This window comes from Ahaetulla prasina, chromosome 6, assembly GCF_028640845.1.
Source record: "Ahaetulla prasina isolate Xishuangbanna chromosome 6, ASM2864084v1, whole genome shotgun sequence".
NCBI classification, from domain to species: domain Eukaryota; kingdom Metazoa; phylum Chordata; class Lepidosauria; order Squamata; family Colubridae; genus Ahaetulla; species Ahaetulla prasina.
The window spans coordinates 45,109,984-45,254,162 of record NC_080544.1 but is presented as its reverse complement, the minus strand read 5'-3'; the positions used below and the strand labels follow the sequence as shown (position 1 = coordinate 45,254,162).

General features: G+C 37.9%; 1 protein-coding gene and 1 long non-coding RNA gene across 4 annotated transcripts; one reads left to right on the top strand and one right to left on the bottom strand.

Annotated features, from left to right (window-relative positions):
* Positions 1 to 39,276: 39,276 nt before the first annotated feature.
* Positions 39,277 to 74,054, top strand: LOC131200536 (uncharacterized). Of its 2 annotated transcripts, XR_009155649.1 has the most exons (4): positions 39,277 to 39,434; positions 60,134 to 60,222; positions 60,854 to 60,928; positions 71,621 to 74,054. It is a non-coding gene; the product is annotated as an uncharacterized LOC131200536 (long non-coding RNA). The 2 variants fall into 2 exon arrangements; XR_009155648.1 differs by having other exon boundaries at positions 60,134 to 60,928.
* Positions 68,164 to 139,809, bottom strand: CHST15 (carbohydrate sulfotransferase 15). 2 transcript variants are annotated; one of them, XM_058187414.1, is made up of 9 exons: positions 138,912 to 139,809; positions 98,472 to 98,524; positions 93,866 to 94,897; positions 92,381 to 92,720; positions 82,981 to 83,127; positions 74,061 to 74,217; positions 70,996 to 71,152; positions 70,150 to 70,297; positions 68,164 to 68,838 (listed from the first exon to the last, which is right to left on the bottom strand). In XM_058187414.1, exons 3-9 carry the CDS (start codon positions 94,403 to 94,405, stop codon positions 68,648 to 68,650), a joined length of 1,680 nt encoding a protein of 559 aa, XP_058043397.1. In that variant the 5' UTR covers positions 94,406 to 94,897; positions 98,472 to 98,524; positions 138,912 to 139,809; the 3' UTR covers positions 68,164 to 68,647. The 2 variants fall into 2 exon arrangements, with proteins under 2 accessions (XP_058043397.1, XP_058043396.1); XM_058187413.1 differs by lacking the exon at positions 98,472 to 98,524.
* Positions 139,810 to 144,179: the final 4,370 nt, after the last annotated feature.

The following is a 144,179-nucleotide window of genomic DNA, read 5'->3' as shown; positions in this document are numbered from 1 at the left end:
TGGAGGAAAGCAATTCTTCAAAGTCCTTTTATGGTTATGTAGGCACTGGGCGAACCATCACGTTTACTGAAGTTATGGAATCCAGACATTTGAGCTTCTGAGATATTTTTCTTCCCACAAATGCCAAACATTCCTTATTCTTTTCACTCAATTCTAAGAACTAAACAAAAATACCCCAAAAGAAAAAGCAGTTTGATTTTGGCTGGAATAAAGACTAAGGGGACAGGGAGGAAAGTCTGTAAAAACCCTTCCAGTCATTCTGTGTAACATGAACACACTTTACCAGGCTATGGGATGGTGGATAGATGTAAAGAAAGCAATTTAAATCTCAAAATATAATGGAACCAAGGAAACAGAAAACTTTTCCTTGTTTTTTCTATTCCAAAGATTATTTCTCTATTCCCCTTTAAACACTGGAAAGAGACATCATAGGGGGGGAAATTGGGTGATGTTTCCCTTAGATGACCGAAATATTTCCTTTCACGTTTATAAATGTAAATAAGTGAAATTGGTCACATCTATTTTACTTCTTTTGTTCCCCAAGTATAAAAACATATGACAGTTATTTCTAACAGCATAGTCTTGAGGGCTCCCCTAGGTGGCCCAGGAATCCTGGGTTATGCATCCCTGCCCCAATTCATGAGGATTGTAATTACTTTTGTGCACTTGGAGCAATAGAGTCCATCATTTGTTTTTCAATAGAAGAACCTGAACAGATATCAGAAATGGCTGTTACTTGGGCTCTGAGCTACAAAGATGCCAGGTGCTAGCCCTGAAAATATATCTGTACTATTTCAGACCAAATGTTTTGAGGAATTTAAAGCAGCTCCTTAGAGCAGTGGTTTTATTTGGAGAAAGCAATTCTTCAAAGTCCTTTTATGGTTATGTAGGCACTGGGCGAACCATCACGTTTACTGAAGTTATGGAATCCAGACATTTGAGCTTCTGAGATATTTTTCTTCCCACAAATGCCAAACATTCCTTATTCTTTTCACTCAATTCTAAGAACTAAACAAAAATACCCCAAAAGAAAAAGCAGTTTGATTTTGGCTGGAATAAAGACTAAGGGGACAGGGAGGAAAGTCTGTAAAAACCCTTCCAGTCATTCTGTGTAACATGAACACACTTTACCAGGCTATGGGATGGTGGATAGATGTAAAGAAAGCAATTTAAATCTCAAAATATAATGGAACCAAGGAAACAGAAAACTTTTCCTTGTTTTTTCTATTCCAAAGATTATTTCTCTATTCCCCTTTAAACACTGGAAAGAGACATCATAGGGGGGGAAATTGGGTGATGTTTCCCTTAGATGACCGAAATATTTCCTTTCTAAAAGGAAAAACAAAATGTGTAGTACTAATAGCAGCTGAATCCAATTTTTATAAAACATTTGTTTTGCCTGGGAAGGTTGGCAAAAAAGCAGCTGACTCTCAACTCAGTATCTTATTTTTTCCTAACACAATCTTCTCTAACTTAGTGCTTTCCAGGTTTGTTTATACCATAAGCTGCCCAGAAATAAGATAAGGTGAAGTTTAACCTAACTACTGATGCCATGTTGTGAAGATTGTCTCCTGATTCAGCAGATTGCTAGAAAATGTTGGGTCTTTTATTCACCGTGGCTTAAATGTAATTAGAAACTTATATATATTAGAAACTTAATTTATAAAATTATTGGAAACCTATAAACTTAAATATAATTAGGGAAGAATTCTGGAAATATTCTTCAGATTTATCATCTCTTTGTTTGTGGAGATGATGATAAGAAGTTAATAAATGTATGATCTTAAATATGTTGTCTTCTAAATGCTGCTAACTATCTTCCATATACTCTCCCTAAAAATTATAAAACCAGCATCAGACATATATTGTTTAGTGCTTGAGGACTAGAACATCTGGAGTTACTACTTCACACAGAGATACAGTAGGAGCTGAACATTATAGTCTGCATTCAGGTATTGTGATTCTTTCTTTGTAGACTGTCAAGCTACCCATTTATTATAGTCTCCTAGGTTTATTTCAAGAATTTCCCTTTTTTTTCTAATATTAAGCTAGATGGAATTTTGTAACAGTCTGCATCAGATAAAAAAGTAAGAAGCATTGAGAAGGATTATGCCAAAGGCCCATTTAGTCAGGTTTTCTATTCTCACAATAGTTAAACAGATGCCAGTAAAAATTTCAGAACACAAAAACAAAAAAAACATGCTCCCATTCACGTTCTCAGCAACTGTATAAGTAATATAATGTCTTCAGTTCTGGAACAGACACTTTGCCATAATTACCAGTAGCCTTCAATAGTTTTGTTATATGTTGATTTGGTCTTCAGGTGCTGATTTATGAATCACTTTTTAATGAGCCTGACTATGTTCATTTGCTTTCTTTGACTTTGGCCTCTTCTTAGAAATCCATGCCTGCTTCTGATAACCTTGTTGAAAGTCAGATTGATACAACTCTACAACAGCTTTATATTTCGCTCCTATTATCATGTAATGATCTGCTATTTCTATTAGATGCCTCTTTCACCTTTCCCCCCATGTTCATCAGTTACTGGTTTTCTTGTTTCATTGGGGTACTTTTGGTTTACAATTACTGATAATTTGTGCCCTTGATTTGGTCTTGATTCCTGAAAATTGCCTGGAAAAGCCTATGAAGTTTTCTTGGCAAGATTTTGATTTGTCACTGCCTCTTTCCTAGGGCTAAGAGAAAGTTCCTGGTCACCAAGTTGGCTTCATTGTGAAGGCAAAATTAGAATTCAGTCTTCCAGTTTCTAGTCTGGTGCATTAACTCTTACAAGAAAATAGCTCTGATTTAGATCTAAATATCTATAAAGAGATGTGGTGGTGCAGTGGTTAGAATGCAGTACTGAAGGCTAACTCACTACTGACTCCAGGTGTTCAATTCTGACCAGCTCAAGGTTGACTCAGGCTTCCATTGTTTCAAGAGGGTAAAATGAAGACCCAGATTGTTGGGGCAATAAGCTGACTCTGTAAACTGCTTAGAGAGGGCTGTGTATATAAGTCTAAGTGCTATTGCTAGAAAAGTTTTATTTTTCTTTGCCTCTTAAGAAAAATATATAAATGTCATGATGCCCATGTATCTTAGTTGTGCTTTGGTGCGAACTTCAAAATTTCAGTTTTACTAATCTCATTCCAGTCTCCATTGGCTTGAGCTTTTACATTGCTTTATCAAATTTATTCAAACTAGATAACATTTTATCCAATTAATATAATTTGTTAATTTTATGAAGGAACAAATTGCATTATAATTTGGATGGTCCTTAGATTACAGTTTAATCAATAACAATCACATTTGGATTCATTAGACCCTTTCACAATTGTACAGAATAGCAGTGAGCAAATCTTTGTGTTCCTGGAGATGCAGCAAGAATAACACTTAACACATGTTTTTGCTAAGTCCCATTCTGGGGAAAAGTAATAATTTATGTTTATTTCACTTTGAGAAAAAGTTTAATATTTTTGGATCACCATATTATTTTGAATTACATACCTAGTACATGGAAATTGACAGCTGGGCAATGGAAATGGATTATCTGTGCTCTTCTTTTTGTTAAGGAACTAGCCAAAAGATAAATTTATGGTCCTGGTCCTTATTACTCTGTGAATTGAGGACTTGATGTAGTTTGTGATTTATGAAGAAATTGCTTTCAGATGTAGATCATTACAATGAAATGTAGCTATCCTTCACTGAAAATTTCTGAAAAGCCCTTGTGTATATAATTGTTGACTTTTTATTTTACTAACTACATGCATTTTTAAAGACTTTATTACAACTCTTTAGCAGGGATTCGATATTTTAAAATTCCACCATGTTTTTAAGAACATGGTGGAATCTTCTCTTACCTCTCAACCTCCAAATAAACTGCCACTTATTAGAAAGATGCTTGCAATTTTGCTAAGCTTCTCAGATGATGGAGAAGTTGGCTCCTTGGCCTCTTCCTTGACCAAAGGGGCATCTGTGTTATGTGCTCTGGAGTTCTGCATATTGTAACAATATACATACTCAGTTCCAGAATCAATATTCATGTCAAACTCTTGACAGCCAGCTATACACAGGTTTTTGCAGAGCTCTTAAAAGAAAAAAAGGCATGTTCCACAAATGTCAGCAAAGACTGTCAGCTAGGGTGGACCTTTTTTTATTAGCTTTGCAAACACCCTGGGATGAAATAGGAAATGTAATCAAGAACCTAGGAAATAAGGGAGGGATCTCCAGATGTTCTGTATTTTGCAGTGTTTCCAATAGCTCACACCCCTTTACTAGTTCGAGGAAGGCTATTCTCAGGGGTGGGCTGCTGGGAGTTCTCAGGGGTTCGGGAGAACCTCTAGTGACAATTCTGCACAGTTCAGAGAACCCCCAAATCCCACTCCTGGCTCGCCCCACCACCCCACCCCCCGCCCCTCCTAGGAGTCCCACGCAGCCCATTTTGGATACAGGTAAGTTCAGGGCATGCACAGAGGCTCGGGAAGGGCAAAAAATGGGCCTACCGTAAGTTCAGGAAGGTCTCCAGAGGGCCTCCAGAGCCCAGAGAGGCAAAACATCCCCCCCACTGTGGTGCAGGAGGCCATGGCCATGCCCACCCAGCAACTGGGCAGAGAACCCCTTGCTAAAATTTTTGAAGCCCACACCTGGATATTCTCATCACTTTTATAAGTACCTATTGAATTGCACAATTGTCATGATACTGTTTTTCATTATCTTATGGCAACTCTCTTTCTCCCTGTATGTGTGTGCAAACACATAACTGATGCAATATTATATTGAATATATTCCTCAAGCAGCTACTCTGTAACACCCTGGCCTGTAAAATTTCATGTCAGGATAAAATAAAGAGCATGATCCATTAAAAATTAAGCATTATACTTCATTGGTTTCAGTTGGTTAAATAGGATCTCAAAATTTATATTCCTGAAACCATAATAAAATTATTTTCTTTCCGGATTATTCAGTGTGAACAGGCTATAGAAATTTATAGCTGTTTCAGTGTCAAAAGCAGGAAATTTATCTTACTTAAAAAGCAATTACCACATCCATAACATGGTAATTATTAGAATAAACAAGAAGAATGATTGTTCCTACAGATTTCTTCAGTACTGTATAGCTATATTTTTGCACAAAGTAAGTCTATGGAGCTATTAACTGTATCAGAACAAAACAAACTGCCATGATAAAAGCAGGAATACAAATGGAGATACATATGTTCTCTGTCTTAATGCGGTACAAAATGACATTTAAATATTTTCCAATACAGAATATAGGGACCAATTTCTACTCAATCTATAAATAGAGATAATCACTATTTACATCCTAGTATCTAGGAGATATTGTTTTTACTGTAGAACATAGAATAGAACATAGAATAAAAAGGTTGGAAGGGAGGTCTTCTGGTTCAAGCACCCACTGAAGCAGGAGATATTATATATCATTCCAGAGAAAGGGTTGTCCAATATCTACTTGAAAACCTCCAGTGATGGCGTATCCAAGATTTTAAGAAAAAAGCTGTTCCACTGTTTAATTGTTCTCATTGTCATGAAATTTCTCTTTATTTCTAGTTGGATCTGTCTTTGATGAACTTCTAGCCATTACTTCTTGTCCTGCTGTCTGGTGCATTGGAGTATAGGTTGATGCCCTCTTCTCTGTGAAAGCCCCTCAGGTACTAGAAGACTGCTATCAGGTCACCCCAAGCCCTTCTTTTTGTTATACTAGACATAAGTAGTTCTATCAACCGTTTATCATGCAGATTATCCTCCAGATCTCTAATCATATTTGTTGTTGTTCTTTGTATTCTTTCTAGGTTCACATATGTCTGCTCAAAGCTATTGCTCTAAAAAACCTCTCATACTAACTTTAGTGGCTTTCACATCCAATTAACTTCGCTTTTGTTTTCAGATTTGCTGACTTTGGGCAAACCCTACTATAGATATCATGCAGAAAATCTTGGGAACTGTGGTTTTTCGAGAAAAGCCTTTTGATGGTTTTTCACTTATCTATCTGATTGGGCAATAATTATGATAAATGAGGTTATAAAAACCATTTATAATGCAAATAAAGTCAGCTAAGAAATTTTATGGTTTACAACATAGACTTTCTGGTTAAGCAGAGATTCTAAAAATAAATACTTTTTTCTAATGCTTGCTTCATTTCATCTCACCATCATGATTAGCAATTAGTTATCGAGTAAAGCTTTTGGACTGAGTTCTCAAATTACTTGCAAATTGATCTAGGCTCAATAAATGAAGTGTAGCTCAATAGAAAATTGAACTCCCAGTGACTATATGGATACATTTGTCTTCTTTTTTGCAAGAATATAGAAAATGTAATGTATCTTTAAGAGTTTTGGAGGGAAAACTGAGCGGGAAAAAGCACGTTGCTGATTGGATGAAGCCTCTGGCTAAACTGTATATAAAGAGAGGGTTTTCCCAGCCCGGGCTGCTGGGTTCACCATATAGTAAAGAGCTGTTGTCACTATCCTGGTCTCCTGCCTCGTTATTGCCCGAATTTAACACTGGCGACGAAGGTGGGATTTCGAGGCTAGGAGCACCAGGAAAAAAGCTGAATTCACCAGGAAGACGCGAACCCAGCAAACAAGGGGCGGAAAGCAGCGATGTCCAGCTACACACCGCCAGCGCCATTCGACCCAGCTAAGGAAAAATGGGGGTCATACATGGCCCGTTTCGAGTGTTTCCTCGAGGCGAACGAACTTCAAGGAGTCTCAGACAACAGGAAGCGAGCGTATTTCCTGAGCCACTGCGGTCCAGAGGTTTTCGACACCGCAGAATCGTTGGCGGAGCCAACGCCGGTACAATCGGTGCCGTGGCAGACTCTACAGAACGTATTGAAAGCCCATTATGCACCAACGCCGTCCAAGTATGTGCAACGGTACGAATTCAGGGAGCGTAGGCAGCAAGAGGGCGAGTCCATCAGCGTATACATGGCAGCCCTGAGGAAAGCCACGAACCATTGCGAGTACCGAGACTTGGAAGAGGCATTGCTGGAGCAACTCATTCGTGGGGTCAGGGACATCCGTTTGCGACGGCGGCTGCTGTCCAAAAGCAACTTAACGCTGGCAAACGCTTTGGATGAAGCCAGGGCTCATGAGATGTCTACCCAAGCGGCGGAAACCCTACAAAAGCAGGTTGCACCAACGGCTGGTGCGAAATCAACCCCGGTCCACAATGAAGAGGCCCAGGCCGAGTCGGACGGTGAGGAGGAGGAAGGAGTCTTCCACACCGGGAGGCCGGAGAAAGAAGACCGGGGTGACTGCGCGAGTTGTGGAGGGCAACACCAACGACAACAATGCAAATTTAAGGATGCGACTTGTCGGCGGTGCGAAAGGAAGGGGCACATAGCACAGGTCTGTCGAGCACCCCAACCTTCCCGCCAAAAATTCAAACCGACCAATCAGAGCGCGGGAACGGCGAAGCGGCCCGTGATTGGTCAATTCAAAAAAGGCGCGAAGTTGAATCAGACTGCCGTGAGAGTGGATCACGCAGCAACACGCCTAGAGAAAAAAATCTTTACGAAAACAAAGATTGAGGGGGTGCCGTGCCGATTGGAGGTGGACACCGGCTCAGCGATCACGATCATGTCCTGGGACACTCTCGTGAAAGCCTTACCCGCCATCGCAAAGCGCAAGCTGAAACCACAGAACTTAAAGGTACAAGACTATCAAGGGAATCGCATCCCTGTTCGAGGGGTAACGTCCGTCCACGTCGAGTATGGACAATACAAGAAAACTCTGCCCATCACCATAGTCGAGGGGACCCTGCCAAGCTTGTTGGGACTGGACTGGTTCCGAGCATTGGGCATGGGAGTGACTGGAATCTTCAGAAACGAAGTCAGCCTCAAAGACGCACTCATGAAGGAATTTGGGGACGTTTTCAGAGACTGCCTGGGCAAGTACACGGGGACCCCTATTTCTTTTAACTTTGACCCACAAGCTGCCCCCATTTGTTTAAAGGCTAGGAGGGTCCCGTTCGCCCTAAAGCCCAGGATTGACCGGGAACTGGACAAGCTAGTAAACCAGGGAATTCTAGTGCCAGTTGACCATGCTAAGTGGGAGACCCCTATAGTCACCCCAGTCAAACCGGACGGGTCGGTCCGGATTTGTGCTGACTATAAGGCAACGCTTAACAAAGCGTTGCAAAAGAGTGCTTACCCCGTCCCGGTGGTACAGCACTTACTGCACTCAATGGGGCAGGGGCAGGTTTTTGCCAAGCTAGACTTGGCCCAAGCCTATCAACAGCTGCCTGTAGATAGCAGCACAGCCGAAGCGCAGACAATTGTGACTCACAAAGGGGCTTTTAAGTGTACCCGGTTACAGTTTGGGGTTAGTGTGGCTCCAGGGTTATTTCAGAACCTAATGGAGCGGCTATTGCAGGGACTACCAGGGGTGGTACCATACTTTGACGATGTACTGGTATCCGCTGAGAATCTAGAGGAATTAGGGGTAAGGCTGCGAAAAGTTTTGGGCATTTTCCGGTCTGCCGGTCTCAAAGTTAAACTGAACAAATGCCAGATCGGGGTTGAATCTGTGGAATTCCTAGGCTACCGGATAGACAGGGAAGGGATTCACCCCACTGGAAGCAAGGTACGGGCCATCAGGAAGGCCCCGGTTCCAAAGAACAAAACGGAGTTGCAGGCATTCTTAGGTCTGGTCAATTTCTACGCGGTATTTTTAAGAAATAAGGCAACAGTAGCCGAGCCGCTTCATAAATTACTAGCAAAGACGGCTGCATGGTCTTGGGGAAAGGCGGAAGCTAGGGCATTCGAAGGGGTAAAGAATCTCCTATCGAGTGATAGCCTCCTTATCCAATACAATGGCACGCTGCCATTAGTGTTAAGCTGCGATGCATCTCCCTATGGGGTGGGGGCTGTGCTCAGCCACAGGTTGCCAAATGGCACAGAAGCCCCTATTGCATATTACTCCCGAACAATGTCATCAGCTGAAAGGAATTATAGCCAGCTAGATAAGGAAGCTTTGGCTATAGTCTCCGGAGTAAAGAAATTCCATGAATATGTATTTGGTCGTGATTTCGAAATCATCACGGACCATAGACCTTTGCTAGGCCTGTTGGCAGGCGACCGCCCAACGCCCGTGGCACTTTCGCCCAGACTGACCCGATGGACTATCTTCCTGGCAGCGTATTCCTACAAACTACTACACCGGCCAGGGAAGGAATTAGGGCATGCGGACGCCCTGAGCAGATGCCCGTTACCAGAGACTATCGAAGACCCCACTCCGGGGATACCAGTTCTGCTAATTGACTCTTTGGACTCTGGCCCAGTCACATCCAAAGAGGTGGCTCGGGCTTCGTACAAGGACATTACAATAAGAACTGTAATTGGTTGGGTACAAAGAGGTTGGCCCGCTGCGCCGGGCGAGCGTTTTAAAGAATTTGTGAAAAAACGTGGGGAACTCTCAGCTCAAGGGGGGTGCCTGCTATGGGGGGATCGAGTGGTGATCCCGGAGAAATTGAGGGAAAAGGTATTGGAGATCCTTCACGAAGGCCACCCAGGGATCGTGAGAATGAAGGGTCTAGCGAGAAGCTATGTGTGGTGGCCTTCAATGGACACGGAAATTGCTGAAAGGGTAGGGAAATGCCAGGCCTGCCAGGAGTCCAGACCGCTACCCCCAACGGCCCCGATTCGGGAATGGGAGAGACCCCAGGGCCCTTGGTCTAGGATCCATATCGATTTTGCCGGCCCCTTCCACGGCCAAACCTTTCTGGTAGTAGTCGATGCCTACTCCAAATGGCTGGAAATCATTCTCATGAGATCCATGACAGCCGAGGCGTGATTTCAGTCCTACGGCACCTATTTGTGACCCACGGGTTGCCCGACACTTTAGTCTCCGATAACGGCCCGCAATTCACGGCAACCCAGTTTGAGGGGTACTTGGCAGAAGAGGGCATCCGGCATGTCCTCTCGGCGCCTTTCCACCCTGCGACGAACGGCCTTGCAGAACGTTTCGTTCGGAGCGCAAAGGAAGCATTGTCCAGAATCAGGCCAGGCGATTGGCAAACAAAAATCGATACATTCCTAGCAGTCCAACACAGAACCCCCTGTGTAACAACTGGCCGCAGCCCGGCAGAGCTACTAATGGGTCGGAAGCTTAGGTGCCCACTGGACCGTTTAAACCCAAACTACACACCAGACGGTTACAAAGGGGCACACGGTAAAACAAGAGGGATGGCAGTAGGCGACCTAGTGTGGGCACACAACTACAGCAAGGGCCCGACCTGGTTAGCAGGAAAAATCCTAGAGATAACAGGACCAAAATCATATCTAGTAGAGATAGAGGATGGCCGGGTATGGAAGCGCCACATAGACCAAATAAGGAAACGCATAACCGGTAAATCAGAATCAGACGAAACAGGCCCTGACTATCCAATGTTTGAATCCACAGCTGACTCAAACCCGGGGCAAACGCGGGACTTATCTGGGTTCCAGGAGGTCCAGCGACGCCAACCGGTTCCTCCTGAAGACAGCAGGGACAACTCTGCAAATAATCCAGGGCCGGATGGCCTAGAGGAGGAGCTGAGAGGAACAAACAGTCCCTCCGGTCAGCTCGACTCACTCCCAGAAAATGAATTGCGCAGGTCCGAAAGAGTCAGGAGACGCCCAGTCTACTTGCGTAATTACGTAGAAAAATAAGATGTTAATTCTATGTAAATATTGGTAAAGTGTTCTCTGGGAGGGAAGGAGTGTAATGTATCTTTAAGAGTTTTGGAGGGAAAACTGAGCGGGGAAAAAGCACGTTGCTGATTGGATGAAGCCTCTGGCTAAACTGTATATAAAGAGAGGGTTTTCCCAGCCCGGGCTGCTGGGTTCACCATATAGTAAAGAGCTGTTGTCACTATCCTGGTCTCCTGCCTCGTTATTGCCCGAATTTAACAGAAAAGGTTTGCTTTTTTTTTTTTTTTTTTTGCTAGCTAGAATGCTTTTGTAATTGACCAATTGTACACAAGACAGAAATTTGGCACCCCCTTTTTTTTTTTTTGGCTTGGCAAATATTTTTCATAACCTCATTACATTAATGTGATCTTATTTAACCAAGACAAGCAAGAGTAACATAGCAAGAAACACATACATAAAGCAAAATATTATCTAAAAAAGATTTGTCTGGAATAATCTCTTGCCAAACAAAGCTAATCTAGAAGTAAGCCTAACATTTGGCTGACCGTGACTTTAAAAGTTCTTATGGGATATTAGAAAGAGCAAATGTTTTTAGAAACAATAGATTTCATTCATCTTTGTGCTATTTTGATGAGATATGTAAGGATTATTAAATCAAATCTATTGCCCTAGGTGGATCTCAACCTGATCATCTGATATGATTAGATTTTATTAAGGTTGAGCATCATCATATTCATTTCAGCAGTTTATGACCAAATTCAGATGTTAATTCAGAAATTAAGGAGAAGACAAGAAAAACCTTTGTCAGCTTTCCAAAGGCACTTTTTTTTTATTCAACAATGATTACTAGCTTGAGAACTTATATCCTGGTCCCTCAAGGTATTAAAGGCATTTCACAATGTCTCCAAGTGTACAAAGTACTTTAAAAACAAAATAATACTGAACAAAAAAGGGAAGAAAAAATAGATACACCATCTTCAACAGAGACTGCTGAGATGATTCCGTCATCAAGTTGAATGTACTACAGAAAGGTTATATTGGTAACAGCAATTCAATGTGGATAGAGTGTGACATTTCCACTACAAAAGCTACAACTCAGTTTTTGACCTCAGTCACCTGTTTCATTCCTTGTGGTTTCTACTCCAAGAGACCAGGAGAATCTAGTGTTTGTTTCCCTGAACAATTTTCGTATAATAGAGACGAGAGAAAAACTTTGTTTATAACAAGTAAAATCTCCTCAGGTCTAATCCTACTGGCCTTGGTCACAAAATCCCTCTATATCATAGCAAAAAATAATTTCACTGCTTAGAGAACACCTTCTTAAAAGTCTCCTCTATGAGACTTCTTTGTTGAAAGAGTTGTTTCTACTCATACTTTTCTTGTGGTCAGAGCTTTTAGCAGCGGCTGACATATTTTACACTGCTCCTTGCTGAGTAACTGGAAAGAGATAAAAGAGAAATGAAAACACAGCTGCAAGTTCCAATATTCTCACAAGGGTGCCACCGAGACTCAGAACTGCTGTAAATTTTAAAGCATTTCCTGACCATGCAAACTTCCAGGATATGGTATATTTCTCAAAGCAGGAGTCTAGGAAACCAAACTTACTATGTAAGGCTGTTCCAAACATATTGATTTTTTTGTTTTTTAGATAGGTGGCTTAATTGATTAGCATTTCACCATTCAAGAATGGCTAAATTGTGGGCTGCTTAAAGACATTTTCCATAGTATCCCACATCTCACTTCTAGCTAAGGCTGGGAATGATTAGTGTGCTGTGTTTTTTTTTAAAGTGTCTTCCTGCTATTCAACATCTATATAACACAGCTGGAGTGGAGATTCCAGAATGAGACTAATAAACCCTTAAAGCAGGGGTTTCCAACCTTGGCAACTTTAAGACTTGTGGACTTCAACTCCCAAGATTTCTCAGCCAGCAAAGCTGGGTGAGGAATTCTGGGAATTGAAGTCCATAAGTCTTAAAGTTGCCAAGATTGGAGACCCCTGCCTTAAAGTACTGTGATGGAAAAATAATAAAATAAAGCTGCAAATAATTCTGCAAACTTTACTCCCCACTTGCTTCTCCTTTCTGCCTGCCCTCCCCCTCGGCCTCTCCTGTTGTAATTTCATCATTCTCTCATGTTCTTGTTTCCTCCACTTGCATATGAAAACAAAACTCTCACCTGTCTGGAAAGGCTCATTTAAGGGGGAGGGGAGACCCCTCATAATCATGTATCAGCACCTGAGTATCTCAAAACTCCACTTGTCACAGAGACGTGACTTTTGTTTTATAATAAAAAAAAAACCTCTTTATCTAACCCCTTTATTTTTCTAACGCCTATCTCACTTCCTCAAAAAAAACTTACCTGCAAATCAGATCTCTTGGATTTTCTGCCTGTCAAACCCGAAGTGTATCAGAAAACTGTCTTTTTATTGTTCAGGTCCCTGTTTTATGCAAAGTAGGCCTCCAAGGATAGCTGAATAAAGTTTGGCAATTTTGCTTCAGTATTGTGCCCTTTGGCAAAAATTCCACAATGGTATTATTATTATTATTATTATTATTATTATTATTATTATTATTATTATTATTATTATTATTATTATTATTATTATTATTAATTCGATTTTTATACCGCCCTTCTCCCGAAGGACTCAGGGTGGTGTACAGCCAAAGTAAAACAAACAGTGCAATATACAATTAAAAACGAATTAAAAAACTTATTACATAATTGGTCTAAAAATTTAAAATATATTAAACTAAAACCCATTAAAATTCATAGAAAAAATTTAAAAAACCAATAAAATTTAAGCCAGCCCCGCGCGAATAAATAAGTGTGTTTTCAGTTCGCGGCGGAAGGTCTGAAGGTCAGGTATTTGGCATAAACCCGGGGGAAGTTCGTTCCAGAGTGTAGGGGCCCCCAAAGAAAAGGCTCTTCCCCTGGGGGCCGCCAGCCGACATTGTTTGGCGGACGGCACCCTGAGAAGTCCCTCTCTGTGAGAGCGTACGGGTCAGTGGGAGGCATGAGGTAACAGCAGGCGGTCCCGTAAGTACCCAGGCCCTAAGCCATGGAGCGCTTTAAAGGTAGTAACCAAAACCTTAAAGTGCACCCTAAAGACCACAGGTAGCCAGTGCAGTCTGCGCAGGAGTGGTGTTACATGGGAGCTACGTGAAGCTCCCTCTATAACCCGCGCAGCCGCATTCTGGACTAACTGAAGCCTCCGGGTGCACCTCAAGGGGAGCCCCATGTAGAGAGCATTACAATAATCCAAGCGGGAGGTAACGAGCGCATGAGTGACTGTGCACAGGGCATCCCGATCAAGGAAGGGGTGCAACTGATGCACCAGGCGAACCTGGTGAAAGGCTCTCCTGGAGACGGCCGTCAAATGATCTTCAAACGACAGCCGTTTATCCAGGAGAACACCCAAGTTGCGCACCCTATCCTTTGGGGCCAATAACTCGCCTCCCACAGTCAGCTGCGGCTGCAGCTGACTGAATCGGGGTGCCGGCATCCACAGCCACTCCGTCTTGGAGGGATTGAGCTTGAGCCTGTTCCTCCCCATCCAGACCCGTATGGCTTCCAAACACCGGGACAGCACTTCAACAGCTTCGTTGGAGTGGCCTGGGGTGGAAAAGTACAGCTGAGTGTCATCAGCGTACAGCTGGTATCTCACCCCAAAGCCACTGATGATCTCACCCAGCGGCTTCATATAGATGTTGAACAGAAGGGGTGAGAGAATCGACCCCTGTGGCACCCCACATGTGAGGCACCTCGCGGTCGACCTCTGCCCCCCTGTCAACACCATCTGCGACCGGTCAGAGAGATAGGAGGAGCACCACCGATAAACGGTGCCTCCCACTCCCAGTCCCCCCAACCGGCGCAGCAAGATACCATGGTCGATGGTATCGAAAGCCACTGAGAGATCTAATAGGACCAGGGCAGAGGAATAACCCTGGCCCTCCAGAGATCATCCACCAACGCGACCAAAGCTGTCTCCGTGCTGTATCCGGGTCGGAAGCCGGACTGAAACGGGTCTAGATAGACAGCTTCATCCAGGTACTGGGGTAGCTGCCACGCCACAGCACTCTCTACAACCTTCACAACAAAGCGAAGATTGGAGACCGGACGATAATTACCCAAAATAGCTGGGTCCAGGGAAGGCTTCTTGAGGAGGGGTCTCACCACCGCCTCTTTCAAGGTGGCAGGGAAAACCCCTTCCAACAAAGAAGCGTTGATAATCCCCTGGAGCCAGCCTCGTGTCACCTCTTGAGTGGCCAGCACCAGCCAGGAAGGACACGGGTCCAGTAAACATGTAGTGGCGTGGAGCCTCCCCAATAACCTGTCCACGTCCTCGGGAGTCACAAGATCAAACTCATCCCAAACAGACTCAACAAGACGTGCCTCCTCCCTCTGGCTTGGATCATCCCAATTTCGGTCCAGACCATCCCGGAGCTGAGCGATTTTATCATATAGATAACCACTAAACTCCTCGGCATGTCCCTGCAAAGGGTCATCCCGCACCTCCTGATGAAGGAGAGAGTGGGTCACCCGAAACAGGGCGGCCGGGCAGTTATCTGCCGACGCAATGAGGGTGGAAGCGTAGGAACGCCTCGCCTCCCTCATTGCCACTAGGTAGGTCCTAGAATAGTACCTTACTATATTAATAGTAAGAATAATACCTTACTATATTAATACAAGTGGTAAGGTATGAATAATACCTTACTATATTAATACAAGTGGAACAGAGGTTTTCAAGATGGTACCTGAGCAGAGTTCTGCATTGGATGATTAAACTGAACCTCAGCTCAGACAAAATGAAGGTATTGATGTGGATTTGGATTTGAATGAACACAAAATGGCATTAAAACAGTTAAAGGTGCATTAATAAAACTCCATTCTTAATGCAACAAAGAAAGGGGAAATAATATATTGGCAATAAGCTTTTTTTTCAATTTAACACTGGTATAGAAGAGATATTCTTATAAACTTCATGTGAACATATTCATGAATTTTAACCCTATTTCCTGATATGGAAGTAGAAATCTCTAATTTTTTCCCCCATTATTGATACTTTCAGCAATGCACCCTATTCTGTATAGAAATATGGGTTTTATAGGATAGAGTAGTTGTACAAATATTGGGCTCATGCTGAAAAAATATTTGTAAGGAATATATTTATAGAATAGAATAGAATAGAATTTTTATTGGCCAAGTGTGATTGGACACACAAGGAATTTGTCTTGGTGCATATGCCATCAGTGTACATAAAAGAAAAGATACGTTCATCAAGGTACAACATTTACAACACAATTATGATTTTGAGACAAGTCAATTATCCTTTGAATAACTGGAATCCAGTTTGTTTTTCCCCTGAGGTAGCCAGGTATTCTTCACTGAAAATGAAACTGAATAGCAAGAGGATGCATGATGTTTACTTTTAAGAATGTTGTCCTCCTTACCCATGCCCACCCAATCGCCCGGTTACCTGCTTACCGTCTTGCCGGTTCTTTTAAAAACTGCTTTTGAAAGGTTAAAAAAAAAAGGCTCTGACAATCACAGCTGAGCCGTGCGATCGTCAGAGCCTCTTATTTTTTTACTTTTAAAAGCATTTTTTGACAATCTATTCAGCCGAATAGGTTGTAAGAAAAATACTTTTAAAAGTAAAAAAAAAAAGATTGCATGCCACAGCTGATTACCCACCCATCCCCTGCACACTGTTCTTCTTACCCCATGCCTCCTTTTGGCTTGCATTACACGTGCGCACCTTGCATTTAGTGTGTGGTGCGCACTGTTGCATGTGCGCGCAGCACACATGTGCAGCCAGAAAATTGGTAGTAAACTGCTTCAGATTTCACCACTGCTCCTTACATTATGGGTACCTATTTATAATGGTGTCAACAACACACCATTATGATACCATAAGGAAAACCGTGTGTGTGTCTATTATGTGTGTCCAGGCATCTGATGCTTGTATCCAAGTCCCCTTATTTGTACCATGTCATTACTCTCATTTTGTCATTTGCCTACTCTTGCCACCTTCTCCCACTCTCATACCCCAATTTAACCCCCTTCACCAATTTTTGATGTAGTATTTCTACACAGACTGTCTGCACTAATTATTTTTCTGTTAGGCTTTGAAGTAGGCCTATGGGAAGCAATCAATCTTAATTGTGTGCCCAAATGACTTGAGCTACAGCCTTAGCAACAGGACTGAGGAATTTTAATCTATGCCATAATGCAGTGGGTTAGAACAGAGATTTCTGTGTGGTTTCTGCTAGAGTTTGTCATCTTCATAAACTGTTTAACTGGACTGGAAGCTGCTGGTTCAACAAGAATGAGAAGGAGTAAACATGGAGTGAAATAGGAGGTTGAGACAGCATATTCTAACAGGTAGCAGCAAAGCCTTGATGGAGGACTTTGGTAGGGAACTTGACCTGTCCTCCATCTTTTAAGCTATTGGTTATTATCCTCAAATGGCACAGATAAAGCTAAGATGAAGCAACTGGATGGATTTTGTAGATGTAATAAGAAAAAAAAAGTATTTTATCCTTTACAGGATCCAATCTGGGCTGGTCCTTGGGACAAGAGGTTTTGTCTTCCGAGCTTTTGGACTCATGCTGGAGCTGAGTCTTCAGTTCCCTGAAGATGGGCTCCAGCATAAGTCCAAAAGCTCAGAAGACAAAACCTCTGATCCAGTGGTGAAATGTAAAATTTGTTACTACAGGTTCTGTGGGGGTGGTTTGGTGGGGGTGTAATGTGACTGGGTGGCGTGGCCCACTTTTTTTTTTTTACTTTTAAAAGCATTTTTTCTACAACCTCTTTGGCCTTATAAAAAATGCTTTTATAAGGCTCTGACGATCCCAGCTGAGTTGCCTGATCGTCAGAGGCTTTTCTTTTTTTAAAAAAGCATTTTTTTGCCTTTAAAAGAAAAAAAAAGCCTCTGATGATTGTGTGGCTCAGCTGGGCATGGGGGGGCAGGGATTTTTGCTACCAGTTCTCCGAACCACCCACCGCCATCGCTATCTGATCGGGCAATCCAGTCCGAACCAGGCGCATTACACCCCTGCTCTGATCCCAGTGGCTGACCCAGATTGGATCCTGCAACATTATCCTGGAACACGTATATACACATTTGTTCATGTTTTATCCTTTGCCTAGGTAGGCAAATATCTTAAATGAATAAGGAGAAGTAAAGAACATCAACACCTCATAAAATTAATAATCCTGGGAGATATCAACCTTTCTTTCTTTTCAGTTGAAAAGGCATTGATCATAGTCTAGGACAGGGGTGTCAAACTCAAGGCCCAGGAGCTGGATCCTGCCCATGGGATGCTTAAACCTGGCCCTTGGAGCCGCCCTGGAAACAGTGAAGGACTGGCCTGCAGTGCCTCTGCCAGTAAAAATGGAGCTTCAGTGGGCTGTATGCAGCCCTCCAGAGCTCCGTTTTCTCTGGCAGATGGTTATAGGACATCATCGCAACTGAGTTTGGGAGCCTGTTTTCGCTGGTGGAGCACTCAAGCCACCACAGGTGCCCCCGACACAAATGACATTAAGTTGGCCACACCCACCCTGGCCACACCCAACCTGGCCCCCCAAGGTCAAACATAACTTGATGCAGTCCTCAATGAAATCGAGTTTGACACCCATGATATAGGAAAACAGAAATTTTGCTGTGCTCATGTGGTTGCTCCCTCTAGGCTTGTTTCTAAACCTAAGCAGAATTAAAAGCTAAATGTATCTCTACATCATCTGCTGGTTTGTTTGTTTTTTAAAAAAGGACCCCAAAGATATTTAACCTTGGCTGGATTTGTATCCAAAGTTTGTAGACAGAGCTAGAAAATTAGACTGAAATAACTATTTGAGAAACTTTATACGGTAATCACCCAGACATTCCAAAGATGCTTCTTTCTGCGCACTTTGGAATCAGCATAATGCACTCAGATTTGCTTTTCAGCTCTTTAAAATTCTACTACTATTTTCTGTCATTTGAAGATGATCAGGCTGGGTAGCAATCAGGCCTCAGCATGTTGGTGCGATATGGAAAGTGTCAGCTGCAGGAGGAACATACCAGTTACAAAGACTTTTACTGAAAAACAAACTGAAAATGCATCTCCTTCTCCAGAATTAGAGAGTAGCACTTGATGGATGCTAACAATTTTTTGGGAACAAATTAACCAAAATTATAAAAATCAGTCATTTTTAAAAATGACACTTGTTGGAGACTTTGCACCATAAGTTAAGAGTATCAAAATATGGAAAGCTTGCTATGGTTTTCAGTAGATCAACCAGATTCATTGCCTTAAAGACATGGACATAACTGAAAAATGCTGGTTCCTGTGGATTTCTAGTGCCTTGTCTTCTTTCATTAGTCAGTGGGAATTGATACTGACTGCAATTTAATATTCTGTTGCAAATTTCCTGTGAGTAAGCTCTATCGGGAATTACTTTTAAATAGAAATGCATAGTATTATGCCAGATATTTTCATTTTGGCTAGTTAGAATTCCTAATTTAATTTTATGAATTTTATTCTTAGGAAAGAACTGACTATTATCAAACTCACAGAAATGCCCTGAAGAGACATTCTGTATCTCACTAAATGGAAAAATGTGGTTTCTGTTTCATGAAATGTTGTTCATTCACTGAAAAAAGACTGCATTGCACTAAGTGGCTTCACATGGTGAAATGGTCAGGGTTGGGTTTTTTTTTTAATAATGTATTGTTGTCCTCTATTGCAGGGGTCTCCAACCTTGGTCCCTTTAAGACTTGTGGACTTCAACTCCCAAAGTCCCTCAGCCAGCAAAGCTGGGACTCTGGGAGTTAAAGTCCACAAGTCTTAAAGGGACCAAGGTTGGAGACCCCTGCTCTATTGTACTATAAAACCTATAACAGAAGGCAACAAGAACTCTACAGAACATATCATCACTAAATTATAGTTGATGCATGAATGTATAATGAATAATACATATTTATTAATAATCTAATAAATATATTAGTAATAAGAATTAGTATTCTTATTTCAAATGTTGTGGAAGTGTTCTATTGATTTTTTATTATTTCAAGGAATAATTTAATGATCTACCCAGAAATCCTATTGATCACATGGCGACTTATTCATTAAAATAAAACTTACATGGAGCAGAAAATGGTAGTCACTTTCCTACATATCAAACCATAGAAAATTCCCACAGGCCCAACCATTTATTATCTCATGCCCTTATTTGATTATTAGAGAAATAGCAGCTCTCTGTTATCGTCACTTAGTATTTCTGATTTCTTTTGCATATTTATTATTGAAGTGAATGTCTCACCTATATAAAGACTTCCCTAGTTCCTGACTGTTTAGTGAATGAAAGAGTCAAAGAATCACCACTGACAGATGTCTTTAAATTGTTGTTGTTGTTGTAGAGAAAAGAATTCCAATAACATAATACCACCTAAAAGTATTTAGAGAAAGGATGGTTTAATCACAACTGCTTATTTTAAACAAATTACAGAAAGGGAGCACAAATCAATGATTCTGGATTAAATTTCTATTATATACACCAGACAGAGGGCTTCAGAAAATGTTTATCCTCCACTATGAAAAATATATCCGGTACTATAAAAGCAACTGGGATCATTGAACTTATTTTGGCCTTGGACAAAATGAGCCACTTGCAAATGGGTCTGTTGTTTTTCCAGAAAAGACAGTTTTGACAACTTTTGGGTTCTAATCCAATGGAATTGGCCAGATGGAATATTTCTAGGATTCTGTCTAGACTAGAGGTTAAAGATACATGGTTAACAATGTTCCCTATCCTATGCTAAGTAATATGGGTTGGAAGGTGACGGTGACAACATCACAACAGTCGCCTGCCTGCCTGCCTGCCTGCCTGCCTGATACCTCTAAATCCTATGAAATTTATCCTTTCTGAGAACATAGAGGTTGGCATGTTATGGATGAACATATTACGAACTTTAAAAATAAACCAAAAAAAACCCTTTTGTTTTTACCTTTGAAAACTGGCACAGCCAACACTTCAGACACTTTCTTAAATAGCAACATTTATGAAGGGATACTATGTTAGATATAGCCATCAGGGATTCTTCTGTATTTTATTATTACCAGATCTCATTCTATTGGTTGATAGAAAATTTGATGTGGAAAATCTTGAAGACAACTTTGGAGAAATTCACATACATTAAAAGTTCTCTTCTTTCCTTGAAAGCAGCCAAAGGATGTGCATAAATAATACACTCCTTTTTTTCAACTTTTTGGCAGTATGAATCATTCCTAGCTTTCCTTAGCTCAGTGACATTTAAAGGGGAACTCTTCCCTTTGAGGGTTTTCATTAACAGCACAACTGTACTCTTACTGTTAAAAAAGAAATCCTGATTTTTGGAAGTTTTTCTCCCTAAGAAATTCACACAAGTTGTTAGAGAAGATCTCCTTCCCCTGGAGAAGTTCATAGACATCATCCACCCAATTGCCCTGGCCCCAAAGTTTAGTGGAGAATTTTGAAAGGGTATTTAGAATAGAATAGAATAGAATAGAATAGAATAGAATAGAATAGAATAGAATAGAATAGAATAGAATAGAATAGAATAGAATAGAATAGAATAGAATAGAATTTTTTAATTGGCGAAGTGTGATTGGACACACAAGGAATTTGTCTTGGTGCATATGCTCTCAGTGTACATAAAAGAAAAGATATGTTCAGCAAGGTACAACATTTACAACACAATTGATGGTCAATATATCAATATAAATCATAAGGATTGCCAGCAACAAAGTTACAGTCATACAGTCATTAGTAGAAAGAGATTGGTGATGGGAACGATGAGAAGATTAATAGTAGTGCAGATTTAGTAAATAGTTTGACAGTGTTGAAGGAATTATTTGTTTAGCAGAATGATGGCCTTTGGGAAAAAACTGTTCTTGTGTCTTGTTGTTCTGTTGTGCAGTGCTCTATAGCATCGTTTTAAGGGTAGGAGTTGAAACAGTTTATGTCCTGGATGTGAGGGATCTGTAAATATTTTCACGGCCCTCTTCTTGATTCATGCAGTATACAGGTCCTCAATGGAAGGCAGGTTGGTAGCAATTATTTTTTCTGCAGTTCTAATTATCCTCTGAAGTCTGTGTCTTTCTTGTTGGGTTACAGAACCAAATCAGACAGTTATAGAGGTGCAAATGACAGGCTCAATAATTCCTCTGTAGAACTGGATCAGTAGCTCCTTGGGCAGTTTGAGCTTACTGAGTTGGCGCAGAACGAACATTCTTTGTTGTCCTTTTTTGATGATGTTTTTGATGTTAGCTGTCCATTTTAGATCTTGCGATATGATAGAACCTAGAAATTTAAAGGTTTCTACTGTTGATATTGTGTTGTCTAGTATTGTGAGAGGTGGAAGTATGGAAGGGTTTCTCCTAAAGTCTGTCACCATTTCTACGGTTTTGAGCGTGTTCAGTTCCAGATTGTTTTGGTTGCTTTGTGCCAGGCTTTAGAAGTGAAAAACATACAGTGGAGTAATTATGTTGATGAAGATTCTCAGTAATCCAGGCAGAGTTGTTTGAAGGTTGAGTCATTGCAATGTCTCAAACCAACAACAAAAATTAGTCTAGTTGCAACAATTCACCCTTCAAATACAGCGGACTAAATATACTGTATGGAAGAGTTGACAAACTGCCAATAGAAACATTCTGATAGATGCACTGTCAAGAACTATAGATCAATTACGAGTTAGTAATTTTATCACAGGAAGAAAAACATCCAAATAGTATGCCTGGTCCAGTTTAAAAAATAAATAATATTTAAATAAACTGGGTACTGACTCCAGAATCAATATGCTTAAATCCATAATCTTAGGGACAGTTCCGATTCTTTCTGTAAAATATTTCCTCCCATAAATACACTGTTCCCCTAAATTCCAAAAAAAATAGGCAACTGAGAAATCCTAACTAGGTTCCTGGGAACAGAAAAGATATTTTCTTTCCCAGCCAAGGCCCGGGTTTTGCAATGGACTCTATTCAGTGATGTTCCCGAGAAGACTACAAAATAGAAGCCCACAGCTCTTCACATTTTAGCACCACTCATGTATTAGAAAAAGAAAAATAATCTGTTTTTATTCCACTTCCATGAGACTGTCCCCTAGATATACTCTGAAGGGGGGAAAAATGTCAGGAATAATTGCAGCTCTGTTTTAGAGCAGAAAACCTACGAAGAAAAAAGCTGTTTCATATGGCTTCAGCTGGGAAGACAAAAAACAACAGACACAGTGCAGAAGAGGAGGGAGGGGTGAAGAGTTCAAAGAGAGGAAAATGTGGAAGGGGAAGAGAAATTAATTGTTTGGGCAGGGATTTAAAGTGCATTTTTGTCCACAATTCCTTCATTGGTTCTGCCGGCTGACTCTCATTTCCTATACTCTGCAGAGTTCAAATGTTGGTTCAGGAGCCAAAGTATCTCTCAAAACTTTTCAGGAGGCATCTGGCCAATCAGTACTCATAGGAGTGTTATATCAGCATTCTCTGCTCAGTAATGCTTACCTAGAGCTTTTGGGAGCAAATTCAGGGTTCTAGCCAAGAAACTAAACAATAGAAAGAAGTGTTACCTTTCTTTGTAATTCTGCAGCATATTGCCAAATTGGCAGGCCTGGATTTGCCACATCTTCATTTTGAATGGCCTTCATTATAAAGCCACTCCTTAGGGACATTGTAGCATAATTCCATACATATCTACTTAGAACTAAACTCCACTAAATTCCCTGCTAGATTATATGTAAGGCCACCTGATTTACGAAATTACAAACTATAAACTCTAATAGGTTTAGTCTTTCTGACTCTGCCCTTAATTCCTTTGTTATATGTAATGTTTTTCAGTATTACTTTTTGTTCTTTAATTTTAATCTTTGTTCAAACCAAGGAACAGGCTCCTTCAAGCTGGCCTTTCATTACTTCTAAATCTTCTTGTTAGTCCTACAGACTCTCCAACCACACATGTAGTCCTCAAGATACCATAGGTAACTTAATGGCCATTCGTAGTATGACAGACGATCCAAAAACTACAAACTGAACTTGTTTCACACTTACAGCAACTGCAGGGTCATCTCTTGTGTCTCTAATGAGCAGGCTCCATTACAGCCTTCGGTTGAGAACTACCTGTATTTCCTACTCCACTTGTAAGATAAATTCACCTGCTTAAGTTCTTGCAAGTGCTCTTGCACAGAGAGAACAGGGATGTGCACAAATCCCTGTTCTTCCCATATGAGAAGTATTGTGCTAAACTGGAATGGAAGATGGTGTAGGGGGACACATTAGTTCTAAAAGAAGTTACTTACCTTGTTTGATAGAGTACCACTTAAAAAGAGAAGGAAGGATTCCTCTTATTTTTTTTCAATAATATTTTGCCTTTCCTGGCTCCAAAAACAAATGTTTTCTTGTAAGCATGTGTCACAGCTGCCAGTACCATCTTCTTTTTTCCAGTAGCCATCTGACCATGAACCACTCAGGTGATCTTTTTAACAAGAAAGAAGGAAAGAAAGAAGAAGATGGTGTTTTGATTATTTCTCTTCAGAAAATAGTCCAAAAGCCAGATGTAATTCCACACTGTTGATAGTGCGCACAGAGATTCATTATAAAAATTAATGATACACATTAAGTATGTAAGAATATTATTTTGATTGATTAATAAAAATTGCAAAACAATTTACCGTATATACTCGAGTATAAGCCGAGTTTTTCAGCACGTTTTTTGTGCTGAAAAACGTCCCCTCGGCTTATACTCGAGTATATACGGCTTATACTCGAGGTGTGTTTTTTTTCACATTATACCGGCCGGTAGCGAACTTGGCGGGCTTTGCTTTAGCTGGGAAGCCCTGCCGGTGCAGTGAGAGGGCGGGCGGGAGCCGCCAGCCTTCTCGGCCGAGGAGGAGGTTTCACGACCGGTAGCTGCCTCATTTCCCACCCTCGGCTTATACTCGAGTCCCCAGTTTACCCCAGTTTTTTGGGGTAAAATTGGGGACCTCGGCTTATACTCGGATCGGCTTATATTCGAGTATATACGGTAACATTTCTGAAAGAAGCATCAACAAAGACCTGGAAAGGGAAAGTTGCAGAAACGGACAGTATAACAGCAAACACTACTTCTAGTTTTCTTTGAAGGAATGTTTGCTTTACTTTTCCATCTTGATTGATTATTCCTTACTTCTCCTCATATATTACCCCCTTTTTGTAATTCCATTTATATAACTGCACCAATCCCCTCTTTGTTACTCCCAAAAGTGACAGATTCGCAAGGCTACGTTATGCTTTCATGTGTTTCCATTGCTGTACATGAAACATTTGCCTTACATTTACATCCAGAAAGTAAAACTTCCATTCCAGGTTTTTGGTAAGCTGTTAGATTTCTGTCCAAATAGTTGGACGTGAAAACTGATTCTAGCCAAGAAATAATAAATTTATTTGTATCAGTTGTCATTTAATTTGGTGAAAAAGAATTTACTGTAGTAGAAGAACAAGCAGAGGTGGGGGATGGAATTAAATGAGTCATCACCCTAGAGTCATTACATTCCCACATAAACTCTAAATCCAATCCCTTTTGAATTTCATTGACTTTAATCTGGCACCAATTTAGTATTGAATTTTAGTTGACTAGATTCTTACAGTATATATAGGCTTGAACTGTAAATTAATGTATGGTCCCAATTCTTTTCGCCTGACAATTACTTTAGAATTTCTTATGAACAAGAGGGGAATTTTTTTTATTTGCATTTATATCCCACCCTTCTCCAAAGACTCAGGGCGACTTACACTATGTTAGCAATAGTCTTCATTCTATTTGTATATTTATATACAAAGTCAACTTATTGCCCCCAACAATCTGGGTCCTCATTTTACCTACCTTATAAAGAATGGAAGGCTGAGTCAACCTTGGGCCTGGTGGGACTAGAAGCTGCAGTAATTGCAGGCAGCTGCTGTTAATAACAGACTGTCTTACCAGTCTGAGCCACAGAGGCCCTTTTCAGAGTTTCTCATCCTCCTGCAAAGAAGGGACTGTCGAAGTCTTGTCTTTTGTCCTAGGATCATCTATCTAGTGCTTTTGTCCTCAGTGGCTTCCAACAGTTTCATTAAAAGCAATTCCTCCCCCTGAGTGTTCTCAGATTAGAAAGTGAGACAGTGAGATATGCTCCTTTAACTATATCATAACAATCAAATTAGCTCAAAACCACTGACTGCACAAGAATTTCTCAAGTATCCAGAGAACAAAGCAAGAAAATAAATATCACTTTTGCATGGGAAGTACATTTTTTAGAAACTGAAAAATGGATTTTGGCAAAACTTGAGTTTGACTAAGTCAAGGTATAAACAAGAAAGAGTGAAGATGAAGAGGGACTTTGGGAGATCAACAGAATTCTACACCTTGAGTGAAATGAAGATACAGTTTGAATTATTTAGTGATGTACTGCTGGAGAAAAAATGAGTTCCATTTTGATATCTGTTTTTCTATAGTAATGCTCATAGGATGAGCACACACACACATATATACACATACTTCTATAAACCAGAAAGGTAACTCTTTTCAGAAAAAAATATATATTTTGAATACTTCACTGCTTTTTACAGCTCTCACATGTGGACCAGATGAACTATATTGTTTTTCTTAAAATAACGCATGACTCATTGGGTAAGTGTTATTTCAAGGATTGAAAACTGAGAGATTTCTCTCTTTTTTTGCTGCTGCTATTGCTGTTCCCATCTTTCTTCTAAGACTGTGTCTAGGCCTTTGTTAAAACATCAAAGCAGACTCCCTGAAAATCTATGGCCCTTCTCAATTTTTATTTTTTTTAAATAAGAAAATATATAAAGTGTAATATTTATGAACCTTTGATCAGGGAACAGTCTGATCTAATTTGGGCTAAAACAGAATTCTTTAAAGCTAGTTTCTTAAAATTATAGTAAAATATAGACATAATAAATGACATTAGACTACCTCAATGCAATTTAACTGGGTTGCCCAGGAAGTACCATTTGCTTTAAAACACAGTGGTAACATGGGACTTTTGGTGCACATAATGATCCCTTTTTATAACTCTGCAACAGTTGCTTTAGGGACCGTTTGAAGTTAAAATGGCACCGAAAATTATGACCATTTTTCACACTTACAAACCATTGCAACATCCCCATGGTCACATGATCAAAATTGACAACTGACTCATATTTACGACAGTTGCAGTGTCCTGGGTCATGTGGTCACTTAACAATTGATGTGCTTGGTGACAGAAATTTTTGACTCAATTATGGTTGTAAGTTGAGGTTTCCTTTCTATTTCCAGGTTAAAAGGTAAAGGTAAAGGTTCCCCTAGCACATATGTGCTAGTCGTTGCCGACTCTAGGGGGCGGTGCTCATCTCCGTTTCAAAGCCGAAGAGCCAGCGCTGTCCAAAGACGTCTCCGTGTTCATGTGGCCAGCATGACTCAACGCCAAAGGCGCATGGAACGCTGTTACCTTCCCACCAAAGGTGGTCCCTATTTTTTCTACTTGCATTTTATGTGCTTTTGAAAGTGCTAGGTTGGCAGAAGCTGGGACAAGTAACGGGAGATCACCCCGTTACACGGCAGCACTAGGGATTCGAACCACCAAGTTGCCAACCTTTCGATCGACAAGCTCAACATCCTAGCCCCTGAGCCACCGCATCCATACTTCCAGGTTGTAGAGGTCCAAAAAGGTTGCCAGGTTAATGATACAGGTGACCACATATTTCCTGGAACCTGGTTACAGTGAGAATCCCAATTATTATTTTTGGACTTACTGTTCTGACCTAGGCTTTCTGATATGTACAAAGCACACAATTAGTCCCCAAACCCCCTTTTTTTTATTTTAACAGCTGTGAATTCCTTTCATTCACAGCACATGCTGACTCACCAAGAGTTTATAAAGAGTCCAACAGAAGTCTGCCACAGTCCTTCGGATAAAGCTGGTAAACACCCACCTTTATCTTCTTTGACAGCTGCCAAAGACCTAACTGGCAATTATCTTGGAAAGGCCCCACGGAAACAGAGTCAAAAACAGAGCTTCAAAGGTAACTACAGGCCGATTTCACTTTTAAATAATGATTATAAGATTTTTGTAAAAATAATAGCAAATAGATTAATGTTAGTTTTACAACAAAGAATTCATACTGATCAATCTTGTTTTATAAAAGGGAGGCAGATGAGGAATAATGTTAGACAGATTATTAATATATTGGAATATTTGGAAAAGAAGAATACTTCAGCAGCACTTATTTTTTTGGATGCAGAGAAAGCCTTTGATCGATTGCATTGGGATTTTTTATTTAAATTAATAGAGAAAATGCAATTTGGAGATTGTTTTGTTAGAATAATTAAAGCGATTTATGGAGAGCAAACAGCTCAGATTATAATAAATGGTAGTTTGACAGAAGTTATTAAGATTGCGAAAGGAACGAGTCAGGGATGTCCCTTATCACCACTATTGTTTGTTTTGACTCTGGAACCATTATTAGATAAAATACAAGAATTAACGAAAATAGAGGGAATTAAGATTAGACAATATGAGTACAAAGTTAGAGCTTTTGCAGATGATGTAGTGGTTACTTTAACAAATCCTATAAATTCAAGTAGATTTTTGTTGGAAGTAATTGATAAATATGGAAAGGTATCAGGATTTAAAATAAATCAGAATAAAACAAAAGTGATAATTAAAAATATGTCTATACAACAGAAACAAAAACTAGAGGAAATGACAGGATTTGAGGTGGTAAAAAAGGTTAAATACTTAGGGGTTTATATTAGCTCATCGAACAAGAAACTTTATAAGAATAATTATGACTTGCTATGGCAAAAGTTCAGAATGATATGAGTGTCTGGAAAAATTGCAGTTATCGCTATTGGGAAGGATTTGGCTATTAAAATGAATGTGTTACCTAGATTTTTGTTTCTGTTCCAGATGATACCAATAATTAAAAAGGATAAAAATTTGGAAGATTGGCAGATTGGGATTAATAAATTTATATGGCAGGGTAAAAAGGCGAGGTTAAAATGAAAATAATACAGGACTCACGGGAAAGAGGTGGTTTAAGAATGCCTAACTTTAAACTATATTATGAAGCAGTAGCCCTTTCAGTAATAAGTGACTGGTTTAACTTAACAGACGAAAGAATTTTGAATATAGAAGGTTATGACTTGTTATATGGATGGCATGCGATTTATTTTATGAAAAAAGTGGATAGGGCTTTTAAGGATCAGGTGTTGAAAAGTGCTTTTTCCGGGGTCTGGAAAAAATATTCTTATAAGTTAGATTACAAGATTCCTATATGGGCGAGCCCCAGACATGCAATAGAGAATATAAATATAGAACAGAAACAGGAAATGATTACTTATAAAGAACTTTTGTATGCTGAAGGAGGTAGATTGCAATTAAAATCATTACAGGTATTAAATGAAGAAGGGAGGAATTATACTTGGTTTCAATATGGGCAAATAAGTGCTAGATGGAAAGAAGATCAAAAATTGGTATAATGCAAAGGAGGAAAATTTAATAAAGCAAATTAGAAATCAGACCCAGGAGCATATAAAGAGATTGTATAATGTGTTGCTTGAAATAGATTCGGAAAAGGATTTGGTAAAGGATTGTATGATAAAATGGGCACAGAATATTCAGGAACCAATAATGTTGGAAACATGGGAGAAAATTTGGGTTAGAAATGTTAAGTTTACACAAGCACAGAATTTAAGGAAAATTTTTATAAGATGTTTTATAGATGGCACTTAGATCCCAAAAAATTATCATGTATGTATCCTAATATCCAAGCGAAATGTTGGAGGTGTGATTGTGATGACGCTACATATTTTCATATTTGGTGGACTTGCAAGAAAATTAAGGTCTTTTGGATAAGAATTTGGTGGATTATTCAAAATGTACTGAAGAAGAAGATAAAGTTCCTGCCACAATTTTTCCTTTTGGGAATTATAACGGATTGTACAGGGATTGAGACTAAATTGATTCTGAATTTAATAACAGCAGCAAGACTGTTGATTGGACAATACTGGAAGAAGAGATACCTACAATAGAAGAATGGATTTTGAAAGTTATTAATTTGGCTGAGATGGCTAAAATCTCAGCTTTTTTAAAAGACAATACGCAGGAAAGATATTTAATTGAATGGAAAAAATGGATTGATTATCTACAAAATAGATATCAGATTAAGAAATATCAGATTGCCTTTGAATAATTAGAAAGTTATTTTATGTAATGGGGAGGGGATTGGGAGATGAAAAGCTTTGGATGTGGTTATTTGGATTGGAAGGGAAAATTTTATTCTATGTTTGGTTTATGTATAACAATACCTTGTGATTGACCCGGGAAGCCGGGGGGGAAGGGAGGGGGAAAGGGGGTTTTTTTGGAGGGAGGGGGGAAAAAAGGGGGGGAAATGTCTTTGTTTTTTTTAAAAAACTCTTTCAATAAAAAAAAACAACAGAGCTTCAAAGTACAAACTGACACCATCCACAATGTTGCTTCCTGCAAAGGCCCACGTGCCTTTGCTCTTCCTTTATGTCTTATGGGAGGGGCCAATCATCTCCAATCCTTACTCCCAAGTCGTCCCTTTTGTTTTAACTGTTCTTGCCTTCTGGCAGCTCTGAGCATGTGCGCACTAGGAACAGGCTTCCCCTGTTCCTCTGCCTCTCTGATGTCCGACTCTGAAGACTCTGGAGTCTGTACATAACTCCCAGGTGGCACTGGCCCCATCTCTGCCTCCGACGCAGAGCCCTCGTCCGAGCCTTCCCCAGACTCCACACTGACTGTTCCTCCCCAGACTCCTCACTGTCTGACTCTGCTGCCAGCTCCGCAGGCTGCTGGCGGACCACAATATTTACAATATTGCAAGTGTATCAGCTCTCATAAGGGAGGCTGTGTAAATTATGAACTGGTAAGGCAGATTGTGTTCATGTTATGGTGGAACTGCTAGTTTGGTATCTACTGAAATTCTTTAAATCAGTAGATGGTTTTGCCTGACAAAAAATGAGAAGGCAGAAAGAAATTTTATGAGGGATGGGATGTTTTTGAGGTGAAATCTCCCACAGCGTCCAGAAATGTCCTTCCAACCATAACAGTATTACAGCTAGAAAGCAAATAGCTGAAGGATTTCCTTTCCTCTTAATGACCCTACAAATTTTTAGACAATCTTTTTAAACTTGGGAGTTTCTTTCCTTCCAAACTCTGGAATAGATGGTTATTGTGTCCATTTAGTATGTAGTTTTTTCTTCTTTAATGTTTAGCTATAAGTCATGTTGTGTTATTTATTTATCAATTTATTTCTAAATTTGCACTGTATGCCCCTACAATCTGTGCAGAGTGTGATAGTTTTTATAAATCTTTCTTTTTATTTAAATAAAATAAATAAATAAAAGACTCTGCCAATATGTTGTCCTCTTTAGTTGTCACCTTATCTAGAAGTTTTTCATTCCAAAAATGTACCTATATATATTTATCTTTAGCTTTCATAGGTCTGGCTACTAGGGAAAAGGGTTTTTTCTTTCTTTTTTTGGCAATCAATTTTAATTTTCTTTTAGCTTTTTGTCCTGTCTATCATTATGTAGTTCCATTGTAAGCCGCCCTGAGTCTTCGGAGAAGGGCGGGATATAAATTCAAATAAATAAAAAAAAAACTAGTGATTTAAAAAATCACTACAATTCAAATTGTGCTAGAAAATGTCAGACCAACTACATTGCAATAAGATTGACATCAGATTGCTCTGCAGTTTCTCTCCATAAACTTTAGGAGAAATCCAGTTGAGTCAGCCTTGAGCCTGGTGAGATTCAAACTGCCAAACTTCTGGCAGCCAGCAGTCAGCAGAAGTAGCTTGCAGTACTGCATTCTAACCACTGCACCAACATAGCTCACAATTAGTTGCCAAATGATGAGTCAGTTATGGATATAGACACCGACCATCCTGTTTATTATTTATTTAGTGTATGATAAGAACATGACAGAAGAGATGTAAACATACACTGATCCATATAATTATATACAATTATACAGGAATACGGTAGTGTCCTCATAACTGGGTGCCCAATTCAGTTATCCAAGCAAATCGCCTCAACTGCAAAATTGAAAAGCTGCACTAATTTACTGAACAGACTGGTTGTAACATCTTGGGCTGCTGATGCTAATACTCTATGAACGATAGCCTTGGCTTTGGTTTATTACACAGCTGAATATTGTACCAGCGTGCAGCTTAGCAGCCTCCACACCCAAATGGCCAATGTCCAACTCTGGCACATTGCATCCCACTCCTGTGCATTGATTACCAGTACTTAGCAACATCATACAGCCCCCACATTAGAAGACAACAAGCTCTCATTTGGCTATGGTCAAAGATCTGAATAACAAGTCCCTTTCCTATTCACCAGGACAATGCACAATCCACCACAAGATCGTAATCCCCCAGGCAGCATGGAAAACATCTCCTTTTACTTAACATCTACCCAGTTTAACCCTGAGAATACCTGGAGAGAGGAATGATCCAAGATACCTTCTTGTGACTTGACCATTAGTGATCCCTCTACCGATTACCTGGCTTTCACCTTCTGAGCTCGCTCCATCTGGATGAAATTGAACCAGCCTGTAAGCCTTGGCAGGTGGTAGCTAGAGTAGTATTGCCTCTGCTTTGTTAGCATGTTGCAGATACTTGGTCTGGGAGACCAATAGTCAAATCTCCTCTATCCTGCTCTATAACGTTTTCCAAATAAATATTATGCTATAGATGAAGGATCACTCTATGAACGAACATGAGAAGGATGCTGAAGCTACTCGAAATGCAAGGAAGGAGCATGACCTTTTACAAAGCAGATGTTTCAAAGCAAAGCATCCCTTCAAAGTTTTGCAAAGCTTTAATGAATAATTATTTCACCCAATAGTGGGAAAGGTCCTATAAGACTTTTGTCTGCATGAAAAGAAGGGAGAGGGAATGGACCTATACAGTATGAAAAAGTTCTGGCTCATGAAAAGATCCTTGGATTTTTTAATTCTGCAATTCCTGGATTCAAAGAGTTTATGAATACCTGTGTTTCAGACTACTTGGGAGTCCGATTTTATGAGCCTGCAATTTTACAGCGTGGGTGGATTTTGCTTATTAGTTACAGATTGGTGTGCAGAATGTTTCTTATAAGAAGGAAGAGGGAAATTGGAGGCTTAGGGGATAATGAAATGAGAAAATGAATATGGTTAATTTGCCGAGCCTTGGGGGGAAAATAAAGGAACATATCAAGACAAAGTAAGTCTAAGAAGTCAGTGAATCTCTCTTAGGTATAATCAGTCATTGGTTTTCCTGAAACCTTAGGTTTCTGTATCTATAATTTATAAATTTCATTCCTTGGGCACGTTATAAGCATAATGCCATTTATTATGAAACTTCTTAAACTAAGACAAAGATCACCCAGACAAGAATAAGGATAACTCCACTGTTTCTGTGCTTTGAAGAAAAACTGTTAATATAGGCTGATGGTGTGAAATCTCATGCTAAATTAAAGCCAATTTATTGCAAGAACACACACATTTTTCTCCTACACGCTTCCTTTTTCAAATTACATTTCTGAATGTTTCATGCCCTCTTGTGGTAAGCAATTCACTTTATAACATATAGTATTTCTTAAACAAATTTCTTAAACGGGGGAGGGCTACTTTTTCCCCCATCCAAGAGATATGACACAGATTTCCTTTTTCACAATCCATTTTGTTGGTCTGCTGATTTATGCAGGACTGAGGTCTCCTTGGATGAGCCAAAGACCATAGTCAATGAAGCAATGGCCTTACACATCTGGGATCTTCTGCAGCATGGGAGGCAGACAGGTATGATTCTGAAAGGAAATCTATAGCCCATTTTAGGTGAACTATTTAGGTATTTATCCTGAATGGATATCAAGTGAATGTCAAAATGGATGCAGACTCCATCCCCACCACAAAACTTAACGCATGTAGCAAGAGTTCTGCATGGGTGAGTAAAAATGTCACTAAACTCTCATTGTCATTAGCATTAACTGGACAAAGTGGTATATCAGAGTGCTATATCAATTTTTGAATATCAAATGAGCTAATGTACAGAATGCAGCCAAAATCCGGGACCCCATAACTCATGAAGAAACAAAATTTGTAAAAGTTCCGGGAACTTTAGGTTGCTGCTATGGTTGGCCTGCTGCTGTGATCACTTGGTGGTTATTTTGAACATTAGTGACAATCCCTCAGTCCCTTCCTCCCCTAGCAGCAAGGAACTGGCTCCTCACTGGCTCTTAAAGAAGCAATATCTTGAAGGTGCATGAAGAAAGGCCTGGATATTTTTTACTGCTTTGTATGTCTTTTTTCTGATATATAAATATGCACATGTATTCATATCACATCTTTGCTCATGAATTCAAGTATTCCATCCCCCTACATTTCTTCACAGTAACCCTGTGAGGTAGAATGGACTAAAAGATACCAAGTGAGTTTCTTTGTCTGCAGATCCAGTAAAAACTGAATCTCTCTAGTGTAAGTAAAATACATTAACCTCTATATTTTAGTTCTTGCCCATCCCATTTCATTTTTCAACCACTTCCTACCCTGAAGCTACTCAAACACCTGAAATAAGCTATAGGTTTCCCTTCAGAGTCATACCTGCCTCTGAGTCATAACTGACCCCTCCTTTGGCCACCAGAGATCAGGTAGGCCAGTTTTGCCCAAGACTCCAGATGGTCACATGATGCTATTTTTAAATTATCTCTGATAGCTTCCTGTAATTCAATGGAGGAACCTCTGGGGGTTTTAAAGAGTTCTGAGGTGAGAACGGTAACATAGAGGAGTGTGGGGAAAAATTGAAATAAAATAATAAAATAAAATATTGTCAGAGTAATTATGCCAATGGAAAGAGAAAAGGGTCACCATTGTCAAGAGATGACACCAAATGCTGTTAGGAAGCAGAAGGAAGAGGAGAGATGAAGAAACAGAGGGAGGGAGGGAGGGAGGGAAGGAAGGAAGGTTTCTGTTACTACCTGTCAGCTTCCTACGAGAAAATCACTGGGGAAGCCTGCAGGAAGTTGGAAATCACTGCCACTTTCATTCTTTTTGGGTGCATGTGGTCATTTTTTCTTTGTTTAGTAAGGATATGTCTCTGAAACAATTACCCAACAGGTTATGGGTTCTCTAGTTTATTTTAAAGTCACTTAGTTGTGTATGCAACCATCCATACTAGGTATTTTTTTTTAAAAAATATGCAATCTACTTTATCTCATTTATAGAAGTGGTACTTGGCTTTGAGTAGACACTGAGCATATTAAGGACATAACCCAAAAATTGGCAGAGGTCAGGCCAAAAAGTGTGTCCTGAAAGCCAGATATATATATGTATATATAGCCTATATATATATATAGCCAAATATATATACTGTATACTGCACGAATCAAGAAGAGGGCCGTGAAAATATTTACAGACCCCTCGCATCCTGGACATAAACTGTTTCAACTCCTATCCTCAAAACGACGCTATAGAGCACTGCACAACAGAACAACTAGACACAAGAACAGTTTTTTCCCGAAGGCCATCACTCTGCTAAACAATTAATTCCCTCAACACTGTCAAACTATTTACTAAATCTGCACTACTATTATTCTTCTCATCGTTCCCATCACCAATCTCTTTCCACTTATGACTGTATGACTGTAACTTTGTTGCTGGCAATCCTTATGATTTATATTGATATATTGACCATCAATATATCAATATAAATAGTGTTGTAAATGTTGTACCTTGATGAACGTATCTTTTCTTTTATGTACACTGAGAGCATAAGCACCAAGACAAATTCCTTGTGTGTCCAATCACACTTGGCCAATAAAATTCTATTCTATTCTATTCTATATATTTTATTTAATTTTATATAAACTGTGTGTGTGAAATTTAGACTTAAATTTAATTATATTTTGATTCAATATAGTGAAGATGCTTGCTTTCCCATTCATGTAATGTTTTTCCTATTCTGCTATAGCACCCTTTGGAAATGCTCCAGAGAACAGATGATGCACAACCCCCTTTTTTTATGAGTTCAGGGAAAGCAGGAGAGGAATCCACTCTGGTAGTCATTAATCTGAAGGGAGCTCCTAGGTTTGTACAAAATGTTTATCAGGGTGATTTCTCACTAGAATCAATTATACAAGTTACGCACATCTGCCTGTGGTCTATGGTTAAACAAATTTCATTTCTATTAATAATGGCTAAGTTCTTATTGTACATGCCGAAAGCAATTAGCAATTAAACTCCTTTTCTGTAATTACATTTTGCTTTTTATCTTGTAAGAAATAATTGTTTTGTTTTCCCCATTGGCTGTTAACAAAAAAAAAAAAAAAAGAATGGTAGATAAAAGCAATGCATAAAACAAAGCACCTACAAATATAATGGCTAAAATTATGTCTGAATATTACTCCAACATCAATATCCAGTTTATAGTGCCCTACATTAGGACCCACATTTAAAAATTATGAAGGTCCCCAAGAGAGTATTCGTTTCTTTGGTTTATATTTATCAATATTTATATTTAGTTACAAAATTAAAATTGACACATTTGTTGCCGCTATCATTTCTCATGGTTGTATAATGCAATTTTAATATTGCATTGTTCTTCAACAGTGGTGATGATTTTGTGGACACCAAGAGTCCTAGCACCACAATGTAAGAAACATTGACCTATATGAATCTCAAAACAGATTTGCTACCACTTTTGCCCCATTTCTTTTCTGAGATAACAGGCTCTTCCTTACTGATGCTATCAAATAACTATGCATCATGTCAAGGAGTAAGATTTTCATATATGATCGGACTCTAAGCATCAGTGGTTAACATGGACATATTAACGGTATATGAAACTGGTGTGGCATGGATATTTTCCCGAATTGCTATTGGCCTTGTATGAGAACAACTTAATAGTTCAATTTATCTAGGTAATTTAGTCAGCTTATTGTATTTTAATGCAAGAGTTTAATATAAACACTCTTTGAAATATTTTTCCTTCAGACGTTTCACCTATTGTATGGTCAAGTGCACAGTGTTATATTGAACTACTCCTTTATTGTTCTCTATATAGAAGATCAAAGAAGATACCGTATATATTTATCCTGTTTTAAAGAACTACCCTGGTAGAAAACAGAATCTATCTACTATGTTTTTTATTTTATTTTTTTATTTATTTATTTTTGATACACAATCTGACAGACAACATATAACGTATAAATATTTCCTATTTCTAAACAGCATTTCTTAGTGGTCTTCTTTCGCTTTTATACCTTTTCCCCCATATCACATTTGTTATTTTATTTTCTTTCTTGTCCCCTTTTCTTTATTTACATTAAATTATCTAATATTAATAGCTTTACTTTTCTAGATTCTTATATATTATATATATAAGGGTTTCCTGCCTGGGCAGGGGGTTGGACTAGAAGGCCTCCAAGGTCCCTTCCAACTCTGTTGTTATGTTATGTTATATCTATCATGTTCTTTAAAATGGGATAAATATTCCCTGCTTCTAAATAGAAGGACTCTGACATATCTTTTTAGATTTTGTGCTAACATTTGTTCTAGTCTTCCTACCTACAGATGAACTGATTTGTACTACCATTATTACCAGTATAATAATGTATTTTATGTAGTTTTATTGCTTTTTAAAAGTTTGATTAATAATTGCAGGCCTATTATTCTATTATTGTGCTTTCTGGCCCAAAGGCTATAATAAAGTTGGATTTGATCTGAACCAAGTAGTAATAGCACTCGATAATTAGCTAAATGTTCATTGTAAAAGTTAATATAATATCATAATCATAGTTTAATAATAAACATCTGGAATCCGTATGGTTCTTAAAAAGGGCTTTAAACTATAGATGATGTTTTTTATGTAGATTGCCTTTAACACAGAGTTTTAGGGAAGACTGGCAATCTAAATCATGATAGAAGTGCCTAGAAGTTTAATCATTTCTCCACTATTTCTACATAGATCTAGCCTGTTGCACTTACAATTTGTGTTGCAATAGGCACTATATGCATTCTTTTCTTCCAAAGTGTACAGTCCCTATATTAATCTAATGTCAAAGCCCCCATAACACACAAGCTATTTTGTTTTCTTGCTTTTCACCATTGTACAGTAGTATCTGGGAACTACTAGAATCCAGGAAAATTGAATCTTTCAACAACAGGACATGAAAGATAGACACTAAGCAAGAGATCAATTCTGAGGTTTCTTTTTCCAAGAAAATGTAAGCAAATAACCAATCCTTGCTTATTCTCAACTGTGACAGGACTAACAGCAGTAACACCGCAAGAGGAACTCAGCCAAATCTTTCCTATGATGAATCTTACTTTAAGCCACAGTGCAAAGAAAAAGGCATTCTGGAAGACTGAAGCAAGTTTGTGTTTACAACACATCCCGGTGACTTATTCACAGGCTTTGAAATTGCCTTTATAATAAACAGCAATCCAAGAGAATCCCAACCCACTGAGCATCCCTGCTTGTTTGTTGCCCTCACAGCAACAATCTATGTGTACAATTAATCTCCTGCAAAATAAATACTCATCCCCGTCCTCTCAAAGGCACATTGTACCTGCAGCATTTAAGTTCCTTTAAGTGAATCTTAGCAGCTGCTCTCTGAATCTGAGAAAATTGTAGCAACGTTGGTGCATATGAAAAGCCTCGGTTTCACTTGCTTTATGAGACTCTGTAATGCCGCAGATCTTTGTGATACCATCGCTAGCATGTGTTTAACATTTACCATGGCAACTGCTTCTTTGACAACAAGAGACACACTGAGGTCTGTCTGGATTTCCATGAATTTCCTTCAGAAGCCAATATGTAGCCAAGGGCAATTGTGTGCCGTATCCAGAGAAAGGGTGGAATAGGACAACAGTTTAGGAAACTTAAATTTAATAGCAAAATATGCCAGCAGTGTAACTGCAATTACAGTCTCTCCATTTGTCACTCACACATTTAGACCTAAAATGGAGAATATCTAGTGGAGAGCATTGTATCTGAATGCTTTTGTACTTGAAATGCATTGCCTTCTGTTAATTTGTCAACTAAATTAAATCAATTCAGTTAAAAGTCCAACTCTTCTAGATTTAAAAAGCAGTGATTAGGTTGGGTGATATTGATACAAGATGTAGTATGAACGCCCTCTAGTGTTCTATAATGAAGTTGGATTCAGCAAACACCTTTGGATATTTTTATCTTTGAAACATAAGTAAGTTGGTTCAACCAAAAATAGCAAGGCTCTGCAATCCAAATAAAATTGTTGTTTTTTGTTATAGAATCAGGAGGGAAACTCTTCCAATTTTATTGAACAAATCCTTAAAAAAAGAGTTATTTAGAGAGAAATGTTGTGCATGGGTAAGCTGACCAGACGTCCCGCTTTTGGCGGGACAGTCCCGCTTTTGACAAATTTGTCCCGCGTCCCGTGATGTTTTAAAAAAGCCCTGCTTTTTCCTGCAGAGGCAACAACTTTCAAGACACGTGGACTTCAACTCCCAGGATTCCCAGCCACGGCTTCCCGTTCTGCACCGCGATTGGCTCCCTCTGGCCTCCTCTCAAAAAGAGAGGTGCGACTAGCCGCTTTGCCATTGGTTGCGCAGACGAGGTGAGCTGGCAATTGGGCATTGCTAGGGAGACGGAGGCGTGTTCCTGCTCTGCCTGGGCCCTGTTTGACTCTCCGGCCTTGCACCTGCCTGGCGCCGGCGGACAAAGTTTCCTCAAGCCCGTCCTGACGGTGGGGAGCAGCCGAGCCCTCGTAGCAAGGTGGGTGCGTGGGAAGGCCCGGGGGTGTTGCTTGGTTCCCGCAGGAGGAGGAAGGTCTCCGTGCCTGGACTGGGCAGCGAAGCATGTGTCAATTGCCTCGGCCTGCTGTCCACCCAGCAGGACTGTCCAGCGGCTGCCTCCCACCCACGCAGCGCCAGCCTACCCTACCCCATCTGGAGAAAGAGTGATGGAGAGAAAGAGGGGGCAGAAAATGATGAAGGAGAGAAAGAGAGATGAAGGATAGAAGGGGGAGAAAGATGAAGAAGAGAAAGGGGGAGAAAGATGAAGGAGAGAAAGAGGGAGGGAGAAAGAGAGATTAAGGAGAGAAAGATTGAAAGAAAGAAGGGGAGAAAGATGAAGGAGAGAAAGAGAGGGGGGGAGAAAGAGATTAAGGAGAGAAAGAGAGAAAGGGGGAGAAAGAGATGGAGAGAAAGAGGGAAGGAGAATGGATTTGTTCTGGTAATTGGTTTAAAAGCATGGCACTGAAAAAGTGATTTATGACTGTTTTTTCACACTTAAGAACATTGCAGCAAACAGTCATTAGGGCAAAGAAGCTATGTCACATGACCACCTGGACATGCCCACCAGTCACATGAAGCATTGCAGTTGTGACATGAGTGACACGGTTATTAAAAATGCTGCAACACGGATAAATGATGACTGGTCATAAATGTGAGGACTGATCAAAAGTGCGAGAACCTGTCAGAAATCACTTTTTTCAGTCCTCTGGGTAGTCCCTATGTGCATAGGGACTACCCAGACGGCTGAAAAAAGTGATCTCTGACAGGTTCTCACACTTTTGACCAGTCCTCACACTTATGACCAATCATCATTTATCCCTGTTGCAGCATTTTGTGCATAGGGACTACTCAGAGGGCTGAAAAAGTTATTTTTGACCTGTCCTCACACTTTTGACTGGTCCTCACACCTACAACTGTCCTCAGATTTTACATTTTGCACCCTATCTTGTAACCATGGTGAAGAGAAGCAGTTGTGAAATAAGTGACATGGTTGTTAAAAATGCTGCAATGGGCATAAATGTGAGGATGGTCATAAGTGTGAGGACCGGTCAGAAATTACTTTTTTTAGCCCTCTGAGTAGTTTCTATGCCCATAGCCAGGGCCACCCGGTCACATGAGCAGCTAGGCTCGCCCACCCAGTCACATGACCACCAAGCCACACCCAAAATAAGCCACGCCCACAGAACCGGTACTAAAAAATTTAGAACTCCACCCCACCCCCACCCACCCCCACCACCCCCCGGGCAATGGTGTCCCACTTTACCAATGTTAAAATCTGGTCACTATATGCATGGGTGGACAACATCTAAACAATTGCAGAATGTCAATGGAGATTCCCAGCCATGACATCATATATCTCCAGTCTACAACACAGTCCTTTCAACAGTTCCAAGAAGGCTCCACACCCATTTGCACTAGTCAAGAGACCCTGGTGACACAGATAAACCTCCAGGTGGCCTCAACAACTCCCTTAAAGAATGCAAATGACCAGCTGTCTGAAAGGAGTATAAATCCTTCCATTCCCCACCATCTAGTCAGAGCTGAAGGAGCAAAATGTCTTCAAAGAAAAACCAGAAAGTGCAGTTACCTCTTGAAAAAGCACCTTTGGGACAAACAACTGCAGATTTTTATTTATCACAGCCATGCAGGAAAGGAATTACTCAGGAAATGGTTAGATAAGAGACAGCGTAGCCCACAACTGGATAGCGGAAAGGGCAAGAGACTCAGAAGAGACCCTCCCTAGTTTCTCAAGGGTAAAGAAGATTTATTTATTTATTTATTTATTTTATTTTATTCAATTTTTATACCGCCCTTCTCCCGAAGGACTCAGGGTGGTGAACAGCCAAATAAAAAAGCACAATATATACATTAAAACAAGACTAAAACAAAACATATTACAAAATGGCCAAAAATTTAAAACAGTTTAAAACCCTAAAATATAAATAGCCCCAGTTAAAATTTAGTAAAACATCTAAGCCAGTCCTGCTTGAATAAATAGGTGCGTTTTCAGCTCACGGCGAAAAATCCGAAGATCAGGCACTTGACGTAAACCAGGGGGAAGTTCGTTCCAGAGTGTAGGAGCTCCTACAGAGAAGGCCCTACCCCTGGGGGCCGCCAGCCGACAATGTCTGGCGGATGGCATCCTGAGAAGGCCCTCTCTGTGTGAGCGTATGGGTCGGTGGGAGGCATATGGTAACAGTAGGCGGTCCCATAAGTACCTGGGCCCTAAGCCATGGAGCGCTTTAAAGGTGGTAACCAGAATCTTAAAGCGCACCCGAAAGACCACAGGAAGCCAGTTCAAGCAGGATTGGTGTTACATTGGAGCAACGGGTTGCTCCCACTATTACCCGCGCAGCTGCATTCTGGACTAGCTGCAGCCTCCGGGTGCACTTCAAGGGCAGCCCCATGTAGAGAGCATTGCAATAATCCAAACGGGAAGTGACAAGAGCATGAGTGACCGTGCATAAGGCATCCCGGTCAAGGAAGGGGCGCAACTGGCGAACCAAGCGTACTTGGTAAAAAGCCCTCTTGGAGACGACCGCCAAATGATCGTCAAACGACAGCCGCCCATCCAAGAGAACACCCAGGTTGCACACCCTTTCCACTGGGGCCAATAACTCGCCCCCCACAGTCAGCCGCGGCTGCAGCTGACTGTACCGGGGTGCCGGCATCCACAGCCACTCCGTCTTTGAGGGATTGAGTCTGAGTCTGTTTCTCCCCATCCAGACCCATACAACTTCCAGACACCGGGATAGCACTTCAACAGCTTCATTGGGGTGGTCCGGGGTGGAGAAATACAGCTGCGTATCATCAGCGTACAGATGGAAACTCACCCCGAAACCACTAATGACCTCACCCAGCGGCTTCATGTAGATGTTGAACAGGAGGGGCGAGAGAATCGACCTCTGAGGCACCCCACAAGTAAGGCGCCTCGCGGTCGACCTCTGCCCCCCTGTCAACACCGTCTGCGACCGGTCGGAGAGATAGGAGGAGAACCACCGATAAACGGTGCCTCCCACTCCCAAGCTCTCCAACCGGTGCAGCAAGATACCATAGTCGATGGTATCGAAAGCCGCTGAGAGATCGAATAGGACCAGGGCAGAGGAACAACCCCTATCCCTGGCCCTCCAGAGGTCATCTACCAACGCGACCAAAGCTGTCTCCATACTATGACCGGACCGGAAGCCGGACTGGAACGGGTCTAGATAGACAGTTTCCTCCAGGTACTGGGGAAGCTGCCATGCCACCACACTCTCTACAACCTTCGCCACAAAGCGAAGGTTGGAGACTGGATGATAATTTCCCAAAATAGCTGGGTCCAGGGAAGGCTTCTTGAGGAGGGCTCTCACCACCTCCTCTTTCAAGGCAGCGGGGAAAACCCCTTCCAACAATGAAGCATTTATAATTCCCTGGAGCCAGCCTCGTATCACTTCCTGAGTAGCCAGCACCAACCAGGAAGGACACGGGTCCAGTAAACATGTGGCTGCATGTAACCTCCCCAGCAACCTGTCCACGTCCTCGAGAGCCACAGACTCAAACTCATCCCAAACAACCTCAACAAGACGTGCTCAACAAGATGGGTGAAAGAGCTGTACTTTCAGACTTAGAAGATTCTGACATTATAGCATTACAATAAAGTAAAATTAGCTCAATTGTTTATGATTCCTACAGTATGTATTTACCCCATAGGGCCAACACATTCCTTGTGGCCCAAATGATTGAGGAAACCAAGTTTTCAGAGTCTTATGAAATCCACTGAAATTGGATTTCCAGAGAAATGCTATTCCACAGGCAGACACTGAGATCTTTTGGGATCAAGAAAGTGACATGGTTTGATAGAAAGTACTAAAAGCACGCCTTCTCTACTTGACCTGGTGTGCTAAGCATAAAACAATGGAAACAATTTGCGTGGCTCCTACACTAATGGTATTGCAGAAGTTCTTAAATTCTGACTCCTCTTCCAGGCTCTGGAATAAAGTAGATATTGAGCTTCTGCTGGGTCTGATATATGTAATTCAATAAATTCGTGCCTGGACATATATATATATATATATATATATATATATATATATATATATATATATATATATATATATATATATATATATATATATATATATATATATATATATAGATATATATATATATATATATATATATATATATATATATATATATATATATTCTCCTTGTTAATTATTGTTTTCTATTCTTTTGATATAAGCTATCTACAATGTTGTCCTGAGTTGAGCAGGTTTAAGTCTAACAAACAAATAACAGGTAAATGTCTAAATAGCAAATATCGAAGCTGAATAAGCTATAAAAAAGCACTGTTGTCATTTTTTACTTTTGCAGTTAATTTTTATTTATTTTATTTATTTATTTATTTTTCAAATTTATATACCGCCCTATCTCCCTAAGGACTCAGGGCGGTTCACAGGCAGTTAAAATACATATAAATACAGATTAAAAAACAATTAAAAAACTTATTCTATTGCCCGAAATTTAAAATAGTGTAAATAATAAAAACCCCTTAAAACCCATAACTTTAAAATCTAATCCAGTCCCGCGCAGATAAATAAGTGCGTTTTAAGCTCGCGACGAAAGGTTCGGAGGTCCGGAAGTTGGCGAAGTCCTGGAGGGAGTTCGTTCCAGAGGGTGGGAGCCCCCACAGAGGAGGCCCTTCCTGGGTGTCGCCAGACGGCACTGCCTAGCTGATGGCACCCTGAGGAGTCCCTCTCTGTGAGAGCGCACGGGTCGGTGAGAGGTATTTGGTAGCAGTAGGCGGTCCCGTAAATAGCCCGGCCCTATGCCATGGAGCACTTTAAAGATTGTCACCAGCACCTTGAAGCGCACCCGGAAGGCCACAGGTAGCCAGTGCAGTCTGCGCAGGATAGGTGTAACACGGGAGCCACGAGGGCTCCTCTATCACCAGCAGCTGCATTCTGAACTAACTGGAGCCTCCGGATGCCCCTCAAGGGAGCCCCATGTAGAGAGCATTGCAATAATCCAGGCGAGACGTCACGAGGCGTGAGTGACCGTGCATAAGGCATCCCGGTCTAGAAAGGCGCAACTGGCGCACCAGGCGAACCTGGTGGAAAGCTCTCCTGGAGACGGCCGTCAAATGATCTTCAAAAGACAGCCGCTCATCCAGGAGAACGCCCAGATTGCGCACCCTCTCCATCGGGCCAGTGACTCGCCCCGACAGTCAGCCGAGGACTCAGCTGACTGTACCGGGATGCCGCATCCACAGCCACTCTGTCTTGGAAGGATTGAGCTTGAGCCTGTTTCTCCCCATCCAGACCCGTCGGCTTCCAAACACCGGGACAGCACTTGATAGCTTCATTGGGGTGGCCCGGTGTGGAAAAGTACAGCTGGGTGTCATCAGCGTACAGCTGGTACCTCACACGAAGCCACTGATGATCTCACCCAGCGGCTTCATATAGATGTTGAACAGAAGGCGAGAGAATCGACCCTGCGGCACCCACAAGTGAGGCGCCTCGGGGCGACCTCTGCCCCTGTCAACACCGTCTGCGACGGTCGGAGAGATAGGAGGAGAACCACCGATAAAGCGGTGCCTCCACTCCCAATCCCTCCAACCGGCGCAGCAGGATACCATGGTCGATGGTATCAAAAGCCGCTGAGAGGTCTAATAGGACCAGGACAGAGGAACAACCCCTATCCCTGGCCCTCCAGAGATCATCCACCAACGCGACCAAAGCCGTCTCCGTGCTGTAGCCGGGCCGGAAACCGGACTGGAACGGGTCTAGATAGACAGTTTCATCCAGGTGCAGGGAAACTGATATGCCACCATACTCTCTACAACCTTCGCCAAGCGGGTTGGAGACCGACGATAATTACCTAAGACAGCGGGTCAGGAGAGCTTCTTGAGGAGGGGCCTCACCACCGCCTCTTTCAAGGCGGCCGGAAAGACTCCCTCCAACAAGGAGGCACTCGTAATCGCCTGGAGCCAGCCTCGTGTCACCTCCTGAGTGGCCAGCACCAGCCAGGAGGGGCACGGGTCCAGTAAACACGTGGTGGCATTCAGCCTACCCAGCAACCTGTCCATGTCCTCAGGAGCCACAGGGTCAAACTCATCCCAGAAAATGTCACCAAGACCACCCTCAGACGCCTCATCTGAATCGTCGCAATTTTGGTCTAGACCGTCTCGAAGCTGAACGATTTTATCGTATAGATAACCGTTAAACTCCTCAGCACGTCCCTGCAATGGGTCATCCCGCTCCCCCTGGTGAAGGAGGGAACGGGTCACCCGAAACAGGGCGGCTGGGCGGTTATCTGCCGACGCAATGAGGGAGGAGGTGTAGCAACGCCTCGCTTCCCTCAGTGCCACTAGGTAGGTCCTAGTATAGGACCTGACTAGTGTCCGATCAGCCTCTAAACGGCTAGACCTCCAGGAGCTCTCTAGGCGTCTTCTCCGGCGTTTCATCCCTCTCAGCTCCTCGGAAAACCAAGGAGCCGGTTGGGATCTACGCCGGTCAGAGGCCGCAGAGGCATGACACGGTCTAAAGCCCCAGCCGCAGCCCGTTGCCAGGCTGTGGCTAGTTCCTCTGCCGTGCCGTGAGCCAGACCCTCAGGAAGTGGCCCAAGCTCCGTCCGGAACCTCTCCGGGTCCATCAGGCGCCTGGGACGGAACCAACGTTGTGGCTCCGTCTCCCTGCGGTGTTGAGTGGCGGTCAGAAAGTCCAGGCGAAGGAGAGAGTGATCTGACCATGACAAAGGTTCTATGACTACATCTCTCAAATCCAGATCCTTCAACCACTGACCAGAGATAAAAAGTGCCACCCCCGATGTGAGTGGGGCCATCCACTACTTGAGTCAGGTCCAAGGCCGTCATGGAACCCATGAACTCCCGAGCCACTGTCGATGACGAGCCGGCCGATGGCAAGTTAAAGTCCCCCATGACTAAAAGTCTGGGGGTCTCCACTGCCACCCCGGCAAGCACCTCCAGGAGCTCGGGCAGGGCAGCTGTCACGCAGCAAGGAGCCAGGTATGCGACCAGCAAGCCCATCTGACATCTATGACCCCACCTCACAAAGAGGGATTCACACCCGGCGATCTGAGGTACAGTGGTCTCCCTCGGCTCTAGACTCTCTTTAGTAGCAACCGCCACCCCCCCCACCCCTACCCTGGGCCCTCGGCTGATGGAATGCACGGAAACCCGGTGGGCACATTTCGACCAGGGGCACACCCCCTTCAGTGCCCAACCAGGTCTCTGTAATGCCTATAAGATCCGCAGCGCCACCCTGGATAAGATCATGTATTAGGGGGGCCTTATTGGCCACGGACCATGCGTTGCATAACATAAGACGAAGGCCCAGGCTCTGAGGGTCTTGACCATCCGGGGAACGGGAAAAGTCAGAGGGATCGGGGCACGCGATCGCTTGCAGACATCGAACGCGTGACCCCCTAGACCGATACGATCCCCCCCTTCCGCCATACCTGCCCCTCCCACTTACCATGCAATGGAACCACCCTCACGGAAAGGAACACATTGCCCCCCCATAACCTCCGAACCCACTAAATAATCGCCACGAGCACGCGCAGGGACTGGTTTCCCTCCCGACGGGCTACCCCCAATACCCGCCCTAACCCTCCCACCCAACACTACCTCCTCCAACCCAAACCCGTCAGTTCCGCCTCCTTAAAATTCCCTTAAAATTCCCTTAAAACCCGATTAAAATAATTAATTAAAATCCCTGAGTCTCCTATTTTGGCATGCCATCTCTCGGGGTTCCAAAACCCGTCCTCAAGATGGGCCTCGATAATGTGGGGGCCAGACCCATGAGAGAGGGAATCTCGCAGGGCAAGAAGGTCAGCCGCTGTAAATGTCCGCATGATAAAGTCCGCAAACAGACCCATCCTGGACCTGTCAAGATGGAAATTGACACACCAGTAATTCCGAGTGGAAGACAGACGGGATATAGGTCTTGGGCGGTAGATAAACAAACCGCCATGAGTCAGTCAGAGCTCCAACCCCTCATCTCCAATCCCGAGGGTGGTCTATGGGCTGGGGAGAAGGATATAGTCCTACAATAGTCAAGCTAGGATTGTCCAGGACCATCCTCAATTCCCCTAACTGGGGACCAAAGGTCTTCAGAAGATCCCCTTGCAGCCAGCCCATGGGCATCCTCGAAGATGGTAAAAAGGTGCCTACATGGCCCGTGATCGTCCTTCAGGTTGACAAAGAGGCCGAAACACGCGCCTAATGGGCCAAGCTGCTCCACCAACGAGGCATCTCTCCAAAGTCCGGGGCAAAGAACTCAAAAGCCCCCATAGACGGTCCATAGACGTCCTCTAGATGGTAGCGAGGGCGTCCCCTAGACCCGTGGACAACCTTCAAGATGGCAAAGAAGGCGACCATCGGGCCTCTTCGTGGCCGCTAAGCCAGGCCGCCAGCTGGAATAGGCCACTCACCCGCCGGGTTTGCTGGGTCATGCCACAGTTCGCCGGACCCAGTCAACCACCAACAGGCTAGGCCATGGCCAAGCCGGTCCAACCAGGCCGCCGACACCGCCGACACCGACACCGACACTATCGCTGCCGGGGGGAAAGAGCCTCCAGGCCAGGCCGCCGCCGCCACCGAAGAACTCGGCCGCCGCCGCCACTGCGGGAAAAGCCCCCCGCCGCCACCGAAGAACTCGGTCGCCGCCGCCACTGCTGGAAAAGGCCAGGCTGCCCACACCACCGGCACCGCAGACGGGGGAGACAAAGGGGAGAAGGCTCTAGGCCCCTCCCGAAGCAGGGCCAAGCCAGGCCGCCGACCACCGCCGCCGCCATCAAGAACTCGGCCGCCGCCATCAAGAACTCGGCCGCCGCCGCCGCCGCCGCCACTGCTGGAAAAGGCCGGGCCGCCGCCGCCATCAAGAACTCGGCCGCCGCCGCCACTGCTGGAAAAGGCCGGGCCGCCGCCGCCACTGCTGGAAAAGGCCGGGCCGCCGCCGCCGCCGCCATCGTCGGCCACACCGCCGGAGGGAGAGCGCCCGACTCCTCCTAAGGGAACCCGGAGACGCCCGCCTCACCCGCCCATCCTCCGACTCACCGCAGTCTCTTCTACCCGGGCGGGGGTCCAAGCTGTCAAAAGACCCCCACCCCTACCCTGGGCCTCGGCTGATGGAATGCACGGAAACCCGGTGGGCACATTTCGACCAGGGGCACGCCCCCTTCAGTGCCCAACCAGGTCTCCGTAACGCCTATAAGATCCGCAGCGCCACCCTGGATAAGATCGTGTATTAGGGGGGCCTTATTGGCCACGGACCGTGCGTTGCATAACATAAGACGAAGGCCCAGGCTCTGAGGGTCTTGACCATCCGGGGAACGGGAAAAGTCAGAGGGATCGGGGCACGCGATCGCTTGCAGACATCGAACGCGTGACCCCCTAGACCGATACGATCCCCCCCTTCCGCCATATCTGCCCCTCCCACTTACCATGCAAATGGAACCACCCTCACGGAAAGGAACACATTCCCCCCCCATAACCTCCGAACCCACTAAATAATCGCCACGAGCACGCGCAGGGACTGGTTTCCCTCCCGACGGGCTACCCCCAATACCCGCCCTAACCCTCCCACCCAACACTACCTCCTCCAACCCAAACCCGTCAGTTCCCGCCTCCCTTAAAATTCCCTTAAAATTCCCTTAAAACCCGATTAAAATAATTAATTAAAATCCCTGAGTCTCCTATTTTGGCATGCCATCTCTCGGGGTTCCAAAACCCGTCCTCAAGATGGGCCTCGATAATGTGGGGGCCAGACCCATGAGAGAGGGAATCTCGCAGGGCAAGAAGGTCAGCCGCTGTAAATGTCCGCATGATAAAAGTCCGCAAACAGACCCATCCTGGACCTGTCAAGATGGAAATTGACACACCAGTAATTCGGAGTGGAAGACAGATGGGATATAGGTCTTGGGCGGTAGATAAACAAACCGCCATGAGTCAGTCAGAGCTCCAACCCCTCATCTCCAATCCCGAGGGGTGGTCTATGGGCGCGGGGGGGGGAGAAGGATATAGTCCTACAATAGTCAAGCTAGGATTGTCCAGGACCATCCTCAATTCCCCTAACTGGGGACCAAAGGTCTTCAGAAGATCCCCTTGCAGCCAGCCCATGGGCATCCTCGAAGATGGTAAAAAGGTGCCTACATGGCCCGTGATCGTCCTTCAGGTTGACAAAGAGGCCGAAACACGCGCCTAATGGGCCAAGCTGCTCCACCAACGAGGCATCTCTCTCCAAAAGTCCGGGGGGGGGGGCAAAGAACTCAAAAAGCCCCCATAGACGGTCCATAGACGTCCTCTAGATGGTAGCGAGGGCGTCCCCTAGACCCGTGGACAACCTTCAAGATGGCAAAGAAGGCGACCATCGGGCCTCTTCGTGGCCGCTAAGCCAGGCCGCCAGCTGGAATAGGCCACTCACCCGCCGGGTTTGCTGGGTCATGCCACAGTTCGCCGGACCCAGTCAACCACCAACAGGCTAGGCCATGGCCAAGCCGGTCTAACCAGGCCGCCGCCACCGCCACCACCGACACCGACACCATCGCTGCCGGGGGGAAAGAGCCTCCAGGCCAGGCCGCCGCCGCCACCGAAGAACTCGGCCGCCGCCACTGCTGGAAAAGGCCGCCGCCATCAAGAACTCGCCGCCGCCACTGCTGGAAAAGGCCAGGCTGCCCACACCACCGGCACCGCAGACGGGGGAGACAAAGGGGAGAAGGCTCTAGGCCCCTCCCGAAGCAGGGCCAAGCCAGGCCGCCGACCACCGCCGCCGGAGAACCGCCGGCAAAAACCGGCCGCCACCGCCGCCGCCGCCGCTGGAAAAGCCGGGCCGCTGCCGCCCAGCCAGGCCGCTGCCGCCCGGCCTGGAGAAGGCCGGACCGCTGCCGCTGCTGGAAAAGGCCGGGCCGCCGCCGCTGCCGCCGCCATCGTCGGCCACACCGCCGGAGGGAGAGCGCTCCGGGACTCCTCCTAAGGGAACCCGGAGACGCCCCGCCTCAATTCGCCCATCCTCCGACTCACCGCAGTCTCTTCTACCCGGGCGGGGGGTCCAAGCTGTCAAAAAGACCCCCCCCACCCGGTCCGGCCCGAAATAGGCCCATCGCCGCATCAGCTGTTCAGCGGTGCGGCCGCCATCTTGGACATGCGCAGTTACATCAGTTTACAGTTTCATCAGAACTAAGTTGGCCGTCACTCCACAGTCGTATCAAAAATAACAACATGCCCTATTCCTCAAAATAATCCAATATCATTAGTTCATAAAAATTTCTCTTTCTTTCTCAGTTACTCCTCCCCCTGCACATAATTTTTGAACTTCTATGTCATTCTCTCTCAGCTCAACACACTTCACAGGCTTGTTGTAGTGAGGTAAATATGGAGAGGAAGGAGTGGTGGAATTCAATTTTTTTTTACTGCCGGTTCTGTGGGCGTGGCTTAGTGGGCATAGTGTGGCTTGGTGGGTGTGGCTTGATGGGCATAGCAGGGGTAGGATACTGCAAAATCCCCATTCCCTCCCCACTCCTGAGGGAAGGATATCGCAAAATCTCCATTCCCACCCCACTCTGGGGCCAGCCAGAGGTGGTATTTGCCAGTTCTTTGAACTACTCAAAATTTCCGCTACTGGTTCTCCAAGACCTGTCAGAACATGCTGAATAGCAATCCTGAGATGAAGGAGTACTAGTTATATTCACCACTTTGAGTATTTATAAAATAATAATAAAGGTGGGATAAAAATAAGAATTAAAAAATATCATAAATAATTGTTAGCAAAATGGCCACACTAGTACATCGAGCAGAAAACGGCTTGTAGTTATAAAAGATTATTTATGCTTTCTGTTACTGTACAAAATCTGACCCTATCAAGTAAAATCATCCATGGATCCTGGATTTCTTGGGGGGAGTTATAACAAAAACATTACAAGGAAAAGCTTTCTCTGAGGATTTGATGCCTACTCCTTATGTAATTGCTACTTGACAAAGACTTAAATTTGATTTTCCAAGCTTCTAGAAAATCTTAATTAAGCAATATCATTTCTGCTTTTCATCCGATTTTAACATGGCAGGGTATAGTTCCGTGAAAATGATTTATATAGCTTTCTGTATTACTGTTGGAATTGTGTTTATATTTTATTTTGTAACCCTTGATCGCAGAAAAAAGAGGCAGTTCAAAGTTAAAAAAAAAAAAAAGAGCACGCCAGGAATTTTTTAAAAAAATAGATTGGCAGAAAGGGCTTGATATTTATAGTTTGTTAAAGTACAGAAGCTTTCTGGCTTTGACAGCTTTGCTTCATAAACTCTAAGAAGTACAACACTATCAGGCAATTTCTTCTTAAAAATTTCCAGTGTTGGAGTATTCACAACTTCTATAGGCAAGTTGTTCCACTGGTTAATTGTTCGAACTGTCAGGAAATTCTCCTTAGTTCTAGATTGCTTCTCTCCTTGATTAGTTTCCATCCATTGTTTTCAGATGCTTTGGAGAATCACTTGACTGCCTCTTCTTTGTGGCAATTCCTGAGATACTGGAATACTATCAGTGGTGGGTTTCAAATTTTTTAACAACCAGTTCTGTGGGTGTCGCTTATTTGGTGGTGTGGCTTGGTAGTCATGTGACCAGGTGGGCATGGTTAGCTGGTCATGTGATCAGGTGGGTGTGACTACTTAGCAAGCTGAAAAAAATCATTTTTTACTAGTCCTCGCACTTTTCACTGGTCCTCATACTTATGACCATCCTGACATTTATGCCCTTTCCAGCATTCTTTTTTTTGCCAATTTTTTTTTATTTTTTTACAAGGGTAATAAAAAAAATCATTGTGAACAAATTATTGGTCAGGTACATCTTTAAACATACTAAGTTTCACCTAAATTATAATCTAATACAATGTATTTTCCTTCTTCTTCTTTAAATTCAATTATTTATTTGCACACAATCTGATTATAGAAATAAATCAAATTCAACCCATTCAGGAGACTATTTAAATGAAGTCTAGTCCCCGTGCTTAATTCTCTTCAACATCATTAATAAATTCTATTTACATTTTATAATTTCACCACTCTCAGCTTTATATCTACTTTACTAATCAGAGGTTATCCTATCTAAAATCTCTTTCTTAAAACTGCCCAGAGATCACATAGACAATTCCATTCTTCCCTCATCTTCCTCTGCCTCTAAATCAATAACATATATTTAAAGTTTTCCATTTAATCCATTTTAATATTAAGTAAAACATTTAACATTTGCAAGGGTAGTCACTAATTCTTTCCCCCCATTATTCTCCCAAAATATTAACTGTTTCCTTAGAAGTCAACACAGTTCTGGGCTGCATAAACAGAGGGATAAAATCAAGATCACATGAAATTTAATGCCACTTTATAATGCCTTGGTAAGGAAAGAGTACAGAGAAAAGCAACAAAGATGATTAGGGGACTGGAGGCTAAAACATATGAAGAACGGTTCAGGAACTCGGTATGTCTAGTTTAATAAAAAGAAGGACTAGGGGAGACATGAAGTGGTGTTCCAATATCTCAGGGGTTGCCACAAAGAAGAGGGAGTCAGGCTGTTCTCCAAAGCACCTCAGGGTAGAACAAGAAGCAATGGGTGGAAACTGATCAAGGAAAGAAGCAACTTAGAACTAAGGAGAAATTTCCTGACAGTTAGAACAATTAATAAGTGGAACGACTTGCCTGCAGAAGTTGTGAATGCTCCAACACTGGAAATTTTTAAGAAAATGTTGGATAACCATCTGTCTGAGATGGTGTAGGGTTTCCTGCCTGGGCAGGGGGTTGGACTAGAAGGCCTCCAAGGTCCCTTCCAACTCTGTTGTTGTTATTATTATTATTAAGTTTTATCAAATCCTTTCATTACCTTACTTATTTGCAAAAACAAAAAAAAGAAAATTTCTTCCTCAGTATAACACTCATTTCCCTATTATTTCAATTTATTCTAATATTTTTCCCTCCATTTCCCAAAACTTCAATTATTTTTATCATAGTTATCACTCATATTTTAATATAAATATTAACATTTTCTAAAATGAATCTCTTAACATAACTCTAAAAGCAGCCATTAGTTCCTTTCAAAAAAAAGTTGTGCGTCTACATCAGCAGCGCCTTCTCCGTGGGAATAGTCTACTATTCCATTCTTACTTTCCTTCTTTGCCTCTGAATTCTTCTTAAATAAGAATCTCCGCTTAAATCAATAATTCAAAGACACCATCTAGAAATCCCTTCTAAAACTGTTGTGTAGTCCCAACGACACCAATCCTCATGGGAATAGTCACAAGAAAGCTATTCAACTCTTGCTATTTTCCTCTGCCTCTAATTATAAAGGCAGCCATAAGTTCCTTCCAGGAAAATGTTGTGTGCCCACACCCACAGAACTTTCTCCATGGGGAATAGTCTGCTATTCCATTCTTACAACTTTCTTTGCCTCTGGATTCTTGTTTAAATAGGGAATTCAATTTCCATAATTCAAAGACATGCCATCTGAAACTCTCTTCTAAAACTGTTGTATAGTCCCAGCAACCAATCCTGCAGCTGTCTTTCTCTGCCTCTAGATGTCTTTTGAAACAGTTACTGATCACAGATGATAAGTAGCCATTTTGGTGACAAAAATCCTTTGTTCTCAAGTGCTTTGGTACGTGGAGGTCAATTTTCCAGGATTTTCCCTTAATTATATTTATATCTTCCAGATTCTTATGTCCTATTGATATCTTTAATATTCCATAAATTTAAAGCAGAGGGATTTGAGATATTCACATACAAAACAATTCAATAGCTTCTTTTACTTTTTTCTCCTATTTCTTTAATTTCCAATATAATCCATTAAAACTTCCAAGAATCTCCAAACCATTATTTAGTTGGAAAAAGTTTATTTTTCTTTTCTTTATTTTAAATGGGGCTCTACTTCCATTCCAAGCCCTATCTTCTCTCTTTCACTTCCCAAATGTGTATTCTCCAAATTGACTTTCACTTTCACTTGTTATTCAATTAGCCACCAATCTACAAATTCTCCCCAAGGCTTGTGGCTCTTTTGAATTCTTATTGTTCCTTCATGAGATCATCACTCACCCGACTTCAACAATTTGTTTCTTGATGGTTCTTCCTCCTGCCCACTCTTGTAGCCGCCGCGGCTTTGGTGCAGCTGCCATGATGGACTATAGCGCTGCATTCCTCCCTGCTGGGTTGGGGGGGGAAATCCAGAGCTATGGGGAGTTTGCCAATTCCCCATTTGCTCTGGCGGCTCCCCCACTCTTTGCTGCCCCTTCGAGGCAGCTATGGTCCCATCTGAAGTTCGGACAGACCCCCTGGGCGGGGGGATATAGGCACAAACCCTGGAGACATCGGGGTTTGTGATCGCCCGCAACACTGGCCACGCCTCTCCCTTTCCAGCATTCTTAACAACCATGTCCCTCATTTCACAACTGCTTCTCTTCACCACAGTGACAAGATAGGGCACAAAACGTAAAATGTGAGGACAGTTATAAGTGTGAGAGGACTGGTTAAAAATAACTTTTTCAGCCCCCTATCTAGTCCCTATGCACCTAGGGACTACCCATAGGGCTGAAAAAGGTGATTTCTGACAGATCCTCACACTTATGACCGGTCCGCACACTTATGACTGGTCATCATTTATGCCCATTGCAGCATTCTTAACAACCATGTCACTCATTTCACAACTGCAGTGCTTCATGTGACTGGGTGGGCGTAGCCAGGTGGTCATGTGACATCGCTTCTTTGCCCTAATGACAGTTTGTTGCAATGGTCGTAAGTGTGAAAAACGATCACAAGTCACTTTTTTCACCTTTCTTGGCAAATGTTCAGAAGTCACAAAAATAAATGCAAGACGTAGACAAAGCAGAAGACAAAGCTACCAACGTTGTTTTCTGGCAAAGCCCAAACTCCATTACTGGTCTGTTTTAAGCCTTATGAGAAGGACCAGTCATCTCTTGGCCCTACTCCCGAGTTGTCCTTTTTGCTTCAGCTGCTCTTGCCTTTTGGCAGCTCTTCTCATGAATGCAACAGGCTCCTCCTGTTCCTCTGCCTCACTACTATCAGTCTCTGGAGGCACTGGAGTCTGCACCTCATTCCCCTGGCCTCACCTCAGCCTCATCACTGTCCAACTCCGTTGCCAGCTCCGCAGGCTGCTGGCCAACCACAACATTTCTCTATCTTCCTCTGATATGTTGGGCAGATTCCTCTCTTGTAGATACTTTTTAATATTTTCTTCTGAGATAGTCTCTTGACTGTATAACATTTGGAAGTAGTTATGAATAATATTTTTTCCTCTATCTTATGATGTAAATTCCCTTCTTCATCCTGTAGGTGCTATATCAACTTTTTGGTTTTTTCCTTTTTCAATTTATGGGCCAGCCATCTTCCCAGTTTATTCACTTTTTTGAAATAATTTTGTTTAGTTATTTTTATATTCTGTATCATTGCTTCTTGTTGTATTAAGTTAAATTTATGTTTCGTTAAGTCTTTTTCTTCCTTAATTCTATCATTCAGTGGCTCTTTCTGCAGGTTGATTTCCAATTTTTTGAGTTTCTCCTGTAGTAGCATTTGTTGTTTCCTTTTCTCCTTATTTCTCCTCACCACATAGGTTCTGTAATGTTGTTTGTTCCTTCCTGTTCTCCTTGAAAAAAATATTCAATTCCTTTTCCATTGTTTGTACATAGGACTTTTCTTTTACTATTCTCTGGTTTAGGGTCCATCTAGTTTTTTTCCTCCGGCCTTTCCATTTTACTATTACTATTAGCAGAGAAGAAGTAGAAAACAAAAGCCAGGAGAAACAGACATCAGAGGAAAAAATCGTGGAACAAGACTTGGGAGACCAGAGGGAAATAGAACAACAGGAAACAGAGGGAGCTAGAACAAGAGCACAAACAGAGACAAGAATAAGGAAAGGACCAAAACTTACATATAAATAGCAGGATGGAAGATGAAATAAGGATGCTATATTTAAATATCAATGGCATCAATTTACCTGCTAAACAAAAACAAACATTAACAAGACTTCAAAGGGATATTTTCTGTTTTCAGGAGGTCCACATTAAAGAAAAACACAGTGACTTTTAAAATGCCCCAAATTAGGAAAACTGCATTTGGCATTGGCACAGAAAAAAAAAAGACGGATTGCAGTATATATAAAAGATTGGTTAAATTCGAGAAAAATATTCAGTGATGAAGAAGGTAGAATCTTGATGATGGAAATAACAACAAATCAAAAACAAATTCTTCTAGTGACAATCTATGCACCAAATACAAAACAATTTTTTTTTTACAACAAACTATTGAGAAAAATAACGGAATTAGACTGTGAAAATGTCTGTATAATTGGCAACTTCAATGTGGTGGTAAGACAATAAAAGTGATTATAGGAGTACAAAGAAAAACAAACAGAAAAGACAACAATTACAGAGTACATTTTTTGAAATGGTTCAAGAATTAAATTTAAGAGATGCCTGGAGGCAATTAAATCCCGGGATCAAACAATATACTTTCTTTTCTCTCCTCCATAGTTCATGGTCTCGGATACATATGGCATGGATGAATCCAGAACTGATTAATAATCTAGAGGATATAGAGATCTCGCCAAATTCCTGGGCAGACCACAACCCAGTTATAATGTGAAAACTTTAACGCAGTATCTCAGCTCACAACACAGTTAGCCCTAAACCTAAGAATGCAAATTCTCTTCCAAACAGAAGCAAATATTACACAGATATCTTCTGTCACAGAAGATTTCAAATTAACCTCTTCCCTGCCATTCCTTAAATGTATTGACTAGAACTTGTAGTGGTGGCTGCAGTACAAGCAACCCTACACTGTATATAGCTTTTCCATCTTTAGAGTGTATAGCTTTTTTCACCCCTTAAAACCCAGAAATATACCACTTCTAAAAATTAAAATGCAGAATTAAGTAATCTTTGAATCAGTTATACTTGTTTGTACCTATTTTATATCAAAACCAGGTCCACTAGATACATTTTCTTCTACTCTTGTTTTCCATAGAATATTCCATTTGGTATCTGCAGTAAATCTATCACCTTGAAGTAAGAAAAAGAAAAGGGCCAGCAGTATATAAGGGCTGTATGGCAGTACTGATCCATTAGATCCTTTGATTAGTTGTTCAGCACCTGTTTTTTTTTTTTTTTTTTTTAGTTAGCAATGTCGGGCCCAAAAAACAATAAGGACACCTAGTGACTCTTCTAAGCAGATTTCATTATTGCTCCATGTCTATAGACAGAATCTTGCCAAGCTAAAATAGTCTGCTATCTACATAAGTTTTTACTCAAGAACTATTGGCGAGGGACTGTCTTCATCCTCTTTCTGTCACACAAACTATATGAATTGTGTGTTGTCTCATTGTCTCAGGAATGCACCCCCTGAGAATCTGGCCACTACACTCTATCACAAGTTGGAACTTGTTGAGAGAAAATGTTATTTTTGATTATTTATTATATTTTTGTTTATATTTTATTCTGCATTTATTACTATATAGATAATTCAAGGCAGTAGACTTAATATTCTTTCATCTCTTCTATGTTCAATAGATATAACAGCCCTGTGAAGTGGCGCTGAGTCAAGAGAGTGATTACTCCTAAGTCATCCAGTCTACTTTCATACCTAAGACAAGACTAGAATTCACAATTTCTAGGTTCTAGGCCAGCAATTTAACTAGTACACCAAACTTTGGTTGCTGTTGTTCATGAAATAGAAATGTACAGTCAGTACTTTTCAGTGTCCTTTAAGCAGGATATTTAATTAATTGAATTTTGACTGCTGAACAAGTTCTTTCAAATTGAAATTTACCAACTTCCAGGTTTATTTACTATTTTGGCATGACTACTATGCATAACTGGGTTAAAAGATGTAAAAATGATAAACTAGGGAAAAGATATGTGTGATCAAGAATGAAGTGGACAGTCTTACCTGTTGAATTTCAGACAAGAAAGATTGATGGTATGATTAAAGACAATTGGCAGATCACTCAAAGGTGACAAGCTTTGTATTTCACTGGAAATGTGGATCATTTTATTGATGTTCTTTAAAATTGGAAGGCTTGTGCAAGATGAATTTCTTACAAGCTGACAGCAAAAGTAAAAGAACAGAACAGAATAGAATAGAATAGAATTCTTTATTGGCCAAGTGTGATTGGACACACAAGGAATTTGTCTTTGGTACATATGCTCTCAGTTTACATAAAAAGAAAAGAAAAAAAAAATTCGTCAAGAATCACAAGACTTAGTGATAGTCATAGGTTACTAAATAAGCAATCAAATCATACTAGGAAACAAAACAATATAAATAATAGAGATACAAGCAACAAGGTTATAATCATAAGTGGGAGGAGATAGGAAGGATGAGAAGAATAATAGTATTACAGTAAATAGTTTGACAGTGTTTTGGGAATTAGTTGTTTAGCAGAGTGATGCATTTGGGGGAAAATTGTCTTTGTGTCTAGTTCTGGTGTGCTATAGCATCGTTTTGATGGTAGAAGTTGAAACAATTTATGTCCAGGATATGAGGGGTCTTTAGTATTTTAACAGCCCTCTTTTTGACTCATGCAGTATACAGATCCTCAATGGAAGGCAGGTTGATAGCAATTGGTTTTTCTGCAGTTCTAATTATCAGTTGAAGTCTGTGTCTGTCTTGTTTGGTTGCAGAGCCAAAACAGAAAGTTATAAAGGTGCAGATGACAGATTCAATAATTCCTCTGTAGAACTGAATCAGCAGCTCCTTCGACAGTTTGAGCTTTCTGAATTGGCACAGAAAGAAAATTCTTTGTTGTGCTTTTTGATGACATTTTTGATGTTAGGTGTCCTAACATCATTTTAAGTCTTGAGTTATGATAGAACCTTGAGAAATTGAAGTCTCTACTGTGTTGTCTAGTATTGTCAGAAGCAGTAGTATTGGAGGGTTTCTCCTAAAATCTATCACCGTTTCTACAGTTTTGAGTGTGTTTAGTTCAAGATTAGTCTGGTTGCAGCACAAGGCTAGTTGTTCAACCTTTGTCTGTATGCAGATTCATCGTTGTCTCGAATGAGACCAATCACTGTTGTATCATCTGCAAACTTCAATACTTTAACAGAGGGATCTTTTGAGACGCTGTCATTGGTATATAGAGAGAAGTGGAGAAAGAACACCGCGCGGGGGGGGAGGGGGCTGTGCTAATTGTACTGAAAGTTGCCAGCAATTGTCGCCATGCATCTAAGAAAATATAGGCTCATCATTTTGACCCATAAACAAATCATTGTTCCCTGAAATAGCAACAGCACTTAGACTTATATACCACTTCATGGTGCTTTATAGCCTCTCTAAGTGTTTTACAGAGTTAGCATATTGCCACCAACAATCTGGGTCCTCATTTTACCAACCTCAGAAGGATGGAAGGCTGAGTCAACCTTGAGCCATTGAGACTCAAACTACGAACTGCTGGTAGCTGGCAGTCAACAGAAGTAACCTGCAGTACTGCATTATCACAAAACTTCTTTTTTTGGCAGGAAACCCTGGTTACAGTTTTTGGGAATGCTTTTCACAGAGATTTACTTAAATCAACCCAGAACACTCAACACTTTGAAACAATGATTAAGCAGAGTTTAGAATCACAAAGAGAAATTTGACTGGACCTCAAGAAGCAATTATGAATTTTAATCTTTTTGTCTTTCCTCATGATTCAGAATTGGCACCATACAATTTCCCCTCTTCTCCAACATTGAAAGAATACTTTTGACTCCAATTAAGAAGTTGAAAGGATTGCCAGGACCAGGTGAAGAGACAAAATACAGAGATCTTATGGGATATGTTTAAGAAACTTGCCATCTTTGTAGTATTAACCATAGTATTTATATTTTTATGAATGATAAGGAAAAGATACATCCATTCTCCCCACTTCTCACCCTTCTTTAAAAATGTGCTTTGAGAAATTTCAGCTGCACTGTATATAAATATCTTGGTATCTATGAGAACCATCCTTTGTAGACTACAAGAAATCACATATTCATTTTATGGTAATATTCAGTACTCCTGGCACTTAAGTAAGACTAGTTTCTTTGGTCATTCTGCCTCTTTCATTCTTGTTCTGTCCTAACTCTCTCTTACTTTTTGTGTAGCAATATAAAATACAAGTTATTTAATGATAAATAGAAATAAAATGTTCAGATTTATGTAATTTAAAATGTTTGTTACAAAATGTATATGATATTCTTTCCGCCATACTGTTTCACGCTATATAGAAGCAGTATAAAATTTAAGGGGGAAATGCATGTTTTAGTGGTTTTTAGTGTTTTTATTATCAGAAATACATTTATTACAAAGAGCAACATTATCCATAGAAGACAGAAGATGGCAGCACAGCATAACCTTTTTGTCTCTCACTCTTGAATCTGATATTTTCAAAGGTTTGGCTGACTGCCCTGTTTGAGGACAAGGATCAGGGTAACATTAAACATATGTCCATGGACAATCTTCATGAGGTATCTAAAGAACATTACTTTCTAGTTTCTCACAAAGAGTTTAATGCCTTTTATATACAAAATGTCTTTAGCATACTAGGAAAATCTTATTAATTCTTGTCAACATGACAGATGCAAAGTTGAAGCAACTTCTTTGTTTAAATTAAGATTTTTAAGTTGAAGAAAGACATGCCCGAGTACTGGAATCATCAGGCAATAATGTCTTGTTTTCTTCCCAAATGCAAAAGTCTGTTTCTCTTGGAACAAGGATAGTGTAAATTTTCTTTCAACTATTATATAGGGCTTTGTTGAAACTGTGTTTCTTACTCTGTTTTTATGACTAAACAGAAATTAATGGATTATTTTTTTAATTAATCTTTTCTTAGTTACTTTGGACTTTTTATCCCCCTTGATTCCTATAATTGAAAGGAATGAGTGGAACTTAAAGGCAAGTTGTAATTATGTTGTATACTGAGAGAGTAATGCTTGATCTGGCAACAACTTGACAAAATAAATCATTTTAAGGCAAAGGGTCATTGCAAAATGGTTGCATTTGAGGAGATAATGTAGTTAGTAGTGGTTACTGCTGCCAAACTAGATTGCAAAGCCCTGGAGGTTTTCACCATCTCCTTAGCCTTGAGAATAACAGGGAGAAAATTCTTAGGGATATGGGAACAAGATAACCTTTGAATTAAAGAAGTCCATCATTTATAGAAATCAGATGATCTTTAGTCATTTTCTTCGTTTTTTCTCAATATTTTATTTACAAAGTTAAAATACAAACCCCCAAAGAAAGAGAAAAATACAAGAACAAAGCAAAACTGAACAAAGCAGACATAAAAATGTGCATTAAAAACATAGATTGTCTCTTCCTTCCCCAGATAAATACTGATAAATATATAATAGTTATATATAATAATAGTTTTCTCCCTTTGCAAAGCAGGCTGAGTTCATGAACTTTCACAACTCTGTTTACCCAATCAATCTGACATGGCATCTATCTACAATTTATGTAAAAAATAATTAACAGGTAAAGCCAGCAGCAAAGCTCTTTCTATTATTGCATTTAATTCATAGAATGTCCACAATGGCTTTTGATCTACCATAAATCACCTCAATCATTATCTCTGATCTGGATCAAATATCTTCAATTGATTCCTTAAAAGTTTTTACTGAGATCTTTACTAACAATTACATCTCATTCCTCGAAGTCATAAATCTTTGTAAATATCTCTGAAGCATTTGTTGTTCAAGGAATCTTTCTTCAAGTTAAATGCAGTTCATCTTGACAATTATTTTCTGTTTTTTTAATGTTATTCTAATTATTTTCTAATCTCCATCTATCTTCTTAATAGAAGTTCATCACACATTGGTTCTGTCATCTCTAAGACTTTTGAATTCAGGTGCTTTTCAACATTTTCCAATGAGTCAGAATTTCTCAAACCAGGCTCTGCCAGCAACAAATTAGATTCCAATCCATCCAACTGTAAGGACTAGTTTAGCTGCTGTTACTTGTATCTGAATGCCATTTTTGGATTGATTTAAAATAGTTGTCAATTTGTCAAACTTTTTATTTAGATTTTCAATTTGAACTTGTAAGTTTAAAACAACTGTTTTTCCCAAAGGCTTCCCAAAGGGCTTTAATATTACATTGATCTGGCTCTTGCCTTTTTTTTATCTCTCTTTTTATGGACATTATAAGGAAAAATGATGTATAATGTTCAAAATCCTTAAGTTATTGTTGTTTACATTTTTAATATAGTCCAAAACTCTCTTTGTAGCTGAACTACAATACATAAACAGTTCCTCTCAAGGACAGGAGAAGTATAGGTAACATAACAGAATGATTGCAGAAAAAATTGAGATAGTATTTCCCACAATAAAAAGTGGGTGCGGTGTAGCTCAGGCTGTAAGAAGCCTGTTATTAAAACACAGCTGCCTGCAATTACTGCAGGTTCTAGTCCCACCAGGTCCAAGGTTGACTCAGCCTTCCATCCTTTATAAGGTAGGTAAAATGAGGACCCAGATTGTTGGGGGGGGCCAATAAGTTGACTTTGTAAATATACAAATAGAATGAGACTATTGCCTTACACACTGTAAGCCGCCCTGAGTCTTCGGAGAAGGGCGGGATATAAATGTAAATAAATAAATAAAAAAAGTATCCATCAGAAGTTAAAAGACATAAGACCAGAGCTTTTAAGAATTAATAGAATACAAAATCTCTGCAGTAAGAATCCAATGTAAATGTACCTCAGATCAGATAACTTTCACTACCAGTCCTTTTGCCATTGATTTCCATATGGTGAAAGCGAAAGTGATTCACAAGTCCAAAATAAAGCAGTAAAAATAGGCAAAATATTTATTTTAATTTTTTAATTTTTTATTTTATTTTGTCACACAGTGTATATAAGCATAAGCATAAAATAATTATACAATATATAAGCATATATATAAGTATGAGTATGTAATAACTATATTAATTGGATATAACGAAAGGAAACAATAGGACAGGAACGGTAGGCACGCTTGTGCTCTTATGCACGCCCCTTACAGACCTCTTAGAAATGGGGTGAGGTCAATAGTAGACAATTTTTGGTTGAAGCTTTTGGGATTTGGGGAAGAGATCAAAATATTTGTATTAATATCCAGCAAGGGGTTAGAATAAACTGCATTCAACCAGTCAATTAACAGTTAAAGGTGAAAGTCAAAAGGAAAAAGTAAACTTCAAAATGTGCATTTACAATCAAGTGCCCTTATAAAAAACCCAAGTGAAAGGAAAAGATGGAGACCCAACCCTCCAGCTTCTCTTACTGAGAATCGTAACCATTGAGATTCTTCTTCCCAAGTAGATACAGAACAACTTAACTCATCCTTTCCAGAATACCGTTCCTCTATGGAACATGGGCTTTATCATTATTTCTGGGAATAAAATAAGCAGAATGTAGTTATTTAGTTAAGTAAAATGCATGTTTAAAAAAAGCATGTGTCACATGCCCAGTTTAGCAAAGGGGGGGAAGTCATGATATGTCATGACTCCCAATATAGAGGATTGTGCTGAGTGTGTGTTTGTACTCATGCATACATATGTTTAAGTATTCACATGTTTTCAGTTGCCTTTCTGTTGACATAGGTGGAATTTGTGAATATTTTGGCACTATGAATTATTGCAGGAAGACCTGGTACAACTGGGTATCTTTTTACTTTGATACATTCTCCATTGCACTGAGAACTAAATATGTATTCTGTAAAAAAAAGCTCAAGAAAAGATCTCTTTACTGTGTGTCATTTAAATGTACTAAAATACTACCAGATATGCTACACTGCCACCTTCGATTATTAAGCAGAGCAATTTTTTAATAAAATAACTTCCCCAAAGAATATCCCTTTTATTCCAAGCTACAACCAGTAACGTCTCTCTTTGGGGTTCCTGTGGAACGTCCCTCCTGTGTTTTTAAGAGCCCAGAAATCAGTGACCAAGTTTTATGTGATAATTTTTTTCCAGTTAGAACAATATGCTTAAGTTGTATTATCATGTGTAATTGGATTTGGTTTTATCAGTCTAATTATAATGCCAGTGTACTCATATTGGAAACAATATGCCTAGCAACCAATGGTGGGTTTCTACCGGTTCACCCTGATTCGGGCGAACCAGTAGTGGTGATGGCGGGAGGCTCCACCCACTCACCTGGATGTCATCATGGATGCTCTGAGTATGTGCAGAAGATTCTGCGCATGCACAGAAGCGCCACGCATGAGCAAAGCAAGCGCACACACGTGCATTCCTTGTTAAGAGTTTATCTGGGTTCACAACCAAGGTTGTGGACTGTTGAGCAGAGTACCCTACGCATGAAAACGACTGAGACTGGTTGTATACAATAACACTCACTTGCAGACAAACTGGGGTTTGATATTCCTTTACTTTTAGGGAAAAGGCAAAGTCATAGTCCAAAAACTATCCCGGTCATACACATATAAAGCCAGTCAGTCAGTCTTCTTACCAATGTAGACTTGTAAAATAAACAAGGTCTTCTTTCAGTTCAGCAAAACACAGTTCAATTCACAACAGTCAGTATCTTGAGGAATCAGTAACTAGCCATGATCAAGCAACAATTATAAAGCTCAAATATACAGTTGCAGCATGTCATCAGGTTACAATGCTGTAGCGTCTCTGTAGATTCCCCAACAAGCCATAATTTAATAGTCCTTTTATACATTGGTTACAGAGTTCAACCAATCAGGATGCTTGTATGATGCAGCACAGCCTTAAAGCAATATCATGCCTTTCTACAAACATACATAGTTAGTTTATATATTGCCTGGCCAACTAGTTAGGCAAATAACAATTTCCTGACACTCCTGATTCCAAACTGGTAGCAAAGGTAAAAATGGAACTACTACTGCTAGCAACTCATATTGCTACATGGAAAGCAGAACAACAACTTCCAAATTGATCAAAGGGGTGGGGGCATTTTTCACTACAGGTAATCCTCAAGTTACAAATGTTTGTTTAGTGACCATTCAAAGTTACAGTGGCACTGAAAAAAGTGACAAATGACCATTTTTTGCCCTTATGACTGTTGCAGCATCCCCATGATCATGTGATCAAAATTCAGATGCTTTACTTGTATTTATGACAGTTGCAGAGTCCCGGGGTCATGTGATCACCATTCTGACAATCAAAGCCAATGGGGAATCCAGATTCACTTAACAACCATGTTATCAACTTAAAACTTCAATGATTCACTTAACAACTGTGGCAAGTAAGGTCATAAAATGGGACAAAGCTCACTTAACAACAGTCTCACCCAGCAACAGAAATATTGGGCTCAATTGTGGTCGAAAGTCAAGGACTACCTGTACTGAAATCAGAAATCAGGCTTTGTTTCAATCTTTTGATTTCAGCATAGCAAAAACTCAAACAAAGAACATAACGAGAACTCAGAACTATGTACCTGATATAGTTAAAATGGTAGAGGATGGATAATTCTTATCAGCAAATCAAAAGGATAAGTTGACATATGTAAGAGACAGAAATACTGTTTACTCTCACATGCTAAAAAAAATAGAAGCAAGAAATTTTATACCAGCAGAACAGAAAGAAACAAAAATGAAGTGGATTTATGCTGCTATTACGGTACGCCACGTTCAGGATATTCCAATGACAGGTTTCCAGCTCATCAGCAAGAGGCTAAGTTTTCTTTATAATCTGTTCACTGAAATGGCAGTAAGATGTTTTTTCCTTGGAACTGCAGCCTTGATCAGGGTATTTGTAGCAGGCAATTAGCAGCAGAGCACAGAGTCTTCTTCAAATCAAAGTTCAAGCTAAAATGAAAATACAGAGCCTAACTGTATAAACTCCATAAATCAAATAGTGTAATCATCAGCCAGAGCTTCCAAGACCTACAAAAAACCAGGCTACAAATACCAAGGATAGGGTCGAACAGGCTGAGAAAAAAATGGCAATTGAAAAAAAGTGAAATGAACTTACTACGGGTAAGACAGATACAAAGGATAGCCTTGTTCCCCTCTCTATTCTAGTAATTTCATGGTCCACATTGTCCTTTAGGTTTATGCTGTTTTTCAGAGATTTGGTTTTTCCCCTAGATTTTCCCAGACTGGGCAATCTGTCAAGATTTTCATGTCTCATTTAAGTAACTGTACAGCAAGGCCCAGATCAGCTGCCTTCAGCTGATTTCTCTGTGTCATGAATCAAACAAGGAACTCTTTGCATCCCAGAATTGTTTATAGCAGAAAAATGTTCTAATCAGCTCCCATGAGATTCACCCCAAGCTGTCTATATTGTTACATATCTATTTGAACCACTAGACTTGAAAGTGGAAAAGATAACTAGAAGGGGTCAGAAAAGGGGAATAGAACAAAGGATACCAGAAGGAAAGAAAATCATGTTTAGCTGAGTAAAATACACTTGAAGAAGATAATTTGTATACTATTCTCCCTTGATTTAGTGGTTATGTGAAGATCAAGGAATAGTAAAACACCAAGATTATACTAGATGTTTTGTAAAAACTGAATAAATAAATAACTGCCACACAAACAGTGTTCTCTTGGATTGCAGGCCAGCTGAGACTCAATTTTCAATCCTTATTTTTCTTTTAAAGTTTTTCCTGTCACATCAACTTTGGTTCCATTCTGTTCAGGTTTTTGCTATTGGATAAAATGATGGACACAGGCCTAATGTCATTTCTTCTATTTATATTCTACTGGAATAAGAAAAATAAAAAGGTAATAAAACACATTAAAGATAATGTGATTCTTCACAACATTACAAACATATTGTGGGCCTCTTCCACATTCTACCTAATGGAGATATTACCCTAATATCAATATAAAGACATACTGAAGAGCTATCTTTTTAAATTACCAGAATGTTATTTTTTCCTTTTTTCTGTATTTTCATTACTATTATTGTGCTTACCTGTTGCAGGGGAAAAGAATTTCAAATACTTAAATTGATCAAAAGTCAATCAGGCAAAAGCTCCTCTTGGCCCAAACACAAAATTAATTTAGTCAATATTTCTTAACCAGGTAAAATTTGGCTTGCTACATTTAATTCTGTTTGTATTTTTAATTATTTTAGGTATTTCCTCAGAGTCAAAACTGAAGACTTTTCAAAGTAAACTCCCATTCTTTTCTGTAGGTTTTGGATTTGTACCATGTTGAACACAGAATGAAATAACATTTAAGTAAAACAACTGATAGACATAATTTTATCACTTCCCTCACACAAACATTCACATATTTTTATTCTATTTTACTTTAAATTGTTCTGTTCTGCTTCTAGTTTGATTTTGTATAAACTCACATCAAAACTATTTGATTTAATCATTGAAAGTAAACATTCTTTAGAAAATGACTTATGCTGCTAATAGTAATAAAGTTGTGCCTGGAGCCCATTTAAATAAAATGTTCCATTAAAGAAGTTGCTTCATTATATTTCAAGTTAACTACTTGAAATTAACTACTTCCGGTAGATTTCATGGGCTTAGTGTGGGTGCACAGTCTGCCTACTGAGGAATACTGTATTTATTTGGAGGGGAAAAAATTTATTCCTAGTATTTTACCTATGAAATGAGATGGTTGTCCTAGATACCATGGGGACATTATAATGAAGGCAATTTAGTTGTTACTGTTTTTATTGTTGTCCAATATTCTTTGGGGAGGAGTTCTTTAATTTTGGAGTCATCCTTATTTAAAGTAAATATTGTGTGTCAAAGAGTAAAAATCAAACCACAAGGTTAAAATTAATTAACTTTTAATGGTTAAAAAGCCATTTTAAACAGTTTCCAAATATTGCAAGATATACTTAAAAGTGGAAATGAATGTGCATTTTAGATATCTAGTGCTAATTTCTGTATTATAATACAGTTATTTTAAAACCAGAAGACTTAAGATTGCTTCAACCAAACTTATCTGTACACTATTCTTTTGTTGAGAAAAAATGGCAAAAATCATTATATTCCTCTTTGGAAATCCAGTTCATATTCCAGCATTCCTTAATAGGGAGTTCCCCCGCTGACCCAAGTTCTGGGGAGCATAGCCCTAACACACTTGAAGGGCTCCAGTGTGGAAAAGAATATTGTATAATTACAAGTGAGAGAAACATGAAAATGCAGATTTACTGACTTCACAATGGCAATTATTTACATCTGAAAAACAAAAATTTAAAAAATATATCTTTTTCTCTCCAAGCATTGCAATGGTGGCTCTGAAATGGTCAAATCAGGACTTTTTCCATAAAAAAGCTTCATCAGAAAGAACTTCAGCAAGTTTTTTGTTGAAAGGCTGATAGAAATCACACAGAATTTCTTTTGTGACAGGCAACATAGGACCTAGATTCCGATCCTCAGGTCTTCTAGTGTTTGATGCAGGACTTTTAGTAATTAGAGCTTCTTGTTTTTCGCTTAGAGTACCTATGATAAAAAAATATTTATATAATCATGTCTAATTTTGCTTATTCATTTTTTAAGTATTTTCCAAGTTATATAACATTCAATAAACAGGTAAACTTTTGAATGTTACACATGGTGGCTTAATGAGAAACAAAAAATGACATTTGCTTTTTTGTTTTGTTTGATGTAACACCCACATCTTTTCTCTTTAAATTATGAAAAAAGATTGTTGATGTTAAATATAGGCAGGCATAAGTGATACGGCAAAGGCTACACTCTAAAAAGGCTGAGGCCAAGGTAAAGAAATGAGCCAAGTTAAATGTAATTGAAATTACTTAAATGCAATTATGTAAGAGAAGGAATGGGAGTGGAGTTAAAAGAGGGATCAGCCTAGAACCCCTACATAGCCATAAGCAAACTCCCTTTAGATTCCATTGACTCTTATCTAACCCCAAGCAGATGTTAACCATTAATTGGAAAGATTCTTGTGCAGGGGCATGATCAGCAATAAATCAGTTTAATTGGACCTTTACATGTGAATCTGATCTTTTGCGCTTGGCATGTTAACATGTTTCTTTCAATCTGTAGCATTATACATTACAATTCAGTGGCTCAGGAGAATTATTGATGAATTCTGTCCTCAAAGACTTAGACTTTTTTAATACCACTTCACAGTGCTTTACAGCCCTCTCTAACAGGTTTACAGAGTCAGCATATTGCCCTCAACAATCTGGGTCCTCATTTTACCGACCTCAGAAGGATGGAAGACTCAACTGCTGGCAATTAGCTGGCAGTCAGCAGAATTAGCCTGCAATACTGCACCACCATGGCTCAAAGTGAATTATTATGAGCAAAACTCATATTGCTCCCATCCACAAAGGCTTAATTCACAGAAGACCATTTCTATTTAGACATTGCTGCTGTTTTATATACAATTCTCTTAAATCGACCTACAAATCCTTCTTTCAAAGAAAAATCTATTTGAAAGTTATTGGAAGTGGTTTATATTGAAATAAAAATTAGTGTACATATAAAATTCAAGGAAATTTAAAGACTAAGTTAAAGTAAAGCTGATAACGCTGCTCAGTTCAAAATAACAGTCAGAATGCATGAATTAAATAGAGTAGTAGATAGCAAATGAACTAATTAAAATATATTTAAAGCTTTGAGCTATAGAAATATGACAACTTCCAATACCTTCCCAAAATGAATGTATTTGGTGCTAACTCTATCTACAGCTGTGCTGAAGACAGCACAGAGGAAAGGAAGCTTTAGAAAATACAAGACAATCACAATAAATCAATGATGGATATGCTTAATTAAAATTCATACCTAAATCAAGAAACTGGAACACTATGTGCATAGTTAATTTTACATTGGATGCATGATCCTCCAACCGGAGAACTAATATTTGATCTTTATTGAAAACCGCCAGCCAGTCAAGGAGAAAAACAACATACAGACCAACCTGAAGTCTTACCTGAGAGAGAGGTGGGGGGAGAGAGGGAGGGAAAGAACTGTAGTAAATTATTCCAGATACAATTATATTCATATAGTAGGAAGTTTCTGAGTGGGAGATGCAAGGGGAAATGAAATGGTTGATTAGGAAATGATTAGCAGAGGATAAACTGGCAGGTGGATGTGGAAAAGGGTCAGGTTGGGGAATGGGGATAAACAACAGAAAAGACATGTTATATTATATGATTATATATCATATTATATAATTTTCCCAAAAAAACATTTGTTTAATTGTGTTATACAAAAACAAGATTAAAATTATTTACAGCACAAACTGACATAGAACAGATGAATTTATTTCTATCTTAGTTGAGCTCCCAAGAATCTTCCTTCTCACTCACTCTAGTGTCATTTTTTATGTCCAACTTCTTGAGGGGACTTAAAAAAGGAAAAGAAATTAATAATGCTCAAATTAAATCAACATTTCATTCTTGCAAAATGTGTATTCTTAGAAACTACTCTCAACAACCAGATGTTGGAGAAAAGTTTTCTAGCCTAGCTGCCCATGTGTAGTTATTTTTATTTAAGAACAATCATATGCAATTTCAGTTACAAAATCCAATTTCTGGATTTTATAAAGTACTTGGTTCTTATATATTCTGAAACTGGTAATACTTGGCTTCAGAGTAGTATATAAAATCTGAAATGAAATATACATACTGGCATGGCATTATTAAGGGTGTTGTTGTATACACAGGCTCTCAAAGAGAAATCTGTCAAGCAATTCTCAAAGAGTTGTAATGACTCAGCCACTTTTTCATGGAAGTCTTCTACAGATTTATTAGCACTTGCAAAGTAGAGATAATCAGAATATAATCTATGAATGGAAAAAATACATAAACAATTGAACTGTAATTAGAAACCATGCCATCTAGTTAATAGAAATAATAAATCTACAGCTAGTGTCCAGGAAAGAAACAAATAATATTATTTATATCATAAATTTTGTTTTTTGCATTAGAACTTACTTTGGCTCAGATATCCTAAGGAAAGAGTTTCTTTCTGATTTACTTGCTGTTTGAGAGTATCAGGTAATCCTTATTTTAGAGAAAACTAACACAAACTGTCAAGCTACTGCAATTCGCCCAACAATAGTGGAATTTGTTTTCCAAACACCAAATAAAATCCTTATTACCATAATAGTCATTCCAAATTGGTTCCTATTCCAATTTTTTATGGCAGATGAATAAAATAGTCTTCAAGAGTTAATCATTATGTTGCTGCTGTGTAATAATTTTAGTTGTTCTACTTAATCTTTTATCATTCTTATCATTCTTTTCTAAAGATTACTATCTACTACTACTACTACTATTACTACTACTTTTCTAAAGATTACAATTACTACCAACTTGCTTTCCATTAAGGACCTGTATACTGCACAAGTCAAAAAGAGGCTGTGACCCCTCAACTGTTTCAACTCCTACCCTCAAAACGATGCTATAGAGCACTGCACAGCAGAACAACTAGACACAAGGACAGTTTTTTCCTGAATGCCATCACTCTGCTAAACAAATAATTCCATCAACACTGTCAAACTAGTCTGCATTACTATTAATCTTCTCATCGTTCCTATCACCCATCTCCTTCCACTTATGACTGTAACCTTGTTGCTGGTATCCTTAAGATTTACATTGACTGTTTCCCTATGATTATCATTAAGTGTTGTACTTTATGATTCTTGACGAATGTATCTTTTCTTTTATGTACACCGAGAGTGTATGCACCAAGATAAATTCCTTGTGTGTCCAATCACACTTGGCCGATAAAGATATCTATTCTATACTATTCTGTTCTATTTTAAAGGTCTTATCAGTGTCCCCAATCTTTGCGGCTTGGCAGCCTGGTTGTGGGGGAGAGGGAACTGGGCCATGTGAGCTATGGGCTGGTGTGTATGCAGCTCAACTTGCATAAGCAGCAGGCAGTGCACACCTGCACAAATGCCTGGCAGCCTGCTATTTATGTAAGTTGAGCTGCACATGCTCCAGCCACCCACTCATGCAACCCAATTCCCAATAGGCCATAGCCCGGTAGTAGACGTCAGCTCAAGGGCTGGGGACCTCTGATCTATATAATACTGCAAGTGCCCAGTTCTTGATTCTACATCGCTTTGTCTACAATGAAACTGTGCAGAGTTTTCATTGGAGCTCCACCTTCTGTACCACCAAATCAATTAGTTTAGTGATGACCCATTTAATATTACCTAGATAATATTGGAAATAACTTTAAAAACTATGTTTCCTCCAATGACTGAATGACATGTTCATATTATATACTTCACTGAATCATAAAGGAGTTATTTTGCCATATAAACAGGCAAACTAGAAACCTAAACCAGATAAAAGTACTTTTAGTTTGAAACTACCATAGGTTGAAGTAACTCCAATTATAGCATCTGTCCATTTTAAAATTGAGATTAAAATCTAGAGCAAACCCATTAAACAGCACACCGTCTTTGACTACTTTAATTTTCACACATATCCCTAGGCCTATAGGGATAATAAGATGGTGTGAGGAAGTGAATAATCTAATTCTGGCTGAAATTGCACAAATTCCAATCCTATCACCTTATTTTCAAATTAGTTTTCATTCATTCAATTGTCCTAGATCAGATGCTGCCTTAAGAATTTATCTCAATTAGTATGGGTAAGGATGACTTGTGAACATCCTATATTAGATTGGCATTAATATTTATTTTTCGTATACAAAATGTTGGATGCAAACTAAGAGATATATGTGCAGACAGGAGTCACTAAAATAACATTTGCACAAATGTTATTATTTAAAATAATTAATTTTAAAGCAATGACTATAAACTTTAAAAATACAATCATTACATGTTGGAATGTTATTTCTGACAGCTTTTATTAAATGAAGTTTAATATTCTGAACTATTTGTTATTTCTAATAGCATTTTTTTTCAGATGTTGTAGCAGAGGTAAACCATACAGGAGTTGAACAAGTTGCTTATTTATTCATGTGTTCCCATATGGCAATTTAGAATATTGGGAAGTTTACACATTATGATTTACAACTGGAAAGACCGCTTGTAGCCAAGATGATGGTAAATGAAGAATTATATCAAATATGCCACTTCCAACTTTAAAAGAGATCTAAAAAAAGTAATACAGATGCCTAACACAAGTAATATTAGTACAAAGCAATAACTAATACCATCTTCTTCGTTCAAGTGCAGGGATGTTTTTAGAGAAGACTTTGAAAAAGTCAGGTGGTCATTACAAATACAGCATGAAGTTCGATCACTTCTTTTACATGTATTGCACATATAATGCACACAAATGGGCAAAATATCAATAGCATCATTGCAGCTGTTATAATATATACTGTATTTATATATAAAAGTGTAATATTAGATGGGATGGAAAACTTCACATATATGGTGAAGGTCAAAATGCTAATGATAAGGCACAATCTCTGTAAATAAATCAATATATGAAGACAAATAATGCATAGGCCTGGTAGAATAATTCCCCATCACCACACACAAACAAACATAGATATTCACTCTCATACACATAGAGTATCTGAGAACACTTAAATTATAATATTTCTCTTATCAAATCAGGAGACCTGACATTTATTTGAAAATTGCATCTCTCTGACTATGCAAAATAGAAACTCTTTAATCTTAAATAATTATCAATATTAATTACAATAATATGTAAAAATAGAAAACATTGGAAATATTGGAAATATTGGATGCTCACCTTTCAACAGGATCTCTAAGCATAACAATAAGTTTTGCATTTGGCTGGAAGGCATGAATAAAATCTGGTATTAAGAATGGAGGTTCCCCTTCTGTACTATTGTCATAAAAGAAAATCCAAGCATTGTTGTCCCACATTGTTGAAGCACTTGCCTCTCCTAGAAATGACAAAATCTATAGATGGTTATCCTTAATTTTAGAGACATAAGCAGAATTTGCTATAAATCGTATTTACCAAATCTGCCATTATCCATGTGTTTGTTGTACATTAATTTCTATTACAGAAACTGAATAGAACTGGTACTAAAATTCAACATGTAGAGAGCAACAGGTTCAGCAAAAAAATTTATGAAGGCTATGAGCTTAAATATATTTAAAAATAAACACAAGATAACATAAAGACTTTGGTATCTATATGTTGATGTGAATAATCCATGTATTCCATTTCTTTTTACATAGAAAACATTCTGAAATATTGAGTCTACTTTCTTTTGATACTGTTAAATTTATATTTTATAAGTCCCAATGTTTGGGTATATTTCAAATATGTTTACACTTTAAAGAACATTTTTACAAATAAATAATGAAACTCAATGTATAAAGTGATGTATGGATGCAAAAAAATGATGATTTTCAAATACAGAAAGGTTTTAAAAAGTATATTTGTAAACTAGATTTAGTAGTTTTCATTCCCTTCTCTCAAGTTTTTAATTTTAATTAATGGATTACTGTTTGTTTTTTCTACACTCTATAATACTGCTCATCCTGAAAAACAATAGTATAATTATTGATATGTTATTACTTATGTGATTCCCATAAATTCCAATGAACTCTACTTGCTATGTGCTCAAATGCTTAGTACATATACTATCCAAAAAATATTATTCTGGAACATGTCAGTTTTCCAGACATATTGAGTTTTGCTAAATAAGGCTGCCTGAATGAATGAAATAAAATTTACCAATCTATTGTATATGTCCAATCTTTTTTATAGATTTTGCACTACTATAATATAGATTATAGCAGGTCCACTATGAGACATATACTGTGGCACATATATATTCATTTATTGTGTCCCTTTAATTGCCATAATTGCTGAGATGTAGATTTCCATTGTTTATTTTGTCATAATTTATATTTGGCAATAAGCTCTTCAAAACTTATTAACTTACTGGGGAAGCAAGAAGAGAGCTGACTTCTACTCCTTTTTAAAAGGGGAAAACTTTTTCTCACTTGAACTTAGTGAAGGAAGAAATGGCGTCTGAGAGGAAGTGGATTGGAGGCTGCTTGTGAGAGAAAGTGAAGTTCGTCTTTGTGGATTTTAGCTGAATAGAAGCTTTCCAGAGGAGGCAAGGTGAAAGTTTTTATTTTACAACTTTAATTGGAGACTTTTTGAGACTTTGAGATTTTATAATTCTAATTAGAGACTTTACTTAAATTAAAATGGCTTCTAAGCCACCAAAAGTTCCCATGACGAGAAGGGGGTCTGAAACTAATTTAGAAGATATATTAAAGGAACAGAATAGAGTTTCTGAAGAGCGATTTAAAGAAATTATGAATAATATTCATGGTGTGAAGGATCAACTTAGGGAAGAAATTAAAGAGACTAATAAAAAAATTAGAGAAGATTTATTGATGGTTTTTCAAGGTTTGGCAAAAAATTTGGAAGTAATGGAGGATAAAGTGGAAGTAATTAGTCAAGCAAATCAGTATTTGGATAATAAAGTTGGAGAGCTTCAAAATAAAGTGGATAAAAATGAGGATCATGTGGTGGTATTGCAATATAGAGCGTTGGAGAAGGCTTTGAGAATTAGGGGTCTTCAAGACCGGAAGGAAGAAGATCTTAAAAAAGTTATATCAGAAGCCTTAGCTGAAATGTTAGGCATGGACCCTCGAGAAGTTGATTTTCAAATTGATAAGGCATATAGGGTTAATTCTTGGGTAGCGAGGCAGAAAAAGCTCCCAAGAGATATTGTAATTTATTTTTTAACTTCTACAATAAGAAATCAGATTTTGCAAGCTACATACCAAAAGAAATTGCAAATAGCAGAACAGGAGGTGTTGGTTTTGAAAGAGATCCCTGCTAAAATGTTAAAGGATAGAAGGATTTTAGGTTTTTTACACAAGAGCTTAAGAAGCATCAGATTCAATATAGATGGGAGGTTCCAATTGGTTTAACAGTATTTTTTCAAGGCAGGAGATATCGAATTGATACTGAATTGAAAGCAAAAGATTTTCTTTTTAATGTATTGAAAGTGGATGTAGAAACAGTGGATAAAAGTCTTCAAGAGAAACAGAGTGGGGAAGCTGAAACTGCACCTGTGATATCAGTACCTCAAGAACAATCTCAAGAACAAAGAGTGACAAGGGAGCTATTAGGCGAAGGAGATGGAGGAACGACTTCAAAGACAGGAACGGATTCTACTACTGAAGCTGTGGGAGGAGCCAAGCCAAGAGTGAGGGTCTTCAGCTAATTGCTCAGAAGCTTCAAGAGGCCAGAGGTGGCAAATAAATTTTTGACATGGAATGTTAATGGTTTAAATTCAGCACAGAAAAGAAGAAAAATATTCCATTATTTGAAACAATTTAAAAATGATGTGATATGTTTACAAGAGACACATATAAAATTATCAGATCAGAAATATTTGATTAATTCAAATTAGGTAAACATTTTGTTTCTTCTGCTCGAATAAGAAAAATGGTATAGTTATATATTTGAAGAAAAATATATCAAGTAAATTAATTGAAACGGACATTCAAGGAAGATATATTGCTATTGAATTGATTTTAGAAGGAAAAGACACTTGTGATTGGCATATATGCACCTAATCAACAACAAGAAAATTTTATAAACTGTTACATGAAAAATTGACTTTTGGGACTATAAAACATTTATTATATTAGGGATTGGAATGGTGTAATGGACATTAGAAGAGATAAAAGAACTCTTTCTAAGAAAATTCCTATGCATGCAAAATTGCCTAAATCTTTTTGATTTGATGGAAGATTTTGAGTTGAAAGATATATGGAGAAGGCAGAATTTTGATGATAGAGATTATACTTATTTTTCGGACAGGCATCAATCTTTTCACGTATTGATTTTATATTAATTACCAATGACTTGCTTTCTAGGGTTAGGAAAACAAAGATATTTCCAAGGTGTTTAACTGATCATAGTCCGGTATGGATGGAGTTGCAATATGAAGGTGGAAGAAGATCATGGAGAATAAATGAAAATTTGTTTAGATATGAGGATAATGTAAATCAATGTAAAAACAAATGAAAGAATTTTTGATTATAATTTGGGAAAGGGAACTTTGATAGAAATGGTGTGGGACGCGAGCAAGGCCTTTATGAGAGGAAATTTGATATATATTAATAGTAGACAGAGGAGAAAACTACAAAAACAGCGTAGGGATTTAGAAGAGGAAATTCAGAGGAAACAACAATTATTGGTATATAATCCACATGATTTAAAAACTACTGAGCGATAAAGATATTACAGAGTCAATTTAATATGTTAATGGCAGATCAGGTGGCAACCAATATACAATATGCTAAACATAATACTTTTGTAATGCCAATAAATCAGGAGGTGGTTGGCTTATATGTTAAGGAAAAGACAGAAAGCACGTACTATTGAAGGAATTGAATACAAGGGTAAAGTGCGATTTCAACAGGATAAAATTAAAAAAGCTTTCTTGGAATATTATACAAATTTATATGCCAGAGATACAATATTGAATATGGATATTGATAAATATTTGAAAGAATATAAGGTTAAAGGTTTAACTAATGAACAAAGGGAAGAGTTGAATCGGCCTATAACTTCTGAGGAAATTATTTTGGTAATAAAGCAATTAAAAATAGGAAATCCCAGGCACAGATGGACTTACAGCAATATATTATAAAAGTTACAGGATGAGATAGTTGGTCCACTTATGGAGTTATTTAATCAGATATTGATGGGAGGAGGAGTACCACCATCATGGAGGACTACTTTTATTTCATTGATACCAAAAGAGGATCAGGATTGTACTAAGCCTGGGAATTATAGACCGATTTCACTCTTGAATAATGATTATAAGATTTTGCAAAAATAATGGCAAATAGGTTAATGGAAAATTGTACAACAAAGGATTCACACTGACCAGTCTGGTTTTATAAAAGGGAGACAAATGAGGAATAATGTTAGGCAGATAGTGAATTTATTGGAATATTTGGAAAAGAAAAATCAGATTCCGCAGCGTTTATATTCTTGGATGCAGAGAAAGCTTTTGATCGTTTGCATTGGGAATTTTATTTAAATTAACAGACAAAATGCAATTTGGAAATGGTTTTACGAATACTTAGGGCAATTTATGGAGAGCAAACAGCTCAGATAATAATTAATGGTAGTTTGACAGATAGTTTTAAAATTGCGAAAGGAACAAGGCAGGGTGTCCTTTATCACCTTTATTGTTTATTTTATCTTTGGAACCTTTATTGGATAAGATAAGAGAGTTAAGGGAGATAGAGGGTATTAGAATTAGAAGATATGAATATAAAGTCAGAGCATTTGCAGATGATTTGGTTGTTATGTTGACTCAGCCTATAAATTCGAGTGTATATTTGTTGGAAGTAATTAATCAATATGGAAGGGTCTCAGGGTTTAAAGTGAATCAAAATAAAACAAAAGTGTTAACCAAAAATATGATTAAGAACCAGAAAGAAAAACTAGAGGAAATAACAGGATTTGAAATTGTAAAAAAGGTTAAATATTTAGGAGTCTTTCTTACTTCATCAAATGGAAAATTGTATAAGAATAATTATGATGTGTTATGGAAAAAAATTCAGAAGGAAATGAATACTTGGAAAAAATTACAATTATCTTTGTTAGGGAGAATAGCAGCTATAAAAATGAATGTTTTGCCTAAATTCTTGTTCTTGTTTCAGATGATACCAATAATTAAGAAAGATAAAAATTTGGATGAATGGCAGATTGGAATTAATAAATTTATATGGGAAGGAAAAAGCGAGAGTCAAAATGAAAATAATGCAAGATACACGGAAAGAGGAGGATTAAAAATGCCTAATTTAAAACTGTATTATGAAGCAGTTGTTCTTTCGGTAATAAGTGATTGGTTTAATTTGACGGAGGAAAGGATTTTGAATATAGAAGGTTATGATTTATTATATGGTTGGCATGCATATTTATTGTATGATAAGAAAGTAGATAAAGCTTTTAAGAATCATGTGTTGAGAATTTCTCTTCTGCGTGTCTGGAAAAATATTATTATAAGTTAAATTACAAAATTCCTATATGGGTATGTCCTCGCACGCAGTAGAGAATATAAATATAGAACAGGAACAAGAAATGATTACTTATAAAGATCTTTTATACAATGAGAGGAAATTTACAACTAAAATCTTTGGATACATTAAAAGAAGAAGGGAGGAATTATACTTGGTTTCAATATGGACAGTTAAAGGCTAGATGGAAAGAAGATCAGAAAATTGGTATCATTCAAAATGAAGAAAATCTGGTTAAACAAATTAGAAATCAAACTCAGGGGCATATAAAGAGATTGTATACTGTGTTGATAGAAATAGATTCTGAAAGAGATTTAATAAAGGATTGTATGATAAAATGGGCACAGAATATTCAAGAACCAATAATGTTGGAAACATGGGAAAAAATTTGGGTTAGAAATGTTAAATTTACGCAAGCGCAGAATTTAAGGAAAATTTTTATAAGATGTTTTATAGATGGCATTTAGATCCTAAGAAATTATCATGTATGTATCCAGATATGCAAGCGAAATGTTGGAGATGTAATTGTGATGATGCTACATATTTTCATGTATGGTGGACTTGTAAGAAAATTAAGTCTTTCTGGATAAGAATCTGGTGGATTATGCAGAATGTTCTGAAGAAGAAGATAAAGTTCCTACCGCAATTTTTCCTTTTGGGAATAACAACGGACTGTACAGTGATTGAGACTAAGTTGATTTTGAACTTAATAACAGCAGCACGACTGTTGATTGGACAATATTGGAAGAAAAAAGAATTACCCACAATAGAAGAATGGATATTGAAAGTTTCCAATTTGGCTGAGATGGCTAAAATCTCAGCCTTCTTGAAAGACAGTACTCAAGAAAAATATTTAAATGAATGGAAGAACTGGATTGATTATATTCAAAATAGATATCAGATTAAGAAATTTCGGATTGCTTTTGAATGAAGGATGTTATTTTTGATTTTAATGGAAGAAGTCAGGTTATGTGAGAGAGAAAGATTATAATTGTGTTAGATTTTAAAAAATTTAATGTATGACTGTTTTGTTTAAGGAACTATACCTTGTGTTTGCTCCGGGAAGTCCGGGGGGGAGGGGGGTTTAGGAGGGAGGGGGGGAGGGGGAAAAATTTAATTGTTGTAAAACTTTTTTAATAAAAAAAAAACTTATTAACTTGGCAATGGCATTCAAAAGTACATTTCCTACAAGTTTTAGAATCTTACCTTTTATGAACTTGAATTAATATTGATCAAAAGCAATTCATATTCAACATAAGATAAATTAATTGCTGCTGCACTGATCCATTGCACAAAAATGATACAAATTTTTCATAGAAGCTAAAAGTATATAACATGATTAAAATATTTCCTTTTATTACAGAATAGTTCTAAGTTGTCCATATAAAATCCATTATAAACATTCTGATGAATTTATTGTTATAATGATCTTAAATTACTAAATCCTGTCTAGAATGCTTGGAGCTTTGTGTGTTGTGTGGCATTGAGGCAATAGCCATTGTTTCATCCAGCAGTATGATTATAACTCAGTAATCATTTGATTCAGAGGCATTTTTGAATGGAAAATTACACTGCCTGTTAAAGTTAGAGGAATGTTTACAGCTTTAATTATATAAAGTTTAATAACATTGTTCCCTAAGTGACCTTCTGATTTTCATATCCTATGGATATATTACAAAATAAATTATGTTTAACAAGTTAATAAAAAGTTTAATATAGTATGCATGCTGATGAAGAGCTGAAGTAAACATTTTTTAGAAAAGCTCATTTCTATAAACTGCAGCAGAGGCCCAACTGTTTCATAATAATGTTCATAATTAATATGAATCAATATATTCATGTAAGAGACATCTCTAATGCTAGTACAGATTGTTTTGCCTGTCCTTGTCCTTTAGATACAAAGCCTAGAAAGAGCATTTAACATTTATTTATAAATGCAACAGATTCCAGATCAGTGTAGCTAGGTTTAAAAGCTTTTGTGAGGAAGTCAAGACATATTAGATCAGGGTTTCCCAACCTTGGTAATGTGTGGATTTCAATTCCCAGAGTTTCCCAGCCAACATAGCTGAAGATAAAGTCCATGTGTCTTAAAGTTGTCAAGGTTGGGAAACCTGTATTACATCATGTTAAATGCTGTTTTACATTAGGGCATCTTAAGGCATCTTTCTATCTCAGAATGTCAGTTAAACAATTGTTGTCCTGCACAAATGCTATAATTCATTCAAAGATCTATATCAGTGGTGGAATTCAAATAATTTAACAACAGGTTCTCTGCCCTAATGACCAGCTGGGTAGGTGTGGCTCAATGGTCATGTGACTGTGTGGGCGTGGCCAACTCAATGTCATTCACATTGATGGGTGCTTCACTTTAGCTGTTACAATGTAATAACGGTTAACCAGAGAGGCAATTTCTGTAAGCAGGGCAATAAAGATTAGGCTAGAAACAACACCAGAATGTTTCCTTCCTGCCTTCCTTACAGGAGTAGCCCTGCAAAGTGGGAAAAAAAACAAAATAAGATTTCTTCGAACAACCGGTTCTCCGAACTGCTTAGAAAGTTAACAACTGGTTCTCCCGAATAGATGGAACTGGCTGAATCCAACTACTGATCTATATCTATATGTATTTATCTGAATGTAACAAAAATTATATAGAAATACAGGACTTCGTCTCCAATATTATAGGAAGAAGACATTCAGTAAAGGATGGCTTCCTCCTTCAATGCATTTCTAATTTCCAAATTAGAAAGAGTTCTAATTGCTACTTGCTATCTGTACATAGAGCCTAGTTAAACTTTGCTTTTGTCATGCTGACTCCACAGTTGCAACTAACTAGGACCAGTCTCAAAACAAAAATGCTGAAACAGAGGTAAATCCTTTTATATATATTTAAGTGACTCAATTAAGATAATCAGGAGACAATTTCCTTAGCATTCTCTGCTGAAATATTAGAACAGGGCATAGACTGAAAAAAGCCCATGGAGAATCTACTGGGAAGTGAAGACACACAGATATGAAACCTTATGCAAACTACTTCTAATTATACATGCTTTTTATTATCATTTTTATTGATAGTTATCTTATGATGTTATTTGAATATTTTAAGTAGATTATACATTCCACCGAGTTTTATCATTGCAAGGACAATCAAGGTAGCAGTATGGTCTACTGAAAGTGAATACGTTTACTTCTCAAAAATATATATACTGTATGTTTATCAAAAATTATTTTAAATAAATATTGCAAATATTTAAACAGCATCACAGTAAAGAATTTCTAGATTTGTAATGGAAGAAATATTTTATCTTTTCACTGGCGTTTAAAGTTACTTCTAGCTTGTTGTAAAAAAAACCTCTATTCCTTTCTCTGCTAATATAACTTGTTGAAATAAAATGCTATGATCACATTTTGTTATATAGTATATATTTCAGATACATATTGCTAACATATCTTTTTAAAAGTCTGACTTCCCATTTTAACAACAGAAACCATAAGTCATACCAATACCAGTACCGGGAATACAATTTCTATAAATCAGCCTTTTCCAAAGTTAAATTCTTCAAATGTGAGATTCTAAAACATCTAGATGACACCAGATTGAGAAAAGCCATCCTAAGTGACAGTTTCTGTACCAATAATAATGTTGCTCCTCTTTTCATAGCTGTTCTCAGAATCTCTCTGCAGCACATTTTGAATCTGATGGGCAGCCAAATCAAACAGATCTAGGTAATCATTCACAGGGTAACGATCATGAAATCCATCTCTCAAACGAATTATCCCTGAAAATTAAAAGCACGAAGAAGTAATTTTTTAAAAATCAGCAATTATATAATTCAGACATTGAATTATAGAGAAGACATTTTTCAAAGAATGCAATTACTTTGGGTTAACAGACATATTGCATTAAAATGCAATCCTAATTTCTGTGTAGACAAGTGGGGACCAAATAATTTTAACAATTGGCACCTGAATTTGCATATTGTCCTCTCCTCCTTTCCCACCCATTTTTGGTATCACATATTTTTAATCTGGCATCTTACTCTGAGAGTAACAATAAGACTATGAAAGCCTTTTGGCTACTGGACAGGATAAACATTTTCAATGAATAATATACATCAAATTTAGATTATTCATTTCTGAAATGCACATAATACAAATGTAAATTTTATGTTTTTGAGAACATAATTCACAGGAAAAGTTTTATGGGTTAATAATTTAGTTATGTGTTTAATTAGAATCCTACCATTATGTTATAATTTTAATGAGATTGTATCAAAATGTTTCTTATTAATAGGAATAGAGTGGAGATAATATTATAAAAGCAAACCAGTAAACCCAAAGATTACAAAAAATATTTGACAAAATCCTATTGTTTTTTTATTCTTATACATACATGCTTATACGTCCTCATATGTCCTCATATATATGTTTATATACTATATAACATTTTGTGTGATGCTTATGTATATTGTTGTGACAAAAATAAATAAATAAATAAATAAAAAATAAAATATTAGTATAATCCAGTAAAAATATGCCTTTTCTCAGAACAATAGTTTTATTAGACGGGATACGTAAGAAATTCATGAACAATAACAAAAAAATAATTCCTAGCTATAGAGGTCCAGATGACTCACTGTAAAATCAATGACTACAGAATTATAAATAGAAAACAAACAAATGAAAGACTTCTGAGGAAAAAGCAAGGGAATCCATCCAAGACAAATATTTTAGAACGTCCAGGCGGCCCAGTGAATTTTGGCTACAAGTGGATTATTTATCTGAAGTGGTCAGGCTTTAATCGTGTCCAGGTGCCATGCTATACAGACATCTTAAATTCTAGGTGCCTGGAAATCTAATCCGAATAGCTCTGTAGACTATGGACTGTATTACAATAGTTCTTGACAAAGTTAACAACCGTTTAACAACTAACAACAGTTCTAAGTCACAATGGCCTCAGACATTTACAACTTATATTTGCGCATATGATGATTGCAGTATTGAGATTCTAAGCTAATGGTCCCAAGTATTGAAGCTCACGTCCGAAGAGTCTAATCTCAGAATCATGTTTGATCCCATTAGCTGATGCCACTGCTGCTGTCACACAATTACCAATCCCATTGGTACTGCATAGCTGGAATTTTGAAGTCTTGGCCTTTCTCCTGATTATTTAGGCTAATTGACCTTGTAGAAGGCCAAATCAATAGTAAAAGAAAGAAGCAGGGATATTGATTGCCAAAATGATTTCATCTGTGCCCCTGAATTTTATTGCCAATTATTAAAACTCAGATAACCCAGATAATTACTACTAACTACTACTAAGTACTACTAACTAACTACTACTACTAACCAGAGCATAAAAAACATTTGCTAGACCTATTCTTGAATACAGCTCACCTGTCTGGAACCCATACCATATCTCTGACATTAATACAATTGAACACGTCCAGAAATATTTTACAAGAAGAGTTCTCCGCTCCTCTGAAAACAACAAAATACCTTATACCACCAGACTTGAAATCCTGGGATTAGAAAATTTAGAACTCCGCCGACTCCAACAAGATCTGTGTTTAACACATAGAATCATCTATTGCAATGTCCTTCCTGTTAAAGACTACTTCAGCTTCAATCGCAATAATACAAGAGCAAACAATAGATTTCAACTTAATGTTAACCGCTTCAATCTTGATTGCAGAAAATATGACTTTTGTAACAGAGTTGTTAACACTTGGAACACATTACCTGACTCTGTGGTCTCTTCTCAAAATCCCAAAAGCTTTAACCAAAAACTGTCTACTATTGACCTCAGCCCATTCCTAAGCAGACTATAAGGGGCGTGCATAAAAGCACAAAAGTGCCTACCGTTCCTGTCCAATTGTTTTCTTTCATTATATCAAATTAATATAGTTATTGCATACTTTTGTTCATATATATGCTTATATGATGTGTTGTTGTTTTATGTTGATGCTTGTGTATACTGTTGTGACAAAATAAAATAAAATAAAATAAATTTAATTTTTAGTCTACAAGTGCTATGTCTTTGTCTACACCAAATAAAGTCAGTTATACATTGCCATGGGTCTTATGATAAAATAATAGGAATAAGTAATAAAAAAGTGTGTTGTGGAATGTATTTACTTCTTTCCATATTCTATCAATAGTCAAATTCTAGATTTTTTTTTGCAGCATTTATAAAATTGCATATCTAGATACAGAAAATTGGAAACCAGCCTGCCTGATACAGAAGTTTCAAATTTCAAATCCACATAAGAAATTAATGCAATTTAATCTTTAACATGATTATAAAGAACATCTGACAATTCCTGTATTCCAATATATAGAGATGCAAATAAAGATTCTGATTTTTTTAAATCTGAAGTTATAAAACTTACTATACACCAAGATACTATGCTACTAAAGTACTCCATGAGCTTATGTTCTAAGATAAAAACTTAAAGGTAAAGGTTTCCCATGTCCTGTCATGTCCAACTCTAAAGGACAATGCTGATCTCTGTTCCTTAGCCAAGAAGCCGGCATTGTCCGAAGATATTTCTGTAGTCATGTGGCAAGCAGGACTATATGCCAAGGCGCACAAAACGCTATTACCTTGCCACCATAGTGGTACCTATTTATCTACTCACAATTGCATGCTTTTGAATGGGCAGGAGCTGGGGCAGGTAAAAGGAGCTCACCCCATCACACAGAACTTGGATCTTGATCCAGGCTGTCAGCTTTCTAGCTGACAAGCTCAACATCTTTAATTACTGAAACAGCAGCCCCCCATAGTTTCTATTACCATGTTTCTATTACCATACCCGAAAATAAGACTCTCTCTTATAACTTTTTTGCCACCAAAAAAGGCACAAGGTCTTATTTTCTGGGGGGATGTCATCCACTGACTCACCTCACTTGCCTGCTTCACCCCTGGCCTCCTTTTCACTGTTAGAGGTCTTCAGGAACTTCTTCAGTTTTGGACAGTTGCAGCCAGGCCTCGTACACCTTGTCCCATTTCTTCTGCAGCCAGCAAGTCTTTCCCGAAGGCCTCTCTAGCCGATAACAGAGCTCCGATTGATAACAGAATGGATCAATCCGGTGCTCTGTTATTGGCTAGGGAGGCTTTCATGAAAGGCCTTCAAGAAAGGCCACTCTAGCCAATAACAGAGCTCCAGATCAATCCGGAGTCTTGAAAGAAATGCATCCAGGTGCGTGAGGCCTGGCTGCAACTATCCAAAGGTAAATTGTAGGGCAGCTCCACTCCCCCATCCTCCCCAAAGCTTAATTTTTACCCGTGCATCCTGGAGTGGGCAGGATCTTAATTAGGGCTTATTTTGGGGGTAGGGCTTATTATTCGGCACACATGTAAAAATCAAGCGAGGACTTACTTTTTGAGTAGGTCGTATTTTTGGGAAAACACAGTAGTTGTTATCTTTCTTGTTTAAAAAAGGATATATAATCACATTTAAGTTAAATTGCTATGGGAATGGGCACAGCTGGATGGGGGAAAGCAGATAATTTTAACATACAAAAGACCAGTCAATGCAAAGTTCTCACTGAAGATATAAACAACCAGGCTGAAATTATCTTACTTGGTCACATTATTCAAATATCCAGCTCCTTAAAGTCTATAATAGTCGAAAAGGTGAAAGTAAAAAAGAAAAGATCAGCCATAAAGTGGTTGGACTTTTAAAAATGATGATCAGTGGAAGATCTGAAGAGCAGGTTGGGCACAGACCATCCTAAAGAAAGCCTATGTAGTTACTTAAAATCAGCACCAACTTGAAGGCACCTCAACTGTAATTCCAAAATTGAGTTGATTCTGGAAATTGGGACACATCCAATTATCTATGACTATTGCAAAATATTTTTGTGAGTCATAAACTTTATTCTATATACAAGAAGTGTAATTGCTTTCAGTGTATGCACTCTGCCAAATTTCCATTCAAACAAGAAGATATAAAATCATCTTGTCATTGTCTCTGAAATAGCTCATCTTCAGATGATAACTAACATCAAGTATTAGTTGCTGAGATTGGGAAGAGCCACATTTCATAAACAATACTCTACAGCTAAACCACTGAGGTCAGCCATTCTCAACTGGGAGTCCTTGAGAGCTTGCTAGGGGTTCATAAAAAATTGTGACATGAGTCAGCTGCCAGCCTGCCAGCTTGCTGTTGCTGTAAATATGGTAAAAATGTGGATAATGCAAGTCAGAAATAAATCGTATCATGAAGTTTTCTTATTTTTTGCAGGTTTTATACAGGGATTTCCTGAGACTTGAAAATTACTTCAAGACTTCTTCCAAGGCATAAAGGTTAAAAAGAAAGGCTGTTGAAGGAAACTGATCACATGTGATTATTCTCATTCCAAAACACCCACATCCCCAGAAAAAGCACATGCTATATGACCAATCTATCTGTTTATATTGTTCTGGCAACATAATTCTGCAGCTGGGCAGCAACTGATCATTTTAAGAATGCAGGGCACATATCACAGCATAAACCATCAATTCAGGCAGCAGTAGAAAAGCACCCACAATGTAAATTCCTCTATTGTGCTTATAGAACATCAACAAAAGATTAAAAGAAGTGATCTATTGGTTTCTCAAACAAGGGATGTGGTGGCTCAGTGGTTAAGATGCTGAGTTTGTCAATTGAAAGGTTGGCAGTTCAGTGGTTTGAATCCCTAATGCCATGTAATGGCGTAAGCTCCTGTTACTTGTCCCAGCTTCTGCCAACCTAGCAGTTCGAAAGCATGTAAAAATGCAAGTAGAAAAATAGGGACCACTTTGGCAGGAAGATAACAGCGCTCTGTGCATCTCGGTGTTTAGTCATGACAGCCACATGACCACGGAAACATCTTCAGATGTTGGCTTTGAAATGGAAATGACCACCACCCCCTAGAGTCAAGAACGACTAGCGATGGGAACCTTTACCCTTACCTTTACCTTTAGCTATTGGCTTCTCAAATGTCCTTTTCCCCAGTTAGGGGGAATGATGATAACCACATCACTTCCTTTAGACAAAAACATTGTTATTTCGTAAATTTCCAGCTTCTTACCTTCAGAAATCTAATACCATTAGAAGAAGTTATTTACTTTCTCCATACCATGCAACATTTTTATCTACTTCTATCATGTCCCCCTCATGCTTCCTTTTAAAATGTAAAAGTCCTTTCTTTAGAATAGAATAGAATAGAATAGAATAGAATAGAATAGAATAGAATAGAATAGAATAGAATAGAATAGAATAGAATAGAATAGAATAGAATAGAATAGAATTTTATTGGCCAAGTGTGATTGGACACACAAGGAATTTGTCTTGGTGCATATGCTCTCAGTGTACATAAAAGAAAAGATACGTTCATCAAGGTACAACATTTACAACACAATTGATGGTCAATATATCAATATAAATCATAAGGATTGCCAGCAACAAGTTATAGTCATACAGTCATAAGTGGAAAGAGATTGGTGATGGGAACTATGAAATGATTAATAGTAGTGCAGATTCAGTAAATAGTCTGACAGTGTTGAGGGAATTATTTGTTTAGCAGAGTGATGGCCTTCGGGAAAAAACTGTTCTTGTGTCTAGTTGTTCTGGTGTGCAGTGCTCTATAGCGTCATTTTGAGGGTAGGAGTTGAAACAGTTTATGTCCAGGATGCGAGGGATCTGCAAATATTTTCACGGCCCTCTTCTTGATTCGTGCAGTATACAGGTCCTCAATGGAAGGCAGGTTGGTAGCAATTATTTTTTCTGCAGTTCTAATTATCCTCTGAAGTCTGTGTTTTTCTTGTTGGGTTGCAGAACCGAACCAGACAGTTATAGAGGTGCAAATGACAGACTCAATAATTCCTCTGTAGAATTGGATCAGCAGCTCCTTGGGCAGTTTGAGCTTACTGAGTTGGCGCAGAAAGAACATTCTTTGTTGTCCTTTTTAATGATGTTTTGATGTTAGCTGTCCATTTGAGATCTTGCGATATGATAGAACCTAGAAATTTAAAGGTTTCTACTGTTGATACTGTGTTGTCTAGTATTGTGAGAGGTGGAAGTATGGAAGGGTTTCTCCTAAAGTCTACCACCATTTCTACGGTTTTGAGTGTGTTCAGTTCCAGATTGTTTTGGTTGCACCACAAGGCTAGTCGTTCGACCTCTCGTCTATATGCGGATTCGTCATTGTCTCGAATGAGACCAATCACTGTTGTGTCATCTGCGAACTTCAGTAGCTTAACAGATGGATTGTTGGAGATGCAGTCATTGGTATACAGAGAGAAGTGGGGAGAGCACACAGCCTTGGGGGGCCCTGTGCTAATTGTACAGGTATTTGATGTGATCTTGCTTAGCTTCACCTGCTGCTTCCTGTTTGTTAGGAAGCTTGTGATCCACTTACAAGTCTGTTCCGGTACCTGTAGCTGGTTTAGCTTAGTTAGAAGAATGTCTGGAATGATGGTATTGAATGCTGAACTAAAGTCTACAAAAAGGACCCTTGCATAGGTCTTTGGAGACTCAAGATGTTGTAGGATGTAGTGCAGAGCCATATTAACAGCATCATCTGTTGATCTATTTGCTCGGTATGCAAATTGCAAGGGGTCTAACAGTGGATCCATGATGGTTTTCAAGTAGGAAAGCACTAGCCTTTCAAAGGTTTTCATGACTACAGATGTTAAAGCAACTGGTCTGTAGTCATTCAGTTCCTTGATGGTGGGCTTCTTTGGCACTGGGATGATGGTAGAGCATTTGAAGCAAGAAGGAACATAACACATCTCTAGTGATTTATTGAAAATATGGGTGAAGATGGGGGCCAATTGGTCAGCACAGACTTTTAAGCAAGAAGGAGTTATCTTGTCTGGGCCTGGAGCTTTTCTTGGCTTTTGTCTGTGAAATAGGTCCTGCACTTCCTTTTCTGTGATCACTAGGGGTTGTGAACCCAATGAAATGGGGTCAGTTGTAGGAGGCTTGGCTGTTGTTGGTGTGTCTGAGATGGGGGTTGTGGAGATAGGTGGCTGTAGTTTCCTTTCAAACCTGCAGTAAAACTCATTCAGGTCATCTGCCAGTTGTTGATTACCTTCAGCCTAGGAAGGAGGTTTGCCATATAGTGTTGAGGGATCACCTCAACACTATAATTATTTTAATTGCCCTTTTGTGATATCCCTTTTTAGAAATATGGATTGCAACTGCACACACTATTTCGAAAGCTGACCTTGTGCTAGGGTAGTGGTTATGCAAACTTAAGATGCACTCTGTCTTACTTGCACTGAACCACATTTACCACTGCATTGCCTATTTTCTCTTATTTGGAAGAATGTCTGGAATGATGGTATTGAATGCTGAACTAAAGTCTACAAAAAGGACCCTTGCATAGGTCTTTGGAGACTCAAGATGTTGTAGGATATAGTGCAGAGCCATATTAACAGCATCATCTGTTGTTCTATTTGCTCGGTATGCAAATTGCAAGGGGTCTAACAGCGGATCCATGATGGTTTTCAGGTAGGAAAGCACTAGCCTTTCAAAGGTTTTCATGACTACAGATGTTAAAGCAACTGGTCTGTAGTCATTCAGTTCCTTGATGGTGGGCTTCTTCGGCACTGGGATGATGGTAGAGCGTTTGAAGCAAGAAGGAACATAACACATCTCTAGTGATTTATTGAAAATATGGGTGAAGATGGGGGCCAATTGGTCAGCACAGACTTTTAAGCAAGAAGGAGTTATCTTGTCTGGGCCTGGAGCTTTTCTTGGCTTTTGTCTGTGAAATAGGTCCTGCACTTCCTTTTCTGTGATCACTAGGGGTTGTGAACCCAATGAAATGGGGTCAGTTGTAGGAGGCTTGGCTGTTGTTGGTATGTCTGAGATGGGGGTTGTGGAGATAGGTGGCTGTAGTTTCCTTTCAAACCTGCAGTAAAACTCATTCAGGTCATCTGCCAGTTGTTGATTACCTTCAGCCTAGGAAGGAGGTTTGCCATATAGTGTTGAGGGATCACCTCAACACTATAATTATTTTAATTGCCCTTTTGTGATATCCCTTTTTAGAAATATGCGGATTGCAACTGCACACACTATTTCGAAAGCTGACCTTGTGCTAGGGTAGTGGTTATGCAAACTTAAGATGCACTCTGTCTTACTTGCACTGAACCACATTTACCACTGCATTGCCTATTTTCTCTTATTTGGAAAGATTCCCTCAGAGAAGCATTAATCCCATTTATGTTTTTACTACTTTGAATAATTGGGCCATTAGCAAACTTGGCCATCTCATTGTTCAGTGCTACTGCCAAATCATTTATTTCAATAGCTAGAGAGCTAAAAAAGAGCTGTTTATTCACTTGTGCTGGAAGACAATTGACAAGGCCTGAGATAAAATCCCTACTCAGCCATGAAACTTATTTGGTGAACTTGGAGCAGTCATTATCCTGCAGCTTAATCTATCCCATAGCATTGTTGTATGTATGAAATAAAAGAATATCTGAGTGTGTGAGCACCTTAGAGGACTGTAAGGTGTAAGTATAATTAAAACTCTGGAGTACAATGCATATTCAACAGAAGTTAGTGAAAGGGTATTGTCTGAAAGAATAACAAGAGCCACATTTCGTTATCAACCTTACCCTAAACTGAAATAAATGTCTGAAATAATGACCATAAAATAAACATTAAGTGCTATCCATTTTAGCACCTTATAGCTACATTGTGGCAATTTACCAAAGTTCTGTTTTAAATATTTTAAGATGTTTAGCTATTCTGTACACAACTTGTAGAAATCATTCTAAGCTTTATTAAACTAAGACAAAGACTCTTGCTTACATCAACACTGGGCAAATAATTCAAGGTAATGATATTGTTGGTGCCATACACTTATCCATGAAGATGCCAGTTGGTAGGATTTTAAGGCAACTTGAAACATGAAGTCAGCTCTCTTGATTATTTTTCGAGCAGCATTTACTACTTGAGAAACTTCAAAATCACTGAATACTTCTTCCAAGAATTGTTAAGCACTCATTTATGTTAATACAACTCCAAACTGCTGATCACCATGTTTACTCACCAAAACGTTTTCTGGTCCACCAGTGAGGCTCCTTAATTGCTGAAAATTTCACTTCAGGATGTAGTCTGAGCCTATCATAAAGATCTGTTGTTCCACATTTCGGTTGGCCAATGATATAAAAATGAGGAAGACAGCGCAGCCGGTAATATTTGTCATCATAATGATATAAATGATTCCAAAATACTTTTCGAAGATAGTCAAATGTTGTACGAAAACGTTTGGAATACAAGGCGTAGGAGTTTGAGGCATAAGGGTTTCTGGTATTGTTTCCTTTGTATTCTTCATACCAGCAAGGATTCTTGCTGTTTGGGAGAAATTTGTTGGGAATTACTGAGAACATCTGCAACAGAAACAATATAAGCTTTGTTGAAGTATTATGGCTATATTTCTTGTTATGATAGTTCAATTGTTTGCATATTCTACTAGTTTGATGTTTAGCTGTCCTATACTACAGAAACACAGAATCAGGGGATACAGACTGATAGAAATAAAGAAGAATATATTTCAGTGATCTTTTAAAATCAGGAAGAATTAATATAATTATCTAGCATGAATCAGGCAACTATACACTCTTCCATATAAAAAACTAGCTTTTATCATTAATAAAAATAATAACGTATTTAATTTTGTTCATCTGTGTAAGTTAAAAAGTCTTGACAGTAGGAATATCCAGAGACAAAAGATATTAATTTTGTACGATAGCCACTTTATCATGCAAGTCTTCCTAAACTGGTGTTCCACAGATGTGTTGTACTTCAGCTTCCAGAATTCCTTTCCTTGGTGAAGGTTGAGCTTCACAACTGCAACTCTAACCAGCTTCTACTTACTCGGTGCATTCAAGCACTATCCACATTTCCTAGCATCGAAAACTTCCTCTTGACACTTCACTAAATAAGGAACTCTGTGTTTGCTTATTTGGCTATCTATCAATATAAGTAGAAACCATTTCTTTATCTCCTTTATGTCTAGTAAATTATAAGAAAACATGTGGAACATAAAGAGCATAACATAAATTATAAGAAAACATGTGGAACATAAAGACCATAATATAAATTATAAGAAAATGTGTGGAACATAAAGAAAGATGTATTTAAATGTCTGATATGATAAAATTAAATATAACTATAAGCTGACAATGATCTATACTCAGATAAATAGTAGCATATTTATTTAAAATAGTATTTTCTTCCAATAAGGAAATATTCCTTATTAAGAGCCAGGTGGGCACAATGGTTAGAATGCAATATTACGGACTAAATTTGCCAACTGTCAGCAGTTTGATCTTGACCGGCTCAAGGTTGACTCAGGCTTCCATCCTTCCAAGGTGGGTAAAATGAGCCAGATTGTTGCAGTAAATATGCTGACTCTGTAAACTTCTTAGAGACGATTATAAAGCACTATGGATCGGTATATAAATCTAAGTGCTATTGCTATTCCAATACAATAAACATTTTTATAATACAAAATAGACCCTTTTATACCTACATGTGTCTCTTGCTTCTTCAGATCTTCCAAGTCAGGAGGATACCTTGGTATGAACTCAATGTGTGAAGCTATAGCGTCAATAATTACTTTAATGCTGGAATAATCCTTTGCATATGAAATATTTGTTTTAGATTTTTGGTAATGTTCTTTCTTATCACAGAAATTGCCATTGTCCATTAAGTTTGAATTGCTGGTAAAAACTCCATAATGGAGTGTTGGTTGCATAAGCAAAAGACCATCTTTAGTTCCAGTCAGAATATAAGATGCGGTCACTAACATCATTATTAATAATCCAAAGAATAAGCTGCATATCTTCCCTTTCTTCAAACAAAACAGTCCAGCCCAGCTATCATTATGATCAGTCCTCACTTCCAAAACTGCAAGTAAGTTCATCTGCTTGCTATCCACAAACAAAACTTGATTTTCTCCTCTGCATAGAGGACACTTTTGGATATTATGACTTGGGCCTCGGCACTTGAAACAATGTTTATGCAAGTCATTTGATAACAATGCTATGCAACAATGAATGCAATGCCTCATATTAGTACCATTAAAGCATTGAAGTAAGGATCCATTTACAGTAGTCAGGGAGGAAAATCAAGTACATAAAAGTAATCTTCTACAAACAATTAAAAAATCCTTGTGCGATAGTTGTTTTTTTTAAAATTGAGGCTAAAGAAAATACTTCACAGATCTTGAAAATCAGGGCATACTAGATGAAACTTTAACATGAATAGTTTGGATCAATGTTGAGAGCAAGTTGGTAAGATTGAAAAAAAGAAAACTGTAGACTAGTTCAGGTTTTCCCCAAAGAACACAGTGAGAATGGGATTTCACTGTACTGAAGGAAAAGACCCCAAAATGAAAATGAGTTCATTGTCCTTGGATTTCATCAAAAGTTAGCACAGTCAGTTATGTGAGAATATTTTTTTTAGGTTTGGAAAAAAAATCTTTAAAATGTACACTGTAGGTTGACTGAAACTTTAGAGAGCTCCATCTCTGTAACAACACTTCGGAATGTGGTTACACAGCCTAAAAGAAAACAGAGATAATGTGAGTATTCAGAAGTAAATATCCAGAATAATCTACCAGACATTAACCAAAGTGTCAGCTAATTCAGTAGGCAATGAATTTTCAATAGATTCAATTGGTAAAAGTTAATGCAAGACTTTAATTCTACTATCAAAGGAGCCATAGGGTCTTCGTGATTGTATGTCAAGAGCAGTTAAATGCTTAGATAAAATCTCTATATGCCTTTGTTCAGTTTGCATTCTTAACAACTGAAAGATACTTTGTAAAACTAGTTTCAGAAGAAATTTTAAAAAAACTCACAGTTCTGACAAAATATTTACAACGTGTTTATGACTGCACAAAAATGCACACAGAAAATTTGGCAAAAATAATAGAAAGCATTGCATGTTAATAAGTTTTATAATTGGCTTTGAAGAATACTTTTATACATTTCAATATAAAAGATGAAAGATGTAAATTATGAAACTTGACATATTAACATATGCTTCATTACCAAATGCATCTTCATTCTTAAAATACATTTTGCTTGGAGAAGGAGAAAGAGCCAAAACAGTGGTGAGACAGCAACTGTTACAAGGAACTCCTCCAAGTTGCTTATTTATACCTTATCAGTTTTGATAAGTACACATTATCAGTATACATTATCAGTTTTCTTTTATTTTACAACTAATTTCTCCAGCTGGGGATAATTAATCAAAGACATTAATTGACTGGAGTTGATTAATTATAATTAATATCTGAGACAGAACAATATGTTATCATCACATGAAATCCATAAATTAAGCTCTCCACTGTGTAACAACCAACATCAATAATGTAGGAAAGCAGACAATCATTCTATCAGACTACATGCAGCTGACCAGCAATGTAAGACGGGTTATCCTTATGTACTTAACAACTCAAGTACAAAGCACTGACTCTTTTACTCAATGAAGAAGTGCTAAGCACCTTTTCAAAATAAAGACGGCACTATTGATTCCAAAAGATGATCACCTGGGATCCCTTTGAGATAGGAAATCTTCCCAGACATAAACTGGAAATACACAGCTTAAGAGAGTGATAAAAATCCAGGAGGAACCTTATTCTCCAGGCTAGATACCTCACAGAAGAATATCTTTTAAAAAAATGTACTAGAAACAGTGGTGGGTTTCTATCAGTTCGCCCTGGTTCAGGTGAATCAGTATGGTGGTGGCGGGAGACTCCACCCACCCACCCCAGACATCATCACAGACACTGAGCCTGCGTAGAAGTGTTGCGCACGAGCGAAGCAAGCACACGCGCACACACGCTCACAGTTCCTAGCTGATAGCGAAGGTAAGTGGAACCCACTACTGACTAGAAACCACATACAAATTCAGCATCCCCATACCTCTCCCTAGTCACTTCAGAGTTCAGGATTTCAGGTACATAAATGTGCAAATATGAAGGAATTTAATTTGCCTATAACTGATACTGGTCAATCCTGGCAACTGAGTTTCACTTCATAATGTTTATCATGCTAATTCCCAGCCTGTACTACCCGTTCTTTTTGAGCCCCAAGAATTACTCTACCAAGCAACGAGCCTACAAATAATCAAGTTTTATCCTGTGGCAATAGAAGCCATGGTGCTCTTGTATCCAGTTTGATTTCCAATAAATATGCTCTCAGCACTGCTGGAGTAGATGATGTCTCCCAAAAACTCTCTACAATAAAAATGTCAGATATCCCAACAATTGTTGCCAAGAAGACTCAGGCAAATCTCTGATATTGCATACTAGAGTGGACATCTAGAAGATGGAACTGAATTCTTTAAGTGGTGGCAAATGAAATGTTAAGATAATGGACAGTATGTGGTCTGTTACAAGAAATAAGTGTTGCCAAAAGACTAAAAAACAGCTATGTAGAAGAATCCACATTTTATGGTGTGGGTTTATCAGTAAAAATGCAGAAGTAAATTGAACATAGTGAGAATAAATTACTTCAGAAGTATGCATCATGAAACTAAAAGATGTAACTTAAAAATGAATGAGAGCTGACTGAGATTGAAAACAGACCTGCAAATAAGTATACAGAAGTGATTTTAAGATTCTCAAAAACAAAATGGCAAGAATTTCAGCAAACAAAAGGTAACATAGGAATCAAAGAAGAGAGACTATGAAAGCAAGGATAGTGTGCAAAGATAGAACACATAGAGAAGTTCAGCAAATTGTGTTGGATAAAACTAGATTTATATACAGTATGTTACCCTTGATTTATGCTTGTAATTTATTTTGCTTAACGTTTCTTACTCTTTTCCTATCCCAGAAATAGGAGAAGAGTGCTATGCTTCATGCTATGAAGAAAAATGATTGAAACAAGACTTGGAATTTTATTTTAAGGCTATTAAGTGAAACAATTTCTTGAAATGCCATTGCCCGAGTAGGAAAAGCCTTATAGAACATTAAATCTCATTTATCCAACAAAATGAACTGTCATAATAACATTATAGAATACAGAGTACGGCTTCCAAGTCCAGCCCATTCGCATCTTTCCAAAACCAGACATATCTGTATTTTCAAGTGGGAATACAATGGAGGGAAATGTAATAAGACTGACTAGTTGATACTGCACTGTCTAAAAACAATTAAGAATGATTTGCCCCCGATGTGCAAGCAATACAGTTATAATAAATAGCATCAACAGTTGGATGCTTCTTTGGATATGGATCCAATTGATGCATGAAGTTTTGGGCAACTGCTGCACAGTATCTGCAGAAAACAATTTAAATTGACAAGGAATACATCCCCAAATCCATGAAAAAGGTTAAACAAGTTGATGAAAAATATCTTGTAATTCCAATAGAAACTTGAAGTCTGCCAAGTTATTTCCATCTGTGATTTGATTATAAATTTCATTAGGCAGTACTGACTACCTTACTTAATATGCTGGGGAGAGAAAAAAATCAATTATGTTTTTGTAGAAGTATATTTCCAAAATTCAGGTGGAAAGCCTAATGCTAAAAGTGGGGGGGGGAGAGGAAATTAAATCCTAAGAAATACAAAATATTAAATAAGTTTCTATTCTGCTCTTAAAGAAAATATAGTAAATTAAGTTTTAATGATTTTAGTAAATTCTAAGCACTTGGGGCTTTTGTAACACTATTTTTTGTATGTTACTTAATGTTAACTTAATTTAATGTTATGTTACTTAACTGTAACTTTGTTGCTGGCAATCCTTATGATTTATATTGATATATTGACCATCATTTGTGTTGTAAATGTTGTACCTTGATGAACGTATCTTTTCTTTTATCTACACTGAGAGCATATGCACCAATACAAATTCCTTGTGTGTCCAATCACGCTTGGCCAATAAAAAAAATTCTATTCTATTCTATTCTATTATCCAAGAGAACATTGTGACCTTGTAGACAAAAGTTTGGACAACTATTCTGGGGGCTGACTTCTGAAACGTAGGTGGGACCATATCATACACCTTTCCAATTTCAAATAAAATAAATTTCTCCTTTCTTGAATATTTTCATTCAATTAATTGCTTTTAATTCGGTATCATACATACTTAATTATTCAGTTAAGTGTAACTGTTTATACATACCAAGGCAGGGAATTATAATTGTGCTCCTGGAAATGTAGTCCAAACTCTTCCAACTGCAATAAATTGAATATTAATTGCAATTGATCAGCTCCATTCATCTTTACCTCTAACATAAATTAATACACGTTTTAGCTAAGAAATTGTCTTCTCACATTTCATTCAATCATGTCTGAAGCTTAAATTAAACTGAGGACTATACTGGAAAATGAAGCAACAAGCTATTCCATAACCATCCCCTGCTGTGGTGGGAAGTGGCAATAACTTTCTAAACATAAACAGCAAAGGAAGAGTCCATGAACTTTCAGTAAAAAGTGGCAGCATTTTTTTTAAAGAAAAAGGCAAAAAGGTGGTTTGGCAGGTAACCACATGAAAAATATAATCATAATATGGGAAAGAGCAAAAGGTCGAGGATTTTACCAGCAGAAGCTTTATTGGAATATTTATACCACTAAAGTCCCAATGTAACCTTTAGAAAAACAGAATGAATGAAATAACAGAGTTGGAAGGGACTCTGAAGGTCTTCTAGTCCAACTCCCTGCTCAGATAGGAAACCCAACACAAACAAATAGTTGTCCAATCTCTTCTTAAAAACCTCTTCTTAGAGCACCCACAACTTCTGGAGGCATGTCATTCCACTGATCAATTGTTCTAACTGTCAAGAAATGTCTTCTTAGTTCTAGGTTGCTTCCCTCCTTGATTGGTTTCCATCCATTGCTTCTTTTTCTTCCTTTAGGTGCTTTGGAGAATAGGTTGGCTCCTCTCTTCTTTGTGGCAGCCCCTCAAATATTGGAACACTGCTATCATATCACCCTAGTCCTTCTTTTCATTAAACTAGACCCAATTCCTGCAACCATTCTTCATATGTTTAGCCTCCAGTCCCTTAATCATCTTTGTTGCTTTTCTCTCACTCTTTCTAGAGTCTCAACATCTTTTTTATATTGTGGCAACCAAAGCTGGATATTCCAAGTGTGGTCTTCCAAAATTCTCAAGGCATTAGAAAGTGATATTAACACTTTGCGTGATCTTAATTCTATCCCTCTATTAATGCAGCCTAGGACTGTGTTGGCTTTTTTGGCAGCTGCAGCACACTGATGGCTCCTATTTAAGTGATTTTCCTAGGATTCCAAGATCCTACTGGTACTATTACTGGTATAGTAATAGTATAGTTACTGGTACTATTGAGCCAGGTTTTTCTTGCCTAAATGTAGAACTTTACTTTTGTCATCATTAAATTTCATTTTGTTAGATAGGGCCCAGTGTTCAAGTCTATCAAGATCCTTCTAAAATTTGAGCTTTCTAATATTAGAATTGTATCACACACACACACACACACACACACATATACACAGTGTTTCCTCGAAAATACGACCGACTCAGAAAGTAAGTCCTAGCTTGATTTTTACAAGTACACTCAATATAAGCCCTACTGCCAAAATAAGCCCTAATTAAGACCCCACCCACTGCAGGATGCACAGGTAAAAATTAAGTTAGGGTGGTGATTGGGGGTGGATATGCCCTACTACTTATTTTTGGACAGTTGCAGCCAGGCCCCTCACATCTCAGCAGCCAGCAAGGCTTTCTTGAAGGCCTCTATAGCCTATAACAGAACTTCGTATTGATCTGGAGCTCTGTTATCAGCTGCAGAGGCCTTTAGGAAAGACTTGTTGGCCAAAGAAGTTTCTGAAGGCCTCTGACAGTGAAAAGGATGCACGCAAGTGAGGTGAGTCAGTGGACATCCCCACCTCCTGAAAATAAGACCTGGTGCCTTTTTTGGTAACAAAAAAATATAAAACAAGGTCTTACTTTCGAGAAAACACACACATACACACATACAAACACACACATATTTTAGTTACTCTAGTACTGTATATGAAACATAGTTTACCTAATGCTGCACTAACATCCTCTTTATTCTAGCAATGCACTTTTCTGATTCAATAAACTAAAAACAATACACCTCACACTGCACAGTTTTTCATCTTTCTTCTTGAATGTGAATCAGCTCAATGTATATAAGTATTACTATATTCAACATTTAATGATGAACTGACCACTCACAAAATGAAGTGGTGGTTAGTAGTTTATATGGTTTGTGAAGAAGGACGGAATAATTTATGGAGATTTAACAGCTTCATTAACAGCCTTTGTTCCAATATCAGCCAATATCAGAGGTTCAGGAGAACCTCTATTTTTCTTTCTTCTCAGTAATGCCAAGAAGAACATAACATTCCTAATTTATCTCAACCAATGTCCATCTCAAGAGTTCAAATATGGTTATTGCAATAGGTCCACAACTATTTTACACAAGGAATGCAAATTCCTTTCTTTATGTTTGGCATGTCAAACCAGAACTATCAGTGCAATTAAAATTTGAGTCTGTACTATTATTGCTACACACTGCTGTACAGAGGGTGCTTAATTAATATAGTACACTACTGGAATAGTACAGTCTTCTAAAGTACTAAATTTTCCCAGTGTATAAATATTTTACCCTCAGGAACTACTATAAATTCAGTATAATAATATTACATAAAAGATGTTAACTAAATAAATGAACATTTTTCATAGCTATATTCAAATACGAATAATAAACTATTTAATGAAAAATGGTCTGATCAGAATACAGAATACAGTTAATGTTAAATAATGTACACTTTTTGATTAATGCTATTTGATTTCCAAATTAGGTTAAATAATATGAGACTTATATAGGTTAAATTAGTCCATTTTACAATCCTTTGTTTTACCTTCAATGTTGTTGTGAAAGTCTATGTGAAACTGGGGGAGTATTCAACAATACAGGGCAGTGCTATTTGAGGAAATATCCTGCGCACATTTTCAATAATACAGATGGATTGTTTTCCAAACTGCTTGAGTATACAGAATTTGGATAAATTCTGTGGCATATTACAAGACATGCTAAATGCAACAATAGTAAATAATTTGGCTAGTAGTGCATGATTGGAATGCAAAAAGGGGGGAAAATGGAGAACATGGCAATAGGAATTACAGAATAAGTACTGCCTCAAGCTATGTAAATGCAAGCTCTACACATCAACATGATCAGATGTACAATATCAGAAACAGTGTAGCTATAAAATAGGAAACAGGAGAAATTCAATACAGTTGATTAATTACTTCAGGCACGGTATGTGAAATTGTTGGTGTCAAATTTATGGTAACTTGGAAAAATAAAGAGAGTAAGTATGCCAGCATGTTTTGATCTGCAGGACATAGCATCTTAAATTTAAAATCTATGTAAGGAACAGATTCAGTAAATTTACCTTATGTGAAAGAGAACTTGAGCACTATAGAAAGAGATAAGAGACATGATGAAAAACAGACTAAAAAATATTCCCAATGTTTCAGAAATGAAAAAACCCAAGTGACTTTCAAAATAAACTATCAAAATAATTAAAGAAAGATAGAAAACAAAGATCTTCAGCCACAAGAACAAATAAGGACTGAATGCATATTTACAATATCAAGCCACGAAGGACTAAGTCATGACAAGCATCTCAATCTAGATGTTAGCAAAAAAAAAAGCAAATAACAAGAAAGGAAAATCTTATTTAGACAATCATAGAAATGAAGAAAAAGATACCCAAAGAAGAGTAATCACAAAAGAGATTTAAAAGAAGATACAAAAGAAGCCATATTTAAAATTTACAAAAATAAAATGTAGTCAGGAATTTACCCCATTAATAAGTTAAATATGGCATGCAATAGATTAGGTGTGAAATAAAAAAGCACCAGGTGAGATGAAATATGCCTAGTTGGTTTAAAGTTACAAGAGACAGTTTGAATGCTAACATTTGTATGACATGTATGGGGTAAAACTGGGCTTAGAGATTGGAAAAGACCTAAATTTAAGTGTAAATCTAAGGAGGGCGACACAAGAAAATGTACAAATACAAATACAAGTACAAATACAAATACAAGCACAAGTACAAAGTCAAGATACACTTGACACACTTACAACAAATCATTTAGTGACCAAAGTTACAACAGCGCTGAAAAAAGTAACTTATCACTGTTTTTCACACTTATGACCTTTGCAGCATCCCCATGATCATGTGATCAAAATTCAGATGCTTGGAAACTGATTCATATTTATGACTATTGCTGTGTCCCAAGGTCACGTGATCAACTTTTCAAACCTTTTGACAAGCAAAGTCAAGGGGGAAGCCAGATTCACTTAACAACTGGGTTACTAACTTATCAACTGCAGTGATTCATTTAACAACTGTAGCAAGAAAGGTCATAAAATGTGGAAAAAAATCACTTAATGTCCCTGGTTTTTCCAAAGGTGCTTTTTCAAGAGGCAATTGGAATTTCTGGTTTTTCTTTGAAGATGTTTTGCTTTTCATCCAAGAAGCTTCTTCAGTTCTTCAGATGGATGAAAAACAAAGAGTCTTCAAAGAAAAACCAGAAACTCCAGTTGCCTCTTGAAAAAACTCCTTTGGGACAATCATGACCTGGATGACTGAGAATTTCCAGACACTCACTTAACAAATGTTTCACTTAACAACATATATTTTGTGAGCTCAATTGTAGTCGTAAGTAGAAGACTACCTGTAAACTGTTATATAAAAACATTTTTGCTTAAGATCATACCTCCCTGAGTCCTTCGGGAGAAGGGCAGTATAAAAATCTAATTAAATAAATAAATAAATAAATAAATAAATAAATAAATAAATAAATAAATAAATAAATACATACATACCAAGAAAAATACAGCTATGGAAAGAAAATGAACAGCAGGCTCAAAATAGACAGAATGATATGAGATCTGATACCTAATACAATATAAATGAAATATTTAACTGAAAAAGCAACAGAATTATGCTTCAGCTTCTCTTTGTTTACCACAGGCCATTTTTTCTGTAAATTACACCAGAATGTACAATTTATTAACATTAAAAACTCACTCTTCCTGTAAAGCCCTCATATCAGAATGGCCCTGTCACTGCATTGCTAACCCCAGTGTACCATTATTGCTGAGCACTTTAGATTTTTATGGCAGAAATCACAATGTAGGAGAAAGCATCACAAGATGTACTATTGACTTTAAAAAGTGATTCCCCTTTCTTCTATATAGATACTGTAGCGTGGCCGCCATAGATGGCAGCACTCCCTCTGGACAGTGGGTAAGAAATCTCACTAATAGCAAAATAAGGCATTCTGATTCTGTGGGGTTGAATATTTATAAAAGACCTGCCACTCAGTGGTGGGATTCAAAAAATTTTACTACCGGTTCTGTGGGAGTGGCTCGGTGGCCGTGGCATGGCTTGGTGGGAGTGACTTGGTGGGGTGGCAGGGGAAGAATACTGTAAAATCTCCATTCCCACCCCACTCCAGGGGAAGGATACTGTAAAATCTCCATTCCCTCCCCACTTCAGGGGAAGGTTACTGCAAAATCCTCATTTCCTCCCGATCAGCTGGGATTCGAGAGGCATAGAATAGATGGGGGCGGGGCCAGTCAGAGGTGGTATTTACCAGTTCTCCAAACTACTCAAAATTACCAGTTCTCCAGAACTGGTCAGAACCTGCTGAATAGCATCTCTGCTGCCACTTTATATAGGAGACTTGCCACAATTTGGTGGTAAGCCACATTATTTCAGTCTCCCAGAATATGGGCATATTACATCTAGCCCTCATTTAACAACCGCAGTTGGAGCTGGCAACTTGGTTGTTGAAATGGCTGCTAAGTAAAACCATGATTGTGCTAAATGTCAATGAAGGCTCTCATTCATCCAAGTAGAAATGTTTGAAAGCTGAATCATGGCAACTTGGACTTATTTTCTTGTTGGTTTGAGGGCAATTTTGTAACAAAAGCACCATCTTCAACAGAATGCAAGTATTTGAAAAACCCTTTTAATGGTTCTTATTGTTGCATTCAGGTGTTGAAACAGCTTGTCAAAAGGCAATAGAATGTAAAATTGTAGCTTAGGCAATTGTTGTAAATAGCAACATTACATTTAATTGCTAAAAGTCATGTGATATGCAGGATCTCATGGCACCACTCAGAAATGCAGTTAATAACTTGTCTGCCAGCAGAGTCTGCTGTTAATTAAGCTATGCTACAATTCAAAATTTGACTATTCCCATCAAGAGGTTTTGTTGCTCATTTAGAAGTATAAAACATAAATACACAGAACGCTAACCCCAGAATGGCATTTAATGAGAACCCAAAGTTATTATAGGCATGATGTAAAACCACTGATTATGCAAGAGAAGATAGAAGAATGGGGAGACAATGAATAAAATGGAAGGATAGGATCAACAGATTATAGGAATGTCTTAGTAGAACAAGATATTAATAGTGAGTATCTGAATTGTAATCATTTGTTCATGGAATTATACTAGAATTTCATCTTTAAAACTAAGTGGGATTTTTATAATAGCAATATAACAGCATGGGATGAGAAATGAAATGACACAGTTTATTTCATATTCACTATCATATTCTTCCTCTGAAGAAATATCACTTGGAAACTATGGATCCAAGAAACAGCTTCTGATACTCAGTTAAAGAATGGATTGGGGGCGGGGGTGTATGTGTTTTAGAAATTGTGAGGGGAACAGGAAAACATCAAGAAAAGAGCTGATTAATCCACTCACTTATGGGATAATTAGATCAAGAAACCAGTATAAGCTTTCCGAAATTCAAGCTATATCTCTACAATGTCTTGGCAGATTGAATGTCTTTAAGTTATTTCATATAGGTAAGAAATTAGATTATGTTTCAGAGCATAGGCAGAGTTTCTTTCACAGACCAATGATTTCGAAGAGGAGAAAAATACTTCATAGCAGTCATTTACTTGATGCTTGCAAATAAAGCCTTGTTTTTCTACCATCAGGTGTGGCTGTGCACTCATTTCTAAAAATGGAAAACTCCTCAAAAGATTATTGTATTTACATGGAATTCTTTTTTTATGTTGAAGTGGGAGGTGGGGAATTGGAAGATCTCTGGACTGATTTCTGCATTAAATAAAGGTCTCATTTTTTGTTTCCTGCTTAGAGTGGAAGATAAAGAAAAACAAAGTAGCATGAAAGAACCAAAGAACAAAACTATAATTTACAAGAAGAAAACTAAATATTTCTTTTCTAAACAAGGATTCTACTTTCAGGTGTCCTAACAACATTTTCCCTGAATAGTCCACCATCTATTCCTGGGAAGCCTTTGGGAACAATTCTGGTTGAGGAATATGTAAAAGACAACCTGATATAAAAAGAAAGAAATATTCAAAATTCTCTCCATTCTTTTTAACATATGGCAAATACCAATCAAAGGGAAATTAACTGAAATTAATTATTTGAAAAATAATTAAAGAACTAATAATTTTGCCTTGCCCCTTTGCAAATTGGGAAAGCAGAATTTTAATTGCACAGTATGTATTATATAGAAGTGCCAATAAAAGGTGTTCAAAATTTCACAACATAAGAATGCTGTGGCCAAATCAGATTTGAGGTGCAGTGACCAAGATGACTACTAGATCTTAATAAAGAGGGAAGTTTCTTTTCTCTATCATTTTAATCAAGCAAAGTTTAGTATAAAATTCAACCAAGATGTGTGAATTTTTACTAGAAAACTGATATCAACTATCTTATATTTCAGATTTATGAGCTAACCACTCATAATTTGGATATACCTGAATTTCTTGTTTCTCTCTCTTTCTCTGTCTCTGTTTTATTTCTTACATTATTTTAAAATATATAATAAAGAATTAGAAAAATTTCCAATATAAAATATCTAAATATCTTCAATAATCTACATATCAAACCTCAGTACAAAGAAATTGTTCTTACTCTTCTTCAAGGCTAACTTATGTTAGTTTAGTCAAAAGAAATGTTGATCCATCCAATATGATAATTTTTCTTTGAAATGTAGCCTTGGTGATAAATCTTTCATTGGTCAAAATTAGAATGTGACTATCTGTCCCATAGTCAAAAAATTAAATCTTCTATAGTAAAACTTTCAAGCACGGGTTATAGTTCAAATGTCATATTTATCCTAGAAAAATCAATTAAAATATATTCAAATTTTTCACCATACAAATATAGAAGAAAAAAGAGAAAGCATCTTTGTAAACCAGAATAGAATTACTGATGGTAAAAAGAAATATAATTATTAAATTTGTTGCTCCTTGTTATTGTTATCTATTCTCATACAACATAGAGAAATAGAGCTGGCTTAACCTACCCTGTAGTACAAAATTCAATCAATCAATCAGAATAGAGCTGGAAGGGACCTTGAAGGTCTTCTTATTCAACTCACAGCTCAAACAGGAGATACTATACATTTCAGACTTTTTAAAAGCCTCCAGTGCTGGTGCACCTCCAACTTCTGAAGGCAAGCTATTCCATTGGTTGATTGCTTTCACTGAAATTTTTCCTTAGTTGTAAGTTGCTTCTCTCCTTAGTTTCCACACCATAATTTCTTGTCTTGTCTTTTGGTGCTTTGGAAAATAGTTTGACCCCCTCATCTTTGCAGGAGCCCCTCAAATATTGGAACAACACGGCTATCACATCACTTCTAGTACTTCTTTTCATTAGATTAGACATACTAATTCCTGTAACCATTCTTCATATGCTTTAGCCTCCAGCCCCCTATTCATTTTTGTTGCTTTTCTCTGCACTCTTTCTAGAGCCTCAACATCTTTTTTATATTGTGGTGACCAAAACTGGATCCAGTATTCCAAGTGTGGTCTTACTGTTTCTGGGAGAAAATTGCAACATTCTCATTTCCATTATTAAACTTGTTCGTTTGAATATTTTTGAACAGTATTTAACATAACATAACATAACATCAGAGTTGGAAGGGACCTTGGAGGCCTTCTAGTCCAACCCCCTGCCCAGGCAGGAAACCCTACACCATCTCAGTCAGATGGTTATCCAACATTTTCTTAAAAATTTCCAGTGTTGGAGCATTCACAACTTCTGAAGGCAAGTCGTTCCACTTATTAATTGTTCTAACTGTCAGGAAATTTCTCCTTAGTTCTAAGTTGCTTCTTTCTTTGACCAGTTTCCACCCATTGCTTCTTGTTCTACCCTCAGGTGCTTTGGTGAACAGCCTGACTCCCTCTTCTTTGTGGCAGCCCCTAAGATATTGGAACACAGCTATCATGTCTCCCCTAGTCCTTCTTTTTGTTAAACTAGACATACCCAGTTCCTGCAACCGTTCTTCATATGTTTTATCCTCCAGTCCCTAATCATCTTTGTTGCTCTTCTCTGCACTCTTTCTAGAGTCTCAACATCTTTTTTACATCGTGGTGACCAAAACTGGATGCAATATTCCAAGTGTGGCCTTACCAAGGCATTATAAAGTGGTACTAACACTTCACGTGATCTTGATTCTATCCTCTGTTTATGCAGCCCAGAACTGTGTTGGCTTTTTAACAGCTGCTGCACACTGCTGGCTCATATCTAAATGGTTATCCACTAGGACTCCAAGATCCCTCTCACAGGTACTACTATTGAGCAAGGTACCACATATACGGTACTGGTGCATTTTGTTTTTGGCCTAAATGTAGAACTTTACTTTTTCACTGTTGAATTTCATTTTGTTAGATGGCGGCCAATGTTCAAGTCTGTCAAGGTCATTCTGTAACTTGAGCCTATCTTCTGGAGTCTTGGCTATTCCTGCCAGCTTGGTGTCATCTGCAAATTTGATGAGTTCCCCATCTATCCCTTCGTCCAAGTCATTGATGAAGATGTTGAAGAGTACTGGGCCTAAAACAGAGCCTTGGGGTACTCCACTGCATACTTCCCTCCATGTGGATGTAGTTCCGTTGAGGACTACACGTTGAGTACGGTTGGTCAGCCAGTTACAAATCCATCTGGTGGTGGTGCTGTCTAACCCACATTTTTCTACTTTATCTAGTAGTAGGTTATGGTCTACTTTATCAAATGCTTTACTGAAGTCCAAGTAAATTATATCAACAGCATTTCTCTGGTCTACTAATTTTGTCACTTTGTCAAAGAATGCGATAAGATTAGTCTGGCATGATCTGTTTTTGACAAACCCATGTTGGCTTTTGGTTATTACTTTGTTTGCTTCTAGCTGTTCGGTGATTCGTTGCTTGATTATCTTTTCCAGAATCTTCCCCGGTATTGAGGTCAGACTGATAGGTCTGTAGTTTCCTGGATCTGTTTTTTTTCCTTTTTTGAAGATGGGAACTACATCAGCTCTTTTCCAGTCCTCTGGCAGCTCCCCTGTGCTCCAGGATCTTTGAAAGATATAGTTCAGTGGTTCTGAGATCACGTCTGCCAGTTCCTTCAGAACCTTGGGGTGTAATCCATCCGGTCCTGGTGATTTGAACTCGTCTAGGGTAGACAGGTGTTCACTTACCATTTTCTTCCCTATTTTAACTTGTGTTTCTAATCTGTTTTTTGTAGTGCTGTTTTTGATAGGTTGGATTGTTTTTTCCTTTTGTGTAAAGACAGATGCAAAATATGAGTTAAGTTGCAAAATATGAGTTAAGTATTTCTACAGTTCAAAAAAAATACTTTTACTTTCAAAATAAAAACTATACTTCTTACTTGGATTTTTAAAGAAAGGCAATTTGGATGTTTTAGAAAGTCAGTTTATTTGGAATTCTGACTCATTTTTACCAAGTAACCTTGAGATAATGAACCAAAACTGATTTTATCTTTCATATTCAAGTGTTAAAGAACTAGTTAAATCATCTACTGTATTATCAAAGATATTGGTCTTTGGTTTTTTGAAAAAAGCTATCTACATAGTGCAGTAGCTATATATAAAGTATACACAAATAGCACAGATGAACAAAAATACATTCTGTGTGTTTGAAAATGTATATATAATTTTCCCACCATTGTAACCACAATGAGCAATTTTCCTGAACATCCCACACTACTCTTGAGACTGTACACCAAGTTCAGAAAAGAAAGAACTGAGGCTAAAAATACATTCCATCTCTATATCAAAAAGACCATTCAGAATCATTGCTACAATAAGTTTATACTAAATATCTGAAACTCATAAATTTTGAATAAATAATTTCAACAGTATGTGATGCCCCCAAATCCTAATTAATATGAACTAAATCAACTGTTTAAAATATATAGTATACTATTTATAACAATCCATCTTCGCTGTTTTTTTAAGCTTTCAGTTGATTCATAATGACAATTAAAAATACAAAAAACAGGAAACAATTATGGCACAGATAATTAAATTGAATCTTTCAGAGATTTTCTTTTTTAAAAAGGTAAGCTTATCTTTTGGGGGTTTTTTTGGACCGTAATATGAATCTATCAAGTCCAATTAAAATAAAACATGGAAATGAAGAAATAATTGATTGCATCAACAAATTAAATTAAAGCTTTTTAAAAAGTCATTAAAATTTTTCTTAATATAGAGTATCTTCTCTGAGAATTCTATGCATCCTGGCTTATAGGTTAAGAGATATAAACAGGAAAATACTGCTTTCTTCTCATAGTAACCTCATCACAGAATTTAGATTTATAGTAGTCCAACATAACCAGCAAGGTTTATGGCTTGAATGAAGATTTCATAATCCAAAACCTAAGTTACCTAAGCATTACCCTAGTTCTGCTTACCTTGCCTTATTCCTTATATGGGAGTTAGATTCCACTGAATCATATGCAACACCATATGATTATACATAGGGAATATGTTACAAGGCTCGATAACATACATGTATGAGCACACATCCATCCTAATATTCCTTTTTATAGGAAGCAACAATAATATTCCATGTATAATTTAGCCTGTTGAATCTTCCCATGTGTCCATGAAGATATTACTGAAACTAACTCATAATAAATTGTGTTATTCCCAAATGTAATTTTAAGCTGTTTATACATGAAACAGTAATATACTGTAAGTTCCTGTGTCTATGTCTTTGTCTTTGGCCAATGAAAAACCATTGTAATCATATATAATATCTTCTTGCAACACATAATAAGAATTCCTATATGGCATAGTAAAAAAGAACTGTTCCATAAAGCTGTAGATACAACCTCTCAAAACTGAAAACAATTAATAATTCAGTCAGGTAGCACTCATTGGATCAATCAATTCTACTTCTTAATTCCATAAATATCTAGGAACCAAGCTACACAAAGTCCTACTAGAAGAAAAAGCAGGGCCTGCAACACAGTTGTTACATGACTACTGTGATTGTTATCTGCCAGAAAATGGGCACCAACTCCTATTGTCCAGTATTTTTTAAAGGCAGCCTATTGTAAAGTACAATGCAATAGTTCAGCTGTGTGGTGTCAAGAAAATAAGCTGCTATCATCAAGGCCTCCTGCTCCAAAACTGACTCATCAGCTGAAGCTGAGTAAAGATTCTCCCTGGTCACACTTTATATCTGCTACTCCAGGGGTGTCAAACGCACGTCGTCATGGCGGTGTCATGTTATGAATCAGGACTTTTTTCCCCTTTGCTAAAGTGGGCATGAGCGTAGCCAGCGCGTGATGTATCCGGCCCACTGGTCGGGAGTTTGACAGCCCTGTACTACTCAATAGGAACCATACATCCAGGGGGAATGGCCAAGATGCAGACTTTATTCTTGAAGGAACACAATCCCATTTAGACCTAATTCCAGAGCATTTGTTTTCCAAGGGCCAGAGGTTTTATTGGCAAATAGTAATTCTCTATTATCTAACTTTATTCATTTACCAGATCATAAATAAACATGGTCTTACTATAAAGGACTTCGCTTTTACCATTAACAGTTTAAGGCTAATCACTAGTGATCCATCGTGCTGGACCCAGGATCAAGGCTTGGGGCCAGACGTAGAAGCCAAGAGTAAAATTCTGGTTTCCCCACCAATGAAACACATTTTTAGAATGATAAAATCAGATACTATCGCAGAACAAAAATCAAATCCATTTGAGTAAAGAACTTACTAGAATCTGGCAAATTAGGTGCACTTAAGAAAAGATTTTCCTCCAATCCAACCTTTTAAAAACCTATTTATTTTATTGAAAATTGAAATATGATTGGGACGGTTGTAGACTGAGCAGATAACCCTACAAACACGCTGTAACGTCAACATTTTTTTTCTTTAAGAGGCCAAACAAAACAGTTTGAGAAATATTAGGAAAATCATATATGTAAGGATTCACAATAGCAAATACTTCAAGAATCTAAGTCAGCCCCAAATCCAGATTTAAATTAGTTAGTTGCCTTCTGGTAGAGAGAATTATATAAAACACGAGCTTGAGCAAAAGTTCATAGACTTGAAAGAAAGAAAAAATCAGAACATCTATAAAAAATAAATGAGTACATCTATATTTTGATTCTAACTCAAGTTTTCTTTCTGTCTGATGGTTATTTGGAAGATGCTTTGTTTCCAGTTCTTTAATTATATTACGTGGCAAATACTATTTGGCATTGATTACGTATTAAATCTACAAATCTGCATAGATATTAATCTTTTAGAATGAAATACACTTAGACAATTAAATATTTGCCATTAATTCATCATATAACTATACAAACTTAAAGAAAGTTTAAATTTAAATAGATTAATTTAATAGCATACAGGTTTTTCTTAAAAAATTAGAGTAAATAGAAAATTGTTGATAAGTTTTCATTTAGTTGTTTTATTTCCTAATTCTTTGTATGATATTATTTAAATCAAGGCACCTTAGAGAATCTAATTCTCCTTCAACACATATTTTACATGCAGTAATGGCACAAAATAGTTCTGGATTGAAACACAGAAATCTCTGGGTGTTCTGTTGCATATTTCCGATTTCCAACTGTTTTACAGTAGCAATAACAAAATGTTTCCCACACAAGGCTAAATTATAATGCAGACATCAACAAAGCTTGGGATAGCCAGAAGTTGATTTTTGTGTGGGAGGATTTGTTCAGTGCTGGTATTTAAAACAAATACCACAACTTAGAATTCTTAAATTCTAAATATAGTTTTTGTGTACCAGGCTTTCTCTGAATTCTCTGAAATCAGAATAAAGTTTCCAAGTCTTAAAACTCTCTTAAAACAAGTTTTTACTTGTTCTTTTGTTTCCAGAAGCTAAAAATAACGTTATATAGGTAGTCATCCAATTATGTCCACAACGGGACCAGAATTTTCATTGCTAAGGAATGCAGTTGTTAAGTGACTTATATTTTAAAACCATTTTTGCTATTGTTGTTAAGCGAATTGCCACACTTGTTTAGTGAATCATGCAGTTGTTCAGTGACTCTGGTTTTCCCCCATTGACTTTGTTTTTCAAAAGCCAGCTATGAAGGGCAGAAATGGCAATCACCTGACCTCAGGACACTGAAATCATCATACGCTGGTTGCCAAGTACCCAAATTTTGATCATGTGACACATACCGATAAGTCTTAAGTGCATTAAGAGCTCTTAAGAAGACCAATAGTCACATTTTAAAATGCCATTTGAAGGGTTTCTAAATGAATGATTATAAGTCGAGGACTACCTGTAAAATATAATACAGATGAAAATTCAAGGTATTTCATTGAGAGTTTATGTTTACTACCAATTACTATTCTTTTAACAGTTTCAGAAATCTTCTTTCAAAAATCCCACCAAATTTCTGTCAGTTTGACATTTTGTAAAACAACAGATGTTAAAAATAGCATTATTCTTTTAAGATTCTTGTATTGCTTTTCTGTCACTTCAAGCTTTCTTTGATCGTAGCAGCAGTGCTCAAGAACATTTTAGACCAAAAACTAATGCTTTGAAATTGCTGTAGAATACTAACTGCATACATGTATAAAAGATTATCATCAGCCTTAAATTTCTTTTAGGAAAAAAAGTATTTTAGAGCAAAATATTTAAAGCATTCATTATTATTACAACTACCTTTTTTATATTTGATAGAGCATACCTAAATAATATTCTCATGAATTATTATATTAAAAAGTTTGTGTTAACAAAGAAAAAATGAAACAAATGAATTAATGCAGTTTTCTGGATTAGAAATCAACAACATTTTAAGTTCTGAGTACCATCTCTGGTGACAGTCCAAGCCTCTCTCCTTACAATTTGTTAAAACATCATTAAGTTCTCACAACTCACTGATATCTAGCATAAGATTATTAATTCTTGCTATATTTCTATATCTATAGATTTGCCTACTTAGGTTACAAATTCACTTATATAAATTAAAGATCATATAGAAGTCTCATATGGCAATTTATAGTTCACTGGTAAGATTCAAATGACTGATTACATTGAATCACACAGGATACTTTTTAAAAAAATAGTTCTATATATTTCATACTGATAAACTTAAAATGAGTACAATTATAGATATCACTAATAAAAAGGAGCATTGTAATTACCCTATTAGCTTCCATTATTAGTTCAAATGAATGATATTAGAATGTTATTATCATGCAGGGCCTTCTCTCTCACCACTGATGTCACCTCACTGTTGGGCATTGCATCTAAGCAGGTCCAATACTGACAGGAGTCTGACCATCCACACAAAATGTTGCCACATTTCCTACGAAAGTGCTACCTATTTATTTAGTCACATATAGCATGCTTTTGAACTGCTACGTGGGCAGAAGCTGAGGCAAGGGATGGGACCTCAATCCATCACATGGGTTGGGACTTGATTTGCTGGAGCAGAGACCATGTCCAGTATCTTTAAGACAGTGAACCACAGCACCTCTGGTATTTGCTACCTTATCTAAAAATGCTGGATATACTACAGGTATAGTGTGGCAATGAAGTTTAAAACATTTTGCCATTTGCCTATGTAATGCATTGCAATGACACATGATCAACAGAATTATCCTAAATCAGTGATACTTGCTATCAGACCATTAATAGTTACATACCTCTTTAGATTCTACAATCCCTTTTTGCTGTAATTGCTATCCAATCTCTTCTCTTGAATACTTTTGTATATGACAGGATTCTGCTTTGTACACCTTATGATTTTTCTCTCCTTTTTTTTTTTGTTTACATTTATACCCCGCCCTTCTCCGAAGACTCAGGGCGGCTTACAATGTTCCTTCATCCTGGTCCTTTGTTATATTTGGTCTATTCTCATTTGATTATCCTTCATTTAACTTTCCACTCCATTTATATTCTTTTCTTCCTTTTTCTTACAAACATAGGTATTTCAGACTTTAATTTTCTTAAAAACAATGTTTTCAGTTGTGGCTTTATTTAATCCTCCTTTATTTAATCTTCAGTCATTTAGCCATCTCCCAGATTATCTTCTTGTAATGTTTAAAAATGTTTCTGCATGTAAGTGTGTAATTAGTATATTTAGACAGTGTACCCCCATTTCCTTTTAGTACTACAGTAATTTATTGAGTTAGTTTAAGCCATGGGTATCAAACTCGCGGCCCATGGGACGGATGCGTCGCACACTAGCCATGCACACTAGCTACGGTTTAGAGAAGGAAGGGAAAGTCACAATACATCACATGACAACATGATGATGCAAGTTTGACACCCCTGGTTTGACACCACAATACATCACATGACAACATGATGACGCAAGTTTGACACCCCTGGTTTAGGACAATTACTTATCCTTCAATCCAACCTACTCCCTGTATTGTTTTTGGGGAAAAACCAACAATTAAGGGATATAGTTGCCACAGCAGGATACAAAAAGTAAATACAGACAAGAGAATTGTTAAAGGAAGAAAACAAGAAGAAAACTGTAATATTTTGAGATCTGATTTATTAAGGAAAAACTTCACCAAAAGAATAATTATTGAAGAAAATTCCCAGAATGATTTGAAGCAAATAATTAATTTATTACCAGAATTAGTTGACAATATAAAATTTCATGTTTAATGCAGTGTTTTGCTATGCATTAAAAACTTTTTCCAGTTCCACACTGATATTTCATAAACTTGTTCTGCTTGCATAACACTTCAGTGAATTATATTAAATACAGAAAATCACAATTATGGGATAGTAAAATGGGATAATCTAAAACTTGATTTACAAAATTTTGAACTACAGTATTCAACAAAAAGTTTAATGTTAATGCAGTTCACCACACATGAGTATTCATGAAGCTTTAATTCAATTACCATTTTCAAGCATCAAACAGTATGAGTGAAAATATATATATTTACTCTCTGCACAATAAAGACATAATTAAAATAGAATAGAATAGAATAGCATAGCATAGCATAGCATAGCATAGCATAGCATAGCATAGCATAGCATAGCATAGAATAGCATAGAATAGAATAGTTTTGAATTTTTTATTGGCCAAGTGTGATTGGACACGCAAGGAATTTGTCTTGGTGCATATGCTCTCAGTGTACATAAAAGAAAAGATACGTTCATCAAGGTACAACATTTACAACACAATTGATGGTCAATATATAAATATAAATCATAAGGATTGCCAGCAACAAAGTTACAGTCATACAGTCATAAGTGGAAAGAGATTGGTGATGGGAACTTTGAGAAGATTAATAGTAGTGCAGATTTAGTAAATAGTTTGACAGTGTTGAGGGAATTATTTGTTTAGCAGAGTGATGGCCTTGGGGAAAAAACTAAAAAAATTAAAGATGAACCACTGTGGTTACACCAGTTGTTTCTGCTAGTGTCACATCATATACCAGATAAAGATTCCAAGCAAGAATGCTGCCTTAGTACCCAACGATTTTCAAAGAGTACCAAGAATAGGTGCTCTCCAGCTGAGGATCTGATTTTATGAGAAAATAAGTTGCCTTCTGATTAATGAAAGATTTGTCTTTCATGAATTGAACCTCAATTGTTAGGCAGGAGGGCTAATTATAGAATAGGATAGGATAGGATAGGATAGGATAGGATAGGATAGGATAGGATAGGATAGGATAGGATAGGATAGGATAGAATAGAATAGAATAGAATAGAATATTGGCCAAGTATGATTGGACACACAAGGAATTTGTCTTGGTGCATATGCTCTTACCTACCGGTCGGCACGTAGATGTCTATTTTCTGGTAAACAGCAGGCACCAGGGCTGTTCGTGACCCTCAGTGTTTCTGAGTAAATTTTCAATAGGAAAATTTTCAATGGGAGAGCTGGGCCCAAATATTTGGTTGCTTTGTACAAACAAAGATTGGAAAACCAGGCACCTGGTTTGGTTTGTAACCTTGGGGCACCTGAATTGCTAGACCTTCACGTCCGCCTTGCCAAGAGCTTGTTTTGATATCTGGGGGATATTTTTCTGCCCCCCCAACCCAAAGTTGTTTCTCCTTGACCCTGTGATTTGCTATCTATCTGCCCAACCTGTTAGGATACGATAATGTTAACTTACTTTGTAAAGCCACTGCAAAGATTATCCTAGACTATTGTAAAAATAACTGCTGATCAAAAGAAAAACCGTTTCCTGACCTGAACAATTCATGATTGCAGTTAAAAGTTTCATATCTAAATGTCTCCACAACAAAAGAACATTTTGGCACAAAATGAAATATAGCATGCAATGGAAACTGGGCTTAGTCTTTTCCTACAACTTCCATGTGAGTACACAATACACCCTAAAAAGAAAATAAATACTTGGTTCTTTAGATTCTGAAAAATATAAAGCAATAAACTGATTAAGAAATATTGGTACAGCAGAAGAATTTAATTTTCCAAAGGGACAACCTGTGGATTTCAGTATTGATTTATGATTTTTTACACAAGAGATCATATTCTTAGTAGCTAACGATGAAAGAAAACTCTGACTCAAAGTCAAAACATCATGTTTCCCACTTTTTGATACTTTTTATATTTGAAATATTACTTGCATATCCAGTTACCATGGTCATAGTGGTTATTTTTGATTCTGGATAAAACTGAGGTAATGAACCCTAATTTAATGGCGGGATATTTTTTTGAAATCAAGTGTAAATGACTAAGACATATATGATGGCTTTATTCCTGTCTTTGTAGAGCTACTGTTAAATTGACAAAGACTATAACTTGGCACAAAACAATGTATACTTCTAATATAAGAAGTTATTGTTGTTTTTTTCAGAAAAAAACCTGCACAATTTTTCTCTGTAATTCTAGATATTATGTAAATATTAATATATGTTACTTCTGAAGATGTATGAAAATCTCTTATTTTAAAGTATGTTGTTTTAATTTCAATTATTGAAGCAAAATATATAAGATATTGGAGATATATAAATAACATTTATCACCTCTTTAATATGATCCATACAAATTCCTATTAGAGTTACCCTAATGTGTTTAGAAATGAACCCAATATAAGCCAAAAATGATTTAAAATACTGATTAGAGAGGCAGTTTGGTCTATGGTTAAGGGCAGGCTAGAACTTGGAAATCATGAGTTCAAGTCCCACCTTACTCAATTAGGGTTACTAAGCCAGTTACTCTCTCACAGCCCAACACAACTCACAGGGTTATTGTTGTAGAAAAAATAGGAGGAAAAGGAATATATACTGGATATTCACTACCTTGAGTTATTTGTAAACATAATAAAGATGGGATATAAATAAATATATTTAACAGCAGACATCATTAAAAATTTCATAGAATGATGGAGTATGGTCTTAGCTCTCTGTTATCTTTTTTACTGATTGCTGTATGAGAGCCCTCAAGGACTGAGATATAGTTCCCACCAATAAAACAAATGAAATTTACTAATTACTACCCAATTACTTTATATGTATTATCAGCAAATTGTATGGAAACATTTAAATGCAAAATCGTTAGAGTGGCTTGGAAACAAAATAAATCCACACAGAGAAACAATCTGGAAACTGATCACTTTCCTTTAGTCATGCTTTTATCTTACAGCATCTGGCAGAAAAGTACATGGCTAAGTACATGGCAAAGCACAATTCACTGTATGCGCTGCTTTTATTGATTTTAGTTTTTTCTTTGTTCAACATCAAGAGCTAGGCTATAGGATAAACTTACCAATTCTATGACAGATGGCTATTACTGTTGTATATAAGCTTCATGAAAACTCCCACTTAAAGATCCAATTTATCCCACAAGGTCACTTAAATACTGCAATTGCTTCAGTGAGAGGAGTTAGTCAGGATTGTTTATGTGTATGCAGCACTACTGTTTGATACAGATTCTTGCTTAGCACATCAGAATAATCCTCAATTTTCTTCCACCGCTCAAATTTTGAGGGGGCTATGGATGAAGAAATGGCAATCAATTATAGGGAAGAAATATTCATCTAGACTATATAGCTCAGAATGCTATATAAACCAACTTTGGCAATTTGAACTTTCTATCAATCAAGGGCTACCTTATTTATAACAGCTACATTAAACTATTCTGTATAGAAATTTGCTCCAAAATCCTATATGATGCAAAGCTAGGGTCCTATAACAATCTGAAAACTATGTAGTCTAAATCCTGTCGCTAAGATTCAGTGCCAGATGGAAACTTTGTCTACACTGTATTTTTATGGATTATCCTAGGAAGATGTTCTATTTCAAGGATATGAGCAGTCCAAAAGAATATTTTGGATAGAATAGGATTGGATAGGAGGCACAGTGGCGCAGTGTTTAGAGTGCAGAACTTCAGGATATTTCTGCTGCCTGGCGGCTGCTTGCAATCTGACAATTCAAATCTCACCAGGCTCAAGGTTGACTCAGCCTTCCATCCTACCGAGGTGGGTAAAACGAGGATATATTGGGGGAAATATAAGCTGATTCTGTAAAACCATTTAGAGAGGGCTGTAAAGCACTGTAAAGTGATATATAAGTCAAGTGTTATTGCTATATTGGCAAGAATATGTTTTGGATAGAGTATTATGTATTTTACATAGATATACAATTATACCAATTTCATCTATTCAAACATATATATTTTTTAAATATTTAGTGACCTGAAAGATATCTAATCCCTGTTTCCAAACTGAAGTTTCTAACATTAATTTGGATTAATGTCGTATTGTTGGTGATACTAGACAGCAGATGAAGGAAAACACGATACAATGTCCATGTTCATAGACACCACAATCCATTGCCCATATATTACCATACTGAGGGCTTTAGAGAATCTAGAGCTTGATTTATCTATCCCTCATGCAGGCATCATAATTCCTTCAACATGCAAATTCTTCCAGTTGGATCCCTGTGGACACACTTCCACCATTATCTGGAAGCTGACACCCTTTGACTTGTCACATGCTGACCAAAAGAGAGAGAATAAAGTATTGTTGTATAATGTACCGTCAATGGGATTTATGCTTCTCTCTTCCCCATATGCAGCAGTTTTAAATTCAAAATGTTAGTGTCATTGTTATATATTTTCAATGTTTAGGTTTTTGTTAGATTCATAGTACAATTTTTCAGTGACATTTCATTTAGCAATAATCTGGTATTATTTTTTATTATGTTTTATATTTCAGGTGGTCAGGTATCCAGGTATCCAGGTTGTCATCTGAGCTGGGGTTTTTTGACAATTTTCTCTTCTTTTTCTCCTCCTCCTCCTCTTCTTCTTCTTCTTCTTCTTTTTCTTCTTCTTTTTGTCATTTGACTTCTGTTTTATGCTAGTAACTGACTGAAATATAATTCAACTGACTGACTATAAAGGAGTATCTTAAAATTTAAGTCCCCTTTCCCAATAACTTAAAAGTAATATAATTAATGTAGCAAAATTGCTTCAAAGAGGAGAATGCAAGATTTAAACATATATTATCTGAGAACATATTTTGTCATTCCTTATATAATGAATGGATCGATGCTAAAAGATAAAACCCAAAAGAATGGGGATAATACTATATTCACTTGAATGCTATTGTTAAATTCCTTCTGAAGTTTTTTATACATTTAATTATATAAACCAGTAATGGCTTTTCCGGAACGAGTGCCTTCCCCCACATGCATTCCGCCCCCCGTGCATGTGCGGCAGAGATCCAATGACCAGCTGGCCAGTGGGGGGTGCACACACATACGTGGCGGAGCTGAACTGGGGCAACAGCTTGCGTGCCCATAGAGAGGCTGCTGCATGCCACCTGTGGCACAGATATAGATCAACATGAGCTATCCCCAAATTGTAGATTGTGTCAGTCAAAAATGGTGCATTATTTAGTGAAGGTTCTTTGAACTGCTAAAATTGTGTGGAGTAATAGTTAGTGAATGGTTACAGAAAATACATTTATAGAGAATATTTTCATCATAAAATCATTCAAATTTGATTTAACAAAACTGAATTGCAGGAACATTAAGATAAAAGCTGTTCATAAAACTTCAAGAATCCTAAAACTGTTGTTACTTAGAACAGACATTCTTCCCCTGTAATGACCTGCCTTAGTTATCTTCTCAGGAAAGCTTAACTCTTGAAACAAATGGTATTTCAAAAGGAACTTTTACTGAGAAAAGTGATTGCAGAGAAGTCAGGTGGAGTCTGAAAATTTCTGTGTGAAGTATTAAGCTAATTTCCCCTGTTCGACTGCCACCCACATGTCCACCAGTAGCCAATACGATGCCTCAAAGGTGTTATGAGAACTCTGAGGTGGGATGGTGGTAGCAAGTCATCCTTGGGAGGCTGCAATCTTGGATAACAGGCTGTAACCAGCTGAGAAGCAATCCATCCTGATGGCCCAGCCCCCCTCCCTAATTCCCATGAGGTTACAGTAAAAGTAAAAGCATTCAAAGTATTTAACCCCAAGAAGCATCCCTTCTCCTCCTTGGAATAGCGGAGTTCTGGCAGGGACCTTTTACTTCCTCGTTGAAAAATGAAAAATCTTTTCTACATGCATTAGCAGTGAGATAAGTAAAGTCACTGAGGAAGAAAAGTCATACATCTACCAGCAACTGTATTCTGAATACTACCAAGACAGAATACTGAAATAATGAAATAGGATGCCTAGTTCAATTTGCTTCTAATCCATATAAATTTTGTGTATGTCTTGTTTCTCATTCTCTCTTGTGTCACAACCTCTCTATCCCATTACTGCATCAGACTTTTTTTAATGCAACAAAAAAATCAATTTAATTTTTTGTCAACTGTATTAATTTTTATTTTAAGATGTGTAAAAAAACCAGATCTTTAAACTGTTTATATATAACTATATAAAAACGGAAATTAAAATAATTTATTAAAAATGAAGATTGAATTATAATCTATATCATTTCATTATTGAAGTGAATTGGCATAAAGGCATCCAAGGAACTGGTCAATTCATTCAATAAAGTGTACTGCAATGCCACATAAAAAGCCTCCTTGGTCAGTAACTTTGAACAAGTTCAACATCTTTAACCGCTGAGCCATTGCATTCCCCCTTGTCTCTACTTATTTTTTACAGCCACTTCCTCAATAAATATATTTTATTTTATTTTTAAAAAATGCATGTATGCAAATAATTCACACGTGCAATACTTCAAGTTGGTCAACCTTCCTTGGCTACTCTGTGGACAAATGTCAGGTTCCTGGATGACATTCATTTTTCAAGAGGAAGATGACTTAGCATTGTGCCTACATAGACCTCAAGCAGTCTTTGAAAAATGGCAATTGCCTACAACTCAAAGCTTATTTTTGGAAGTAAATTAATAAGGTAAATTGTGGTAGTATGATGCTAGGAGCTAAAAAGGATAAAAAATAATGCATTGCAAAAATTCCTAACCATAACCCAATTTGAAGGAAAATGAAGAGTTTCACCTCACGAGATCTGGCCCAAAAATGAATCTCATTTTTCAATTTAGACAGCTTCTTTATTCCTATTCCATTTAGTCTCCCTAGAAATCCTAAGCAAATTGCATGGGAAAACTTTATTTGAAATGAAAAAAGTCATCTAGGATTAGAGTTAGTGTTTAGACCCCCTTGACCCAAAAATGAACCTTACAGTTTTGAATCTCCCCTGGAATCTTATTATATTATTTCCACTGATCTGTTATCCTCAGGAATCAGTAAGCCAGGATTCAATTGAATCTGATTAACCAGCAAGGACAATCTGTTTAGAAGCACAACCCTTCAAGCCTCAAGTATAGGCACAGTATATCAAACAGTATTAGCAATAGCACTTAGACTTATAAACTGCTTCACAGTGCTTTACAGCCCTCTCTAAGTGATTTATAGAGTCAGCATATTGACCCCAACAGTCTGGGCCTTCATTTCACCAACCTTGGGAAGATGGAAGATTGAGTCAACCTTGAGCCAATCAGGATCGAACTGCCAAAATGCTGGCAGTCAGCAGTCAGCAGAATTAGACTGCAATACTGCTTTATAATATAACCACTGCGTCACCACAGCTCTCTTCAATGAGGCTTCTTGCTAAGTTAAGGCTGACCCATAAGTAACTGTAGCCCGATAACTGCAGGTAGGTTTAGATATTTGCTTTGCTTTCCTTCTTTGCTGAAGATGACTTTTTGAATTCTTGTGAGTTTTGTTCAAAATTCTTGTTTGTGATTCTTCACTTTTGGACTGATTGACTACCTAATTTGGCATCCTGTGACTTTTGAAACTGTACTTTAACCACACTATTTTTCCTTGACTCTCTTCAGGAAAGCATTCTTGCTACTCCTGAATCACATTCTTCTATGCTTTATCTGCCTAAATTGTAGTAAATATTTCTGCTACTGTGTACTAAGTTTGCATGTCCATGTCAGCAACCTTGAAACAGAATACCAACCAGCCCAAGTTGCCTGCAGTTAATATAAACAGAACCTGGGGGAAAAAACACATCTTAAGCCAACATGATGGGCTACAAGCAAAGATAAATTGTTTTGCATGATCCCCTGGACCAAATAATTTACATAAATAGATCTACAGTGATGACTGGGAACAACAGCTGGAAAATCTCTTTGGAAAACTCATTAATAGAAAGATAAAATATATAAACACATGTAAAAGTGAATAATGATCAAATGGATTGTAATTGGGGGAAACTATGAAAAAACTTGTAATTCCCCAAGTAAAAAGTTAAGCTGCATCTCTAATATGCAAAATTATGAATTATACTTCTAATTTGACTAAAATATTTACCTAAATCCATTAAAATTACCAATTATTCCAATTATGTTTTATTTCTTCTCAAGAGAAAGGAATTTCATTTCAAGAAGTACAGGTACAACCGTTCCTTTAGCAACCATTCAAAGTTAGAACAGCACTGAAAAGAGTAATTTATGACAATTTTTCATACTTGTAAGTGTTGCAGCATCCTATCTGTCACGTGATTTACACTGGATGCTTGACAACTGATTCACATTTATGACTGTTGCAATGTCCTGGGATCATGTTATCCCCTCTTGCGACCTTTTGACAAGCAAAGTCAATGGGGAAACCAGATTCATTTAACAACTGTGCTAATTTAGCAACTATAGTGGTTCACTTAACAGATGTGACAAGAAAAGTTGTAAAATGGGGCAAAACCTGCTTAACAAATTTCTTACTTAGCGACACAAATTTTGAGTTCAACTGTGGGCATCATTTGAGGACTACCAGTAAGAGTTTGCTGAAGATTAGCATTTTCAGAGATTCTATATTTATTTTTCTTTCAACATTTAATAAATACCGTTTGCTGGCTAGAAACCAAGAGATTGTGAATTCTGCTTTAGAGAATGAAAGCCAGCTCGGTAATTTTGGGTTAGCTACTCTTTCTTATCCCAACAATACTGTTACTGTAGGAATAGAGGAGGATGAAAAGTATTAGGTACATTTGCCTCCTTGAGTTATTTCTAAAAATAATAAAGGTGGGATTTAAAAAGATCTAATAATTTAAATTGTTCCTGTTGTTCCAATGGCACACTAAAGCTCCAGAGGCAATTATCCTGATATAAAGCACTTATTAAAACTGGTGCCAATCAGAGAAAATTTATTTTGTTTCCTTACATTCAATTTGCTTCAAAATTATTTCAAAACAGATAAGAAATTCTCATGGGTAGAATATGTAATTCTTGTATTTATTAATTGAAAACACAGATAACAGTTGCTTACACAAGTTCCATCTGTCATTGTAATATCACTTCTACATATTCTGCTGTTATAGCAGCTTTCCAAAGCTCAATTAAACCTGAAAAGACAACATCAGGAGAAAAAAACTCCATTTTTCCCCAGTAATGGTTCCACCCTTGTTTGAAAGAGTGTTAAAGAATTTATTCTGAGGAATTTGGGGGGAAATTTTCACCCAACATCTCTACCCACAACTTCTGCCTGTTTTTCCCTACTCTTCTTTACCCTCTATTCACAAATTTTGTGGAGAAATTTAAAACAATATTTACAGCCATCTTTAATTTAAATTAATCAAAACTGACTTGAACTGACTTGTAATCAATCTGTTAACAGATTTTTCAAGAGTTGCTTCAATCATTCACATCCCTCCCTTAGTCAGAAAATAATATAATTGCAATTCCAAGCTAAGGATGGGGTACCCATACTTCATCGTGAGAAGGAGATACTCTGAAACACCTAAGAATGCCTGCAGAATGCCTGCAGTCTTTCTTTTTCTTTTTCTCTTTTTATTTTTATTTGGCTTTGAACAATGTAAAACTCTCCAATACATCACTGGGTTTAAAAATAATAACTAAATTTTAAAACAAAAGCATACATCGAAAAATCAAATAGCAAAAAACAGAAGACCTATTAATATATCCTCATAAGGATACTAATACTTTATTAAATGTATATGCTACCTAATTCCCAGTGACTCTGGGAAGTTTACTACTGCTAAACAAAATTTTAAAAAAGAGCAATACACAAAAAGTAGGAATAGGGTAAGCTCCAAGCGCTGTGAATTCCACAGCTGAGAAACATAAGAGTCATTACAAAGACACACATGCGCGCGCACACAAACACACACTGACTGTTCCTAGTATAGTGCCTCTTACTGCCAATCCTAGGAAATGAAATAGCAGTTGCCAAGAACTATTTCTTCAAAAGTTGTTGAGACATCAAGCAGAAGCAGGAAAATGATACTATCTCTAACTTTGTCTTATCAGATATGATTTATATATGTATTCAGTGATGTCTCTGTGCTAAACCTGGGCCTGACCAGATAATCCATATCGTCCATTGCAGCTGCATTCAACTTAAAAACAGGAAGTTGAAGATATATCAGTAAAGACAATCAAGTGATAGGGTTCTTTGACGAGAAGCCCCATGAATGCCTCTTTCAGAGAGAACAGTAATATCAACTCTCCAAAGGATACTGCTGGGACCCAGCTCCCAACTATCCTCTCTTTTCATCAGCTAGAAAGGGCAGGGAGTAACTGAACTGATGGGCACAGGAAGTGGCAGCCTAGAATTCAAAAGACTTCAGTGCATTGTTTTTAGACACATGCAAAGTCTCATACAGAGGTTTCAGGAAAAATATGCTGTCATTATGATGCTTTATGAAGACAAATGTCACTGTTTCTGAAGATTTATAACAGATACAAAGAATTAATATAGAAGCAAGTGATGCCAGAATGTTTATTGTTGCTACTCAAAGTAAAGAATGAAATTTTTCCTGGAGAATTTAGTTGACACATGTACATAAAATAACCTAACAAACTGCACTTGAGTTTTTTACTTTTTCTATAAATCTCTAAAACCCATGAACCTTGTGTTAAATTTTAGATCTTGTATTGTATATCTATTTCACCAGGAAATACAGTTTTGCAAAATAAATGCAATAAATTCCTAGTATAACTATGACTTTTTTTTTTTGTTTACATTTATACCCCGCCCTTCTCCGAAGACTCAGGGCGGCTTACAGTGTATAAGGCAATAGTCTCATTCTATTTGTATATTTTTACAAAGTCAACTTATTGCCCCCCCAACAATCTGGGTCCTCATTTTACCTACCTTATAAAGGATGGAAGGCTGAGTCAACCTTGGGCCGGGCTTGAACCTGCAGTAATTGCAGGCTTTGTGTTCTTAATAACAGGCTTTACCAGCCTGAGCTAAACCGGCCCCTCTTCATTAATCTTAACATTTATATTATGCTGACTTATTCAGTCAGTCTCACATTTTCAACCCAAAATTTGTATACTGCATTCTTATTAAGATATGTTATGCAAAACTAATTCATAATCAGTTTAAAGAAACTCACTCTTAGGTGAGCATATATTGAATTCCAATCATCTAAATTTATTTAATAAGATTTGGTTTGAGTAGATTGATTATTTGTGAAGCAAAATTTAATGGATTCCTGCAGAGTAACCACTACAAAAGTAAGCTTTTGAAGACAATTACATACTACCATTCAGTTAAATAGTATTATAATGGTACATTGATTTTTAACCTGCTGAACTTTTTTTTTCCTGAGGAAGGAAGGAAGGAAGGAAGGAAGGAAGGAAGGAAGGAAGGAAGGAAGGAAGGAAGGAAGGAAGGAAGGAAGGAAGGAAGGTAAATGGGCTTATGGTTTTCTGTGCATATGTGTGTCTATGCATTTTCACACACACACATTTAATATAAACCTATACTGTGTGTGATAGAGAAAAAGAGAGACAACCATTTCAATGAAAGAGAAGGCAGCAAATTTGGTGTAGTAAATATGTCAGGCTAGAAACCAGCAGACTATGAATTCTTATCTTTCATTAGTCATGAAAGCCAGGAGGATGACTTTGGGCTCATTAAGTTTCCCTCATCTCAACCCACCTCACAAGGTTGTTATTGGAAAAATAGACAGGATGATAAGTCACATAAAGCACATATATTTCATGGTAAACTACATTCATAAACAATTTGTTCATATGTTGCAAGTAACATTAGATCTTCAAACCACTGAGTAAATGGTACCCAGAAGGTATCCTTCCAATGTTTTTTTAGAACAAGTTTTTATTGATTTTTTAAGTTTTCTCCCTACACACATACATGATTTCTGAACAGAGTATTGGCCATATCATATCTTATACAATTCAATATATTCAAATATATTTTACTTAGTTACAGTTTTTGCCAGAATATTCTTTTTTCATAGTTTTTATTCATTTCCTAATATTTCCTTGCTCTTTTTATTAAGTCACATGTTCTTTCACCCTCAAGTTCTAATTTCTCTATTTTTATTCATGTTCATTCTCTTTACTTCTTTTTTTAACTACTTCAATTTTTATCCTACTATATTCAAATATATTCGGGGTTGTCTTTCTTCCATTTCATCTTTTCCTTTCTTCTCCTCTCACTCCTTTCCCTCCCTCCTTTCTTCCTACCTCCTTTCTTCTCTCCTCTCCTACTCCTTCTCTACTTCCCCTTCCTTTCTCCCCTTTACCCTATGGTATCCTTCAAATATTGAAGAAGTAGTTCTTTAGCAATAAGGCACAGAAAATCAATTTCTAATCACTGAATGTGTTTCTACGTATTATATAATTCAACAGAATGAATGAATGAATGAATGAATGAATGAATGAACGAACGAATGAATGAATACTTACATGTGCATATACATATATTACAAGTTATAACACAAAAATGTTTGTAATTAAAGGAATTTATGACAGGAAATAATATCTATTATATTTTACTTCCAAAACAGCCCAATTAATTAATGCTTTTCAATATCAATAAAGGATTAAGGAAAGATAATTTTTATTACCTGAAGCTATCCAAAATTTAGTACTTATCAAAACATTAAGCATAACAGCACACATTCAAGATCTAGGAAACCAACGCCTACAACTATAACTGACAACTGCTGCTTTGAAAGACTATTTCCAGAATTAAAGAACCCCATAGAAATTTTCAGATGTAATTAAATTATCAATCTTGAACCAAAATCCACTGGGATTGGATTGTGCTTCTTGTCAATGCCTCAGTCTGATATTTATTTTTACATTACCCAATTACAATAAAATAATACAACCTTTAGCACCAATTTTCTTGAATGAAGTACTCTCAGTCATTGGGTAAGAGACTTGAGTAAAGTTGATGCAAGTACTGTATCTTGTCTGCATTTCGCAATAACAGGACAAGTCTGTTGGTAAATTCTTTCCATGCACAAAGGGTGTTAGAGAACTGGATAATTCAAGTTGCTAAGATAGACAATCAGTATAAAAGGGCTGGTCACTTCCCAGGCTCAGTTGTCCCCCATGCATGCATCAAGTAGGTTCTTGAAAGTCTGACACATATAGTGCCAATACTCATCTCTTATCCCAGTTTACTAGCTTCAGAGACCAGAAGACCAAATATTGGTCTTCTTCTCTCATGATTCATCAAGGACCCATGTCCTGCATTTTCTAGTAATAAAATCTATTGGCTGATGTTAGTTAACATGACATTATAATTCTACAGAGTGGTAAAAACTCTATAGTTTTATAGAGCACACAATTCTATATAGCACACATAGTTAGGATTAAAAAAACATTTTAAAACAAGTAAAAAAAACTACTTAGTTATTTTTATACACATTTCTTTTTCATGCAGATTTTCAACAGTCTTCAAACTAGATGACGAATGAGATTAGATTTTGATATCTTTTTGCAAAAAATCTTTGCATATTAGTAGAGAGAGCCAGTTTGGCCTAGTGTTTAAGGTACCAGGCTAGAAAGCAGGAGAGTTTGTCCCATCTTAGTCATGAAAGTCAATTAGATGACTTTGAACCAATCACTCCGTCTCAAGCCAACCCACCTCACAAAGTTGTTGTGGAGAAAATACGAAGAAGAAAGTATGTTGAATATGTTGACCACTTTAAATTATTTGTAAAAGTAATAAAAGGAGGTTACAAACAAACAAACAAATAAATAATATACCTTCCAAGCCTGTTTTTCTTCAAGTAAACTGAAATTAAAATAGTTAACTACAAATTGTGATCGTAATCATCCCAACATATTTGGAAGGAATCAAGCTGGTAAAGGCAATTTACCAGGTTATCTTATTAGCCAATTTAAGTATTTCTCAAGTGTAAATGGGGAGATGGGGAGAAACAGGCTCAAACTCAATCCCTCCAAGACAGAACGGCTGTGGTGCCGGCACCCCGGTACAGTCAGCTGCAGCCGTGGCTGACTGTTGGGGGCGAATCATTGGCCCCAGTGGAAAGGGTGCGCAACTTGGGCGTCCTCCTGGATGGACGGCTGTCCTTCGAAGATCATTTGACAACCATCGCCAGGAGGGCTTTTTACCAGGTTCGCCTGGTCGCCTGGTCCGCCAGTTGCGCCCCTTCCTTGACCGGGATGCCTTATGCACAGTCACTCATGCTCTGGTTACTTCTCGCTTGGACTACTGTAATGCTCTCTACATGGGGCTCCCCTTGAAGAGCATCCGGAGGCTCCAGTTGGTTCAGAATGCAGCTGCGCGGGTGATAGTGGGAGCCACACGTTGCTCCCATGTAACACCTCTCCTGCGCAGTCTGCACTGGCTACCTGTGGTCTTTCGGGTGCACTTCAAGGTGTTGGTGACTACCTTTAAAGCGCTCCATGGCTTAGGGCCAGGGTATTTACGGGACCGCCTGCTGTTACCGAATACCTCCCACCGACCTGTACGCTCGCACAGAGAGGGACTCCTTAGGATGCCATCCGCCAAGAAAGGTCGGCTGGCGGCCCCCAGGGGGAGGGCCTTCTCTGTGGGGGCTCCCACCCTTTGGAACGAACTTCCCCCTGGACTCCGGCAACTGCCAGACCTTCGGACTTTCCGCCGCGAGCTGAAGACCTATTTGTTTGTTCGCGCCAGACTGGCATAGGATTTTAATAGGATTTTAATTAGTTTTAATGTTTTAATATTTTATAATTCGGGGTTTTATTTTTAATGTTTTAATTCGGCCATTTGTATAATAAGTTTTTTAATTATGGTTTTATGTGTATATTGCTGTTGTTTTATTATGGCTGTAATCCCTCGGGAGAAGGGCGGTATAAAAATTTAATAAATAAAATAAATAAAATAAATAAATAAATCATAATCCCCAGGGATTAAAAGACAAATGGAAGGTTACTAGAGAATGCCTTCTTCATATTGTTTTCAAACTGGCTTTTCCATTTCATGCCAAAATATACTGAACACAGAGGAACATGACTGTTCCGGAGTACTGTATGAAACCAGAGTGTTTGTTTTCATTTTTTAACACAATCTAGTTGTCTTTCTAAGAAGTAATCATGCCCCGAAAACATGAGATTTCTATGAGAAACTCTGACCATCTGACCGGATATTAACTGTGCAGAAGGAATAATAAATGTATGGAAAGGTTAAGGGGCAGCAGAAAGGAGGAAATTACAAGAGTGAGGGGAGGGAAAGAGAAGATAGGAGTTATTGTTATCTCAATTTGGCTGTGACAGGAGAGAGGGCATCACAAACAGTTTATAGTTTTCCAGTGTTTTGCAAGGTGCGTAGCATTTAAAAGAAGCAGAGTTAAGACAATGAAATACACATCAAAAGGCTTAAGATCCTATCTCCAATTTCATCTTCTGTAGCTGAGCTGAAGCTTGTTAGAACACAGTCAGAAGTTGTTCTTATTGTTTAGGAACTCAGGTCAGCCAAAAAAAACCCATGCATGATATCAGCAGCCTCAGCAACAAGAACCTCCAATGAATTTCATAGAATATTTTTATGGGGAAATTTTTCCTTAAATTACTTCAGTAAAAGCATATAGGTAAGTAGTAGTGGAAACTGAACAACAACTAGAAGCAAAACTGAAATTGTAAATAGCAGGTGGTTAATTCTAAAATCCATAGTAACATGATATACTTATTAAGCCACATAAGGTGGAGTAATATTTTTCAGGCTTTTAAATTTCCCATTATGGCAAGATGATTAACAAAGCAAAATGGTGGCCCAAAAGAAACAAAACTACTGATGTTAAGTTTTGGCATTTAATTTAAATATTAAGATACTGTACTATTTTATGAACATTAAAATCAGATTCAACTACATAGATTCGGATCTAGGGCTTTCACAAAGATTGGTACAGAAAAGATTTATTCACTATCCATTTTTAAAAGTACAAATTATGAAGTAAAAATAAAAAGATGAGACAACTTTTTAAAGATTGGTGTTATATTTATAGATAAACAATTTATTGAATTGCCTATTTTATTTCCTGAGCCTAGTCAATAGTTTACAAGAAATAAATTGTTGATAAAGTATCTCTTACCACAAAAATATTGCTTGATAAGTAACAGACATTGAATTATTGAATTGAGCAGCCTAAAGAGCTAGCCTTCTTTTCTAAAGAGCTTTTATTTATTTCATTATATTTATATTCCACTAGAATCTAAATATCCTTGACAATCACAAAATAAACACAGTAAAAAATAACTTTACTGCCTTTCAAAAAAGATGTAAATCAACTGTTAATCTGATCTCCGGGGTGAGAATAGTCCATAAAATGGAGAAGTTTCCCCAATCTCTATTCTAATTTTTCATGGAGTGGTAACCTACAACATTCTTGCCTAGGATGAATATTCTCAACAATTTGGTTCTACTTAGAAAAGTTAGTCCTAAAATTATTTCAAAGCCAAGATATTAAGTATTTTTTAAAAGATTAAGCACACTGTTAACAACCGAGTTAAATTTAAAAAGAGTTATCATACAGCAATAGTCTATTAAGTCAACTGGGTGTTGACTTAAAGTTGAACAACAACCAGATACACCAGAATAGCTAGACAAGAAATATAAAACTTTAGGAAATGGGACCATATGTGGCCCCAAAATAGTTTTGGATGCATGCTCAATTTGCATCCAATGTTTGACAACAAAGTCTAATTATAATGTTAAAGAATGCTGAAATGATTAAATAGAAGAAAAGTGATAATGTAAGTGCATGTGAAATGGCATGCTATACTTTAGCAAAATGTAATTAAAGAGTTAACTGGCCACTGCAGGCAGAGTGGGGGTTAAGAGAGGTATCTGATGGTCGGACAGAAAATGTACATGTAAGAGAAAACCATGAATTGTTCTGATCCAGCCTTAGCAGAAGCAAGAAACAGACTCCTTGTCACGAAAAACCTCTTTATTTACCTCTTGTGAATTAATTGCATTCACCCACCAAAAAGTCCAGGCAATAGTCCTTCAAGAAGTTAACTGCAATAACAGACCTTATCAGTTCCTTGCGATAATTGTAAGGTCATGTGTTCCCAGCCGAAAGGCTTCAAATTAAGTTCTGGCAAGCAGTCTTTGTCGCATGAAACACAATGAAAAAAATCTTCAGAAATACGAACTGTTGTCTCCTATGACAACCACTTCCCTTTCCTTCTATTTATTCCCCAGCCAGGGAAAGGCCATTCAGCATCCACATGTGCTTTGCTTCCCGAGTTGACTCCTTGTCCTCCTTTGTTCACCTCTCCTAACTGTTGTGCGGATACATGCATATGGAATAGGCCACAACTGTTCTTTCTCCTCACTCCTATCAGTCTCCAAAGGCAGCTGCTTCTCCCATGGCTTGGAAATGTCGGACGGCCCTGGGTCTATCTCTATGTCTGAAGCAGAGCATCCATCAGAGCCTTCCCCAGACTCCAGAACTGGCCCATGTTCCTCCCCAATCTCCTCATAATCCAAGTCTGCAGCCAGCTCCACTGGCAGCTGGCAGGTCACAACACAAATTGTCTTAATGACATTGTCTTGAAATTGAAGAAGATGGATGAAGTCTCTATCAGCAGGTTGAATATAATATCTTACATCAATGGAGAGAGAACAATTATTACTGTTTCTCTAAAACTCTTAGCATTCTGCAATCTGGTTAATAGTGTATGTGATATTAACAAATTATTCTTACTGGACCTCAAAAAGCTAATACTGCTGCTATATCACAACTGCTGTCTAAAGATGGATTGTATAGCTAATGATATCTCTGACATAAGTAAGTTTTAGCCAGCAAGACATTTCAGAGCTGCATTAACAATACACTACTTATCAATAATTTAGCATTTTTCATACATAAATTACTTAAAAATCATAAATCTTTAATCTTCTAAATTGGATCAATATGTTTTTCTTTTTAGAAGGGAGATTGAACCTCAAATAGTGACTTTCTAAGGCTATCTGTCAAACCCAAATCCAGAAACAACACAGAGAAATCCAAGTTCAGTCCTTTATATGCTTATATCTAATAGACAGAATCTTGCCAAACTAAATCTATAATCTTCTAACCTCCTGAGAGATCCTAGGATGTGGCTACCCTGAACTTCTTCCTCCTTCCACCCTCCAGCTCAGAACTGCACTGTCTCTCAATCCAGTCTCAGAGAAAGCTGTCTTGACAAACTTGGCCTCACTGCTTCTCCAGGTGCACATTCCATCACACTATCTAGCTCTACTCCTCATCTGATTCAGCTAAAAAGTAATTTCCCTTGCATCATACTCAGCTGCAGTCTCTTGGCAACAGCACCTTGTACAGCACCATTTTTTCTTGTAGCAATAAGCCCACTTAAAACCATGGGAGAAGTTTCCACAGTATAATATCTTTCCATGAAAGGGCCAATTTTTTGAGAAACTGGATAAATGCTTCTTTAGGATGGCCGTATCAAATGCTGGCTCCTATCAAGATATGTATATCAGGATCTTATTCGGTGGTGAGTGTGTTAGCTCTTTTGCCACTGGAATGCAGCAGAATTTGGATATAATTGAACTGTCAACTTGAAAATCAACCCTTATATTTTGCTTCAGGATCTTCATTCTTGTTTCAGTCTCTTAAAATTTGATTAACTGTGCCAAGTGCTCCCTCAGCATATTATCTGATGAAGTTAAGATTCTCCAAATAATAGATAATCTGTAACACACGGACAAAACTACCCCTCATTTTTCTTCAACAATACAGGTAGTCTTTACTTAATGACAAGTCCATTTGAATGACCATTTGAAGTTACAATGGACTTCAAAACTACTTACAACCAATCTTCAAAGTTATGATTGCCATACATAGACATTCCAGGATCATGTGATCACATTTCAGGCTGTTGGCAACCAGCTTGCATTCAATAACCGATTCTAGCATCCCACAGACATCTGACTGTGATTTGCAACTATTTTGTCATTACAGCAAAAAACACCGATTATATATACATTCACTTAACCATGTGGTTTGCCCAACAACCATGGTGACGCATTTAATGACAATTACATGGTCATAAAATAGAGTCAGATCAACAAACTTATTATCATAATTCCAGGATCAGCTGTGATCCACAAATCAAGGACTACCTGTAACCATCAACACAAAATTTTTCCACATTTATCTGTATTTTAAAACTAAGAACTAAACACATATATTAGTATATCAAAGTCAGCCAAACAGAACAAGCATGGAGAAAAAACAATCAGCAGCACAGCAGATGAACTAAAAGCTGTCAATAATCCTTTATTGAAACAAAAGAGTCAGTTTGATCTAGTGGTTAAGGCATCAGGCTAAAAATGAGAAGCTGTAAATTTTAACCCTTATGAAAGCCAGCTGGGTGACTTTGGGCTGATCACACTCTCTCTCAGCCCAAGCCACCTCAGAGGGTAATTGTTGTGAGGCAAATAGGAGAGGAAGTGATTTAGATATATTCTCTATCTTGAGTTATTTCTAAAAATAATAAAGGTGGGATAAAAATAATTATTCTTTCAAGTTCATTAGCACATTTATTTCAAAAGTAAGTGTCATTCATGATGTTGTCAGGTCATCCCACTTCATACCTATTTTTGAATTTTTAAAAAATCAATATATATCACTTTCATCTTGTATCTGTATTCAATTGAAAGCATTCAATCATGACACTTGAACAAAAGTATAGAACCTATTTTAAAGCTTTATATTATGATTAATAACAAGTCATAATGCAAAATTTTAACATTGTTTTCTGAATCTTGATTTAAATTTAAAATTACAAAACAGATTTGAGTTTCATGCTAAATACACATAGTACTCAACTTGCAATTGTTTGTTTAGTGACCATTTGAAGTTACAACAGCAATGAAAAAAGTGACTTATGATCATTTTTCACACTTAGAACCGTTGTCCCTTCCCAATGTCAAGTGATCAAAATTCGAACACTTGACAACTGGCTCATATTTATGACAATTGTAGTGTCCTGGGTCCCTTGGACTTGTGAGTCCCTTGGACTGCAAGGCGATCAACCGGTCAGACATAGAGGAGCTCATCCCTGACTGCTCTTTAGAAGGCCAGATCCTGAAGATGAAACTCAAATACTTTGGCCACCTAATGAGAAGGAAGGACTCACTGGAGAAGAGCCTAATGCTGAGAAATATTGAGGGCAAAAGAAGAATGGGACGACAGAGAATGAGGTGGCTGGATGGTGTCACTGAAGCAGTAGGCATGAGCTTAAATGGACTCCAGAGGATGGTAGAGGACAGGAATGTCTGGAGGAACATTGTCTATGGGTTCGCAATGGGTCAGACACAACTTCACAACTAACAACAACAACAAAGTGTCCTGGGGTTATGCGACCTACTGACAAGTCAATGGAGAAGCCAGATTCATTTAACAACTATGTTACTAATTTAATAACAGCAGTGATTCACTTAACAACTGTGGCAAGAAAGGTCATAAAATGGAGCAAAACTGATTCAACAATTGTCCTGCTTCACAACAGAAATTCAATTGTAGTCATAAATCGAGAACTACCTGTATACTTTGGGTATATATTGCCTTGAATATTCTTCCACAATCCTTTAGTGTCCATAATATATGTAACCCTTATATACAGAAAGGGTTCTTTTCAGCATGTAATTTAATTTACATCACTTAGCTTGTGATGAATCAAATGACTCTTCTGACTCAATGCCTTCTAACAGTACAACTAAGATAGTGATAAGACAGAAGCACTAAGGATATCATGCAGAATTATTGTTCACTACCATGAAAAGGCTGGTTTTTAATAATGATATTCAGTTTGCATAATGATGCCTTTGAATTTTTTTGGGTTTTGATTTTAGGGGTACCCTTTCAAAATCAGTAATTAGTACAAAGATGAATGTCATTCATGGAAACATTTCTCCATCCTACAGTAATAAATGAACGAACATTTCTGCTTTTGTCATATATATGATCTATTAAGAATTATAGCAAAACAGCATGTGCAATATTAGAACTACGATTTTAATTATGGAATTTTATATTTTTCCAGCCACTTCCCAGTTACAAAACAAAATAATTACTTTGATACATTTTTATTTAAATAATGGATATATGCTATTTCTTCACAAATCCAAAATGGCATTTCACTTGCATCAAATCTGATGGTCTTGAAATCATAGTTTATATACCATAATAATAAAGTACTCTGTATTTAAAAATGTAAAAAGAAATTTGTAATGAACAGAATAAATATATCAATGTTGGTCTTTCACGTTTGTCAGTGATCTTATAGTCTAAAAAAAATATTTCTGCAAATCAAATAACCATTATGATAATAAAATGAAAGATAATATTTAGCTGCTTAAAGTTTGGGCTTTATAATAACTTAACAAACTTTGAAGCAATTGCAGCAAATAAAATTAATTAATTTTAAATAAATTAATTCATTTCATTCATCTAAAGAAACTTGCTGACAAATATTCATACTTATATACCTATTAACAAAGATCTAAGTATAGATCTTTCTAATACTTAACTAAGTATTAAACAGAAAGTTATCCTGCCTAAATTATACCTTGTTTCAATATTTATTCCTGGAAAATTGCCATATAATTGTTTCAATTAATCAATCAGTGATTCCCAACTGGCCAACCAGCAAAATTGCATTATCTCAGTTATTACACAATTCCTCCAAGGACTCACTTCACACTGACAATGTTTTGAAAGGACACATGAGATTTCTTTTTTTATAAGTAAGTGTCGTTATCTGTTTATAACATGCAAACACCATGTCTCTACTGAATTCCTTGATATTTAATGATATCCTTTATCTATTAAGGAACAGACACAACAATCTACATTTCTCATTATTACTAACTAACACATTAAATAGTGCAAGGGGTAATTTTAAAACCCTATTAGAACATTAAAGATCACACCATACAAAATATTATTTCTCCTTTTCTATTCAGAAATCATTTTCGGTTTTTATTTCACCAACATTCGGAAATGAGAAAAGATTTTTAAAATATGCAGAGAGTTGTCATTGTACAGTGAACATCACTAATTAATCAATATCCAATATGACGCTAATGCTACAAATTACCTTCTCTAGAGAATCATTTTAAAAAAATGAAAGAAATGAAATGAAAGTTTGTTGTTGTGGCAAACCATTTAATCAATCCACCATCTAAAACTGCCTAAGAAATAACGTTTTCCACAAAAATATTAAGTGATATTGCCAGATACCAATCCATGGACTTCTGAATAGTCAAATGAAAAACTGAAAAATACATGCATCCATTTCCAGTTAAGCCTACCTGGCACCTTCATACCCATCTTACAGCTGCATAAGTACCTTGGAAGCTCTTACTGTCAAGCCACAGAATACATTATTCTTATCACAAATCCTATTGATTCTACAGCTATGAACATCTAGAAAAACCCTCGCTTCGAAATGTACATAGCACTGTGTTTTAAAATGATGTACGTAGCACAAATGTATATGCTGTGGATCACTTAGACATTAAAATACATGGTCTTTGGATCAGCATTAAATTAGTTTCACAACAGCAAGAAGGAGCATTCCATCTATATTATGAATGCACCATTTCAGTGGCACAGTGTGCTTATGATGGTGCTAAACAGTTAGTGATGACATTGTGATTTCAGTTATGACAGTAAACAAAGAAAAGTAAAGGTAGAAATCACAAGGACATTACTGCAGAGTTCTGGAAATAAAACTCCCTCATGTTCAGTGCCTTCTATGATATTCCCAATACTGCAATTGCTTGCAACCCCTTAAGGATCAACACATTTCTCACAGCGTAAGATTCCATAGACTATTACAGTTACTGTATCATGAAACGTTTTGATTAGAAGTGATGTCCATGGATGCCTCCACCAAGTCAAGCTTGTGAGTCCTAAAGATGCCACAAGATGTTTTTGTTGATTTTCATTTAACAGGCTAGCATAGCTCCCCCTGTGGAAACTGTTAAAATACAGTTAACATTTTTTTTAAAAAAAATTCCTCGGGAGACAAATTCAGCAGCATGGTAGATAAGACAGTGTGGCAAAGCAATTACAGTCTTTTTTAAAAAAATCCCCGTGGCTGGATAGTCGGCAAAGCACCGCCGCTGCCTAATCCCATTGACTGGGAGGGACAACCTCATCAATGGGACAACTAGCAGAATACACGCAACTGACACAGCCCGAAGTTCTGCTTCTTTTTCCAGCCGAGCCGCATCAGGAAGGGAAGGGAGGAAGGAAGGCTGGACTTTTTAAGCATCTGCCCGGTGGTTTCTCAAATTCCTTTCCCCTGGTTACCCGGAGGAAAGAAACCCTTTCCTCAGCATCCCCTTCGCTCTGCAGACGGAGCGGCGCTTGGGCCACCTTCCCCTCAGGCAGTTTTTTTTCCCCCTATTCCTTTCCCCGCCGACCAAAGAGGGATGTGCCGGGTCTGAAGGACCCCACGCTGCGGGCTGAAGGCGCGCACCCCTCCTCGCTCCACACAACTTCCCCCAAAGTCAGGCGGAGAGAGAGTCCTGGGGAGTCTGGGCGGGAGCCTTCCCCCGCCCTCCCCCGCCCTCCCCTCCGCACACTGACCTTGCTAAGGAAATGCAGGTCCGGCACAATCCACCGCCGGGCGCGTGCCGCGGCCTCCTCTACCTTCCTCCAGGCAACTTCTTTCCTCGGGCGGACCGGCAAGCCTCCCAGCTAGCATCTCTCGTAACCAGACCTCAAGCGGAGCTCTTCCTCTCCTTTCCTCTCTCTTCCCCACCCCGCCCACCACTCCGGGCTCCCGCCTGCTTGGCTCGCGGAGCCCCTCCCTTCTCCTTGCCCCCCTTTCCACCTCAGGCAGACTCCCCTTGAGCGGAGGAAGAGCCGGGCGAGCGGTCGGAGGGGGTTCGCTCGAGTCAGCGCGGCGTCTCCAAAGCGCTCGCTTGCGCCTCCGCCGCGCGCTGCACCACACACCGGGCGAAGGAAGGCGGGGCGGGCCGAGGGAGAGCGGGGGGAAGGGAGGGAGGCGTGGTGCCCCTGACCTGCCGCCTTCCCTTGCACAAGGCGCCGGGTTGATATTCAGGGTGGCAGAGCGGCGACGTCGGCGTCTGGATCCGTTTCCTCGCTTTGCTTCGGGGTTTTGCTGCTTAACAAGAGGAGGAAGCCCGATTTCCGCTGCCAGACCGTCCCTCGCAGGGTGGCACGGGACAAGCATCATCCGAAAGCCGAGCTAGAGCTGCGGGCTGGTAGCGTTTCCGGCGCGCGTTGCAGCCGAGCGCAGAAAACCCTTAGATGAGGATGAAATGATGAGCAGCCGCAAGGCCTCGGGCTAAAAATTAAACAAATAAACAAAAGAAGAAGTTTGATTCAACTTCCCTTGGAGTGTCCCGAGCACGCGTTACAACGCCTTAAATCCAGGGGTGGAAGCTTCGCCGTAGCCCCGCCAAGAAAAGTCCTGTCCCTTGGCCGTTTGGGGTTATTTTTGTTGCTGCCCTTGCGTTGCTTCAACTTTTGGACGAAGAAAGGCGGAAAAGATGGGCGTGAACTCCAAAAAGCTCGGATGAGCCAGAGGACCGCAACAGGGCAACAAAATATGTTGCCCATTTCCGTTCGGCCGTGGCGTTCTAAAGTTGGCATTTGGAGACATGCCCTTAGGACGAGGACGGGGTTTGAGAAAGAGCTGAGGAAGCTTTTTGGATGAGAAGCGAAAGAAGAAGAACCAGAAAGAAGAACCAGAAAGTCCGGTTGCCTCTTGAAAAAGCAGCTTTGGGACAACCATGGCCTGGATGACTGAGAAACTCCATAGAGCCTTTTGAGAAAATTAATTAATATGCTACAATATTAAAATTAAAATGACCCAATCATGCATACCCTTGGGATACTGTATTGGAAACAACAATAGATCTAAGCACCCTTTCAATCAGTTGGAGCAGAACAGGCATCAAATACTGTACTGAATATCTAGTGCTTCAGCTGAAGCTTGGCCCTGGAAAGACTTATAAATTATAGCAGTTTAATTAAACTCATGGCAAGCCCTATCCCAAAGGCATATTTTGCTGATTACTCGCCTGTTCCTCCTTGTTCTTGCAGCTTCTGAAAAATGTGCAGCTCATACAAAATCTCTGGAACAATAAACTTTTAAATTTAAGCAGCAGCTTCCAGCTATAGTTGTTTCGAAGTCTGTCAAAGAAAAAGAATGCCCTCCAGTATTGCCTTTAGCTCACTATTAAGTAATTGTGTACAAAGTAACTACTTCATGTTACACACAAATGGATCATCACATCAGTAATACTGCAGAATGCCACTTAATAATTACCTATCTTCTGTACAACTGCCTTTCCAATCATTTTCAACCCAGCCTTTCCCTCTAGCTTTCCAATCAGAAAAAAGGCAGGAATTTATAAGAGATTTAGCTGGTATATATACAATCAAGGGCATTCTACTTACCAAAATTTTCTTACAAATTCATTTTTATTCATGCTGCGGTAATACACATTTGAAGGGCAGGAGAAACAATGAGCCCCATAGCATATCTTATCTCTCTTAGCTCAGAAAATTTGCATATAATAAACCAAGCATTACAAGTCTTGATACTTCCAGGACTGAATAAACTATTGTAAAATAGTCATGCTGAAATTCACAAATGCATTCACAATGGTATATTTTCCCTATAATCAATGTCAAAAATTATTTCTATACAATTGGCCAAAATAAATACAAGTAATTAAAATATTATTTATGCTCATTTCACATATTATACATCATTTTCCTACACAAACATAATAACAGTGTAAAATAGGTGGGCAATTGTGGCATTTCAATTTTTCAAGGCTCCTCAGTTGTATCTAATAAAATCCTGCAGACTATGGCTGATAAGATTACATCCCACAACATCTGGAAGGCCAAACTGCTTAATTCTGATGTAAAAGATTGGTTTCTAATCTAATTACCTCAGAATTCTCCATTTCTCCTCTTTGAGTTCACAAAACTACGCAGTTAAAACCATTATAATTCACCTCAGTGTGCTCGGTCCTAGATGTGAGCCTCTATTTTCAACAGTTTCTTTATAGTGTTTGTTCATTTATTAATTTTAACTGTAAGAAACTTAAATTTCCGGTTGAATGTCATTCATTTTCTTTAATAGCAGGAACTGTAATTGCATGTCTATCTACTGAACTGGCAAGTAAAACTCATTTAATACCATTGAATATATTTCTAGGTAGATCTGAATCGGAATGAGTTAGAAAGAGAGGTATACCTGTGGTGATTTTATCCCTTTTATTTAGAATATAGTTAAGGCCTGGTCTTAAAGTCCAATTTTATCAATTATTTTTGGGTCACTTTAGAAGTTAGAAGAAAATAAAGTTCTTCTTTATCTGCATTTTGAAAGGATCTTGTTGATCTTGAAGCAGTAATATTATAATATCAGCCACTGAGAAACATGACTGGAAAAAGACTGAAGTAATCACTTTGTAACTTTGTAACATTGGTTAATTTCATCTAGTACATACTTTATGTCATTATAAGAATAGGTTTACATATTGGATCTCTACAGGCAAATAGGAAAAATGTTCCTATTTTTATTGTTGCTTTCTTTCTTGCTTATTATTTGTTATTCCATTAACATGGAAACAGAAATATCCAAATTATTATACATGCATTTCAAATTTTATATATTTAAGAATCTTGGCTTTAACATTCTTCCTATTTATTAATTTTTATAAAATAAAATACCGATCCAATTTTCCAATCCAAGATTATTTAAACAAATACATAAAAATAAATGCATCAATGAAATTATTAAAATAGCAAAGTTTTAAAGTACATTAAGAGCCGAATAGCTTTTGGTAGCTTTTTATTGCTTCCATCCTAACAGAGAAGGGCCTCATGAATTTTCATGAGGTTGCTCTATAAAGATCATGTCACACACACACACAAAAAAATCTTACTCAAATGTGTTTCCAAAATGCAGTATAAAAGTATAACGGAGGAAAGAATTTTGAATATAGAAGGTTATGACTTGCTATATGGATGGCATGCATATTTAATTTATGACAAAAAAGTGGATAAGGCTTTTAAAAATCATGTGCTAAGAAATGCCCTTCTGCGTGTTTGGAAAAAATACTCTTATAAACTAAATTATAAGGTTCCTATATGGGCAAGTCCTAGACATACAGTAGAAAATATAAACATAGAACAGAATCAGGAAATGATTACATATAAAGATCTTTTGTATACTGAAAGAGGTAATTTGCAGTTAAAATCTCTGCAGGTATTAAGAGAGGAAGGGAAAAATTATACTTGGTTTCAATATGAGCAACTACGTGCTAGATGGAAGGAGATCAGAAAATTGGTATAGAGCAGAACGAGGGAAATTTGGTAAAGCAAATTAGAAATCAGTCTCAGGAGCATATAAAGAGATTGTATAATGTGTTACTTGAAATAGATTCTGAAAGGGACTTGGTAAAGGACTGTATGATAAAGTGGGCACAAAATTTTCAGGAGCCAATATTATTGGAAACGTGGGAAAAATTTGGGTTAGAAATGTTAAATTCACATGAGCACAGAATCTGAGGAAAATTTTTATAAAATAAAATACCGATCCAATTTTCCAATCCAAGATTATTTAAACAAATACATAAAAATAAATGCATCAATGAAATTATTAAAATAGCAAAGTTTTAAAGTACATTAAGAGCCGAATAGCTTTTGGTAGCTTTTTATTGCTTCCATCCTAACAGAATTTTCATGAGGTTGCTCTATAAAGATCATGTCACACACACACAAAAAAAAATCTTACTCAAATGTGTTTCCAAAATGCAGTATAAAAGTATAACGGAGGAAAGAATTTTGAATATAGAAGGTTATGACTTGCTATATGGATGGCATGCATATTTAATTTATGACAAAAAAGTGGATAAGGCTTTTAAAAATCATGTGCTAAGAAATGCCCTTCTGCGTGTTTGGAAAAAATACTCTTATAAACTAAATTATAAGGTTCCTATATGGGCAAGTCCTAGACATACAGTAGAAAATATAAACATAGAACAGAATCAGGAAATGATTACATATAAAGATCTTTTGTATACTGAAAGAGGTAATTTGCAGTTAAAATCTCTGCAAGTATTAAGAGAGGAAGGGAAAAATTATACTTGGTTTCAATATGAGCAACTACGTGCTAGATGGAAGGGAGATCAGAAAATTGGTATAGAGCAGAACGAGGGAAATTTGGTAAAGCAAATTAGAAATCAGTCTCAGGAGCATATAAAGAGATTGTATAATGTGTTACTTGAAATAGATTCTGAAAGGGACTTGGTAAAGGACTGTATGATAAAGTGGGCACAAAATTTTCAGGAGCCAATATTATTGGAAACGTGGGAAAAATTTGGGTTAGAAATGTTAAATTCACATGAGCACAGAATCTGAGGAAAATTTTTATAAAATGTTTTATAGATGGCATCTAGATCCTAAAATATTATCGTGTATGTATCCAGAAATGCAAGCAAAATGTTGGAGATGTAATTGTGATGACGCTACATATTTTCACATTTGGTGGACTTGTAAGGACATAAAGGCCTTTTGGATAAAAATTTGGTGGATTTTACAAAATGTTCTGAAAAAGAAGATAAAGTTCCTGCCGCAATTTTTCTTGTTGGGAATTATTACGGATTGTACAGTAATTGAGACTAAATTGATTTTAAATCTAATAACTGCAGCAAGATTACTAATAGGACAATATTGGAAGAAAAAAGAAGTACCAACAATAGAAGAATGGATATTGAAAGTTGCCAATTTGGCTGAGATGGCGAAGATATCAGCCTTTTTGAAAGACAATATGCAAGAAAGATACTTAAAGGAATGGAAAAAATGGAT

Excerpts from the sequence above, each read along its gene's own strand:
- CHST15 (XM_058187414.1), bottom strand. The coding sequence starts at position 94,405 with ATGAGGCATTGCATTCATTGTTGCATAGCATTGTTATCAAATGACTTG. Across the intron at positions 83,128-92,380 it reads GTGGACCAGAAAACGTTTTG|GGATAATTCGTTTGAGAGAT; the intron begins GTGAGTAAACAT and ends TTTAATTTTCAG. Across the intron at positions 68,839-70,149 it reads GTTCCAGTTTCTTGATTTAG|GTACTCTAAGCGAAAAACAA; the intron begins GTATGAATTTTA and ends TTTTTATCATAG.